Genomic DNA, 131,578 nt, shown 5'->3' with positions numbered 1-131,578 from the left:
TCTCTGTCCCTGTCTCTATCTCTGTCTCTGTCCCTGTCCCTGTCTCTGTCTCTCTCTGTCCCTGTCTCTGTCTCCCTCTCTGTCTCTGTCTCTGTCCCTCTCTGACCCTGTCTCTCTCTGTCCCTGTCTCTATCTCTGTCTCTGTCCCTGTCCCTATCTCTCTCTGTCCCTGTCTCTCTCCCTCTCTGTCTCTGCCCCCCCACAAGGGGCCCTGCACCCAACGCGCAGCCCGCACGCCTCCCTCCCTGGCCTGACCACCGTGGGGTGAGCTGCTTCCCACGGGCACAGACCTGAGCTATTCCTGGTGCTGTCGTGTGTCCTGGGGGGACACAGCCCTGGTTGTGGGACCTCCCTGGGGTGAAAGCCAAGCAGGTGAGCGCCCCACATTCTGCGGTCAGTGAGCCGGCCGGGTGCCCTCTACACTTCCCTGCCCCCAAGGGGCTGTGGCTGGGCCGTGGGGTGGCCGGTCTCCCCTCCACTGCCGCTTGGTGTGAGAGGGAAACAGACGCGCTGCGAGCCCCCCAGTAGGGTGTGCGCGGCGAAGCCCGGTCCTCGGAGCTGGGCCCCCGGCGGCGTGTGCGCCTCCAGGGCGCCTCCGTGGCTCGGCGCCGGGGCTGGGAGGGCCGGCCTGGGTGCAGCCCCTCCCGGTCTGGGGCCGACGCGTCTGGCCGGCGGCAGGGCCACGCTGGGCCAGGAAAGTCCTCCCAGAGGTGTGTGTAGCAGCCTGTGGCCCAGAGGGACACGCCTGCCTCTTGGAGCCCCTGACTTTGGGGGGCGGCTATCAGCCTGACGCACGGGCGGAACACAGGACAAGACCCCAGATACCACCCGGAGACCGAGGCCCCGAGCCGCGCCGCCAAGGCCCGCAGTCCTGGTTCGAGCCCCACGTGTGCGTCAGACGGCCGTGGGCTGACACTCTGCACCTGGAGGACAGACGGGAAACGACACTTGGCTCTCATCATGCTCGTGAGGACGAAACAAGAGCAGACAGAACACCTGGAAACTATGAAATGACGCTTTTATCGTCTCCTAACACTCCCTGTGCCCCTCCGGGCGCGGTAGCTGAGGAGGACGAGGCCCGCCGGACCTCCCCAGGGCTGCAGGGGCAGGGCGGCCATGGCCCCGCGCGGTCACCTGCCCCCCGGCCCTCTCGCGGCCCAGGCTCCAATCAGGAGGCAGTGATAAGAGAAAGACGACCAGCCGCCTGGAGCCAGGGTGACTGAACCTTGCCCCAGAGACCTGTCACAGCGGGACGGACGCGCTGTCCTTGGCCACACCATGGCGGGCCCACTGTGCCTCGTCCTGCTCGGCGCCTCCCTGGCCGGACTCCTGCTGCCGGGGGGCAGTGGTAAGTGCCCCCTCGCCCTGCACACTGCAGAGATGGCCCCCGGGGAGGAGGAGGGACGGCGGGAGTCAGGGTGATGCCCCGAATCTCCACAGTGGGGAGAGTGGTGCCCAGCCCGTGCTGTGACATGGCCGGGCCTGGTGGCCTCAGCCAAGGGTAGCCCAGGGCCAGGCGTGCCTCCCTCCTCGTGGGTGGGGAGTCAGACGGCAGACCAGCGGTCGCACACAGAAGCTCGTGGACAGAGAAGGAGGGAGAGACCAAGAGAGACAGAGAGACGTGCCCCCTCCGCGGCCAGAGCGAGCTGGGGCGGGCCCGGGGGGGTCACAGCAGAGAGGAGCTTCCATGGCGGAAAGAGAATGAGACAGAAGCTGGTGCCTCCACCCTCAGGCTGGCTTGGTCAGGAAAAGGGGTGCCCGGTTCAAGGCTGGACAGAGAGGGGTTTCTGCACCTTCCAGGCCCTAGGCTGTCCAGAGAGAAGAGACCCAGAAGGGGGGCAAGCAGAGCAAAGGCAGAGGAGAGGGCAGGGGAGCGGCATCCCGGGGGCTGTTCGTGCCCTGGATGGAGGGGAGGGCCGGAGCCTGAGGGGACCCGGTGTGGAAGGACAAGGAGGCGGTGGGAAGTGAGAAGGGGGGAGAAGATCGGAGCAGGGAGGGACCTGCGTGCTCGGTAGCGCGGCAGACCTTTGGGGTGATGGGGTGTCCACAGACAAGTTTGAGCTCGGTGTCGCCTTGGAAGGGAAAGCGATCTGAGACGGGAGTGAAGCTAAGGTTTAGTGAGTACCTGTGTGTCCCAGCCTCAAACTCACATAACTCTGAGACGCAGGGAGTGACCCCTTGTGTCAGCTTTAAGTAGCAGGTGATGGAGCTGCGTCTGAAGCTCGGCTGCCTGGCTGCCGGGTCCGGTGTCTGGCTCTGCACGTGGGGAGTGGGCGCTCTGAGCAGAGGGCAGGCCGCCGGCCCTGCAGAGAGGGGAGGACGGAGCTCGGGACGCAGGTCCCCACCAGGAAGAGCCTCTGTGAGGGCAGGAAAGAAGGCAGACGGGGTGCAGGGTGAGAAAGGGCCCTGGGGCCTCAGGGCCTCCGTGGAGAGCCAGCAGAGCGTGGGCGACCCAGCCTCAGCGAGGAGGAGCCCCGAGGCTCTTGGATCCAAGATATTTCAGCCGGCAGGTCATGACTCATTTGAGAGTCACAGACCAATTCAGTGGGTTTTTAAGTGAAATGGAACAGAAATCAAGTAGAAATGTTGTAGTAAGTACTATTTCTTGAAAGTGCTGTTTTGTGTGTATGTGTGTCCTAGGACTTGGTAAAAGCTTGCTCACAATGGCACCGCGGCTCCCCCTTAACGGGAGTTGAGCCCTGGAAGGGTGGTGGGCCAGGCGCAGGCGGGGGGACCGGGAGGTGGCAACCCCAGGACCCCAGGGCAGGGAGAGGTGAGGGAGGGCTTGGGTGGCCACGTGAAGCTCTGCGGGCCGTGCAGGGGGGCTGGGGGCACCTGGGGCCTGGTCACTTGTGGGGTCACGAGGGAGGTGGATGCGAGGAAGGGGCCCTCTTGCAGCGCAGGGGTGAGCAGATCCTGCAGGGGGAGAGCAGGCCGCTGCTGAGGCCCTCCGGGCGACAAGTCCCTGCCTGTCGCTAGTGTTCCTCAGCCCGGAGCGCGCCAGCAGCGTCCTGGGGCGGGTCCGCAGGGCGAACTCGTTTTGGGAAGAGATGAAGAAAGGGAACCTGGAAAGAGAGTGTATGGAGGAGACGTGCTCCTTCGAGGAGGCCCGCGAAGTCTTTGAGGACACCGCCAAGACGGTAAGGGCTGGTGCGCAGGCGCCCTGCGGCAGGGGCTCCCCAGGTGGAGGCCGGGACAGAGCAGCCCCGGGCCCCCCGTGTGTGCTGGGTGGGGAGAGGGCAGTCCTCCTCCGCCACCTGTCCCGCGGGGGGCGGTGGGGGCGTCTGAGGGCAGCGTGAGGTCCCATCTGGTAGGAGGGCCGTGAGGCCATCCAGAGGTTTTGTTAAACCAACTCTGAAAGGTAAGGTGTTCGTTTAAAAATGATTCACGGCCTGAGTCACGCCTCCCTGGGCTGGGCCGCACACCAGGACACGGAGCCGGCGGGTTTTGCCCAAATCCACGGCCGCCGCCGTACTTGACGTGGACACCCGAGGAGCTGCGCTTGTAGAGTTAATGCGTTGCCAGTGAACATTCCGTCAGACAGAGACGAACCGATTCTAAATTTGGAAGTATGGAAAAGCAAAGAAATCAGAGTAGCTGAAACAATTCTGAGAAAGGAGAGGAATCACGCTCTGTGACTTGAAGCTACGCTAACCGCAGACGCATTAGTGTGTGTTTCGGGAAAGGGACAGATACAGAAATCAATGGGATAGACTAGAAAGTCCATAAATTGACCCATGAAAATATGGCCAATTGCTATCTGACAAAGGTTCATAAACAACTCAATGAAGGAAGAATTGTCTTTTTCAACTGATGATATTGGGACAACTGCCTATCTCCATACAGAAAAGGTCAACTTTGACCTAAACCTCACAACGGAACAAAAATTAACTCAAAATGATCATAGATCTAAAGGTAAAACATAAAACCTCAGGGCGAAAATTGTCATGACACGGAATTAGGCAAAATTTCTTAGACACAACATCAAAACCATAACCCATCAAAGAGAAAATGGGTAAATGAGACTTTACTCAAGATTTAAGACGTGCTCTGTGAAAAATCTTGAAGAATAAAGATACAAGCTATTAACTAAGAAAACACTTGCCAACCACACACCCAACAAAGGATCTGTATTCAGAATATATGAGGAACTCGCACACTCAGCCGAAGAGCATCAATGACCGACTGACGCCACGGATCGGAAGACGTGAACAGACCCGTCACAAGGGCGGACGCCCCGTTGGCAAGTGTGCGCAGCAGACTCGCGACCTCCTGGGCCCTTACAGGAGCGCGGACGCCCCCCTGCAGGCTGGAAACCACCGACGGGACCCGCGCCGGGCAGGTGCGGGGGCCCGGACGCTGCTGGACCACGTCTCCTAACGCCATTGCCCTCTGACCCCGCAACCCCACTCCTGAGCACGGACCCTGCTCACACGGACACCTGGGTGTGAACGTCTATAACCAGTCACCATCGCCCCAAACTAGCGGTGATGCCGGTGTCCTTGTTTGGGTGGCCCCTGGATCCACGGTGGCGGCATTCCCCTCGGCAATGGGACAAGCCGCTGGTGCGCACGGCGCTGGGGTGAGTTTCGGAGGCGCCGTGCCGAGTGAAGGAGCCGGTCTCCCCAGGTTGTGTGAGGGGCTCAGAAGTCGCGGCCGGGACGAAGAGCAGATTTGTGGCTCTGGGGGTGCGGCTGCCGTGGGCTGTGAGTGTCGGGGGGCTGGAGCTGTTCTGTGTCTTGACTGTGGTCGTGGTGGCACAAATGCGGGCGTGTTGGATTTCACAGAATTGTACACCAAAATAGTCGTTTTTTGCTGTGTGATTCTTTTCTCACTGAAATTTTAAAGAGACAGTGTCTGAGTTTCCTGAGGCTTCTGGAAAGCACCACACACCGGGTGTCTTAGAACTCGCATGGTCCTGGAGGCCGCAAGTCCAAATCAAGGTGTTAGCAGGTGTCAACACGAAATGAACAAACCCTTTAGAACTTCTTTACAAATAAAAAGGAATAGAGTCTTGTTTGCGCCCAGGTGAGGACCGCTGCCCAGGATACACAACCTTCCCAAAGAGGAGAGAGCTCCGGGGAAGGAATGTTTAATACAGGGTTATATATGCTTCTTGTTACTTCAAGAATTACAGGTCATCATGAAGAACATTCCAGAAAATTCCAAACTTTATCTTATGCTTTTAGTATGTGCAAAGTTGTAGGCTTCAGAGGTATGGGAACTTAGGAAGACGTTTACTCTTAATTATATATATATATATATATATATATATATATATATTTTTTTTTTTTTTTTTTTTTTTTTTTAAAGTAGGCTCCAAGCATGGAGCTCAATGCGGGGCTTGAACTCAGGACCCTGAGATCAAGACCTGAGCTGAGATCAAGAGTCTGAGGCTTGACCGACTGAGCCGCCCAGGAGCCCCAGGGAGGCTTTTACTCTTCTCTTTAGTTTGTCTTTAGTTTAGTCTTTTCGGTTATCTGCTAACGAAGTACGATGTGTGCTGGGGGCAGCAACAGAGCCCGTGCCCTGAGGTTCTGCCGAGTCATTCCGACCTTGGTCCCTATGAAAATGTAGCTTCCCTGGGCGCCCAGGATCAGGGCCCACAAACAGTGAAAGTGGAAAGGTTCCTTTTGGAGGTCTGCGGGAGAACGAGCTCCACGCCCCTCCCTCTCCGAGTGTTGGGCGCTGCCAGGGGTCCTGGGCCCTCCTTGCCTCGTGGGCACATCCCTCAGGCTCTGCTCTGTCTCTGCGTGCGGCTCTCGTGCCCTTTCCATCTCTCCTGAGAGCACTCAGTGTCAGCCCTGAGCCCGTGGGGTCTCCTCTCCAACCTTAATCACAACTGCCCACACCCTATTTCCATTAAGACCACATCCTGAGGTTGCACCTGAAGTTGGGGCGGGGGGGGTTGTACACTGTTCAAACTACGGAACACAGCAAAAATGATTTTTAAGACCATGAACATTTTTTTAGTGTAATATAGGCTTTTGGTGCCCTCTTTTAACCTAATCACCAATTACCATTTTTTCAATTTAACATGATTATTCACCAAGCATCTGATCCCTTATTGAATCTTTGACCCAGATATCTTAACTCAAAACCATTCATTGATCCGCTTGGGTATAGCAAACAGAGCAAACCACTTCTGGTATAATCCATTCCTCAGTGATTAACTTAAAAATAGTTTTTCAACATTCAACAGAGCTGGTGCATCTAGGATGACCAAAGTCCCATCTGTGCAGACACAGCAGATCTGAAAACTTCCCTCGTAGGCTGCGGAGCCCCACAGCAAAGACGCCAGGAAAGGCCTCCGTTTGGGAAAGCACCCCACTCAGGCAGAGCGTGGTGGTTGTGTGAAATGTCTCTCTTTTCCCTAATGTATTTTTAAATCTTCTTTCCCCTTTTAGACTGAATTCTGGAATAAATACAGAGGTGAGATGTTTTCTATTTTAATGTTGAGTGGGGTTCATTCAGACATTGAAATAGAGAGAGATTGTATTTGAGTTTTTGAAACTACTTCTTGAATTTCCTGTCCACTCCTGCTTATTTCTTACTCACCTAAGACTTTTCCTCTCTGAGTGTTTTCATAACAGTTATTGTGAAATTATTTTTTGTAACTTTATGCTAATTCTAGTTTTGTTACTTACTTAAATGTAGATTTAATTAGTTCACTCTCACTTGAGGAGTACCAAACTCTATGATAATTTTCTTAATCCAAGGTATTAGGTAGAAACAAAGAATAGAGTCTGAAAGATTAGGTCTTCTAAGAAGATTGAATGTTTGCAGCTTATGAGATGGTATAAATCATGACTCATGTCTCATTCTGGTAACACTTTTCAAATTTCTCAAAATGGCTACTGGACCTGTCTCTAAATTAGATTGTCCAAATGCACCAAGAAATGTGAAGTTCCATGTTAGTGCTGGACAGTAATGTTTGCATTCTGATTTTACCTCCAGACCACCTGGGAAGAGGCCCCCAAACACGGGCCTTGTCAGTGCTGAGCCTAGAAATAAGTGTCAGGGAATCCCCCGCCCTCTGACCTCCCAGCTGGTCCCACACGGTCACCAGCCCAGAGCCCAGAGCTCCTCACTCTGTTGAAAACACACTGCCAAACATCTCCGCAGAAATAGAAAAGCTTATCAATGGCCCAGTTAGATAAGAGCATCACGTACGTAGAGCCGCAGAAGGTGGGGGTAAAATGAGGTCCAGATGGGAGAAATGTTTACAGGGAGACAGGAAGATTTCAGGTTTATTCAAGCTATCTGAACAGCACGTGCCAAGATCAACAGCGCAAAGCCACTTCCACCATCATGGGAGCTGCCTGCAAGCTGGGTTCCCAAACCCTGTCTCCGCAGACGGCGACCAGTGTGAGAGCAGTCCTTGCCAGAACGAGGGCCAGTGCACAGACGGCCTCGGGGAGTACACGTGCACCTGCTCGGAAGGATACGAAGGCAAAAACTGTGAATTGTGTGAGTTCTCTTCCCGGTGTCCCTTCAGCTCGGGCTCACCTGACATCAGGAACCAGGGAAGGAGCCAAACCTCCCAGGGAAACAGTCTCGGGTTCCTCCTGATTTCGAGTCTGCGCTCCCACATGCTGTGCCATGTAGGAACAGCAGATGCAGTAAAGTTAGAGCCCAATGTCTCCTACAATCTGCTCGGTTTTAGGGTACGGTGAGAGACACGCAGCCACGTCCCTTCCTCTCAGGGGCTTGTGGCACATTCGTGGAGCGCTGGGCCCATAACTCAGAGACGAGATGGGGCCGTTTCTCTGCCAGGGTGGCGCTCCCCCTCACCGGCTACGGGATTCCTTGCGGTCCCGGCAGCGGCTCTGAATCACCACCCTCCACTCACGTCTGTTAGTGCGAATGTCAATTCCAAACCGTCCGGGATTGTCCAATTATAAAAATGTGATACATTTAATGAATTCTACATGAAAAAGTCACTGAGAGTTTTCCTGATATGGTGATTAATTTAATAGAAATTAGATTTGTCTTAGGCCAGCTTCCCCCTAATACAGGAAGACCCACACTTCTCCCGGGGAACTTCCTTTGTAATCTGCAGAGTGCGCTCTTGGCTTGCATTTTTTGGGCTGGTTCCCTTGGGGACTGTCAGCTGCGAATCCCGCTGCCCAAAGCCCAGAGCCGCCTCTGCGGCTCCCCGCGTGGCTCAGCCCCGAGCCACCGTGCGTCATTTCTAAAGCTGCGCTAACGTTGATCTTCTCACTGTAATTATTTCATCATCCAAACCCAAATGCGGAATGTAAGGTAAATTGCCGTGGTGGCGTCAGTGACGTGAGTTGGGGGCTGGGTGTGGCGTGCTCGGCCCAGCCTCGAAGCCGCCGGAAGCTCCACGGCCTCTCAGTGTCGAGAGCGTCCCGTGACGTGCCAGGTGGCCTGAGTCCAGCACGCGCCCCCGCCCGTCCCTCCCGCTGCCGCACCGGAGCCGGGACCCCAGTCTCTGAGATGTGTTCCGGCCCCTTTATTCTGGCGGGGGGATCCTCCAGGCTCAGTGGACGGGCCCGTGGCCATGCGGCCCGTCCCTGCCTGAGCACCTAGCCCCAGGGCCCGTCCTCGTGCATGCAGCCTGTGCACACCGGGCCTGCGGCTGTGGGGAGGGGCGCGTGCCCTTCTGAGGGCTGAACTTGTGACCCGCCAGCGTCCAGGGCCCTCCGGGGGCGTGCTGGGCTTTCTGCAGGACCTTCTGGAAGTCTGGCACCCAGGGCGCTGCAGACACCATGCCGTCCCCACGTGGTCTGGGGAGTGGTGGGGCGGGAGCAGCGTGGACACGGAGGAGTGGACCCCAGCCCCTCGCCTGCTCTCGGTGCCTGTCCTGTTTGCTTGGGCCCAGTTCAGAGGCATCGGCCACGTGGTCCTGGCCCTTTGCTGCAGCGGTCGGGTCCCCTGTGGGGTTGGCGGGTGCGTGGATGGGCTCCTGGTGCTGCCGTCCCTCCTCCGGGCTAGGTGTGGCCTCAGGTTCCCCAGGCTGTCGTGTCCTGCAGCCACGCGGAAGCTGTGCAGCGTGGATAACGGGGACTGCGAGCAGTTCTGCAGGGAGGAACGGAGCTCGGTGGTATGCTCCTGCGCCAGCGGGTACGTCCTCGGGGACAACGGCAAGTCCTGCGTCTCCACAGGTAGGAGCCGTGGGCCGGAGGGGTGGGCCCGCCAGCGTCCCGCTGGTTCTGGGAGCTGAGGACTGGGGCCAGCGGGACTGCCAGCTCCCTGGGTGCCGGTGAAGGTGGGGTAGTGCCAGCCCTGAGGAGCCACGACGTGCTTGTGGCCAAGGCACACTCTGTCGCCCTGGACGGCTGGGAGTGAGCAGGTGTAGGGCAGCATGGGCTATAAGGGCCGTGGACTTGGGGGGTGCAGGAGCTGCAAGGGGTACCACGGACCCCCAAGAATGAGCAGGTTGGGCAGGCCCCAAGCGGTGGGCTTTAGTTTCTTTCTCTGTAATGAGAGCCGGGCCGTTGAGTCTGGCCCGGAGGCTCCCAGAGGGCATGGCCTAGTGAGGGGACCTACGCAGGGGGTCCTCACCGCTGCAGGGCCCACCTGGGCCAGAGCTTCTGAGAGGCCACTCCTCTCTCTCTTAGCTCCATCTGCTTCTCACGGTGGCCCCATGTGCTCCTCAAAGCCTGGTCCCCTGCCTGACCCACAGCTCTGGTCGGGGTGCAGAGTCTCGGGTGTTCCAGAAGCTGGACACATTCCCTGCCTGTGACAATGGCCTCCGTCCTGTAACCCGGGCCCTCGGCGGTCCCCGCTGTTCCCCCCACTCTCCTCCCCCAGGTCAGGTCGGGAGGGTTGTGCCTGTGAGTCAGGGAGGTTCTCGCTCTGCTGAAGCTGGCCCGTCCTTTCAGAGCCTTTCCCCTGCGGGAAAACCACGATGGGGCGCCAGAAGAGGTCAGCGGAGACCACTCACAGCAGCGAGGGCCCCTCGGAAGCCGAAGCCAGCATGCAGGAGCAGTCTGGCCCTGGGGATCTGCCTCCCACCCAGAGCACTCTGTTCCTGCTGCCCTTCAACGGGACAGGCCCCAGCAATGAGGAGGATGCGAGAAGCGTGGTCCGGATCGTGGGTGGGCAGGACTGCAAAGACGGCGAATGTCCCTGGCAGGTGACCGAGGAGCGGGCCGGGGTGGCACAGGCGGTGGACACACCCCGCTGCCCCGGGGTGGGCGGTGCGGAGATGACAAGTGGGCCCTGTCCCTCCCCACCCCCCATCCGTCCCCATCTGCATGCCCGTGAAGCACAGACCGAAAGAAGAGGTAGTCCCGCCACGGCTACTGGCTGGGCTGCAGGCTCAGGTCGGCAGGGGAGAGCGCTGCCCGGCGCGGCCATGCCCTGGGCTTGCTCTTCTGACCACCAGCAGAAAGAGTCACTCCCCTTGCCTCCTCTCTAATCTGGTAAAAAGATTTTTTACCAAAATGTAAATCCTGCCAAGGCAGGTAGTAACTCGGAGAAGAGCGCATCCGTGTGTTTGCCAAGGTAAAAAAATCCCTCTTCCCTTGTTGATTTGGACTAAGGTTGCCCGATTTAGCAAAGAACAACACAGGACTTATGCTTTGAGCTTCAGATAAACAATGAACAATTTTTAATGTGAGTATGTCCCAAAGACTACGGGGGACACATTTACACTAAAAACTGTTTGCTATTTATCTGATTCAGGTTGACCTGGGTGTCCTCTATCTTATCTGGCAATCCTAACTTCAAGTTTAGGGTTTAGAAGCCAAAATGGCTTCACCTACAAGCAAAACTCCAACAACCTTTAGAAAGGAGCTCAGCCTGCTCCCACTCCAAGCTCCGCGATGGGCGTGCGTTTGCCTGAATTATCGGGAGGCCCGGGAGGAGCGATTCAGGGTGCGGTCACCTTGCGGGCAGCGTGCATTCACAGAGAACTGTTGTGGCTCCGACGGGGCCCTGGGCGTGGAGTGCAGGACATGAGATCCGCTGTATCCCCTGACGTGTGCACGTCTAGATCCAGGAAGGGCCGCGAGCCCACCCGAGCCACCCCAGCTGGAGTTGGTGTGTGACTCGCACATGCAGCTGCGGGGGGCAGCCGCGTGGGGCAGCCGCGGGGTAGGGGAGGCAGCCAGAGGAGCTGCCCCCACCCCTAACCCGGGTGGCATGTCGGTGGCTTTGGTTGCAGGCAGAGAGGATGGGGGGGATGCGCCCGGCAGCAGGGTCCTGTCCAGGGGACTCCTGACTCCTGGGCTCCCTCCGTGTTGGGAGGAAGAGGTGGGGTGCAGGTACGGGGAGCCTGACTCTCCATCACTGGTCACCAGAGCTGGTTTAGGAGCTGATCAGTCACGCAGGGAAAGGCGGCAGCCGTTTCCCCACTAGTCACGGCGGTCTTCAAGGGCTCTTTCAGAACCTCAGGTTGTTCCCTGTTCCACTGACCGGCATACGCCCCCAGCCAGGAACTCCCGCCCACTCGCTCACAGGGTGTGGAACTCCCCAGGAGAAGCAGAAAGGGCTCCTCTCCAGATTTGCAAGCCCCGCTCTCTGGGGGAAGGGGTGGTGCGAGCCGCGCTGCCGGTGCTCCCTCCCTCCCTCCCTCTCCAGTCCCGGCGGGGAGAAGGTCACCTCCAGGGGGAGCCACATGGATTCCAAGGACACTGCCCTTGAACGGGGGCACACCTGCCCCGACACCAGAAACTGTTGTCCCCAAAGCCTGGCACCTGCCTGGTCTGGGCTCTAATTCAGAGCCACATAGCAAAGGTTTTTCACGTTGAAAACCGTGTTTCTACGGGAGCTCTGGAGGGTGTGCGACTGCTCGTGTCCTGGGAGCCCGCGGCTCAGGCGCAGAAAGCCAGGGGAAGCGCGGCCGAAAGCTCCCCGGGTGCCCTCGCCAGCACTCGGTGGGGCCTCGGCGAACATCCGCTAAGTCCACCAGGGCGCTGCTCCATGCACAGGAGCTGCCCAAACCCGCGCGGGGTCCAGGCACGGGCTGGGGGGCAGCTGGGCAGGGGCCGGGGCCACCGCCCCACCGCGAGCCCCACAGTGAGGGAGGCCCGCAGCTGAACGCCCCTGGGACTCGCAGGAGTCTGCAGGTTCCAGGCTGGACGGCAGCAGGGGGAGGCCCTGACGCAGGCCGGGAGGCCGAGAGGAAAGCTCTCCCACTCCTCTTCTCCAAGTCAGACCCAACCTGGCGGACTCAGTTGTGCTCCTTGCAGGCTCTGCTCATCAACGAGGAAAATGAGGGGTTTTGCGGGGGCACCATCCTGAGCAAGTACTACGTCCTCACAGCGGCTCACTGTCTCCAACAAGCCAAGAAATTCACGGTGAGGGTAGGTAAGTGGCGGCACGAGCCCTCCGCTGCCCTGCAGGGCCCCCTGGCACTTATCTTCAGAGCTGCTAGCTGGAAACATGGGTTGACACAACGGAACCCTGAGGGCGCAGGTGGGGGGTGTCACAGAGCGGGGGGGGGGGGGTTTCCCTCCCTGACGTGCTCCAGTCCAGACCCGGTGCCGTGAGCCCGCCTCAGTGCCCCTTCCTCCAGGAAGGCTTCCAGAGCTCCTCCTCAACAGTCTGAGCCCGGAGTGTGGCCCGTCACATTTTGTAATGTCTGTCCTTCTCTACCAGCCGCAAATGAGCCACCGTGTGATGGCTAGTTCTCTCTGATACGGTGGTAAAGTTCCCAGATGAAATTAATCTTAGCGATATCTCATCATCCAATATATCCAAAATATTATTTCAGTGTGTAATCAATTTTAAAAGTATTAATGAGACATTTTGAATTTGTGTTTTCATTCCCTGAGAATTGACACAGCACTTCCCCGTCCCGACCGGCCGTGCCGCCTCCGACGACCGCGGGATCCGGAGCCGGCACCCCTGCCGCGCGACAGTCTCAGGAAATGCCTGCCTGAGGCGCTGGCCACGGTTATGAAGTGTGACCGGTGGTCGCCCCTGGGGAGCGACACTGGAGGTCGCTTTTATTTGCTTCATGCTTCCCTTCGTCTTTCAGATTTTCTAGTGACCATATTCCACTTTTTCATACAAACACAGTAACAGGTGCTCTGAGCAGCAACGTGCAGGTGAGTGCACGGCCCACCCTGAGCCGAGCCCCCCCATGTCCTTGCCGCTGTGCAGGTGAACGGAACACGGAGGAGGAGGAGGGCGACGAGGTGGCGCACGAGGTGGAGATGATCATCAAGCACAACCGGTTCGTCAGGGAGACCTACGACTTCGACATCGCCGTCATCAAGCTGAAGACGCCCATCACCTTCCGCAGGAACGTGGCCCCCGCCTGCCTGCCCCAGAAGGACTGGGCCGAGGCCACGCTCATGACACAGAAGACGGGCATCGTCAGCGGCTTCGGGAAGACCCATGAGAAGGGCCGCCCGTCCAGGACCCTCAAGATGATGGAGGTACCGTACGTGGACAGGAACACGTGCAAGCTGTCCAGCAGCTTCAGCATCACCCAGAACATGTTCTGCGCCGGCTACGACTCGAAGCCCCAGGACGCCTGCCAGGGGGACAGCGGGGGCCCCCACGTCACCCGGTTCAAGGACACCTACTTCGTCACCGGCATCGTCAGCTGGGGAGAAGGATGTGCACGGAAAGGGAAGTATGGGGTCTACACCAAGGTCACCAACTTCCTCAAGTGGATCGACAGATCCATGAAAGCCAGGGCCACGGCCCCAGTGCCCGCGGGGAACCCTACGCCCCACCCCCATTAAAGTCATTCCCTCAAGACCCGCTGGTGTCTCGTTTGTGCTCACACGGGTGGCGCCTGGAGCAGGTCTCCCGTCTGCGGCGACGAGGTCTGCGTGGATCCCTTGTCCTGGTTTTCTCTGGCTCTGCCCTGGAGAATTTTCCTTTGGAACACTAGAGCCTGCCGTTCCCTCGCCGGGCTGGGGGGCTTCTTCGGGAAACGCTATCCTTTGTAGGATCGGGGTCCCCGGGATGACCAAACCCGCGATGCGCCGTTCCTGTGCGCAGCGGGGGCTTCTGGTTTTGAGTGCCCGAGGCTGCCACGTGGCTCAGGACACTTGGAGTAACTAGGTTCTGGGAGCAGGGATCGGGTGGGGCGGGGGTCCCAGCACTGAGATGGGGCGGGAGCGCGTCCTCGCGGGCAGGCTCTCCGACAGCCTCTCATGGGCAGGGACGCTTTTGCGTGGACTTAGCTGCTTCTCCCTTCTGGCCTCACGCTGGAATCAGCCGGGGCCACCGCCGCCCCCTGAGCAGCTCCTGCGCCCCCAGGGCTGGCTGCCCCAGCCCCCAGCGTTAAATCAGTGTGGACGCGGCCCCTCAGTGACCCCACGAGGGCATGGTGCGCGGGCGGGACTGTGGGAGGGACGCGGCAAGCCCTTCCCGTCACCGTCCGCGGCGCTCCAGGCCCCCAACTAAGTGGCCCTGAGAAGCGAAGTGCTTTAGAAAACACGACGGGTCACCTCAGACCAGACCCGCCCCGGAGCGTTTTCCAAATGGCCCTGCACAGTTTGTGTTTTGCGTAACTTCGCTAAGCAAAGTTTCAAAGTTCCAGTACGAAGACGCCCCCAAATGTCACAAGCTGGGCAGAGTGTTTTGTAAACAGTAGATATTGCAAGGTTAGGAAAATCTTTGTGAACGGCGACGCCGTTTCCCAGAGCCGGTCTGAGGAAAGCAGAGAAAGCCGAGGGCCGCGTGGGTCAGAGGCCTCCGGAGAGGGGCCCCAGCGGCGCAGGCCGGCTCCCCCGCTCTCTGGGCAGCCGCACGCCCTGCGCCGGTCAGCAGCTCAACGGTGGTTTGGGGCCCGGAGAACTGGCGGAAGACCCACCGGCGAGAGCGGCCTTCACTGCCGCGGCTCCCATCTCTGTTGGCCGCCGATCGGCGACCGGGCTGCCGAGTGCGTCGGAGGGGGAGACCGAGGCAGGACAGAGCGAGGGGAGCCCCGTTGCCTCCCCGGGTCGACTCATCCCCTCATCCAGAAGGAGACTCAGTTCGTTTGCGTTCTGGAGGAGGTGGGGGGGCACGATGGGGCTCATCTGCTCGCCCCCATTCCCCGCACCGCTCACCTCCCGCGAGGGGCGCTGTCTGCCTGGGGACGGAGCTGAAGGAGCCGCTCGAGCACACGGCACTGCGCCAGGCTGGTCCCTCGGGGACACAGGCAGCGGCGGCTGGGGTGGGGCCCGGGAGCCACAGGGGGAGAAAGCGGGGCGTGAGCGTTGCTCCTGAGACAGAGGCAGAGGTCGCAGGACGATCCCAATGAGCCCACCCGTTCTGTGAAGGGTCACAGTCACCCCCAAACACAGAGGGGCTTCCACAGGCCGAGCCCGAGTTCGGTGGCGGGATGGAGCCGCCTCATCGGGAGGGCGGTGGGTTTGGGCTCTGTGTAGGGGCAGCCCCACAGCTAGGGCCACCACAGGAATTGCTGGTTGAGGCAGGTCACCGAGGACACCAAACCCCGGTGGGAACATCCTCGAGAAGCACGATATTCAGAGTCTCAGAGCATCGCCGAGGAATGACTTTTTCATCACAGACAGGACAGGTGGTTTCTCTGGAGCAGAGCACCCTGGGAGTCGGTGGGGATTGTGCGGTTGGACCGGAATGGGCTGTGAGTTCCCCCCGTGGTGTTGAGAGCTATTCTCGGGTTGGAGGACACACTTGGTTCTTACAAAACGCCACCTGGGTCCACTGGTCACGTGGCGCGAGGCCCTGGGCTGTGGTCCACTAGGACCCTTTACAGAAACGCTTGCTGAGCTGCCTCGGGGACCCCTCCGGCCACTCTGGCCTCCACGCTGGGCTCCAGACAGTCGCTGCCCGCAGGGTCAGGCCTCTGTGCCCGCGGGGTTGGCCCTCTGCGCCCGCAGGGTGGGCCCAAGCCCCTATAGGCTCTGCTCGATGGGCGCGGGTTTCTCCCCCTGATGGGGCCCCATCACGCTGCCCCTTACCCGCTCTCCTCCCAGCAGTGGGGCTTGTCGGGACCCCCTGCCCTCCTGGCGGGTGAGCTCCGGGTGACTGTCGGGCTCAGCCTGCATCCCCTGCCCAGCGCCGCCGATGTGGCAGCCTAAGCCTTGTCCCGGGGGGCTGCATGCAGGGCACCAGCGGCCCCCGTTTCCTGGGACCTCACTCCGGGGAGGCCCACCGGCTCTGGCACTCTGGCCTCAGCTCTTTGCCTCAGGCAGGAAGACACGGAGGCGAAGAGGTGTGAAGACACTGAATCGATCCAATGAAATCCCCATCTGTGCCGTTGTAGGGCCGGTGGCCGTTCTCAGCAGCCCCACGTCCTCAGGCCCGTGTTTGCAGACGCGTCCTTGGCGGTGGCGGGCCGGCAGCCTGGCGGGCCATGTGGTGCTGCTCCTGGGCCTCCCTGTCCTGACCGTCCGAGCCCTGGGGGAGGCTCTGCTCCGCGGACTCTGCCTTTCCTGTGGCCACGGGGGCAGGCGGGGCTTTCTCCAGCGTGACCCGCGAGATCCGAGCTCGCCCGCAAGGGCCCTCCCGTCTCTCTCATTAGTGACGCATGCGGGTCCTCCTGGAGCGACGCCCAGATGGCCATGGGCGCGCAGGGCCTAGCCAGCGGCGGGCTGACAGCCGGTCGCAACAACTGCCACCACCCAGCTTGCTCCGCACACCTGCCCCTCAGCCCTGCTCTCCCTCAGCGCCCCCACCCTCCTGCACACACAGAAATAAGAACATAAACCCGAATTTATAATCTTCAAACAAATTGCGTGTTGAAATGATACTATTTTGGATCTATTGTGTTAGATGAGTACATTATTAAAATTATTTTAACCTCTCTCTGATGTTTTGTTTTTGTTTTTTAAAGATTTTATTTATTTATTTGAGAGAGAGAGAGAATGAGAGAGAGAGCACATGGGGGGGGAGGGTTAGAGGGAGAAGGAGGCTCCCCGCCCCCAACAGGGAGCCCGATGCGGGACTCGATCCCGGGGACTCCAGGATCAGGACCTGAGCCGAAGGCAGCTGCAGCCGGTTAACCAGCTGAGCCACCCAGGCGCCCCTCTTTCTGTTGATGTTTTAAATGTGGTGCTGGGACGCTCTTCTGACCCCTGGGGCACACGCCTGTCTCTCCCGCACGGCCCCGTCAAGCGCACCCTCCACACAGCAAGTAGCAGGACTGGGGAACACCAAGTGGGTCCTGTCCCTCCAGCGGTCAGAACCTTCACTGTGTCGTGCCGGTGACAGCGTGGTTTGTAAGAGACCCATGCCTGACATCAGACTGTTTGTGGCACGGTACACAATCTTCCGCAACACGGAACAGTCACAGGACCTTCCACCAAAGGGGGTCCGTGGGACTGCAGTTCTGGAAGGGCTGTGGATCAGAGGGGCAGCTAGAAATGCCCTCAGTAAAGTGGAACGTGGACAAACATTGTATATCACTTTTGGTAAATGCGTCACGCGGCTGGCACGATGACAAGAAATCAGGAGGAGCAAAAGAATAAAACGAAAGAAAGGTGAGCATGACTCCAGCCATCACTGCTCAGTCTTCCATCAAGTGGCCCTTATCCTCGTATTCCAGAATGGCACTTAGAGCTCCAGCCATCACACCTGTGTCCGAGGCAGCAGGATGGAGGGAGGGACAAAGAAAGGGCCACACAGTCATCTTTTAAGAAGCTTCCCAGGAGTTGTGGCCTGGCCCTTCTGTCTGCATCCTGGTGCCCAGCTCCTGTCCTGGAGCCCCGCTCCCACCCCTGCGTCCCCCCGGTGCAGGTCCAGGAATGCGAGGCTGCCCCCTGCCACTCTTTACCTCCGTCTGTGATGCTCCCACGTCCCACCCTTCCGGCTCCTGAGCTGACGCAGACCCAGCCTTCACAGCTCAGTGGGAAAGCGGCTTCACGCCCGCGCCGCCCGGCCGCCGTGGCACCTGGGTCTCCTGGTGTCTGACGGATGGCTTCTCCGCGGCTCCCTGACTTGCACTCTGCCTGGAAGGCTGGTTCGTTGTGCGGGATGACTGGTGAGGTCCTGGCCCCACACGGCCGCCGCCCCGGTCCGGCTTCCTGCTCAACCCGCAGCACCCGGCCAGACCCTGGCGCACGGAGGGGGCTCAGCAAGTGCCCGCCAGCCTCTAGCTTCCCGTCCCAGCACGCGTCCCCGCGCACCCAAGCTCTTAGCCAAACGGGCTGCTTCCCCGATAGCTCTGGGTCAGGCGCAAACCGTCCTCCGCCCGCAGAGCCAAGGACAGCGGGGAAGCTCCTGTTCAGCGGGGCTGCTTCTCCGAGCCCCCGTGGCCACGCCACAGCCACCCAGGGCATGGGGGCGGGGGCCCGCAGGCCGCGAGACCGAGGGAAACGCTGGCTGCAGGCGCTGTAGGGGAGGGCTCAGGGGCACGAGGTCGGGACGCGGCGGGCCTCCCACAGGCTGCGCCGCGGGCGACTCCCGCCGGGCCCGGGAGCCCCGGTTCACGGCGGCGGCGGTCCGATCTGCTCCGGAAGCCGCCCGCGGGCCCTCGGCGGGCCGTCAGCGTCGCGGCGCCTCCGTCTCGAATCGGAAGAGCAGCTTCTCCAAGGAGGGCAGAGACCAAGCTGGAGAGCGCAGACCCGGTCACCGTCCACCGCCTTCGTGGGCACGTGGCTCACACGAGCAGACACGGAAGCGCGGTCGGCCCCAGACCGTCCTGCCCTCGGAGCGCACCACACGGACCCCAGCGAGAGCAGGCGGCCGCAAGCGCCGCGTACACCTGAGCGCCCGCTCTCTCTTCCTTACGGAAGCGGCACACCTGTTCCCCGGGAAGCCGGGACCGGCTCTACGCGCAGGCGCACGCTGGGGGGGGGGGGGGGGGCGCCGCCGCGCGGCCGGGGCGCGGGCGGCCGGGGGGGGGGGCCCGGGCCGCGCCGCGCGGGGGCGCGCGGGGGGGGGGGGCCACGGCCGCTCTACGCGCAGGCGCACCACCACGGCCTGCGGGAGGGAGGACTCGTTTAAGGGATTAAGTGTTGACTGAAATATTCTTTTGAGTGAAACACAGAGAGTTTAAACATAGTTCGGATTTTTAAGTGTTACAATTCTTTTTTTTTTTTCTTTAAACTTACTTACTTAAGCAATCTCTGCACTCTGTGGGGCTCGAACTCACAACGCCGAGATCGGGAGTCGCTCGCTCCCCCGACTGAGCCGGCGGGCGCCCTGACTCTTACGGTTCTGACCGCACCACGGACGTCGTCCGTCTGACACCGACGTGCCGGCCCATCCCCGGAAAGCCGCGGCTCATCGCGCGGGCGGCCGGGCAGTGAGCTACGTCGGGCAGCGGGGCCGCACGGCTTCAAGCTGCCGTAGGGCCAGGAGGCTGCCGACAGCTGTGCGGGCGAAGCGGGCGAGCGCGGCGCTGTCCCCCCGCAAGCCTGGCTTTGCCGAGTGGGGGCCTCCGCGGCCCGCAGCTGCGACCGCAGCCCTGCCCCCTGCCGCAGCGCTTACTGCAGGGGCGCCGGGCCGGGCGGGCACAGCTCGGGAAGGGGGCCTCTAAGGGGCCGGCCCGCGTCCCGCCCGGGCCCCACGGGGACCTGACGGCGCCACCGTGCACGCAGGCTGAGGCCACACGGAGGCACGGAACCCGAGGTGTTTCCTCCGCGCCAGTACCAGCCAAGCCCGGACTCTCGGGGTCACTACGCACGGCTCGAAGGGGCACCCGGTCTGCACTAGGCTGCGGGGCGAGCTCGCCTTCCTCACGCCCGTCGTGAGAGAACGGTGCCCCGGAGGAGGGGGCGGCAGGGTCCCAGCCCCCGAGGGAGCCCCGGCGCACGGTGATCCCTGCCCGCGCGGACGCCACAGTCCTGAGGTCAAGAACCTGGCGACCATGAATCCGCGGCACACGCTCCGCACACGCCCTCCAGGGCACGCACGTCCCTCAGCTGGAATCTGGGTGTGCCTCCAGCAGGTGACAGAGTGTGACGCGGAGGCTGGCTGGGCCCTTTGGGACACTGCTCTTGGAACCCGCTCCAGGCCGTGAAGACGCGGGAGCAACCGCTGGCGAGGCCCGCCTGCACTGGGGCTGGGAGCCCGCGGCCAGCGCCAACGCACCTGCAGCGGTCACCCGGCGGGCCAGCCGGCCGCACCTCCCCGAGCCCGGAGCTCGCGGATGCCGGCCTCCTGCCAGCACGCCCGGGGACCCCTCGGGCAGCGGGAGCCGAGCTCCGCCCACGTGGAGCAGGAAGAGGGCAGCTTCTCTGCGCAGCGGGGAAGCAGCGCCCAGCCTTGAGGAGGCTGCAAAGATAAAGCTACAACAGCCCAGGACGCTTTCTTCTTTAGGGAGTGTTGCATAAACAGAGGAAACGTGCAGACTCTGAAAATGGCAGGCTGTAAACTGTGGAAAATTATCAAGGTAAATTCATTTTATAAAAAGAAGCCTTTAGTTAACCAAGCATTTTAATCATGTACAATGTTCTAGTTTAACAAATGAAAATATTAAGAAGATAAAATAAAGAATATGCCATCTGTATAAATTCAGGATGACGTTTTACAGAAAAAGTTACATAAAAATTGAGGAAGACGGTTTTAAGAAGAGTGAGCCGGAGCCCTCCATGGACGCTTCCCCAGCTCCAATGGGAACGGACGTGCCCGTTTTCTCAAGAGGGAGCTCCAGCTGTCCGCACGGCGGACGTTACTTGTGAGTGACCATGGAGGTTTCCAGGAGTCATGTGCGCCAGCAAACGAGCCCCCGAGTCCGGCTGCAGACATATACCGAGTCCATCCACGCAGACAAAAGCTAGAGGAGACACAGCTGTCCTGTCCTCGGAGTGTGTGCACAGTCAACACACTGTTGACAGTGGGGGGAACGGGTTCTGCTTGCTAACAACTAACTTCTGATGCTGATGTGATATGTAGCCTTTGATGTGACCCTGGGGGAAAGAGACGGCCGGGGTCACAACAAGCCTGTCGGCTCACCCCTCCTCAGCCCCAGGTGTCAGCGGTCTGCTCCAAAGACAACGGAGAAATGCAGAGACGCTGCACAACAGGGACGTACAGACAGTGTCCACCCACCTGCGGCCCCTCAAAGCCCGGTCACTTCCCGGGATAACAGGAGTTCTAACAAACACCAATGGCTTTCCAGCCACTACATGAGCGCCTCCGGCTCCAGACCCGGCCGGCTGGGGAGGGCGTCTCACCATGTAGATCAGGTTGGCCAGGATGCACTGGACCTCATCGATGTCCACGTCTTCCACCTGCATGAACTTCAAGGCGACCAGGAAGGCATCTAGAGACAACTGGTGTGTTCTGAGCAGCAGATACCTGGGGGGGCAAGCACAGGGCCACATGGGTTACTGACGGGACTCAAGCACTCCGAAGGCGAGAAGGCATCCCGAGTCAGGAGGGAAAACAGGACCCTGTGTCTCCATCTCCCCATATTCATCTCGGAGTCCAAGAAGCACGTGATCCCACATTCTGACGTCTCTGTGATCAGGACACCCCTTACCACGAACCGCGCCCTATGGATTCGAGGACGCGTGGCCCTCACGATTCTGGACATACTACCCACAGCTGGGGAAAGGGACGGATGCAGAATTCAACTTTCTGACCAACAGGAGTGGCGGGGCTGGCTTAGTTGGTTATGAATGAAGGACACAGCACCCGTCCCACTCGCGGGACAGAACGCGGGACACGTGACGGAGGCGTGCCCACGTGCCCGCGAGGTGCTGGGGTGCGTGGAGCTGGCGGCCGTGGGCGGCCTGGAGGTCTGACTGCATCCGCACAGGCTCAAGGCACGAGGTGCTGGGGCCTCGTCCACACTGGCACACACCCCGTCTCGGGGGGTCATCGCCCTTCACAGTGTGGGGCTGAGTCACACTGAGAACTTAAACTTACTAATAAAGGAAACACTTAGCTCACACTTTCTTGAAAAGATTCCTGTAGGTGATGATCTTCAGCTTTTCAAGGATAAGGAAAATGCCACAGCGAATGAAGAAGGTCTCGTGCCTCGTCAAGGCCTCGTTCAAGAGCAGAAGGTTGCCCTCGCTGGGTGTGGGGAGAAATGTGCACACACAGTCAGGAAAACCAAGGCCCAGGACCAGCCCTTGCACAACACGTGTGAGACTTTGGATGATTAATTCCGCCTCTGAAAGCCCCAAATGGAAAAGGACACGGTACCTGACGGCTTTGGTCACTTCGGCAAACTGCATGAGATGATACTTCCTCAACAGCTCGATGGTCGGCATGTGACCCTGAGACAGATTGCCCATTTCCCAGAGTAAGAGCCTTTCATTTTTAACAGAATTATAAAATCCCTATCAAGAAGTCACATCTTAAAAACCTGCAACCTGTTTCTTCAGAAGCAGCTGACAAACCAATGTGGGTCTGGCAGCCAGAGCCCCAGGGGCACCCGGCCCAGCCCCTCACGCCCTCGCAGCTCATATCCAAGGGGGAAGACATGGCAGAAGACAGGCCGGTGTAAGGGCTGGGAACTCGGAAATGCCTTCCAGAAGAATCGGCTGAGCCATTTACAACTGGTTGTTTCTGGGAAGCAGGCTCAGACGTGGGGAGAAAGGTACAACTTGTTGCTTTTCCCTTACAAGCTACCCTGAGCTATTCAAGTTTGAGCCATGTGTACTGCTCGGATAATTTTTTAAAAATTTTAAGTGGGAGGAAAGGAAGCTCTATCACTTTGAGTAAGTTTTAGTCAATTAACTTGCTAGTTACTTGTCATTTCTTTTCAAGTATCAAATTAACTTTGGGTGACTAAGATACCTAAAGAGAGGCTGGCACGTTTCTCTTCCTTGCTTAATCCATCTCTATGAATTTACGTTTTTAGGAGCAATAAAAATAACATACATTTATTTTCTTACATATGTTGCACTTCTGAGGCAGATACTTTTAAGAGAAATGGTTCCGGCCACACACCAAGCAGCTTACCCTCCACTCTCCATTTCTGGGGTGTGTTCACACGCGGCTCAGACTATGTAGCTACGCGACATCTGCTACATTTTTAAAACTCTATCAACCTCTTCACTGAGCACCGAGACCTCGAAGAGCGGAGTAGAATCACTTACCAGCAGCATTTTTACTGGCAGCAAATATATCAGAATCATCCTCTTGTTCTTCTGACTCGAGCGGTGGCAGTGCTCGAAGGCAAAGGACAGGTACTCCTCCGCTGTAGACACAAGTCACACCGCCCGCGCTCACCGCGGCCCCCGCCCGCACCGCGTCCCACCCCTGCACCCCCTGAAACGCTGCTGTCTTGGGAACCATCAATTCCTACCGCTAACAGTGATCAATCATTTCTCGCTGTATTGCTGTATTGGGTATTCAAATGAGTCTGGAGGAAAAACATCAACACCAAACTTGAGAAACTTCAAAAGAATATAACTTAAAAGTTTCTATTCTTGGGCCTTCTATTCTAAGGAAAAAAAAAAAGACGGGAGAACCACGGAGGACAGCCCTTGTTCAAAAGCCGTGGGTCTATTAAAACTTCTGTGAAAGAGAACGAGGTTGGTAGGCACAAGCCCGCCGGAGAGAAACCAGGGCACACCCCCTGCAGCGCGGTCACTTCCGCCGTCCGAGAATCCCCGGCCCAAACACATGGAAAGCAAAGCCGTTCCAGGCCCGGTCCTCACGTGCACACACCTGCTGAGGATGCGCGTTTACAAAGTCTGGTCCGAGTACGGCCGAGGAGACCATAAAGAACAACCGCTGTCAGCTAATCACAAAGTTGAAAAGAAAAAACCTGGCTTCGTGTTCTTGAGAAGCCCGCACAGACACTCCCTGCGCTGAGGTTTCCGAGAGCACTGCCCGCACGAGCAGGGCCCGAGCACCACGCCGCACAGCAACCCTCCGTGCTGGCGGCCCCTGGGTGTCCAACACAGACGCCGGCGGCTGAGCCGTGGGCTGCCTGGGCTCCCTGTCCCGGATCCTGGGCCGCCACGAAGGCACATGCCAGAGAAGAACGGTGGTGCCGAATCGCTCCCACGAGAAAGTCGCCCGTGCTAACTGCGACTCCGGCAGGGGTTCGAGAGACACAGCACGGGCCTTCCCGCACTCAACCGACTTCAGCATCGACAAACACGCGCACACACAGGACAGGGGTCCCACCCGCTTGCCACCTTACATGCTGCTAAGAGGCAGTGAGCCTTCTTGGACGTTGCTCAGGATCCAGTGTCTTTAAAACACGGGAAACAAAGATTCACGACCAACCTTGCTTGAAGTCGCTGTCGAACATGGCCTTGCGCCCGACGTAATACCTGAACGTCACCCTCTGGGCAGTGCTGTAGTCGTCTTTCAGGTTCGAGCTGTCGATGGCTCTGATGAGGGGCTTGCACAGGTGCAGCTTGTTGATCTGGAACAACCCGTTCCAAGTATTATTCAACAAAACAAGCAGGACAAGCAAAAGCTTCCACTTTACTAAGTATTTGCCTCCTTAAAGTGGGAATTACAAAGCCAATTACATCATCAAAATTGATTAATACGTGTTCGTAAGAAACACTAAAACACACGCTGTGTGGTGCAGATGACACACAGAGGGGCCAGGCACCAGCTGCTGGAGCCCCACGGGGCCGCCCCTCGCTGGACCACTTCGTGCGGCAGGAAGGACCTCCTGACCCACCCACCTACCACCTACTCCGTAGCTAATTGTTAACAGTGGCGGGTGGAAGGCCTGGGGTCATACCCCTCACGTGAAAGCCCACCCGCTCAGGGCACTGGCGCCTTGCTTTCCCCAGGAGATGCAGGACTCCCCTCGTCGGGTGGAGGCTGAAACAGGACAGTCCCTGCACCTAGCAGGAGCTCCACAGACTCGACTGGATACGGCCAGGTGAGGATCACCTCCCGGCGATGGCAGGGAGGCTGGCACAGAGATGGCATCCAGGGAGACAGGGAGAAGGAAAAGGCCCACAGAGTATTTAAGGCGCCCACGTGGAATCACACCTTAAAGTAGATCTTGAATAGCTGGTTCACCAGGAACAGCATCCCCCACTTCTTAGAGTCCTCGATGCCGGCCCGGCTACGGGAAAACAGTTCTTTTTAAGTTACCCAGGAAATCAGTGTTTATAAATCACACACACACACAAATCTGCCTAAACAAAATTAATACCTTGAGATAAAACCCCACAGCTCCAGCCGTGCCCGTGAAATAAGCAGCCCGAGCAGAGGTCGAACCCCCGGCTACAACAGACGACCACTACGCGTGTGGGCCGCCGCCGACTGCCTCGTCGGCAGCACGTCTGTTATTTTCAATGGACGTGTGCTCGCTCATCCGGAGGACAAGACGGACTCGGAAACACACGACAACATGGAACAAGACGCAGTGCACGCGGTCACCAACGGGAGACTGGAACCGTGGTGTGGGTCCGCCTGGGAAGGGGACGGCGTGATGACAATGTCCTCAGCCTCGGGAGGGGTTGGGTCACACACGCACACACACTTGTCAAAATACAGTCAAGATCCGTGTGAATCACTGCCAGTAAGTTTTACCTCAAACTATAAAGGAGAGTGTGGCACTTAGGGAAGTCTCTGACGGACGCATAACCTTTAGAAGAAAGAAAACTGCTAGACGCACAGAAGGAAAGACGCGTGACCGGACAGCATACGGCATGTACAGTAAACGCCAATGGGGCACGTGGTGAGTCTACAGTGTCCCCTGTGCAATTCTGTCCACGCGGTCAGACGCTCGAGGATCTTCACGACACAGTGCTGAAACACCACGCACAGTGGAGCCTGCCGCATATCTGCGCCCTGCAGTGGTTCTTCTCCGGTGCAGCTTGCAGGCCCACCGACGGGGCACCGGAGAGGGGGCCAGCAGCAGGCCGCCTGCACACTCGAAATCCCAGGGCATGGGGTCAAAGCATATGAAATAAACACACCGGTATGGAACACAGGCTGTTCACAAGCCGGGGACAAAGAAACCCTCCCCAAGAGCATCCCTAAGATCCCTCCCATATAGGAATATTCAGTGTAGAACCGCGGTCAGCGTTTAAAAACAAAGTCTGTTCCGTGATAGCGGCCAGCCCCTCTAGGACTCTTGTCGCTCACTGGCGCCGTGACCTCAAATCAACACGGGGATGATGAACACTGCCTGCCTCGGAGGGTAGAAAACAAACCAAACACTCTAATACTGGTGACTGGTCTCTTCTGGAGACACTCAGGAAGCAACCCCCGAGGGGTCTCTCTGAGGCCCAGCCCGCTGCAGCCCCCCCGCACGCTCAGCACGCTGCTGGGCGTGAAGTGCGGCCCGCAGTGGTTTTCATTTGCGCTTCCTTTCTGACTAAGGATGTTGAGCACCTGTTTGTGGGTTTACTGGCCATTTGTCCATCTTCTTTGCAGAAATGTCTATCCAGGGGCTTTGCCCACATAAATCGGATTACTTATCTTCACACATTCTGGATACAGGTTACTGTCAACTACATTATTTGCGAATATTTTCCCCATTCTATGGTTGTTTTTCACTTGTTGGATGGCATCCTTTGAAACACAAAGTTTTTAATTTTGATGAAGTCTGCTTTATCTATTTTTTCTTAGGTTATCGTGTTTGGGTGTCACATCAAGAAAGCCAGTTATCCCACGATAAACACGTACAGCTCAAGAGGGGAACACAGGGCACCCGTGTCCGTGGCAGGACACGCACCTAACATACGTGAGCCTGGCATCTCAAAGGAGACAGAATGCGGACAAAAGGGAGTGGGAGGAAGGATGTAGCAATCACCCTTGGAAGGCGCTAACAAAACACATCGGCGCAGAGATCCGAGACGCTGGACGAACCCTAACAAAGGGGAGTACGGAGTCACACGGCGGGAGACACAGTGAGGAGGCGGCGCGGCCAGAGCGCCAGCAGAAAAAGCGGTCTATCTAGAATTCTCCACGTAGCACACAGAAAGGAAGACAAAGTAAACACGGTTGGAGAATTGAGCGTCCGCAGACCTGCACTCAGCACAAGCCGCTGGGCGCGTTCCCAGCAGACGGGGCTTGGACCAGGTGCAGAAGGGACGCAGGGGCAGGAGGAAAGCGCTCGAGAGACACCGTGCCAGGCAAACCTCACACACCACCTTCTCTCTCTCTCACGTCCTGGACACAGCAGCGGACTAGCTAAGCAAATCGGAACGACGACCATGGGGTCCACACACACGTGGGAGGAACACAAGCGTCACCCGCCGGCGCGGCCACCTCCACGCCGTACTCACGTGTCACTGGCGCAGACGCGGAAGCAGCTCATCAGCAGCTCGGCTGCCTTTTCCAGCATGTCCCCGACTTTGCTCTTCCCTTTCTTTACCAACTGCTGGTCTGCCTGATAGAACACAAACAGTCACGTTTAATTTCCTCTCAATTCCTGAGTGGAAAAGAAACCTCCGCTGCTGCTAGAAGCAAAAATGGCTACAACCGAGGGTCAGAGTCCTGAGCGGCTCTGGTGAAATCTTCTAGTTGATGTTAGCATTGTTAAAAATTGAGAAATCGGTAGCGTATCCTCTTACACAAATCAACTCTTCAACCAATTCCAGCTAGTAAGTTGGCCTGTTCTCTAGGTCTGGGGCACAGGAGCCTTTCCTTACGGGCTCACGCTCTGCCCCCGCCTACAGCCAGTCAAAACCCCAAAACACACACTTCCGACAGACACCGAAGTCATCACCAGGTTTGACTCTCCCCTTGTTCCTGGGACCCGCTGGCTCCCGCTCACACCCCCTAACACAGGTGCCCAAAGTACGGTCTACGAAACCCTGGGAGCCTTCAAAACACTTGCACATGATCCATGCGGTCAGAACTGTTTTCATGACAACACCAACAGCCAGTATTTGTCCCCTTATTGTACCGTCATTTGCACTGACGATGCAAGCACTGCGGCAGGTGAAAACGTGGGGGCCTCTCCAGCGACACCAAACTGCAGCGGCAACACGATGTCCCTAACATCACCCCGCACAGTCCCGCAGTCAAACACTAACACCAAGGTCACTTCAAACTGTCCCTGACAACACAGGAAACCCTGAGTCTTGGCTCTTGAGTATACAGATATTTAACATCCTCTGTGATGAAGTGACAGTACGGTCTTCTCCAGGAACAGCACCTGGGAAGCTGCTGGAGCTGCCGGCTAGCGTGCGGAGCCAGCGAGTGACAGACGAGCAAGGCGGTCCAGCGAGGGTAGCTGAAGGACCGTGCTCTAAAGTGAAACACAACCAGTCAATGCCAAGCAAACACCTGACAGTATTTGTGGCCAATGACATCTGTGCTTTCAAAAAAAAAAAAAAAAATCAGAATTTTGGGTAACTTGTCATCAACCACCATGAACGTGGCAGCATTTCATTACTCCAAAACTTTACAGATAAGGTCACTGAGACATTAACAAATGGGAGTTTTTTTGGTTTGGGGTTTTATTTTACACAATGAAACACATCCACATTTGGAACATCTCTGTGACTCGGTGAACCAGAACTTTCCAAATGATCAACGTCTGATGCTACAAGATCACACGAGAGCACACAGTCCACCCAGAGACCAGGACACACCAGCGGATTCCAATACAACAGCAAAAAAAGCTCAACGCTAAGCTTTGGAGGACACACCATAACTAACCCTTAACAGCTACCCCCTGGAGCTTTGGTAATAGAGGAAAAGAGTATCCACAATCATCTGAAAGGCTATTAAAATACTCCTCTCCTTTCCATCTACACCTGGGTGAGGCCAGACCGTCTTCATATATTCAAGCCGCAACACCGTGCCTGCAGAAGGACACGGGGTCAGGCGGCTTCCGTAAGATTAAAATAAAAATCCAGCACTCTTCTCAGCACATTTTGTTCATTTGGAAAATATATTTTTCACTTAAAACGTCACTTATGTTACCACATAAAAGGCTTGTTATTTTAGAGGAATATTTTTTTTTAAATCCCAGTTAAAAATTTTTAATACGGTAAATACAAATAGATACATAAACAAAGCTCTTTAGAGCCTAATTTGCGTTTAAGTTATATTTTTTGGTTCTAGAAGTTTCTATCACAGTTCTTCTTTACATCTTCTATTTCTTTGCTGAGACCGTCTATGTTTTCATTTGTTTCAAGCGTGTTCGTGACTTTTCCTGAGACTTATTTAGGATGGCCAGGGTGCGAGCAAGTCAAGGAATTCCAACATCCGGTGTTTGTGGATCGTCTCTCTTCACAGGCTGAGATTCTCCGTAAGTGATATTTGGGGTATGAGGTCACGTGGACCCTGTTTATCTCGCATCAGCAGCGGACGCCATGCTGGTGGGGAGCTGCCGCTGGCTTGGCTGGGTCCGGCTCCTCGAGGGCTTTGCTGAAGCGCTGGGGACTGGCACAGTTTGGGGGGCTGCGGCAGGGACTGCTGAAGAAGTCTGTCCAGAACCCCCCCTCCTGCTTTCCTTGGGGCCTCTTCATCTCTGCCTGTCGGTCTTCCTGGATCTGAGGCTCCTCTGGGACCCAGTCCAGGATAGGAAGCAAGAAGCAAATGCAGGAGACCCACCACTTGCTGGTCTGCAAGTCGTGCTGGCTTCCGAATTCTCAGCAGGATGGAAAGGAAAACTGTACCTACCCCATCTTGTTCAGAATGGGAAGTTATAGTTTTTAGAGCCATAAAAGTGTGTTAGTTCAGAACTGCCGCTCCAGAACTGCCTTACGCTGACACCCAAGGGCAAACCGACCCCCCACACAGAGAGACCCCTAGCTGCTGCCCCCATCTACATCAGGGTGGGATTCCTCAAGACAGGGGACAGCCACATCTTCACAGCAGAGGAGAACGCAGACCTGCTCGTGTTACTGCCTCGCCCCTTTAAAAAAATCTGCCATCTGCCATAACGGGTTAACACGCACAGAGAACCTCCGTCTACACCCACGGCAAGAAAACCCACCAACCCACACAGTCCAGCTACCTCCCGCCCTTCCGCTCTCTACACCAGGTACGTGCTAACCCACATCCTAATCCTCAAAACTTCTGGAAGAATGACATGAAATTAAGCAAAAGATAGAAACTGAAATTGAGTTTTAAAAGAACAGTGACGAGAACTAAACTTACGTTATTGGCGAAGACTCGAAGGTCGAGTGCTACGGCATACATGACGGGCAGAGCCCTGCGGGGCAGGAAAGCAAGCACATTGGAAGAGGCCACGAGGTCCGAGATTCCGTTCCCAACACCCAGGGCTACCTCCATCCACGGGGGCCACCACCCCTCCAGGAACCCGAGGCTCCTGCCGCCTTCCTCATCCCCCGTCAGGGCAGGCTGCGGCGCCGGGGCTTCCTGACAGCACAGGCACTGGAGTGCCCCTCACCCACTGCCCCGGACCCCCCAGAAGCCTAGATCCCGCTGCGTCCAGGGTCCTCAGCCCCAGACACCGCCTCCTCACGCTATTCAGGACCTTCTCCTTCCCTTCAACCACTCTCCAAGCAGCTCCGTTAAAGCAAGATGTGGTTTAGTAAGACCTTCTAACAGGACCCAGAAAACGTAATAGACAAAATGTCGTAAAAGGATTTTTTTTTTTAATTTAGCTGGTGGAAATACTTTTATGTGTAAGACAGGTCTTCACTTAAAGAGGGTATTTGATTTTGTTTTTTCAGTAAAAGGTATTTGCAAGCCTTCAGTTATTTTAGTAACACAAAATTTCAGTATTTACCTACAGTTAATAAATCATAAAATTAAGAATCAGTTTGTCAAGGAACTTAAAATAACCCAATTACCACGTATTCACTCTAGTCACTCCATGTGAACTGCAGCTGACCTGCCCTTTTATCCAAGTTAAAATCAAAAGTCAGTTCAGAATTGACAAATGACAAACATTTTGGGGTATGGAAGGTCTGAAATAAAAACAAGGCTTTATGTTTATGTGAACACACTGCAAACAATCTGGCTGGTCCGCCACTTAAAGTGTACACTGACCATTAAAACCCCACTATCCGTGTTGATATTATCCTATGTCAACATGTAACATTAAATATCCATATAGAAAACACAACACATATTTACTTAAAGTTTTAAAAAGCTTCTGCTAAAAAAAACCCCAAAAACTAAACCCTGCCATTTGCCAGTTTCCAGTTATTTCTGTTCATACTTACCAGTTTTCTTCTTTGTGGGCTTGAAATGCACGCAGGAATGATGTACTACATTAAGGAACAACATACAAAATCTAAGGCAAGGCTATAAGTGATAAGAATAAGAAATATGAAGGATTCTAAATTTTAGGTTTAGAAGATTATATATCATAGGGGCAAGTTCTAGAAGGAAAAATGTACAAGTTACAAATATCTGAATATCATCAGGTATTAGTACAGTGAATATGTTTGCTTTACACATACATTCTCCAAAAAGACTATTTTAAGATTTTCTTAATTGGGAACCTCAAACATTTTATTTGGTTTTTCTGAACCCAGATAATCACATATATAATAATAGGCTTTAGAATCTGTAGTATAAAGTTTATTTCCTTGATTACCGAATTCTTAAATTCAAAGGAGACTAAGCTAGTTAGTAGCCAACTTTCTCTTTTGTATACTTAAACAAGAAAGTTAAAAAATAAGCAAACTAAAAATCCAGAGTTACACATAAATACTAGAACACTCACTGAAAGAGGCCTTAGCTAGGAGATAGCACTTAAATGACTTAAATCTGACACTGGCTGGCTGAAGGTCTCAGTGACCACACTTCAGTGATGACATGTGGAGTCCACTCTTGTCCATCTATGCCTGGAATCTGGCGTTCTCATATTTTGCCAAAGGGACTAACTAGACCCTGTAGCTATACTTAATGCTTTAAAGGAAATACCACTGTTCACAACAGAATTAAGTAAAACCCTTAACCGTCACCCGTGTTCTCCCTCATTGTACAGGTAACTGGATGACAGTCTTAAGGCCCAGAATACATTGAGGCACCTGAATGAAATAGCTAAACGAGTTTCTCTTCCCAGTTAGTTTCAATTCCTTTCTAGTTAAAGGTATGAATGAAAGTGGCCTGATGTCTCCAGATCTTAAACCATAACGCAAACGACAAAGATATTGGACGATAACAGTCTGGCATTTGTACGCCTCGATGAAGTCGTGGTTCCCCACCGCGTAAGTGCATCTGTGAAGGAAACATCACAGGCTGAGGACACAGGCAGCAGGACCTGCAATCGAGCCCCACGTGCCCCACCCCTCCCTCACTTCCATCCAGAACGCTTGAGCGCGCCACTTATCCTGCTAGAGGCTACAGGAACTAGAAGGAGGACAAGAAACACACCGGTGACTTTGAACTGAAACAGGCTGGGGGGAGAGGAAACCCACATGCCGTTCTGGGACACTGCTCTCTGGCCCCGGGAGGAGACCCTACTTGCAGCAGGTTCTCAGTGCCAGGCCCTGGTCACGGCCGAGCACGGCCCTCCCGCTGCACCTACGGACAGGAGATGGCAGGGAGCCTCACACTACCAGGAGCCCAGTGGCGCCCCGACTTCTCCAGAGAAGGAAGCCCTGGAGGGGCACAGGCAGGAGGGTGAGCCAATGCCTTGTGCTGCAGGACATCGGCTTTGCCCGGCCCCACCCTCCAAAGGGAAAACAGCAGACGTGAGATGTCCCCGAAGAGCAAGTCTTTCGTGCGCTCTCTGCAGCTCTAGCCCCGTTGCCGGCAAGGCGAAGACGTGAAGCACAGGCCTGTTTCCACGGAAACAGACGGCAGTGGTGAGCCGTGCGCCCCTCAACACACAACTGCCACGCAGCCGACGGGAGCGGCGCCTGTACCACAGTTTACCGTAACTTTTAAGAGCATACGTGATCTTTCAAATGAAAAAACGTTTATTAAAAATTTAAAGTATTTCGGGGCGCCTGGGTGGCTCAGTCGTTAAGCGTCTGCCTTCGGCTCAGGTCATGGTCCCAGGGTCCTGGGATCGAGCCCCGCATCGGGCTCCCTGCTCCGCGGGAAGCCTGCTGTTCCCTCTGCCCCTGCCCCCTGCTTGTGTGCTCTCTCTCTTTCTCTATCAAATAAATAAATAAGATCTTTAAAAAAAATTTAAAGGATTTTAAGCTTCAGAAAATTTTCATAGGCTTTAACAAAGTGAAATTACAAATGCACGTTTCTTAAAACAAGATGAAATCAGAGAGGGAGGTAAACCATAAGAGACTCTTAATCACAGGAAACAGACTGAGGGTTGCTGGAGGGGAGGTGGGGGGTTGGGGTAACTGGGGGATGGGCATGAAGGAGGGCACGTTGATATAACGAGCACTGGGTGTGATACGCAACTGATGAATCACTGAGCTCTACCTCTGAAGACTAATAATACAGTATATGTTAATTAAATTGAACTTAAATTTAAAAAGTACCAAAAAACCCTCCAAAAAACAAATACACTTTCTTTTCAAAGCAAATTATCCATCGTTTCAAGTCTAAGATGATGTGTTTTTTAAGATTTTATTAATTTATTTATTTATTTTAGAGAAAGAAAGAGTGTATGCGTGTGAGTGGGGGGAGGGAGCAGACTCCCCACTGAGGGCAGAGCCTGCCTGGGGGCTCGATCTCATGATCCGAGCCAAAACCAAGAGTCAGAGGCTCAACCGACTGCACCACCCGGGTGCCTCTCAAGCCTAAGATGATGTTAAATAAAATCCCTAGTCGATTCAGCAATTTCCAGATTTGCTTTATTTTTCTTCCTCCTCAGGGGTTACCTTAAATGAGCAGCAAACATTTCGTCATAAGGGGGTTCCAAAACCTGCTGACACTTCTCTTCTGGGGAGGCCATCTAAATGATAAGAGGAAAAATGACAAAAATAAAATTAAAAGGCAGCAAAAGAACGCAATGTGCAGAAAGCCTGAGACGAACCTGTTTCAAAAGAATGCACACTTTACAGTTAGGGGTAAGGGCGGGCACCTGGCACTTGTGATCTCACACATACGTGTCGTGGCCGGTGACGGGGTGACGGGGCACCAAACACACCTGCTGTGCCTACCACAGTCCAAGGAATACTCCGGGCACTTTCGTGTGGACCTTAGTATTCAGCAGCCAGTCAACGAAGAAGCGTTTATGAAGCAGCTACTGTGTGCTCCATAAGGAAGGCGGCGTGAGTGAGAGGTGATGCCACGTTAGGAATCCCCCCTCCTCACCTCCTGGTGACAGAGCCACCTGCTCTATGTCCTGGGCTAGGCTAGCTGACATTTACTTCCAACGCCCTCCTCCCTCTCCATGGCCAGATTTTAGACCATACGAGAGCCATGGGGTCACACAGAACAGAGAATTAAAGGAGTCTGTGAGTCCCTGATGTACTAATACGTATGCATATCCATGTGCGTAAGCGTGAGAAGGAAAAGGACAGCAGCAGGAAAATCCCCATCCTCCGTCCCTGGTGAAATAACTAAGGCAGACAATGGCCACCAGCGAATGGAATGCTACCTCAGGAGGTCAACGGGGATTGGCCTTGGATCACAGAGGGATGGCAGACCCACCCACGGTGGTACAAGGCAGGCACACGCCACCAGCTGAGGAGTGTCTGGCCAGCGAGCCCCTTAGAGCAATGGTTTTCAACACTGTCACACAGGACAGCCACCCAGGGAACCCTACATTTTAAAAAGAGCCTGCTTCTACTCCACAAACTGGTTTATTTGGTCTAAGGTGCAGCCTATACTCTGCCCAATATGATCTCCGATATACAGAGCTCCTATTTCTTTCAAAAGAAAAACTGCCCCAACAGGACCACATTCCAGTATCACAAAGGGAACCAATGAGCAAATGGGACTTCCCCAAATGCCAAGAATACTTCCTACAGAAGACAGGGCTTGCATATCATTTATCTGCTAAATCAAGGACACTTATGGTTTAGAGCAGGGTTTGGCAAATGCTCTCCATAAAAGGCCAGATGGTAAACACCCCCGCCTTTGCAGGCTATAGATCTTTGTTGACCCAGCCAGCCACGCGTCCGTGGCACGGACAGCACAGGAATGAGGAGACATGGCTCAGCCCCACTAAGCCTTACTTACAACAGGACACGTTTGTGGGCTTTGGGGACAGACCGGCCTGGGCACAGCCTAGCCCACTGCCTGTCTGCTGGATGACCTTGGATGACCTTGCTCCACACTGCATGTCTCTGGGGCTCAGAGGGTCACTTGGGAGTTATTACGGAGCATAAGACGCACACCTCAGCCTGGTATCAAACACACAGTGCTCAATAAATGAACTGCAATTACAGACATACAGTAAATGAACGTTAAACTTTTCAAAATTTTTCAGAAGAGCGGCAATGTTAGTTTCCATCTGCCTCAAACTCTCAGCGTCTCTCAGGGAGCACCTGCGGGTGCAGCTCCTTCGCCCACCTGGAGCCGTGGGTTGGCGACATGAGGATGCTTGAAAGACACCAGCTCCGCACAGGATGCCCCGTCTCTGCTGTCGATGGCTTCATAGACCTGAAACATGTGAAAAGAGGTAAGCGGAGTAGAAAACAAACCGTTTCGTCCTCACAGAACCTAAACAACGTGTTGTACGCCTCGAAAATCCATCCTCCTGATTCTGGAGGAGCCACGGCAACGACAGAACACGCCAGGCTCTTGGCAGCAGCAAACGAGAGCAACGTCTCAAAATGAGATCTTTCGGCGACAAAGAAACACGTGATTTACTGTCAGAAACAGCAAACAAGCAGGGTAAACCAGGGGTGATTAAGGAAGGCACGTTATTTTAGTTTTATTCGGTCGTTCAGACACTTGAGAATTCACTTATAAAGCTTATGGGAAAAAAAAGAGCTTAAAAGCCACATTCCACTCGACCTACACATCAACTGAACAGGGAACGGCAAAGCTAAACAGATGGTGACACGGGGTAGAGGGATCCAGCGGCGATGATGTGCCAGTGTCCACAATGTACTTACTGTTAAGCAAAAACAAACCAACCAACCAAAAACAAACACACACACACAAAACCCAAAACAAAACAAAAAGACAAACCCAAAGTCACAGGAAAGTGCCTAACTCAATCTGGAAGGAAAAGAAAAACTGCGTATGACATGGGAGCACAGGAAGAAGTGCCTGCCCCTGGGCCCTTGGGGTGCAGGCTGGGCCTTCAGGAGGCCTTTACAGATTTCCGTCCTGGGGGCCTGTGCTGCGGCAGACCTCTGTAACCAGAAAACCAAATGAGGTCTGAAGATTTTATTTACCCAACAAGCACTTAGAAATCCGAACGGGCAGAGGAAGACAAGCATAGAGAAAGCTGCACACACAGCATGGTTCATCTACGGTGGGGTTAGCTCTGTCCATTCGACGCCCACACGAGACTCGGTCAGGGACGACATGCAGTTGGACTGCACACCCGCACCAGGCGCTCACATCACTTCCCGTCGCGAGACGCACCACCAGAAGTGGTAAGCGTGGCAGGGGAGGCTGGACTAGCCACGACCAACCACAGAAAGCGACTGGAGCTCCCCCACGTTGCAGGCGAGAAGTGGCTGGATCGGCCTGCAAGGGAGGGCACGCACCTGCTCTCCCCCCAACGCAGCAACCCTACACCCAGGCAAAATGGATCCAGCTCCTGGACTCTTACACCACTTAGGGCATCAGCTGGGAAAGTTTACACCATCTCACCTAAGACAACTAATGTGATCAAGAATCTGGCACTCAACTGCCCAGCAAAACCAGAGAAGGCAGCAATCCCACGTCTACGGTCTACCTTACAACAGGAATTTGTGTAGGGTTGTGTGAGGTTTTATGAATAATCACGAAGTACTGGTCCCATCGCTGCCCTTACCTCAAGGAAGCTGATGAAGGCGGCCAAAACTGTCACAGCAGGTGCCGAGGAGAAGAGACGACAACAGACTGCGGACAAATCTCAAAGAACTGATACACAGCTCAGGGGACACTAGGGCCACAGCCACCCAGTCACCTGTTTTAGTGGCTGTTAGTACGCCATGGCCTTGCCACGTAAGCAGCCCCCAGTGGACCGTGCCGGGGGACTCCAGGGGAGCCCAGTGGCAACATTCCTGTGGTGTCCCTGGGGCCTGGTCCACAGACTGCAGACCTCATCAGGTGCAGCTGGCTCTCAGCACACCCAGGAAAAAGTTCTTTCCTGGCTACTGCCGGTCACCTCGTGACCTCCTGGCTCTAAGGCGGTAGATGGAGGTTGCAGGGAGGGGGGAACTCATCTACTCTTAGAACTTGTAATTTTTTTTTTTTTAAGTCATCTCTACACCCAACATGGGGCTTGAACTCACAACCTCGAGATCAAGAGTTGCACACTCCACCAACTGAGCCAGCCAGGTGCCCCCAGAACACGTAATTTCTTAAATTTACAGGGGCACCTGGGTGGCTCAGTCGGTGGAGCGTCTGCCTTCAGCTCAGGTCATGGTCTCAGGGTCCTGGGATCGAGCCCCGCATCGGGCTCCCTGCTCAGCGGGGGAGTCTGCTTCTCCCTCTGCCCCTCTCCCCCAGCTTGTGCTCCCGCTCTGTCAAATAAATAAAATCTTTTTTAAAAATGTTTAAAAAAATACATTTACTAGCTCCACCTGCTAACAAGGCCTTGAAGTACTGACCCCCCCCTACGCCCTGCAGTGGCAATGAACACACCAGCACTCAGATTCATTTCCCAAACTCCACGACCACTAAGAGGAACCAGAGCTCCCTGGAGAAAGGACTGGTCCAGTGCTGGGACAGGGGAAGAGATCCATGAGCTTGGCATGGACGTTACTGTGCCAGGGGGCAAAGCAGGGCTCAAGGAAGACCTGTCAGAAAGCCCCAGAAACCAGTCTGAAGGAGTTCTTAGTGGCCAAATTTGGGACAAGTTGAGCTTCAGAAAGAATAAGAATAATCTTATTATTGGTTTTGGATTATAACTTGGCATTAACAACAATCTATGATACTTTTTAAAAAGGAGCACAGGGAAAAGCATTTGTAACAGATGAAGTAGCAGCTAACAAACAGAGTGAGAGAATCACCACTTGGCAAACACTCATGCAATAACCCACTTGGGAAAAGACCACGAATAAAAGCTGAAAGCACTTTGGAAAGGGTGTGGGGCGGAATGTTCACAGGCTCTCACAGTCCGTCCAACAGATTATGAATCAATACGATGGGAAAAGGTCTCTGGACGCCGGAGTGGGCAGTTGGGAGCACGAACGCAAGCCTCCAGAGGCTACAGGACGTCTACACTAGCCAGGTTCGCCCAAACCTATTCACTAGAGTCAAGTAAAGGCAGATGGTGACACAGCCATGAGTCCACTGCCCTGGACATTTTTAAAAAGTTAATTGTCATAAAACAAATCCACTCCTGGAAACTGGCAAGAGGACTCTTCTAGATGAAAGACTAAAGAGCAAGACCACCATGTTTGGAGTGTGACCTGACTGGACCCTGCAGGTAATAAGGAGGCTCTGAACAGCACCGTGGGTGGATGTGGAGTCTGAATGCGCTAGCAGAAAACACTGACGCTCCATTTCTCGGCTGGGCTAAAGGCCCTGCAGCCGGATGGCAGCACAGCCTCAGGCCCATGGGAAGAGCCTCGGGGGCAGCGACCTCCTTTCAGATGGTTCAGGGAAGAGAAGCACGCGTGCCCGGAGGGAAGGACACAGAAACGTGGTGCACCAGGTGAGGGTGTCCACATCTTCAATGTTCTCCTTTCAACTTTTCTGTAGGTTTGAAAATTTTCTTAATAGAAATTTGGAGGAAAATTACAATTTTAAATGTAAATAGTTTTTAAAAAGTAACTTGCCATTTGAAATAAGAATTTGTAGAATGGACAGAAGAATGAAGTAAAGGACACCAAACAAAGAATACCAGCCCTCAAAGAAACTCCAGGAATACGGAGCAGCTCCAGCTGTGGGGAGAAGCACAGCTGCCCCGACTAGCAGGTCTGACCTAGACTTTTTACAACAGAGTGCTACAAATGCATTTTCTCCTCCTTACAATTTTCTTAATAACGTTTCCTTTTCTCTAGCTAACTCAGTAGCGAGAACATATTATAGAACACAACGCAAAAAACAAGTTGATTCACTGTTTATGTTATTGGTCAACAGCACGCTATCGGTTGTTTTTGGTGAGCCGAAAGTTATATATGTATTTTCAACTGCATGGGGGGGTCAGCACCCCTAACCCCCACATTGTTCAAGGGTCAACTGTACATGCAAACTGATCTTGTTCTAAATACAATTTTTAAAAGTAGAATACTTGGGAAACTTTAACTCAACCTGTCCTCTCCAAACAGAAACGAAACTGGAAGCGTGTTGAGGTGCCGAACACTGACATCCCAGCTACCGCCAACCATTAGGAAGGACAGCCCTCCTTGGGCCTCTCAAACTGATGTGCTGGCCCCACAAGGCCCGACCGCTAGCTCCTTCACTCGGGCCACTGTTCAGGGCTGTTTATTACTTTGAGAAACGAAGCAATGTCTTCCCCCCTTCCCTAACCCCAAGCAAAAAGCAGGCTTGCTCACCGCCTGCTACAAAATGGATGGATGCCCCAAATTCCAGCTTTCTCTCTTGGATACAGGTACAGGCACCCCTCTGGGCCCACTGGTCCAAGGGAACCGGCAGGCTGACCCCACATTGCCAGCTGCGCTGAGCTGAGCTACGAGACCCTTGGTCTCTGACCCACGAATGCATGTGTTCTGCCTGCATCCAAGAAACCAACAAGAGAACTCAGAAACTTATGAGCAGAATAAAACCAAACTGCCAACCTGATAGCTACTAGGAAGCGATCACAAAGAAGGGAAACGAAAGACCTATGACTTGTCCACAGATAGCTGCTGGCTGAGGATGCTGTGGAGTATGAAATACGGAATGTGTCCTAACTGAGAGGATCACTGAGATTCAAAAAACAGTACACTTTGGAACCTGAGAAATAGGTAGGTTCTGACTAGGACAGGAAATGGTGGCTGAAACCTAGGCTAACAGAGGCAGTGAGCTTCATGTTAAGGGCACGGACTCTAAGGCCAGAACTCCTGGTCCGAATGTGCTACTAACTAACCCAGGGGCCTTGGAAAACCACTGAACCTTCTCTGTAAAATGGGGCTTGCAACGGACCCGCCTTCCAGGACAAGTGGTAAGAACGAGCCACTGTACATGACAGTCGTTGGTTCTTAGTAAGAGTTCAACAAGCACTAGTGGTTATTCCTCCCATCACCCCAACTACTTCAACAAATAAGACTCCTCTGAGAACGTAGGTGATGAGGGAGAAGGCAAACTGAGGACAGGCAGAAGCTGACACCCCACAACCCCCCCCCCATGGGATATACCTGACATTCCTCAGGCACTCCTGGCTGCCCTAAAGGAAAAACAAATAGTTAACTTATAGAGATTACAATCCTGTTTCCTGCAGAAGAGATCTAACTGACAGATCTCCTGAGGCCATGCAGTGTTACAGATCAGTCCTTTCCTAAATTTTGCAATCCAAATTGTTTCCAATGGGTTAAAAAGGCATCCTAAGGGAGAGTCCTTGGGAAGGGAAGAAGCCTACTGAGGCCATGTTCCCAGAAAAGTAAAGAAGGTCCATTACCAAATCCCCCCGACTCCCAGGAGGCATCCCACGCAAGACAGGTCAGAGGTTCCAGGTGTCAAAAGCGACCAGAGAAGTCCCTCAAATGAGAAACCGCTATTGATCACCATTCTGCCTTCCCCTGAAGGCATTCCTGCCATAAAAGGCCCCGTAGGGTGGATGCCGGCGGGATGCCGATATCCCCTTCCCCATCACATCCTAGGCTACAGATGGGTGCTATCGAATGGACTAAAATACCCATGCCATGCAGTCCTAAGCCCTGAAAGCTGTGTTATCACCCTGCCACTTTTAACCCATGAAAAATACTAGAAAAGTTTTACAAGGGGAAATTACCCGATTTTATAATTTAAGTGGTTAGCAGAGGACATTGATTAAAAACTGTAAAGACTGAAATCCATCATGGTCTAAGTGACATTCCAACACATGTGGTCTTTACAGCCAACTTCCCTAGGAAGTTAGGTTTTAATTCCATTGGGTACTGGTTTCGGCCGGCTCTGAGTGGAGGTCCCGCGGCCAGAAGCAGCTAGACCAGGGATGTGGAAGGGATCACCTTAGATCAATGAGGAGGAAATCTGAGGCGCCTGGGTGGCTCAGTTTTAAGCGTCTGCCTTCGGCTCAGGTCATGATCTCAGGGTCCTGGGATCGAGTCCCGCATCGGGCTTCCTGTTCATCGGGGAGCCTGCTTCTCCCTCTCACACTCCCCCTGCTTGTGTTCCCTCTCTCGCTGTCTCTCTCTCCGTCAAGTAAATAAATAAAATCTTTAAAAAAAAAAAAGTAGGGGGAGGAAACCTCACACAGGAGTCTTAAGATTGGCAGCCGTCCTGGTGACTTAGGTGGCTGTCCCATGCCCAAGACAGACAACTTCGTATAAGGACGGAAGTAAAGAGAAGGCATCAAGTTTCTGGGTCTTATTACCATCCCAGCCAGGGTACTAACTTCCAGCCAAAAAGCAGACTTTCTCCTCCCCGTAGAGTAGCCACAGGCTGAAAAATTGCAGCTTGAGCAATCAACGTGAAAGTGTTCCAATAACACCACACTCCTTGAAGCCCCTGGAATGAGAGTAAAGGAAGAGAAGAGAAAGTACTCACCAAGTTTGCACCGTGGCTCAGAGTCCAGATGAAAACACTCGGAAGCCCCACGTTTGGGCACCAAACGATGGGGTTTTGGAGTATAGGTGAGGTTTGGTGGGGTAAGGTCCGGAGCCGACGACCAAGAAAGAATTCTTGAGACGTCTCTGGTGCAAAATGGTGGTTTTAATAAAACACGGGTACAGGACCCATGGGCAGAAAAAGATGCTGCCCAGCGTTGTGAAGGGTGGCTGATTATACACCTGGGAGTTGGGGGAGGTAAGGAAAAGGGAGGTTTCAAAAGGATTTTCATATGTTAAAGAAGACTCACAGGATACGGAGGCCTTGCCATTGCCAAGTTAAGGTTGTTTTTCCCCCTAGCAAGGCATTACCATGAAGATAGTTGGGAGCTTCCTGGAGGAACATTACACTCCCCGCTTCAAGGATCTGTCAATGGGCTGCAGGTTTTAAGGGCATTTAATTGTATCTACATTCCCTTCTGGAAGCTAGGTTATTGATGATAGGAAACCTTTGTTCTTATAAATTGCTAAGACATTTGTAAACTGAGGGAGACTCATGTCTTGCAGGATTATAATCTCTATAAATTAACTATTTGTTTTTCCTTTAGGGCAGCCGGGAGTGCCTGAGGAATGTCAGGTATATCCCATGGGGGGGGTTGTGGGGTGTCAGCTTCCGCCTGTCCTCAGCTTGCCTTCTGTTCCCTCATCACCAATCATGCCAGACTATCTCCAAACTGCCTCCTAAAGATCTTTACCTGGTTGTCAACAGACACCCCCAACTCAACATGTCCAAAACGGAGTTCGTAAACTTTCCCTCCAAATTTGCTCTGCTCATCTGTTGCCCTGGCTAGAAACCTGGGGCTCATTCTCCTCCCAGACCCTCAACCATACATTCTAAATCACCAATGGAATGCTTCCTTCAGACATTTTAAAAATCCACTTCCTCTTTTCCCGATCAGCACGGTTCTAGTTCTGGGAATTAGCATAGTTTAGTGGAAAGAATGCCAGTTTTGAGTCCATAAACACCCACGTTTTAAGTATGGCTCTGGCGTTTATAGGCTGTCCGGGCGGAATTCCCGTGGAGACGCATTTCCCGGAGGCTATTAACTGCCAGAAGGGAACCCGAGGCGTGTCCCAAGTGATGGCTGCACTAGCGCTCGCAGCCGCACCGCCTGCCGCCTCCACCTCCTCCCAGCGTCTGTCCCGAGTCAGCGGCTGAGCCCCCGCCACGAAGCGCGGCTGACAGGCCTCCCGGGTCCGCTCGGACCCCTCCGCACGTCCCTCTCTTGAGGCCAACGCCCATCGGCGCACTCCCAGGTCCCTGGGCAACACTGTCGGGGCGCCTGCTCAACCGTCCTCGCTTTCCCTCTGGCGGCCAAGGACTCGGGCACAGTGGGCGAACCGATTCGCCCCGGCCCACACGTTCTCGCCAGCGCCGCCGGGCTCCCGCTCCAGACCCTACTGACTGCGCGCGTTACCTGCTGCAGGTACTGGTTGATGGTGATGTGCGCCATGGCCGTTCCCTCCGACGGAAGTGGGCGGGGCCTGCGCGCCCGGCCGCGGCGGCTTCACTTCCGGCCCACAGTCCGTCCCGGCCCGCGCGCCCCCCCGCCCCGCCTTCCCCGCACACTGGTTCCGGAGGGAAAGAGTCCGCCGGAGCGTGCGCCCCGGGCCGGCACGCCGGCGCGCCCAGGCTGAGAAAGGCTGGTGTCTGCGCTACGATTCGCCGCCGTCCCTCGGCGAGGACGCCTCGTTCGCGCCACTTGGGTGCTCGGGCTCGCCCGGGGCACGCTGGGCCCCCGGGGCTGACCGGGCTTGCGCCCCGCCGCCCCCCCTCGACCGTTGCAAGTTCCACACGGAGCGCGGCGGCCGCCCGGCGGCCCGGGGCGGGGTCGGGGTCAGGCCGGGGTCGGGGTCGCGCCGGGCCGGCGGGGCGGCGGTTGGGCGGCCGGGGCGGCGCTGACGCGAGGCCCGCCCGCCCGCGCGGCCGGGGAGGCGGGACGGGGCGGGGCGCCCGCTGCTTCCCGGCCGCAGCCATGGCCGACGAGACCCCCAGGAAAGGCGCCCTGTCGGCGCTCGTCGGGCACACCAACGGCCTCACCAAACCCGCGTCCCTCGCCGCGGCCGCCGTCTCCTCCAAGCCCGGCGGCGGCAGCGGCGGCGGCGGCTCCAAGAAACTAGTGATCAAGAATTTCCGAGGTGGGTGCGGGGCGGGCGGCCGGGGCGGGGTCCGCGCCCCCAGCCGCCGGAAGTGCGCGTCCTGGGGGCGGCGGGGAGCCAGGGTCCCTGGGAGCGGTGGGGAGCGGGGGTCTCGGGGAGGGGGGGTCCCCGGCCGCCGGAAGTGCCCGTCCGGGGCAGCTGGGGTCCCGGTAGCGGGGATCCTGGGCCGCCGGAAGTGCCCGTCCCGGGGAGCGGCGGGGAGCAGGGGTCCCGGGAGCGGGGATCCCCGGCCGCCGGAAGTGCCGGTCTTGGGGTGCCGGGGGTCCGGGGAGCGGGGATCCTCGGCCGCCGGAAGTGCCGGTCCCGGGGAGCGGGGGTCCCCGGCCGCCGGAAGTGCCGGTCCCGGGGAGCGGGGGGTCCCCGGCCGCCGGAAGTGCCGGTCCCGGGGGGAGCAGTGGGGGTCCTCGGGCCCGCGCGGGGGCTCCCCTGCCTCCGGAGTCGGTGGGCGGCGGGCAGCGCGGCCGCGTCCTTGAGCCGGGACCGGAGCCGCTCCCGAGCTCGTCGTGTGTAACGGGCCTTCCTGCACTTTCCACCCGCTGTCCCGGCCCCGCGGTGACTGGTGCCACCCAGACGTTCACGAGGTCGACTTGCGGAGTGAGACGCAGATCTGTGCACCTGTGTTTCCCTCCTCTCGGTACTAAGCGCCTTCAGCGAAACAGATGGTTCGGCTGCGGAGTCTGTAACCCAAGACGGCGATAAATACGATGCTGGGAAAAGCTCGTTTCTGTGTTCCTTCCCTGTGTGCCTTTTAAGTGCTTTCTGTGGAGTGTTTCTTAAAGTCGGTCTGATTTCGTGTGGGTGCTCTTCCTCACTGGTGCTATCTGGATTCACAGACAGACCTAAATTGCCCGACAACTACACTCAGGACACCTGGCAGAAGCTTCACGAGGCGGTGAAAGCCATACAAAGTAGCACCTCCATCAGATACAACCTGGAGGAGCTGTACCAGGTGAGGCTCCGCCCGTGGCGGAAGGTAGACGTCGTTGGGGTTCGCACTGGGACCCGAATGCGGAATGCTCGTAGAACTGCAGGACTTGAGGGCTGGTGTCGTGTCCACTCCCTTACTCGGGTGCCTGGATGTAACGTGTGAGTAAGTTACCCGACTCCAGTGGAGGCTGACACAGACGTGGCTGGTGTGGTCCTCGGTATTGTTTCAGAGCCGGTAGTGAAGGATGTCCTAGAAATGCGAGACTCGCTCCTACAAGAGGAGTGGGAGTCCTATGACACCTGTCCCCCAAGTCATTGAGTGTGTTTGTTTTCTGGTGGTTGTGGGATTTTTATTTTTCGGGCTCATGCTACCGGGAAAGATATTTAAAGTTATCTCATTACAGGAGAAAGATACATTTTTGGTAGCCACATGACTCTCATCATTTTCCAAATAATGCAACAAATTACCATTATAATTACGTTGTGTTATGTACGACACTTATTACGGTTTTACTTGTTAACATAGGTTTTTTCTCTTCATTTTGTTTTGTGATTATTGCAATTAAGATATGCAAACAGATTTTGTTACGTTTAATTTAAAGATGTTCCATTTCTAACATAAATGGTCATAAGTAAATATTACTTTGCATATTCTGTTTATCAGCAGACTGGCTTTTCCTGATCTTATTTTTCAAGAATAGCATTCATTAACTAGTCTATCACCTATGTTTTAGGTAACAATATGATACCACAATTTCTATGAAGAGACTTGAAGTAAAAATTTTTTGTTTGCCTAAAAGTGTTTATGTTATAAAAATTGTGGAGATTACAAAAAAGTACAAAGGGGAAAATTAAAACCACCTATACTCCCACCACCCAAGGAAGACCACTATTGACAGTTTGATGGACATACATGCCCTCTTTGTATTAAGTTTGTGTGAGTTTATTATGTTTTTTGATCAACTTTTTAAGGTATAACATATATATAACATGTACTTCAATAAGTTTTATATTGAGGTATAAATAACCATCACCACAATAAAATACAGAAGATTTACATCACTTCAAGGAGTCTGTTCCTCTCCCCTGACCCCATCCTTGCAGATCACTGATGTCCTTTCTGTTGGTACATTCTGCCGGTTCTAGAGTCTCATCAGAGGAACCCATATCCTGCAGTTGTTTGTACCTGGCGTCTTTCGCTCAGGCCTACTGCGTGACAGTAATTTGTTTGTTTGTTGCTGGGGAGAATGGGTGCCACCTTTCACCAGGGTAAGGGACATTTGGGTTTCCAGTTAGGGGTTATTATGAATCAAGCTGTTATGAATGTTAACGCCTAAATCTCGTGTGGAAACGTGTTCCATCCCTCTTAGGTAAATATCTAGAAGTAGAGTCTCAGAGTCATAAGGGAAGTGTGTATTTAACTTTTTAGGACATTTTCTGTTTTCAAAATGGCTATACCATTTTCTATCCGTACCAGCAGTGTGTGAGAGCTCCAGTTTTTCTATGTTCTTGCTAACGCTTGGTATTATCAGATTTTTTTTTTTAGTTTTAGCCACTTGAGTGCATGTGTAGTGGTCCTCTGTATTTCCATATGAATTTTAGACTGCCAATTTCCACAAAAATGTCTACTAGGATTTTGATTAGGGTTGTGTCAAATTCTCAATCAGTGTGAGGAACGTTGATGTCTTGATGGTTCCACGCCTACCAGCTGATTACAAGGCACAGCTCTGTTTAGTCTTCCTTGATTTTTACTTATTTCTAGTTCCAGTATATAAGTCTTGTACATCTTCTGTGAAATGTACCCATAAGCGTTTGATATTTTTGGTGGTGTTATAAGTAGTAGTATAACTTAGTTTCTGGTTTATGCTAGTATTTAGAAGTAGGATTATTTATGTATCGCTCTAGTATGCTCTCTTGCTAACTTCACTTCTAGTAGCTTTTTGTAGATTCCATCAGATTTTCTACATAGACAGTCATGTTGCCTATGAACAGAGATGGTTTCGTTTCTTCCTTTCTAATCGGCATGCCTTTTATTTCTTTCTCTTACCTCCGTGCCCCGTTCAGAACCTTCAGAATGATGGTGAGTAGAAGTGGTAAAAGCAGACGCCCTTGTTTGGCGGCTGTTCCTTGTGGGAAGAGTCTTTTGTCATTGAGTATGGTGTTAGGTGTGGTTTTCTCAAAAATACCCATTGTCAGGTTGAGGGAGCTCCTTTCTTTCCTAGTTTGCTGAGAAATTACCAGAAGTACCTGTTGGATTTTGATGAATTCTTCTATGACTGTTGAGATGATCATACGACTCTTGTTTTTTCAGTTTATTGCATTGATTGACTTTTCAGATGGTAAGACCATCCTGCAGACATCGGATAAATCTGACTTGGTAGTGGTGTATTATTTTTTATATATATTGTTGGATTTGTTTTGCTAATATTTCATTAGTTTTTACATCTCTGATCACAGAAGATAGTGCTGTGTTGTTTTTTTGTACTATATTTGTCTGCATTTGGTTTCAGAGTTGCAAATATTCCCTCCATTTCGTTTTCTATAAGACTTTGTATAGAATTGGTATTTTTTCGGGGCGCCTGGGTGGCTCAGTCGTTAAGCGTCGGCCTTCAGCTCAGGTCATGATCCCAGGGTTCTGGGATCGAGTCCCACATCGGGCTCCCTCCTCGGCGGGAGGCCTGCTTCTCCCTCTCCCACTCCCCCTGCTTGTGTTCCTGCTCTCGCTGTCTCTCTCTCTGTCAAATAAATAAATAAAATCTTAAAAAAAAAAAAAGAATTGGTATTTTTTCCTTAAGTGTTTGAGAGAATTCCTAGTGAATCGTTAATGTCGGCTGTCTTAGTGGGGAGCTCGTAAACTACACATTTCTTTAGTGGCTATAGAACTATTCAGGTCACTCATGTCTTCAGGGTCACTAATCTTCTGCAACGTCTAATCTGCCAGGACTGCCATCTGGTGAAATTTTTGTCTCGTGCATTGGTTTTTCTCTCCAGGTGCTCACTCTGAATGTTTCCTGTACCTTCCCTGTCGCTAGGTAACTTCTGAACATGGAGAATAGACTTAGAAAAGCTGTTTTAGTGTCAGTTCCAGGCCGCTTTTGACTGCTTTTCCTCCCCACTAAGGGTTGTGTTTTTCTTCTTTTTTGCATGTCAGATAATCTTTGATTGTCAGACATTGTGAATTTTCATTAGTGTGATATTTTTGTATCTCTGTAAATATTCTGAGCTTCACTGCAGACCTATTAAATTATTTGGAAGCAGTTTGATCTTTTAGAGTCTTACTATTAAGATTTGCTAGGCAGGACTAGAGCAGTATTTTGTCCAAGGCTAATTGCCCCACGGCTGGGCAAAACCTTCCTGGATGAGTACTCAGTGCCTAGTATCTTGTGATTTTCCACTCTGGCATGTGGGGGGAGGTGTTATTCCAGGTCCCCTCTGGGTACCAGACACTGTTGTCTCTAAACTTGAGTTTCTTCACACAGAGGTCCTGGTCAGTGCTCTGCTGAATCCTCAGGGAGACACTTGAGGTCTCTGCTCATCTCCAGGCTCCTCTCTGGCCGGATCTCTTCCCTCTGGGCCTTCGTCTTGGAGACTGAAGCCTCAGCTCACGGCACCTGCTCCGCAGCCTGGAAACAGGGATGTAGGAAGTCAGAGTGTTGGGGCTTGTTTTCCACCTCCCAGAGATCACTGTCTGTCATAGGCCAATGTGCAGTGCTTTGAAAACTGGTGTTTCAGTTTTGTTTTGTTTTGTTTTGTTTTTTGAGAGAGAGGGCAGGGCGGTGGCAGAATGGGGCAAAAAGAGAGGGAGGGAGAGAATCTTTTTTTTTTTTTTTTTTTTAAAGATTTTATTTATTTATTTGAGAGAGAGAGAATGAGAGACAGAGAGCAGGAGAGGGAGGAGGGTCAGAGGGAGAAGCAGACTCCCCGCTGAGCGGGGAGCCTGATGCGGGACTCGATCCCAGGACTCCAGGATCATGACCTGAGCCAAAGGCAGTCGCTTAACCAACTGAGCCACCCAGGCGCCCAGGGAGGGAGAGAATCTTAAGCAAAGCAGACTCCACGCCCAGCACAGAGCCCAACACTGGGCTCAATCTCACAACCCTGAGGTCATGACCTGAGCTGAAATCAAGAGTTGAACCCTTAACTGACTGAGCCACACAGGTGCCCCTCATATATTTTGTGTGGTTTTTGGTAAATTCAGGCAGAAGGGCTAGCCTAGTCTCTTTATTTCATCTTGACCAGAAGTAGGAGTCCTGTCAAATGTCTAAATTCATAGGTTTTTAGTTTAATAAAATATTATACCTTGCAGGTAGGGCTTCTTAGTCCTCTTTTCCTGGAGATTTGACTATCTGGTATCGATGACCCGTTATTTTTCTTGGTAGAATGACCTTGCCGTACCTTTTACCCAGCAGGATGTGTTGTGATGGTCGCCATAGATATTATTGTAAACGCCCTGGGTGTCCGTGTGCATGTCTTGAGACCCTGAGGGCCAGAGGTGCTTACCCTCAAAATGGGATTACACATTCTAGGAGGCACCGCAAGAGAGCCCACTGGGGATCAGTTGATTGACTTACAAAGGGACATGGGCACAGGCAGGCTCCTGGCCACTCACAGAGATGTTCCCCGGGGAGTTCAAGTACAGGGCTATGGAATGAGCTGCTCAGATCTTTTGGAAGCAAATGGGACAGAAATAGTAAGTGACGTCATTGTGTAGTCATTGACCGCTTGTATTATCCTGATCTGTGATGAAGTAGGCAGTGCATTTGACCTGTTGTTTCAAAATAAAGTCTGTTTTTGCTGAGGTGGTGTGGTATATACTTGGCCGAAGAATCTCACGTGAAAGTAACCATTCTTACCAAAGTATGAAAGTTATTTTGGGTTTTTTTTTTTTTTTTTGGGAGGAAATTTTCAGGATGTTTTGATGTTTATTAGTTTTCCCAAAGTGGAGTTCTCTCCCCATCAGGGCATCCCTTACCCAGATAGACCCTGTAGGAGGCCTACCTAGCACCCCGTGTGTATGCTATATAGTCTGCCTGTGTTTGCCTGTCCCTCTGTTCAGTGAAGAGGGAGGTTCAAAGTGTGGTGATGGGAAAGTCTTCACAAACACACACATGCACCGTCCGCAGTCACTTCCCTCCTACAGCGCTGGGAGGAGAATATTTTGAATGCATAGATCTTTTCAGTCTGTTTTTTTTTTTTTTTTTTTTTAAAGATTTTATTTATTTATTTGAGAGAGAGAGAATGAGAGAGACAGCACATGAGAGGGGGGAGGGTCAGAGGGAGAAGCAGACTCCCTGCCGAGCAGGGAGCCCGATGCGGGACTCGATCCCGGGACTCCAGGATCATGACCTGAGCCGAAGGCAGTCGCTTAACCAACTGAGCCACCCAGGCGCCCTTTTTCAGTCTGTTTTTAAAGACCTGAGTTTAGACCTGTAATCACTACCTGCAGAAGAAAGTTTATCTTGTGTGTCTCCAGTCTATACGTTTTAGTCCTGTTTGTCAGCCTGATGAAACAACAGAAAACTAAAGACTGCATTTTCGAGAAGGGTTTCAGAGAAGGGCTAATGTTGATTTCAGGCAGTTTTGATGCCCATAAACAGAGCTGTCATGGGGGACTTGCTGTTCTGAGGGAGGCTGTGCTGTCTCGAGTCGGACTAATGTCTCTGAAATCCTCCTGCCTGGTGATAATTTACTGAAGGAAAATGTGGACTTAGGTATTGAATGCATTAATAGAATGGCTCAAATGGATGAGACAGAGTGAAAAGGACTGGATAGTAGACACATATAAACACATTATTTGATGGACCAATTTGAGAAAGTAACAAATTAACAGTGAACTCAATACATAAGTTCTTCAAAAAACAGGAGAATCTGCAAACTCAAATCTCTTTGGCTTAATAAAAAGGATTTCATAGGGGCGCCTGGGTGGCTCAGTCGTTAAGCGTCTGCCTTCAGCTCAGGTCATGATCCCAGGGTCCTGGGATGGAGCCCCGCATCGGGCTCCCTGCTCAGTGGGGAGCCTGCTTCTCCCTCTCCCTCTGCTGCTTCCCCTGCTTGTGCCCATGCTCTCTCTGTATCAAATAAATTTTAAAAAGAAAGGATTTCATAAGTCAGTGGTGTCCGCACTCACCAGGGTCAGTCGTTTCTGGAGGTGGCTTACGTCTGACACCTGGGACGGGGAGTTTGCAGTGCAGTCAGAGCTGGTAGATACGGCCACACTGGTACTGGTTTTCCTGGAAGCCCTTGTTCTATGGGACTTCCCTCTCTTAATTTATCCACTCAGATCTGAGTTCTGATTGAATTTTTACGATCTTTACTCATTTCTTATAGGTAGGAACCTGGTGGCATAGAGCCCCATCGTTGCCTTCTTCCCAAGTGGTGAGCTCATCACCTTTCAGTGGGCCTGCCATTGAGTAGGGTCCATCTTCAGGACTGGTGATTGCTTAACGGGGGGTAACGCTGCCGCCTTCCACCCTGAGCCGCGCCCGTGTGCGCGAGTGTGTGTGTGTCAGAGGGCGATGTGCCGGTCTCGCTGTGAAGTGGGCTCTGCGGTGGGCCCGGCCAGTGCGCCTTTCTTTATAGGGCTTGGCCCGGCGTGTGATTTTCCCCAGAGCTGGGGGTTAGTTCTCATTTTCCCTTCATCTACATAAATAGTTGTTAGTGCCAGCCTGCTTTTCTCCTTTATGATTTCTCACGCTATGGCTCCTTTTACTCTTTTGTCTCTCTAATCTTAGCTTTGGCCCTCAAGGCCTTTATGTGAAACATCATCTTCCAGAACCACGTACCCTCATTTCATCGATGCTGTGCTTTCTCCCCACCCCACAGCTCACTTTAACACCCTGTTGGGTGTTCCGCCCCCAGGGGACAAGTGCGCTCAGGGCTGAGGGCTTGGCCCTGCAAATAAACAGGCATTTGATGGCTGCCACGCTGGGCTGTGCTAACACAGACAACAGCCTGGAGGGCTTGGGTGTGGAGGCCTGGCCGACTCGGATTAGAGAGCCGAGCTGTGGGCGGTTCAGACAAGCAGTTTCCACCACGGCTAAGTGGGAGCAAGGAAGACGCCTTTATCCTGACACAGGTGCTGCTGGCCCGCCTCTAATCATTGGATTAGTTACATTCCTCTTCTCTGTTAGGACTCTTGAAAATAGGAGTGGTGCGTGGCGAATGTGAAAGGCATCCTCCCCGTACAGGTCAGATTCAGTACTTTATAGTCCAGAGAAGGCATTTCTAAATCCCAAAGTACTAGTTAAATCTCGCAAACTTCCTCTGGGGCGGGGGGCTTCTGTGTGGTGGAGCTCCTGTAACAGAGAAGCTGGCGGGGCCCTGAGAGCGGGGCGGCCCCTCTGTGGTGCCTGTAATATGAAGACGCCAGCAGTGACTCAGCAAAGACTCGGAGAAGGGACAGCGCCCACGGCAAACCTGGCTCCTCTGGGTTTGCCTGGTGGTGGTAAGAGGCCCCCAAATTCTCAGTCTTAAATACAAAATAAATCTGTGTGCTTCGGGTAAACAGTATGTCCAAGTAGGATGAGAAACAGGGTTCTAAAATCAACAGTGACAGCATGTCACAACTGGGGAAAGACTGTTTTGAGGACATTGACTCCCGCTTCAGGAATTAGAGCAAAGTGGTTCCTTCAGTGAGATGTTGTTCTATGAAGGACATACTAAGCTTATCTTGATTTTTACCAAAGAAGATAGTTTTCTTTGTGTATTACATTAAAAACATTTCATGATAATTATGTTTTTGGGATCCCCTAATGACTAACTTACTGGAGCAAAAGCATTTGTCATCAGGTTATCTTGGGTTTCTTAAGAAGGAAAAGGATAGATCTCTGAATTACAAAGACAGGACTACAAAGTGAAGGAATTGCAAAGTTTGAGAAAGAAATCAGGGATTTCAGCACAATGTAGACGAGCTTTTATTTCTAGAGCAAGACAAAATAGGGCCTTTCCTATGGTGGTGGTGGTACACTGATAATAAACCTGCTAAAAAACAAGTTGTCCTTTTTAATGTCATCCTTGCCGGTTCTCCTTTAGCCTTTGTAAACATGGGTGCATTTCACAGCAGCGATTACTGTATTTATTTAACTCAGGTTAATATGTAGCAATTCTTGTAACATTAAGTATGGGGACTATTAATGTTTTAAGTATTACTACAATGAACAGCTTTATAAAAACTTGAGTTATCTTTATTTCCTCAGGAATATAGTATTTGAGTTAGATTTAGATTCACACTGTTTCTATGCAGTGTGTCCCCAATGTTTTTTTTTAAATGGTTCAAAACTAGTCAGTAGAAAAAACGACATTGTTTTTAGTATCTCATTTGGATTGAATGAGATGCTGGTATTGTACATGAAATTTGAAAAATTTTATTAGAATTGGTGAGAATCTACAAATATTTTTTTTGATGTGGGTAAAAATATTTTAAGAAAATGTTTCTGCCCAAAAAACTTGTTTCTTCGTTAACATAAGACAAACTGAAGTAAATTATACATGTACCCTGAGAAAGGTAAATAGGAAACAACACAACATAGCCTGTGTCTCCTGGGCAATCACGATTTTTCCTTGGCTCCTCATGGGCAGAAACTGCCCTGCTGCTCCCCCACCTGTTTGGAGGTGGTCACCGAGGGTCGGGGGGAGTGATTTCATGCCCTGCTTGCACATTAGAATCACACACCTTTCCTGCGTCCTCCACCTCAGAGGAAAGAGTGGGAGCGTCCAGCTTTGTTTTGAAGTCCCCAGGTGATGGTGGTATGTGGCCAGGTTGAGAGGTTGCTGCATTGTGGATGCTCAGACGTGCAGCCACGCCATGTGGCTGTTGTGGGCATGCTGTGAAATCCGTGTTCCACATCCACTGTTGTTACCATTCCTACCAAGCCCTGACTGGACCCCGGGGTTCAGACAGTAATCACCTTACACTGGACCCTGACTGTGTTTTTGTAGGTTATGTAGGTATGAAGCGGGGGTGGGGGTGCCTTTCTGTGATGGTGGTGATTTTAGCTGTGTCTACACACAGGGCTTTTTAAAGACCTAATTTGTTGTTCATGGTGAATAATTCACTTGTTCCTTTTGTTTTTAGGCTGTTGAAAATCTCTGTTCTCACAGAGTTTCCCCAACACTCTACAAACAGCTACGCCAGGTCTGTGAAGATCATGTCCAAGCACAGATCCTTCAGTTTAGAGAATATCCTTTTTTTTGGCTCATGAGTTTCTGTTCATTACCTAAATCCTTTGAGACTGAACATTAATAGGATAAAGAACTAATGAGTATCCTTAATATTAAAACAACAGCTTTCAAAATTCGCATTTATTTATACAAAACCTAACTTTTGTTTCATGTGATCTAATATAACATTTTTTTTTTCAGTGGAATTTTTACATTTAAATTACTCATCTTATTAAAGCAATAGAGTGTCCACTTACTGGGTCTGGTTAAAGTATTTAGGAAAAGTTCTGGAAAATGTCTTAATTTTATGCTGCCATCCTTTTATCTTGTTAAAAAATACCCTCTCTGTTTTCTCTGATGTGTCGAATACCCACTGACTTGGTGATATAAGCCAGCACCCATTTGTAGGCTCAGCCGCGTGTGTAGGGAGCCACGGCTGGGCTCAGTGGGTTCTCTGCTCAGCGTCTGGTTGGCTGAAAGCATGGGGCCAGCCAGTTGGGGTCTCGCCTGAAGCCGCCTTCCAGGCTCACCACAGTGGTGCAGAGGTCTCCCTCCGTTGCAGGATGGTGCTCTCGGCCCCTGAGGCCGCCCCTGGCTTCTCGCCGCAAGGCCTCTTCTTAGGCAGCATGGTTATTTGCTTCATCCGAACCAGAAGGAAAATGCCCCTCTCTGGTCTGCTGAGACAAAACTGTATGGTGTGACCCTCGTGTTCCCAGCCCTCCCAAGGCCGAGAGAGGGAGTTACAGGCTAGGACGTGGGGGCGGTTTAGCCAGCACCCCCTCAAGGGCCGGCGTCTGTCAGGGAAACGGAGCTCCTTGGATCCTGTCGACAGTCCTTTACAGTCTGGCCTCCGCCCACGTCTGCAGCCTTCCCATGATCACAGCCTTCCACGCGTCTCCTGCGTGGGCTTCCTGTTGCAGGGACCTGCTGTGACTGCTCTTCCCTGGTGGGTTTAGGTAGTTGCAGCCTGTTCACTTCTGACTTCCTTTCTAGCTGAAGGAGCCTTTCCGTCCCATGGCCTCGCCTTGAGAAACGGAAGCATTCAGAGCTTGTCGAAGCCTTCAAGGCAGCCACCACGGCTCTGCCGCCCACTGTCGCAGCTCTGGATTCGCCGGGGCCGTGAAGCCCCTGTGGCTTAGGGCAGGGGGTCCCCGCAGAAGTGGGTGAGCAGGGTCCCCTCTGGTTGTCTCGTCTCGGCGTCTGTAAGCACAGCTCTGCCCCTCGGGACACCGGTGACCACACTGCCGGGCCTTTGGAAGACAGCCAGTGTGCCACGTCCCAGACGTGCCCTCCCGCCTCAGTGCCGCCGCTCGGCAGTCCGGGGGGCTGGGCGACAGGCCCGGGAAGCCACGGTCAGGGTGCTGGCGTCTGAAGAGTACCAGAGCCCAGGCTTCCTGCAGGCCACCAGCCGATCCCCAAGTTCCCGTTCCCAGACGGGCACGCGTGAGGGAGAGCCGCTGCAGTTAATTACTCATCTAGCCCTAATCTAACCAAGACCACGTCCTGATTCCTTGATAAACTCACCCTCCTGCCGGCTAACCCTACCTTGTGGCTACACAGATGTGTCCATGAAGTCACTCATTCAGCAAGTCCTCACTCCCTGTCCAGACCACCACCAAACGGTACAAGACGGTGGCCGTGTGTCCTCGGTACTGTGACAGACCACGGCCATAAAAATTACTGTGTATTTCAATGAAGACAAAAGACAAAAAGACATTTGGCCACGTTATACGTCTTTATGAGCGGGAGGCACCTGGAATTCTAAGATGCTCAAATGTTAGAATCAGGAGCAGAGCTTCCCAGAGGGGGTGATGCCAGAGTCCCATCAGACAGGATGGGTAGGGTGTAGCCGGCCACAGAGGGAGGGAGCCATCAGAAGGGGGTGCTCGTGAAGACCCGGAGCAGTTTGGCATGACTGGAACCCGGGAGAACTGCTGGAGTTTGAGGCTCTAATTCTGGGTTGCAGCTTGGATTTGAATCTGTGTATGTACTCCGCAGGCCTTGGACTTCAGTCTGTGCGCGTCTCTGAGCCCTCGCGGTGGGGGGGGGGGGGGGGGGCAAGAGTCCAGCGGGATGAGACCGGTGGCAAGGGAGGCCAGTGTCCACTGCATTCCAGGCCCTGGCAACAAACAGGAGGACAGAGCTTCAACCCCGAGGTGGGGGGGCTGGCAGGAGATAGAGTCTGCGTTTCTGAGACTGCGTGGTGAGGACAGGGCAGCCAGTCCGTGCAGAGGAGATGTTGTGCTTGCAGGAGGGGGTTGATGAGGGGCAGCATCAGAGCTGCCGCAGGCGCCTGGACACTCGGGGCAGGAATAGTCCAGGGTAAGCGTACTCGGACTTCTCTCGTGGCTGGGGTGTTCCTGTCTTCCGTGTGGGGCTGCTTTCCAAGCTTGAAGGACTGCCCCCCTCCTCATGCTCTGTTGAGGCCAGCAGGAGGAGTGCTCGGGGAGACCAGGAGGTTCACGTGTGTGATGAGTTATGCACTCACCTGCTCCTTTCAAAATAGGTTACCCGCGGTCGGTGATAGGCCTTTTCCCCAAGCCAGGGCCGTCCCCGCGCACCTCACCACTGCTGCGTGCCCTGAACCAGGCGTCAGACGATGCAGCAGGAGGGACGTGCCGTGCGCCCGGGCTCAGTTCACGAGCGCCTCTGGGGAGCCACGGCCAACATCCTGCTCTGTGTGCTGCCACGGGACCAGCTCAGCTGCCCCGCGCTCTGTGCATTCAGAGCAGGACAGCCTGCTTTAGGAAACGTGGCACAGATAGAACCTATCACTTTTCTCCTCCGGCGTAAGCACTCTCTTTCTGGTTTCTTTCTTCTCTTTGTTTAATCTTTGCAGTCACAGGTAGATGTAGTTTTTTCCACGGTGTATTAGCATGTTGCCACTGGGTATTTGTTTGCTATCTGAAGACTTGTCTGACTCCTCTCAGTAGGCTGCTTAAACCTTCTCCAGACAGGAGCAGACAGTGTGGGGAACCTGTGACGTGCAAGCCCTTGGACCAGCTCGCAGCATGGCTGCATGGCGTGCCCCCCAGCGGTGCTCACGTGAGGCTCTAGGTTTTGATTCATGGAGGGCTGGAGCTCCACGCGTGCCCCCTTGTGTGGCCCAGCTGAGCATTCTGTGCTGTTTTCTGTGGGAGTGGCCAGAAGTTACTTCACCCAGCTGTTTGAGGAGCAGCATCTCTCATCAGTGAGCTCTGCACGTGGGGCCCGCCCCTCCCAAGGAGACCCTGCACGAGGCAGGGTGCCGCTTGCTCAGTTACAGCGCCTGGCCTGTCCGCGGCGGTCGGATCGGCTGCTGTGCGTCTCACCCTGGGCGCCCTCAGCGACACCTGGCCCCCAGCTGGTGCAGACGGCCCGTGGAGGCTGGCCGGGGTATCGGCCACACTGAGTGGCTTGTGCCCAGCACCAGGTGCCAGGGCTGCTGGGTCCCCACTGCAGTGGCACCTGTCTAGATGTGATTGTGACTCAGTCCTTGTTTTTTCAGACTATTTGTATAAGGTTCTAATACCATAGGCCACTATAAATTTGAGCAATTGTAAAATACTTCTTGGAGAATAATGTGTTAACCATTGAACTAGTAGGTCTTTGTTGGGATTTACTATTTTTAATTTATTAGCAAAGCCTCAAGAGAAAAGAAGATGTTTGGCCAGGACCACTGTGGTTGTGGTCAGCTCGCCTCACTGGTGTGATAGGGTGCAGATGTGCCCGTCGGTCCCCCGTGGCCCTCGACCTTCTGTAGGTGCTGGCTACGTCCCTCCCTCCGCACACCTCCCCGCCAGCAGAAGACTCCGATGCCTGTCTGCTTTGACACGTCACACGCTGGCCGTGGGCTTTTTCTCCTCTGTGCTGTGGATTTTACATCTAACCTCACACCCGTTCTGGGGAAGCGGCCAAGGGAAGCTTGTCGCTGGCCCAGCGTCCTAGAGCTAGGACCAAAGGGACGGAAGCCTAGGAGACGCAGGGCCTTCCACCTGAGCAGCTGCTTTGTTGATCTGCCCAGATGGAGCGCCGTCTGCACGCAGCTGGGGAGACTGACTGAGCACACGTGTGAAAGGTGCTTCGTAAGCCACGAGGCAGCAGGCAGACATTTAGGACCATGACTTTGCACAAACCTGTGACGGCCATGCTCCAGGCATTTGGTCGTGGTTTGCTCTGAGAGCCCATAATGGGGTTTCTTTTTCCTATAAGCAATATTTTGAGCCTTTCTTAAAAAACATATTCTAATTATCAAGCTGAGAGCGTTCCTAATTTGGTGCATGAATGGGATTTCCCGTCCGTTCTTGCTGAGGCTGTAAGTTAAAGTTAGACTTCAGCCACCTCCCTGCAGCTGCCCGTCCCCTGGTGCTATGAACGGTCGGCCTGCTTCCCCACCACTGGCACCGCCTGGCTCACGATCGGCCCCTCTGTCCTCTGGGAGAGGACCCTAGGTCCAACCGCCCGGAAGCCTGTGACCTGGGCCTTAGTTCAGCCAGCAGGCTCCTCAAGGGACTTGGGAAGGGCAGGGGCGTGCAGCTGCGTTTATCATGAATGCAGGGTGAGATGCAGGGATGGAGAAAACCCGCGTCTCTGGTCTTGTGACAACCGAGTGGTGGGCAGTGTTGTGTGTCAAGGGTGGCAGTGAAGAAGTTAGAACTGCAGTGACTAAACTGGCCGGCATTTGTCATGTTTTCCTTAGCAGATCTGCACAGACTCACTAGATAGTGTTTTATTTTTAAAGAAGATTAACACATGCTGGCAAGATCATTGCAGACAAATGGTAAGCGTACTGACTTTCTGTTAACCCTGGTTTTTAGGTACGTGTGCTGTCCCGGCACCTTCATCACCACTGCTCTGCTGTCTGGTCTCCCCTGCACACTCCCTCTTGGTCCTGTTCACCTCTGGTGGAGCCAGACAGACGGGAGATGGCATAGCGGGGAGGATGTGCCCCTTTTAATACAGCTGTCTTTTTTTCTTTTTAATCAGAGCATGGCCTCATCCACCTTCCCTTACCCACCTAAAGATGGTGTGGGCCAGACCGTGGGCTGAGATAGGGAAGTTCTGTTTAGGGTCAAATGCTTCCATCCAGCTCAATGTAGTTGAACAGCAGAGCAGAGCAAAGCAGGGTGTGCATGCTGCTGTTCTGGACTGGAGTGGCTGCTGACTTGATCTTCACACCAACCCGACATCTCGTGATCCCTGAAAGGGTCTCTCAAGTTTTCCTTGATCCCAGTTTGTGCCTCACAATCGAGCCTGACTTCTAGGTTTTTACTGTAACTGGACAGAGTCTTAGACTTTGTACGTGTGTTGATTCTAATTTGATTTTATGTATGTGAGTTTTTCATGTGGCCTGGTTGTAAGTGAAATCATGGTATCAGTAGCTTTGCTAAGTGGGTTGAATTCTTTTGTTTCCTAAATGAGGTAAACAGGGGACAATGAATGAGCCTCTTTTCCGGCCCAGGCACCTGGTAGATGGTCAGAATAGATGAACGTCTGCTAGGAAGGCTTTGCTCACAAGTCCGGTAGCTTCCATGATAAGAGGATCACAGGGTGGCTGATGATTCTGTGCCCCCCACGCTCTGCTTGCAAAGGAGAGTCAACCACGTGGCCAACAGCCTTGTGCCAACATAATAAGGACTAACTATTTAAAAAGCTTAAAGTGTCTCTTTAGGCCCGTGAGATTTACCACATTAGTCAAGAGATGACCAGATTTCAAAGGTATCTTTTAGGGTAAATGCTTTAAAATCCTTATAGTCAGATTTTCTGGATAAAAGAGGTGAAAATCATGAGGGTCTTGGGGAACATCAAGAAACAATTATTGTTAGATTTGAGACAGTTACCATAGTTGTGGTTCAGAAGGCCTAATCTTGGATATTTAGTTAGCAAGTTATGTAAATAAATGCTTTTCTAATTGCCAGATCATGATCAGAAGTATTTTCCTGTTTTTGGATCGCACTTACGTCCTTCAGAATTCCATGCTTCCTTCTATCTGGTGAGTGAGTCAGTGAGCTATGTCTGCTGCTGCCGTTTGGTCCTTTGTGTCAGCCGGGATCTCGAGTGCACACGTCCAGACCCAGCTGGACCTTAGTCCTGGGGTCAGAGCCGGGGCGGGCCGCACCCGGGGGAGCCCCTTCTGGCACACTGCCCAGCTTGAGTGTCACCATGGGGGTGGCAGGCCAGCGAGGCAGCTCTGTGGGGAGGCCCGTTTCTGTCACTGGGCTCTGTGCGTCAGGACCGTCTGGAGCCAATCGGAGGGAGGGAGAGGCTGAGGCCCTCCAGGACCGTCCAGCAGCTGGTCCAGCCAGTGGTCTGGTGAAGGTCTGAGGAAGACTGGGCTGGTGAGGTCATGACCCGGGGTCCTGAAGCCCCCCAGCGCCTCCCCATCCCGCCGACCAACCACGTGCACAGAGACCTCCTTTCAATCTGCCCGTCTGCCATGTGGCATCTTTCGGGGACGGGGTGAATCAGGAGCTCCCCCCTCTGTCACCCACTTCCACACCCTGTAGAACGCCCTTCACCACGCTGTCCGTCCCCTAGGCGCCCACTGCTGCCTCCACAAAGCCCTGCCTGACCTGATCGGACTTGTCCCTTGTGTCGTCCGCAGGCTCTTCCTGGGCTCTTCTCCCATTCCCTTTAAACCCAGGTTCTTTAAAAAGCGGCTTGCTTTTGCAGTTTCCTTAGCATCGGTTCCCTCTGACCTGAGGCTAGAACTGCTCTTCCTGAGGTGTTGGTGACCCCTGGTTCCCAGATCCTATGGATACTTTTTATTTTCTATTACCTGACATCTGTGCAGCTCTGGACACTCCTTGAAAGTCTCCTCTTCCTCAGTCCCCCTTGCTCCTCTTCCCTCTCCAGCCGCTGCTCCCGTTCCCGTTGTGCTAGACGCTCACACGCGTCTGCAGTCTGCTGGCCCCGCACGGAGAGGGTGGCCTTTGTCCAGAGAAACGATAAGGACTGTACTGAGGACGACGTGAACGGCATGGCTGTGAGTCTGTGCCAGGCTCTCTTCTAAGAGGTCCGGCACCTGCCAGCCTGCCGAGTCTGCAGTACAGCTCTAGAGGGGTTACCGTTTTCTCCGTTTTATAGACGGAGAAACTGAGGCAGAGAGTTCCCATAATTTGCTGTTCCCAGGTTGTTGGGCTGCCTAGTCTGAACTGTTAGTTCATAAACATGGTTCATAATGTAACCATGTCATAGAACCTATAAACATCACAGCATCGACGAGACTGGCCTCCGGCCACGGCAGCAGGTGGGAAAGCTACGTCTGGTAGAGCCAGACTCACTGCAGGTGCACGAGAAATGCCCCAGGCAGGACACGGCGGGAGGGCGAGCCTCATCCTAGGCCTGAGCTTCGCAGAATGAGCAGGAGTGCTGAGGTAGGTGAGGCAGAAAGAGGTGGTAATAGAGAAAAGGAAGCCTATGTGGAGACGGGAGCTGCCCAGGGTGAGCTGTTTGTTGGGGAGGCAGGGACATGCGGCCCACAGGCCATCCTGATCGCTGATGCTGGGGAGCGATGGGATTGAGATTTTAGAAAGCAGCAGCTCGCGGCAGAAGAGCAGGTGGGTGAGAGCAGACAGTGAGCACTTCATAAGCACCACACGGGCCGCCTGCCCAGCCCAGTGTGGAAGGGCTTTACAGGCGGAAGAGACCGAATGTGTGATCCCATTTACAGTTAAGGAAGGACAGGCAGGGCCCCAGAGGCACTGCGAGCCAGGGCTGGGGCCAGGACTCCGACCCAGGTGGCCGGCTCGAGCTGCGCGGCTGACCCCTGCGCCCACTGCTGCGTCTGGGACGAGCGCAGAGCACCCAGGCCTGCAGCTCCTTCAGGGAGCAGGAAAGGCCTCCTGTGGTGTGTGCCGTAGGAGAGGGTTCACCACAGAGGGGGCGCTCCAGAACCCGCGCCCCTGCGCACTGTTGGCCACCACAGGCGTGGCTCACCACCACCGCCTCAGCCGCCCGTTGAGGAGACCTGGCCGGGTCCGGGAGCTCAGTTTTGTCTGGCTACTCAGTACTTGGCACGTAAGGGACCCGTGGAGGTGTTTGCACAGAGCCTGGTACCCCAGGGTTTCTGTGCACAGTGACCGAGCTGGAGTTCCCCAGGCGACACGCCGAGGGAGGATGATAGACTCATAGAGTCACATTGTATGCTCCATTCACCAATGGAGAGGACCGGATAGAGGAGAGGCCCCAGTGCCAGGGGAGGAAGAGTTGGATGACATGCTCTGGAGAGGGACCAGAGCTGGAAAAGGGAGGGACAGAGGGGCTGGGTGGGTGGAGAGTCCTAAATCCCGCCCCAGGAAGAAGGATGTGAGCCACAGTGTTGGCAAGATCCATGTACTTTTCAGTGACAAGCCCAACCCACCCCAGGAAACAGCCTTGAGGAAGCAAGTACAAAGCACACTAGACTGGCCAAAACCAGAAAACACACAAAGGCATACTTGACACGTGGATTTAGAGTTAGCAGACGAACAGTTTTGGGATGAGAGTCGCTGTCACTTGTAGCTTTACCTAGAACTTCTAAAAAGGGAAACTGAAATATAGTTTTGTTTTTACTGTTTGTACAGGGATATGGGATTGGAACTTTTTAGAAACCATATCATCAGCGATAAAATGGTTCAGAGTAAAAGTATTGATGGAATTCTGCTGTTAATTGAACGAGAGCGAAATGGCGAAGCAGTGGATCGCAGTTTATTGAGAAGCCTGCTGAGCATGCTGTCTGACCTCCAGGTGAGGCCTCCCTGCCCAGCTGCTTACGCTGAACAAGGGGATGTAAGCAGGGTTTCAGTGCAAAATACGAAATCATAAACGTGCTGTGGAATATGTGCGAGGGGAGTGACTCTCAGGCTAGCCGTACGGCACAGGCCACAAAGGAGAGAGCCCTTAAGACACGGGCTCGGCCCTCCCGGGAAAGGACGGGGACCTGCGGCACTCAGAGCAGAGCGCATCGGGCAGCCTGGGCTGCCAGGGTCCCTGAGCCCCGGGGCCGCTCACTGCAGCCGGGCTCCCTGGAAGTCTTGGGTATATCAGCACTTGCTAAGGTAGGTTTCTTTACTGTAAGTGGTCGGTAACTTTCTTCATTTCTTAGGTGTATAAAGATTCATTTGAACTGAAATTTTTGGAAGAAACTAATTGTTTATATGCTGCAGAAGGCCAGAGATTAATGCAAGAAAGAGAGGTAAGACAGAGAGTTAACTTTTTTCTTTCTGTAGATGTGCATCTTAAGTGTAATTTCTAGAAAGTTGTCTTTCCACTTAAACGTTTTATTAGAAGTCTTCTGAAAGACACAGTCTAGCTGAAATTCTCAGTAACGAGCTTCATTCTTATTACAGTAAAGATTTAATTTCTTTTAACTTAGAAACTTTTTTATTTCTGTCTCCCTGCCCCCACCCTAAGTAAAAAAGCCAGTAAGGTAGCTTCTGAAATGTGTAATAAAGTAACTCAAGTTGAAGCAAGAGGATAAAAGGTAAATCTGAAAGAAGAAAGATAAGTCAAACACACCCCAAATCTTCCCTTTGTGTGAGACATTGAAAAAAGTTATTCCAGAAAACCACAGGAAAAAACATGAAATAGTGATATGAACCCAAAATCTTGGTAACCAGTTTCAAAAGTATGAGAGCAGGGAAAGGAAGCTCCCCTGGACCCTCCCCCAAATGTCACTCATCATTGCACAGGACGGACCGACTGTTGGTTCTTCATCCTGGTTTTGGAGAGGGAGTTTTAGGCCCCATACCCAGCCCTGCCCCACCACGAGGTCAGAACGCCAAAGACCCGTGTCATGGGGCCTTTCCTGTGCCATCAGGTGACAGCAGGAATGCCCTTTACCCCTGGAAACATGAAGTGCATTTTGAGATCTTCTGCAACCGGGCTGTTTGGCGTCCTCGAATGAACACGCAGTCTTCTGATTAGCTTTTGCTGACCCTGCTGTCTGTGGGCCAGGGGGTGCGTTAGGCCTGCACCCTCTGACCCAGCTGCTGCTCACCTGCCCACAGGGCCTCAGTGATACGAGGGACCCGTGGTGTTGTCCCTGAGCTTCACGATGAGCAGGGCACAGCAGTGACGTGCTGTCCCGTCCCTCCTTCTAGACTTCCAGTTTACCCTCCAGAATCGAGTTTAAGGGAAGTTTCTTCTACATATCCCGCCTATCCCCCATTACGCTTCCCACTTGGCCACTTTCACTCCCCCCACTCATCTGTGTTAATATTTGGCTTGAATATATATTCTGCTTTCCTTTTTTTAATTTTTGTAAGGACAACAGTGTTTCAGTTTCTTGCGTAACACCAAGAATCTTTGTTACCTAAGAAAAAAGAAAAAAGAATCTTTGTTACTGACATGTTTAAATGTTGTGTTTGGAAGGTTCCAGAATATCTTAACCATGTAAGTAAGCGTTTAGAGGAAGAAGGAGACCGAGTAATCACGTATTTAGACCACAGCACACAGTAAGTACTGTTCATTTACTTGGTTCTTGCAGTTTGAGCACAGTGAACCCTTTTCCTGGCTGGCATTCAGTACTACCTGAGAGTATTTGTGTTGCTTATATTATTTGTGATCATTTAGTACTTGCGAGTGACAAGGGCTGTGTCATGAGATAGTGCCCAAACAGAGCACCTCAGGCCGAGGGGCTTGGCATCTTTGAGTTTAGAGACAGGGATTCTATTAAATCCATGGGGTGTCATTGAATATTGGAAAATTTGGATTATAAACTTTTTGTTAGACATGTAAGATAGCTGTAATTCTTATGGTACTAAGTCATATTATTTTCTCTTTTCATCCAATTTTTTTTTTCTCTACCTGAGGTTGAAAAGTAGCTAGGGAATAAAAAGGGGAAAAGTTGTGTGAATGTCTGCTTCTCGCTGTGCACATAACCTTTATTCAAGTGAGGAGAGGTAAGAACAGAAAGGGGATAGAAAAGAGACTGAAGGATAAAATGTGCAAAGCTTGTGACTCACCGGGAGCCGGCGGGATGAAAGAAAGGGGCAGAGTTACGGCACTTTGAGAATAGAGGGTCAGGAGAGGAAAGATGCCTTTAGATATTTGAGGGGCCCGTGGGGAGCCCAGGATCTGCGGAGAGTGACAGTCATGCCGAAGCCAGGATGGCCTTGTTCGGGGTGCTGTGGGGACGCAGAGCTCCAGCTGGGGAGTGAGAGGGGCCACAGGGGCTGGAGGCCGGCAGCAGGGAGGTACAAGGAGTAGGAGAGGAAATGACAAATGGTATCAGATCACGCCAGTGGGTCAAGTCAAGGATGGATAAAAGCATTGGTTGAGTATCTGCTACATTTTTTTTTTTTTTTTTTTTTGGTGATATTTTCCGTGTAGCACGAAGTTCAAGAACAGGCCGAGCTAGCCGGTGTACTGATTAGGGAGCTCTGTATATGGTAGATCCCGTAGCAGAGCAAGGGAGCTGCCCGCACGGGCTCAGGTCAGAGGAAGGGCGGGGTCCCGGCGCTGCTGGACCTTCTCCTTTATGACCCAGAGGCACTGGGCGCGGTGCTCCCGTTCGCTTTTGTATATGCTAATGCACTCTTGTATGTAGGCTCTACTTTAAACCCCTCTCCCCCAGTTTTAAAAAATGCATCGCTTAGAAGAGTATTTGTAAATGATTTAAGTACAGGAGTACTAGGTGGTTCACCCCCAGGCTCAGGCACAGGTGGGTCGAAGGAGCACCGACTGAGGTGGCTTCTGCCCCCACAAAATAAAAAGTCGTCGTCAGGAAGAGGGAGACTGAGGACAAATAAGCAGCCACAACAGCCTTAGGGCTGGGCTCGGGGTGCCCCTTCCAGCCCCACCTGCCCTCAGTCCGAGCACCAAGGACGGAGCCCATGCAGATGAAGAGCATGCTTGAGAGCCCCAGGGCGTTGTCTCCGGCTGCAGTGTGTGGCCCACCTCACTCTGGACAGCGCGGCTAGGTCGCTTGGCAGGCCTCGCCCCAGGGACGGCTTCTGTGTGCCCCTCAGTGCGGGAAGGACCCGCTCTCCTGTTGGTTGGCAGGAATTCTCATACTGCAGAATCAGTGAGTTGTCACCGTGGACTAGGAGGTCAGTCTTTGGGCACCTGGGTGCTCAGGCGGTGAGTTCCGCAGGACTGTCCCTCTGGTCACAAGGGGTCTCTGGTGTCTGCCCTTAGCCCGGGGCCTGTCCCGGCACCCGCGCTACGGTAGGCGTCACACGGACCGTTGGGATGAAGACCATGGTCGGGTTTCTAGAACCGCAGTCTAGGCCATAGGCTGCCTAGAAGCAGGGATTCTGTGAATACAGGAAGAGTTGCTCAGCATCGTTAGTCATCAGGGAAGTGCAGATCAGAACCAGACGCCCAGTCCCACTTCACACCCACCAGATGTGGAGAGTGGAACCCTCGTGCCCCGCCGACAGGAACGTAAACCGGGCGGCTGCTGGGGAGACAGCTCGGTAGCTCCTCAGAGTGCTGTCCGGAGTTACAGGGTTTTCCAGTGCACTAGTTCTCCTGCTAAATATGTACATAAAAACGTACGTTCACACTGAACTTGTATGCACATTTTCATAGCAGCTGTATTCGTCGTAGGCTACGGGTAGAGACCACCCGTTGGCCGCTGATGCGCGGGTTTGACGCTGTTCAGGGCAAGAGCAGGTGCACCGCTGGCCCTGCTGTCCACCTCTGACCTTTGACCTCCACCCCAAATCCCATGGCCCTGCTCTCCCTCTTGGAGGCAGACTGGGAAGGTGCTGGCCGGCCCCTCGCCCCTCACCCTGCTCCTCAGTCCGCCCAGTCTCTGACCTCTGCCCTCTTGCGGAGTAGGGGCTGGGGCTTGGAGACGACATCTGCTGCGCCTCTCTCTAGAGTCACCGTGAGGTTTAAGCTGCTCTGTTGAGAAGTTCTTTATGAAGCAAGGGCTCAGGAAGATGCCCAAAATTAATAATCCTGGGACTAAAGCACATGTTGTGACCTTTGAATAACAACTGAAAGTAAAGGAACTGTGGATGGTACACCCGGGAAGAGTAGTTCCGCGTGTCCCTGTGAGTGTGGCAGCCACATTTACGGACGTTCCAGATTCTCAGACGTTCTGTTCTGCGTGACACTCCTGTGGTGTTAGCCTCACATCGGAGCCTTGATAAGTAGGATTTTTGACAAGTGGTCGTGGGAGGGGACAGGCCTGTCCAAGTGGAAGGTGATGGGGCTGGAGCGGAGCAGGCCGAGCAATGGAAGATGGGGAGGCTAGGGTGCCTTGCACTCAAAGGGCAAAGTCTTCTTTCGAAAACCACCAGCCAAGCTGGGAGTGCGGTGTGTGCTGGTGTCCCCCTCTCCCTGGACCCCCGGTCCCTTTATGTTATTCAGTAGATAGTTAAAGACTTTGGCGTCTGCTCGGACGGCAGGGAGATTGTTCGTGGTCGGAGGGAATGGCTGTTGTGGTGTCCGTTGGTCTCTGATTGACTCCACGTGATGTCTGTGACCGTAAACTCCGCTTCTTCACAGCTGACCAGAGTCTCTCCTTTTACTTCATCTCTGACTTTTCATCTTTGTCTCATGTAGGAAACCGCTGATTGCTTGTGTGGAGAAGCAGCTCTTAGGAGAACATTTAACAGCAATTCTGCACAAAGGTAGGTTTTCCTAACTAGTGTCAGTTAGACCGAATGACGGTCCTTAATATATTAAGAAAGCAAGTGAGACATCGCACATGACAACGTAAAGGACATTTTTTATTGTAATACGACAATCACTAAAAATCGTTAGGAATAACAAACATGTTAGCCCTTGGGGAAAATGAGTTCAGAGAAATAGTGAACAGCCTCTGGTAGAAACCCCGTGGAATGCGCTCGTGACCAAAGCTGCCGAGAGACCCTCCCAACCACAGCGTGCGGCTGGGTCCTCCTCCGCTGGAGCGGTGCTCACCGGTGCTAGCCCACGCAGAGCGCCACGGGTGTCGGCTGCTTGGACAGGCCCTTAGATTGTCCGGGGCTTCCTCCCCATGCCCTCCGCTCAGCTGAATGCCAGCTGAACCACCAGGTGGCTGGGGATGTAAGCCAGAGTGCACTTGCCCATCCTGAGTCTCCTGGAAGAGCGAGCACGTGACATTGCTGACTGAGCAGTGTTCTCTTCCGCGCTACATCCCTCGTGTCGCTCTTCAAGCCCTGGGGAGGAGTGACTCCAGCAGCCACCATGCACCTGCTGTTTGATTTGTTCAGTCTGCTCTCCTCGTTAATTCCTGCCCTTCAAGGTGTGCTTCCTTCCCTGGACATTAGAGTGAGCCCAGTCTCACCTCTTATAACACGTTTGTACTTGGTGTTACTTTTTATAGCTCTCAAGTATTTAATGTTACCACTTAGAAGTCGGGTTGGAGCTACAGGATCTATTTCAAGATAGTAGAGACCTTAAAGCTTAATCATGGGAAGACCCAGAATTATAAACATAAATTAGAAATTAAAAGAAAAATAAATAATCAGCTGAAAGATGAGACCTGGTAACTCCCCCTGTGACAGATCTGCTGAGCGACAAACTTGATCAGAGGTAACATGGGGCCGTGAGGCGCCGGGGGCGATCGGGGAGCACTGGCCAGGCCGCTGTTAGTGAGACCAGGGCTTCCATGGCCCGAGGGATTAAGGAACACACCTGCCCGCCTGCTCAGAAAATGACCCTGCCTGACAGGGTCTTCTCAGATTCTGGAGACCAACTTGCCTACATAGAAATAAGCAGCGGTCCCTGCATTTGTGACTTACGTAGTAGCGGTTGCGTGGTGCACACCACGCCGACTCGCTCACATGATGTGCTTCCGTTTGCTGTGCGGTCTCAGGGCTGGACCACCTGCTTGATGAGAACAGAGTGCCCGACCTCACTCAGATGTACCAGCTGTTCAGCCGCGTGAAGGGCGGGCAGCAGATCCTGCTGCAGCACTGGAGTGACTACATCAAGGTGCGTGGGGCCGTCTCGGCGGGCGATGACCGTGCCTTGCGGGGTGTGCGGTGCCTGGCAGAGGAGCTAGGCAGTCTGGAGACACCCTGGTTTTCTTGTGGCAGGTGCTTGGGTGGACAGCTGTCTTGCATTTCCTTCCAGATCGCTGGTGCAAACCTTTTTTTTAAAGATAACACCAACAGTGCGAGCACCGCCTACAACCAGGTGTGATAAAGTCTGCCATTCATCAGCTGCCTGGGCTCCAGTTCCAGTTCCAACCACGATTTTCAAAGAGTTGCCATTTTGTGAATCTGCTTTTTAAATGTCCGTGCCTTTGCTCATGAGAATTATTACACATTTTGGAACATCCATGTACTGTGTATGCTGCTTCATTTTCTAGCCATCCAGGACTATTACTTTCACGATACTTTGATGTTTCTTGGCACGTTGGCCTGTGGTTATGGGAAGGCGGCAGGAGGGCTCTTGGGCTGGAGTGCTCATGCCCGACCACGGTGATGGGTGCACAAGGCTGCCCCCAGCGATAAGTCCAGAGAGCAGTACACACCGGGGGGTGGGGGAGGGGCGGGAGGGAGAAACAGGTGAAACTGGGGCAGTCTGGAGAAGGTGGGTGTAGGGTATCAGTGCCCGTACCCCAACAGTGATGCTGCTCTATCGTTTTGCCAAATGTTAGCATCGGGGGGAGCTAGGCAAAGTGTGTAAGGATCTCTTCACTCTCTACTGCATGTGAATCTGTAATTATCACAAGAAAAAATTCCATTAAATAGAAGGAGTAATGGGAAGCTTGCATGCTGCCTTACGGAACAGTCAGTCCTAAGAGTGCATATCCGTGTACACGTGGAACGCTCATGCACACGTCACCACACCCCCCGAAACGTATACAGCAGCATCAGAGGTGAAAATCATAGCGGGCTCACTCTGGGTCACAGAGCTTCATGTTACGGAAAGTCTGATGGGGGGGGAGTGCGGGTGTTGCTGACGAGTAGCCCTCCAGGGAGCAGGGACGTGCAGCGAACATGGCAGGTTCCCAGGAGTTTCAGTCCGGCTAGTAAGAGTGTAGTAAAAGTGAGTGTCCATCAGGGATACGCAGTCACACCGAGACACAACACAGGTGTATGGCTGTCACAGGGAAGGTGACCCTTGGCGCTGTGTGTGTTACTTGCCATCAGTGCAGAAGTGCAGAGCAGAAAGTCCCAGCCCTGCTGGTCATACGGTGTCCCTCCACTTACGTGCGTGACTCCTGAGTATGCATGTATATGCTACTGAGGTCGGTTTTCCAAAAACATATGTATTATTTCTATCAAAAGACAAAATTCGACTGAGTACATTTTGAAGATCTTACTGGCTGTACTTGGTGATCCATGAACCGGGCAGCGCACCATCCAGCAGATAGAGAGGAGCCCCGGGAGATAAGGGGGACTTTCACAGGCAGGAGCGGGCAGGACAGGAAGTTCTTGTAGTAAAGAGCAGTTGGTGTGGCAAGGTCACCTTCCTCGGGGGACGGCAGGGATCTGTCTGGCAGAGGTCCTCCCTAGTGCTGGCAAGCCTGCTGCTCGCTCCAGGACTCCCTTCCTTGGAGGGGCAGGCCGTAGGTCCCGGTCTGCTGGCGTGGGGCTGGGCACGGGGACTGCGCTCGGGGCCTGCCGTCTCTCTCTGTAAACACGTCAGAGAGGGGCTGTACTCAGCATGGTTACAGCACCCGGGAGCGCATTTCCTCAGGAGCCGCTATGTCACGTACAGACTTCGAGATGTTGAATAGGGCGCGTTTGAACTAAAAGTACAGGCTAAAAACTGAGCTCCTGCTGGTTAGCAGGGGGAGAAAGAACACTGTAGTCAAGAAGCCCAAGTGGGTGTATTGGGTTAATGGGAACTTCTGCTTAGGAATTCATATGTAAAAGGTTTTTTTAAAACCGTGGACGCTAATTTATAAATTCTTCCAGAAGCAGAATTGTAACACTGAAGCATTAATTGTATATTCACTTAATTTTTTGAATGTGGGCCGAATCTGAAACTTGAAATTATTTAGTATTTAACACCAACAGTAATTAATTTATATAAAAGTACTATGATTGTTTGAGAGCAGGAGAAAATGTGTGGTAACATTGCCTGTGGGTGAGTTGGTGTGTGTGTGTGTGTTCTTGTAGACTTTTGGGACAACAATTGTGATCAATCCTGAAAAAGACAAAGATATGGTACAGGATCTGCTGGATTTTAAGGATCGGGTGGACCATGTGATAGAAGTGTGCTTCCAGAGAAATGAGAAGTTCATCAACTTGATGAAGGAGTCCTTTGAAACGTTTATCAACAAGAGGCCAAATAAGCCCGCGGAGCTGATAGGTAGGAAAACAGACTTCCATACAGTTTTTTAATATAGGAAAATGAGGCAGAACTCAAGCAAACGTTTTTTTCCCAGAATGTTTAAGCTCCTCTTGGAGAGGGTGGGGAAGGATTTGTATTACACCTTATTAGGACACACGTTTTTTTCAGAAATGTGTGTATATGTTATGTATATATATAAGCACATGGCATTTCCGCAATGGTGAACGTAGTAGTAATTTTGTAAAGATAAAGCTTGACGTCGCAGAAGGAAGAGACAAAAATTTATTCTCGTGTGCATTTCCTACACTAGCAGCTCCAGAGCTGTATTTGATAAAAATGAGCCCTGGTTCTGTCTTGATTGCAAGTAATTTGTGCTCAGAAACTGGATGAAGAGGATTTGTTCTACACAAATGTCTCTGGGTTATGAGGATGACTTGATTAATTTCTAGAGTACATTTAGCAGGAAGATATTACTCAGTCCCTACCTTTGCATCCTCTCATCAGTACTAAAATAGGATAAAATTGGATCAGGTCTTTTTTTCTTTTTTTTTTTTTTGGATGATTTCTTTTTTTTTTTTTTAAGATAACCATGTTATCTTAAAAGATAACATGGTTAGCGCTGTGAATTGTGTAAGACTGTTGAATCACAGACTTGTACCTCTGAAACAAATAATACATTATATGTTAAAAAAAAAAAAAAGAAGATAGCAGGAGGGGAAGAATGAAGAGGGGGGATTTGGAGGGAGAGATGAACCATGAGAGACTATGGACTCTGAGAAACAAACTGAGGGTTCTAGAGGGGCGGGGGGTGGGGGGATGGTTAGCCTGGTGATGGGTATTAAAGAGGGCACGTTCTGCATGGAGCACTGGGTGTTACACGCAAACAATGAGTCGTGGAACACTACGTCAAAAACTAATGATGTAATGGATGGTGATTAACATAATAAAAACTAACAAAAAAAAGATAACATGGTTTAAGATGAAACCGTTTTTAAATGATCACTTTATCCAGTTATGTTGTAGTAATACCAAAACGTATTTCAGGATTCATAGCCTCTCACTAATCAGTGAAGGTTTTTAGGCAAAGGGCAAAGAAAGAAATAGTAAATACAGTGATTCAACATTGGGCTTATTGATTATTGTTGAGGATATGTGATGGGAATGTGGGGTTCATCATGCAGTTCTCTACTTTTGTGTATGTTCAGAGTATTTTGTAATAAAAAATCGTGAAGGAAGAAACTAATAAAAGCAGCAACAAGAGGGGCCCCTGGCTGGCTCAGGCAAGGGAGCATGCAACTCTGCATCTCAGGGCTGTGGGTTCGAGCCCCACATTGAACGTAGAGTGCTTAAAAAAATAAAATCTTAAAAGGCAGCAACAAAAGAAATTCACAAGGCAGTTTAGTTTGGCCTTTGTACCACTTTATGGACTATGGTTTCTCCAAAGATGGATATTTAACTCTTGGCCAAACCCCACGGTTGATGCGTGTGGTCTCAGCAACAAGAAGGCCGAGTGGCCTGCTCTCCCCTGGGTTCAGGGATGCCCCGTGTCAAAGATGGGCCGTTCCAGTGGAGCAGTAATGCGTTGTGAAACCCAGGCATGTGATTCAAGTATTTATTCTCACATAATTGGAAAATATCTTAGAAAATCAAATTATCTGCCTTTTTTCATATAATGTCATTTTGGAAAGGTTCCAGGGGGTTGCCATCTGCTTTTTGCTTGTAGAAATTAAAGATGTTCTTTTTTCTGTTTAGAAAATTTATCATATAACAAATACTTATTCTTCAAATAATTTAAACTCTTAATCTCACAGCAAAGCACGTTGATTCAAAGTTGAGAGCGGGTAATAAAGAAGCAACAGACGAAGAGCTGGAGAGGATTCTTGACAAGGTCATGATAATATTCAGGTTCATTCACGGTGAGATACCCTCTACGCTGTTCCTATTAACACTGAGCATGGAGAAAAGGTTACCCAGTCCAGACATCTGGATTTGGGCCCTGTCTTTTCTTGAGGAAGCTTGACTGAGACGTTTCCCGTTCGTGCTAGCACAGGAGGTAGAGGGATGGCCGCCGCCTATTGCATTGCAAGTGTTCTTTTGTGGTGGCGTCTCAGGAGGCTTGCGTGCTAGGGCAGCGTGCCGCAGAACGGACACTTAGACTGTCCACAGTCGGAGGGAAGATTTCCATATTAACTGTCTGATGTCTTGTGTCGTTCTCATTTGGTTATAAATAGGGAAAGATGTCTTTGAAGCATTTTATAAAAAAGATTTGGCCAAAAGACTCCTGGTTGGGAAAAGCGCCTCAGTAGATGCTGAGAAATCGATGTTGTCAAAACTAAAGCATGGTAAGCGTGTGGGCCCCGGGGTGTGTCCCTCCTCTGTGCTGGGCGTTGTCCCCAGTGGTGTTCACGCCCTCTGCTTGTGTCCCAGAGTGTGGCGCTGCTTTCACCAGCAAGCTGGAAGGCATGTTCAAGGACATGGAGCTCTCCAAGGACATCATGGTCCAGTTCAAGCAGGCAAGCTGTGTTTTTGTTCAAGTAGAACAGCTGTATGTAAGCGATCCCACTTTACGTTATGTCAAGCCCTCGGCCTTAAAAGTGACAGTCCTCACATATTTGAGTAACTTAAATTCAAAATGAAAAAGAAAAATAATCCCTAAAAATGTATAACAGAAATCTGATTTAATAAGTGTAATAGTATCCTGTGTTGGTAACATAACCAAAGAAGAAGGAGAAATATCCCAAGTGGCTTTGGAACGTGTCATGTGTCTTCAGTGGAATGTGTTCTCGGGACTAAATACAAACACATGTTGAACCGTATTTTGAAAATTAACACCACTTACCTTTTTATGAGCTAGTTATTTTGGATGGTATTCTACAGTACTTATTTTATCTTGTTGTCTTTGTTTTTAGTATATGCAGAATCAGAGCGACCCGGGCTCTATAGATCTAACAGTGAACATACTTACGATGGGTTACTGGCCCACATACACGCCTATGGAAGTGCATCTAACTCCAGAAGTAAGTGTTTGAAAGAGCATTTGTCCTTTGCGTTTCATGTGTCAGCGCTGCCAAAGTGCCGTAGACTTCTTACACACCTTCCGTGCACAGATGTGTTATCTGTCACGAGATATTTAATGAGAGGGTTTTAAATCCCACCATCATGGACCCAGTGTCCTTGTAGTCTCTGGAAAGCAGTGTTGCTCAGTGACTGCCTGTGACCCTGCCCGGCTCCTTCTGACACCCCCGCGCCCCCCACCAGGCCCCTGGCTGACCGTCGAGAAGGCAGCGGCCCAGGTGCTGGGAGGCGCTGCTTGCTGGTTGTCATTCAGTCCCAGTGTGGACACTCCGGGTCTCGCGGGCGCCACTGCTCAGAGCTTCGTAGGTCGGCCACAACTTCGGGCCTGCTGGGGATTTGCAGAGAGGAGGGAGAGTCCTGGGCTCGGGAACTTAAAACCAGCCCCAGCACCGTTAATCATAATACCAGGTGACATGGAAGAGAGCTGCTTCCGGCGTGGCTCGGGGAAGTAGAAGCAGCAGGGACGAGGACCTTCTAGAAAGGGCCCAGGAAGGCATGGAGTTGCAGGAACAGGGAGCCCAGGTTGGAAGCAGTCCCTCTGGAGGCTGCTTGTTCCATTTCCAAGACCAGGTCTTTCAGGATTTTCTTGTTTCTGGCCCCACTGGTTGCCTTTGTGGTTTTATTCTTACTGCTTGTTTGTTTTTAATTTATTGTTGAAGTACAGTTGATGTACCGTTCTACTCACTGTCTTCGTTTTGCCTCTGCCTCTGCTTTGGACACTGACGTTCCCAGAGCCCTTCAGCTCCCTCCTCAGCCCGCACAGGCACTGAGGCTCCAGCCTGTGAGTCCCTGGGCCTGAGTGCACACGGACGTGCCAGGCTCAGCACCCCAGATTGCTCTCGTCCCCCCACCCCCTGCCTGAGTCCCCACCCTGTGGGGAGTGCAGCTGCTCGATGCAGAGACTCCATCCCAAGCTGCCTGTGGGCTCCACGCGCCCCCCACCCCCGTCGCCACGTTCTCCACGGCCGCTGTGTGTCACTGTCCGAGATGGAGTCTCCTGCAGAAACCCTCCCTCCCTCCTCACCGCGCTCAGCTACACCTGTGCCTGTTGGGGTGCTGCCGGTTTGTTCACTTCTTACTCTGAGGTGGTTGAGACTCAGGGGACTTCGTGGGAACCGTTCAGAGTGTCCCCAGAAGCTGTTGCCTGTGTTTCCAGCCCTGCCGCTGGTGGTGATCCTTCCCTCTGCATGGATGGGTGGGGTGTCCCTGCCACGTGAGAGAGACCCCCTACCCCTTACTACCTCAGTGGGTGCTTCCCCGAGCACGTCGTTGGGTCAGACCCCTGACACTGCTGCAGTGATTATCCCATGCGGAGCCCTCTCCAGTGTTGTCCAGACCCAGCCCAGGCCCCACACTGCAGTTAGCCGTGGTCTCCTTTCTCCGTCACAGCTACACCACCCTCCTCCTTTCTTGAGTTTTCATGAGTTATCTCCGTTGGGCATGTGTGATTCGATTCAGGCCATGCTTGTCCAGCCAGAATCACACATGGGTTTGCTCAGCGCTGCATCAGGAGGCCCGTGCTGTCCGCTGGCCCCGTCTGTTGGTGGTGGCCCATGTCGTCATTGGGTTAAGGTGTTAGCTGGTTTCTCGACTGTGGTTAGTATTTTTCCTTTTGTGATTTTGAAGTAACCTGTGGGGAGATACTCCTCTTCTTCCCCATCAGACTCTCCTGCGGGGCGACTCCTGAGTCCTGTTGACGACCAGTGGCTTTTTCTGTCTTTATCTGTACGAACTCAGGGACTCTTGGTTACTGGTCTCCATGGTCACGCTGCCCCGCATCCGGCTGCTGGGGCGCCTTACAGGCCCTTTGTCCTTCTACAGGCCCTGGTGGGTTTTTTACTACTTTTTGTTTTCTAGCAAAAGATGTTTGAGGCTTACCATACTGTGCCTTTTAAAAATATACCTACAATATAAATACAAATAATTATAGGTGAAGCGTACCTACAATTTACCACTTTAACCTGTGCAGTTGGGTGGCATCTCCATCTAGTTCATCCCAGACAGAGCCCTGCGCCCGTTGAGCGCGCCCTCCCTCCCATTCCGTTCGCCCAGACCTAGGCACCCGCCAACCTGCTGTCTCTGGATTCTCTGTTCCGGGTATTAACATAGTGGGAACCACACACCGTGTGTGGCCTTTTGTGTCAGACTTCTTCCTCTCGACAACATCCTGTTTGCAAGGCCCATCTGCCGCAGCCCGCGTCGTGCCTCCTTCCTTTTTAGGGCTGAGTGATACTCCAGGGTGCACGCAGACCACATTTTGTCCGACCATCCATCGTCCTTCCATGGACGCTTAAGTTGCTTTCACCTTTTGGCCCATGGGTGTCGCTGCTGTGACAGGAGCCTGTAAATACCGGAGGCCCTGCTTTCAGTTCCTTTGGAGTCCACGCCTGGGAGTAGAAGTACTGGGTCGTGTGATAATCCTGTTCAACTGTTCGAGAAACTACTGGTTTTCCACGGCAGCTGCTCCCTTTCCCACCCCCACTGGGGGCACACAGGCCTTCCCGTTTCTCCACATCCCCATCCACATTTGTGATTTAGCCGTCTTAATGGGTGTGAATCAGTGTCTCATTTTGGTTTGATCTGCTTTTCCGTAATGAATAATGATACCGTTGAGCGTCATTTCGTGAGCTCATTGGCCACTGTCGCTCTTTGAAGAACCGTCTGTGCGAGTCCTGTGCCTATTCTGTAATTGTGTTACCTGTCTTTCTGTTGCTGAGTTGCAAGAGTTCTTTATATATTCTGGGCACTAGATCCTTACCAGGTATGTGATTTGCAGATATCTTCTCCCATTCTATGAGATGTCTTTTCACTATTTTGATGGTGTTCTTTGCACAGAATTTTAGAATTTTGATGAAGTCTGATCTGTTTCTTTCTGTTGTTACTTTTTGGTCTCATGTCTAAGAACTATGGCCAAATCCAAGGTCATGAAAATTTACTCCTGTGTCTTCTGCTGAGAGTTTTATAGTCTTAGCTCTTACATTTAGGTCTCTGATCCATTTTGAGCCTGGGCTTGTAACTGGCACATAGTAATCCCTCAGTGTTAGCTTCTGTCCTCTCACTGTTAGTACCACTCCCAGGAATTAATCTCAGGGAGAAAGTTTCTAAGAAGTGTATCACAGTATTGGCTTTTATTGCTTGGGGGTCATACGGTATTAGGTATGTGTTCTGAAAGAGTCACTGCCTTTCATCATATACTAAAAGACTTAGAAATGACCGTCGTGTCTGGGATTTGATGTTGGCGATGGGTAGTGGGCGTGGGGGATAGTTTTGAAGCACGAGGACAGGTTTGCCGTGCGGATGCGAGGCCGACGGGCATTCTGACTTAGATGGAGCGCGAAGGAAGGGTGCTGCGGGCCGGAAGAGCGGTGTCCCCTCCCTCGGCCCTGCCCCCTGAGCTCTCTGTCCGGAGGGACGTTCACAAGTTGCTGTAAATGCTGTCAGAGCCAAGCAGCTGGAGAAGACCTCTGTGAGGAAGGAGCTCTTAAAGATGAGCGGGCATGGTGGCGGGTTCCCGTGGCAGCCTGAGCGAGGACAGCATGGCGCGCTTGGTCAAGTGGAGGAGGCACGGGACAGGCCAGTGCGGTCAGTGGTTTGGAAGGAAGGGCCCTTGGCAAGCCCCGGGAGAGTTTCCGCCTCTATCCTAAGAACTTGGGAGCAGCCAAGGACACTGACGGGAATGAGCCAAGTGGCCAGCGCGCAGGACTGGGAGCTGAGGGTGCCACGGTGTCCGGGGTGGGTGGGAGAGCAACCAAGGAGGGCTCAGAAGGAATGGACGAGACACGGAGACGTGGAGGGCAGGGGAGGCTGTGCACTTGAAGCTGCCACGCAGGGTCATCTCGCTCGTTGGAGCCTGAAGCAGCCCAGACCGTCAGCTGTCCTGGTGCAGAGTGGTGGCGACATCCAGGGAGCCGAGCGGAGAGGGTGGGGGGCGTGTGGTGCCCCAGAGGGTGCACACGGAAGTGCTGTCCTGCAGATCAGAGAGCCTGTCCGTCAGGGAGAGTGGCATGCCACCGGGGTGCGGAGGGGGTGGGCACCTGGACGAGGATGAGGGAGGAGGGGCTCGGGAACTTAGAAGTGAGATCACAGCAATAGAGAAGTGGGAGAAGGTCTGGAAGGTACGGGAAATCCTCCCAGAAAGGAACGGTGGAAACAGTGGCACGTCACGCCTCCTGTGCAGGCCCGCTTGCGGGCTTTGACAGCACCCACCCGGCGGCTCCGAGACCTGGCGCTCTGACCGGGGCTGGCCTCGGTGCTGCGGACGGTCTGTGCCGCAGGCTGGGGGGGGCCCGTGTGCAGTGTGGACACTGCAGAGCACAGCCTGGGTGAACATCGGGTGCATCAAGTACCCCCTGCAGCGTTGCAGGCGGGAGGAAACCCCGGATGGCGCACATCTTCACAGGCCATAGAATAATCCAGAAAAACAGCAGTCAAAATACAGAACTGATCTTTTATCTTTCCAGATTCAGCTTTGAAGAATTGTAAAAATTCTGTAAATTGAGCAGTATGTGGTTTTTCAACGAATGGTGTTTAGCATCATTACATTTGTTGTTTTCCTGTGCTTGGCAGATGGTTAAACTTCAGGAAGTATTTAAGACATTTTATCTCGGAAAGCACAGTGGTCGAAAACTTCAGTGGCAAACTACATTGGGGCATGCTGTTTTAAAAGCAGAGTTTAAGGAAGTAAGTTCTTTGTCTGTTTCATTTATTTTTTATAAATATGTTACTAACTTTTTTTAAATTGTGGTTGAACTTTGGTAGCAAACAAAAAAAAAAAGATTATTCAGTGTAACTCAGCACTGGCTTTTCTGGGTCAGTAGAATTAAATAGTTGAAGGATTAATATTCTAAAAGTCAATAAGAAATCAATAAAAATAGAAAAGCATTTACCTAACTGAAAAAAGAGCAAAGGAGTGCTGGCTTGGGCAGCACACAGACTAGAATTGGAACGATGGAGAAGATTAGCATGGCCCCTGCAAGAAAATGACGCACAAGTTCGTGAAGCATTCGTACTTTAAAAAGAGCAAAGGATGTGTAGAGGTAGCTCATGAAAGCAAGGCTTAAAAAAATCGAATTCAATGAAAATATGTTCTACCTCTCTGCTAGTCACAGGGTTGCAGATTAAAATGCAGTAAAACACCACATTTTAACTACAGAATTGATCAAGGCTAAAACTTAAAAGAACAGCACCTCTCGCTAGTGGGAGGGGGAGCATGTGAGCTTTAGGGAGGGCGGTTTGGCAGCGCATCTCCAGCCTCTAGTCACAGGCTTTGTCACGGTAATGCCAGTTCTAGAAATTCATCTTAATGAGACGTTTTCACAGAGTAATGAATAAGCCCATTTGTTGCAGTGCTAGGGACATGATACAAGAGGAAAGTGCGTTCTGTGTACTGATAACGGAAAGAAGCAGGTCACAAGAGAGCCTTCATGCTCCTGTTTAATTTCAGTATTGTAAATAAAATTTGGTTGTATACACTAAGCAGAAAATTTACAAAATTTCTACTTTGCTACTGTTACAAGGCACTGATGTATTGTACCCTGTAAACGAGGCAGCCTGTACACAGCGTATGGGAATTACACGCCGCACCTGCCTCTGCACAGGCAGCCCTCCCCCAGCTTCTGCAGCTTTCCTCCGCACGGAGCTCCCCGCGTGCGTGCTCCCCGCGTGCGTGCTCCCCGCGTGCGTGCTCCCCGCGTGCGTGTGCGGGCCTCTGCCGTGGGCACTCGGTGAATAGGAGCGGGAGATGGTGTGAGGTCCAAGGCCCAGTTTCATTTTATTCTTGTATAATCGATTACTTAACTTCTTTTTGTTTGCTGGCTGATTAGTAATTTCCTAGCCCCACGCCCCACACGGTTTGAGAGCAAAAAGAAACCTCTTCAGCTTTTCCGAAGATTGTGCACACCACTCCCCACGTGCTACACCCGTTTTCTTCCAGGGAAAGAAGGAGTTCCAAGTGTCCCTCTTCCAGACGCTGGTGCTCCTCATGTTCAATGAAGGGGACGGGTTCAGCTTTGAAGAAATAAAAATGGCCACGGGAATAGGTAAGAGTCCTCCTGTCGGGATGAATGTGTGGTTTCTGGTGTCGGTGTTGTTTCAACATGTATTTGTTTAAGAGAAGGTGCAGACTCAGCCTCTGCTAGCCACACTGAGCACACAGCTCCTTTGGCTCTTGCTGAGTCTCACTCACTGTGGTGGCGGCCGCTGCCTGGTTTTCTCCCTTGCAGAGGACAGCGAACTGCGAAGGACGCTCCAGTCCCTGGCCTGTGGGAAAGCACGAGTTCTGCTTAAAAGTCCCAAAGGGAAGGAGGTGGAAGACGGGGACACGTTCACGTTCAATGGGGAGTTCAAGCACAAGTTGTTTCGGATAAAGATCAACCAGATCCAGATGAAGGAAACCGTACGTACGGACTTCCTCGTTTCACCCGCAGGGCACTCGCTGAGGGGCCCTTGGTGCTTGGGAGTCCTTTCTGAGCGCCCTAGCGTAGCGTTGGTTAACTTCGTACTCACGGTAGAAGTGAACGTGAGACAGAAATGCGTGTAAGGTACCATCCTCTTCACAAGAGTGCAGTGAGAGCTCTTCCTGTGCCGGATTCTGTTGGCGTCGAGAGCTTGTCCAAAACCCTTTGCACAGCGCATTGCAGCCTTGGCCTCAGCCAGGGTCTGGGGTGACAGTGCTGGGGGTCGTGGGCGTCACAGACCCACTGACATCGTGGCTGTGGTCTGCGCAGGTGGAGCGTCTGGAGCTTTGATGAGGCGCTCGGCTGTGTCGTATCCAGAGCAGTTCTGCACCACTGCCCTCAGGCCCGTCCTAACGCGGAAGCCCTCGCGCCCCGGGGGTGTTGTCGGCATGCAGGCCGGGAGGGCGGTGGCGCCCCTGGTGCCGCGTACAGAGCAGGGCGTCCCGCCGGCCCCGGGCATGTACGGGAGTGGAGAGGCCTTGTGAAGGCTCCAGGTCCCTTCAGAAACACAGGCACAGCTTCGGTTGATCTGCGGTGGGTGTACCGTTTCCCCACCCCCAGCAGTAGACACTGGTCGCCTCACTTACCTACGGGTGTTCGGGTGTAGCCCAGTTGGAAAGAAGTTTAGATTACACAAAAGGAAATGCCGAAGACCAGTAAACTATATAAAAGATGTTCGTTCTCACGCGTAATTTTTTTAATTCGAATTAATATTCCACTTTTCATCTATCAATTTTAGGAAATGTTTAAAAGTTTGATAATATCCAGAGTTGGCAAGTATGTGAGAAAACAGGCATTCTCTTTATGTTTTTATCTTTTAAAAGATGCTTTTAGTGGGCAGTTTGACATACTTGTTAAGGATTTAAATGCATATATCCTTTGATCCATCTTTTTTTAATATTAGGAATTTCTGACAGTGATTAAAAGGTGTACAGTGTTGGAGTTATAATCTCAAAGTGGGACTGTTCTCTCTGTCCCCTACAGATAATCTCTACTGCCACTTTTATTTGCACTCATGCCGCTTTCTCCTAGGATGTAAATATATAATCTTTTTTTTCTTTAATGGGATTACTCTGTATACGCCATTTGTACGTACCATTGTGTAGCCTGTTCTTATTCTTTGTTATGGGCCTCTCTCCACGTCAGGACTTGGGTTTTTCATGGGTGCAGAGTTGCTGGTTGTGTGAATCTGTGGAGCTTGGCAGTGGCCATGCTGAAAGGCATCTAAGTTCTTCCCATCTCTACTGGAAATAACGTTACATTAAACATCCTGGCACAGAGATTCCTGTGTGCCTGTTAGAATGTTTCTTTAGTATAAAATCGTTGCCCTGGGGCGCCTGAGTGGCTCAGTGGGTTAAGTGTCTGCCTTCAGCTCAGGTCCCGGAGTCCTGGGATCGAGCCCCGCATCGGGCTCCCTGCTCAGCGGGAGGCCTGCTTCTCCCTCTCCCTCTGCCTGCCGCTCCCCCTGCTTGTACGCTCTCTTGCTCTCCCTGCTCTCTCTCTCTCAAATAAGTGAATTTTTTAAAAACCTAAAAAAATAAATAAAATTGTTGCCCTGGAGATATAAGGTCAAAGAATGTGTACTTTTGTTAGTTTGACCACCCTTTGCCAAATGGAAGTCTGACAGATTTTTACCAGATTTCAGTGTCCAGTTTCACAAGAGGGCCCTTTGCCCACCCTGTTCTTACGGGCACAGAAGTAGTTCATTGCCATTTTAGCTTGAATTTCTTTGAGCATCTTTATGCCAGTTAGTAGCTTACGCAAATCATGTAGTCTTTCTGATCCTCAAGTCTTCGGCTTTTGAAGTAGACATAATACCACCCCAGGTTGTGTGAATTACATGAACAGTGTTTACGAAACCTCTTGGCCGAGTACCTGTCAGCACCTTAGAAATGTTGGTGTGGCTCATGTTTATAGATTTTTCTAATTAATTGCTTGTTCAGGTCACTGGCACATTTGTTGGCATATTCTTTCTCTCATTAGTAAACGTCCTTTATATATTAAATAGATTGACCTTTCATCATTTCTGACAGATAATTTTGTGTTTGAAATTTTTTTTTTTTCCCCACATGGAAGTTTTTAAATTCTTAAGTATAGTCTTTTCCTTTATGGTTTCTGACTGGGGGTCACGCCTAGGAAAAACCTTCCTTTACCCCAACATTTAAAAAATAATTACTTGTGGATGCCTGGGTGGCTCAGTTGGTTGGGCGACTGCCTTTGGCTCAGGTCCTGATCCTGGAGTCCCGGGATCAAGTCCCGCATCAGGCTCCCTGCTCAGCAGGGAGTCTGCTTCTCCCTTTGACCCTCCCCCCTCTCATGCTGTCTCTCTGTCTCATTCTCTCTCTCAAATAAATAAATAAATAAAATCTTTAAAAAAAAAAAATAATTACTTGTATTTTTCTAGTATTTATATTTTTTTCTTTGAGCAACATAGAAATTATTTTAACATCAAGAAGCAATCTAATTCCCCTTCCTGTTCTAAAACTGAACTGAAAATAGCACTGTCTGACAACTTATTTTAATTGTCACCCTTATTTATTAAATTCACATATTATGGGTCAGTTTCTCAATTTTGTTCTGCAAATTCTACTGCTGTTTCATAGCCAGCACCCAGATTCTTTTAATTAATGTACCTGTTCCTGTAAACTTCCTCTCCCAGTGAGCTTGGGAATAATTTTATCTTGTCTTTGCCCTCCAAATAAGAACACGGACACTTTTTATTCAGAGTGCATTACATTAATTTCCAGTTTTCATTTTTACCATACTAAATCTGATTCATATCTGTGTTTGTATATATATGAATACAAATCTCTTCATGGGAGTTTTCTACTAAAAGCCTTGCCCATTTAGTAGATAGTTTAGCAAATACTTATTAAGCACCTTCTCTGGGCCAGGTCCTCTCTGAAGCGCTGAGAATTCATCCATTAACAGTAGCATACTCTTACAAGTCTCTGTTTGAGGGAACTTTGAGCAGACAGGTACCAGATGATTACACACTGATGCGCTCGTTAGACTTGAGGTCACACAGTTACAATGGAGAAGTACGGGAAAGCCGGTCTAATACCATGGGTAAGGGAAGGCTTTCCCACCAAAGGCACAGCTGAGCTAGGTGAGGCCTGAAGAGGCAGGTCACACCTGTGAGGGATTTGGGCAAGGCACTGAAGACTTTAGGCAAGAAGGCCAATAACGTGCTGGCACCCGATAGAGGGGATCTTCCCGGTTGGCATGTTTAATTATTACCAGTATGTATATATTAACACCGTTTATCTTTGTGTATTTATCTTGTATCCAGCCACTTTATAAAATTCTCATGGTCTTTGATGGTTTCTCAGTTGATTTTCTTGGATTTTTGGATTTGTAGCTCATCTACAAAGAATTATCATGTGTCTGCTCCTTTTCAGCATACCTCTTTAGTTCTCTTAGTGCATAGCTAGAATCTCTGAAATAACTTTTTTTTTTTTTAAGTAGGTTTCACACCCAGTGTGGATCAAGATCAAGAGTCAGACACTTAACCCACTGAGCCACTCAGGCACCCCGCCCCCACCCCCAAAACAACATTTTTAGGAAATAATAGTGCTACCAGGTTTTTTCTTCACTTCCTCATTTTTTCTTAAGTACAGGGAACATTAACCTTTCTAGGGTCATGGATCCCTTTGGAAAGCATGGCTTCTGTCTTTCTGAAACATATGCACGTCACGTACATGCACAGCCCTGCCTCTCCCCTGCCCACCCCTGATCTGCGGACCTGCATTAGGTTGCTGTGTAACTAACATGACATTGTTACCAGTATTTGCTGTTTGCTTCTGATAACAGCTTTTTATCCTGAATGTTCAGGTTTTGTTTTTTTTTTTAATTTCTCCTTATATGTTAAAGTTTGTTTTAGATCAAGAACAGATTTTCAGTTTTATTATGCCTTTGCAGCATCTGTCAGGATGATCATATAATCTAACCTTGAAACTGCTGTGGTCATATTAGTTACATTAGTAGGTTTCCTGATGTTGAGCAAAGCTTACATTTCCAGAGTAATCTCTGATAGCTGTTGTGCTTTGTTTTGTTTTTACTGTGCTACTGGATCTAATCCAGGATTATATAGAGTTTATGTAGTATTTTGTAGCTTTTTTATAAGGGAAATACAACTTTATTTTTCAAGGTCTGGTACTGAAGTCGTGTTGTCCTTGGGAAGCTAGGTTTTGCTCGAACAAATAAAAATGCCTAACAGAACAGGATTTACCCAAAGTTTGGCCTTTCTTTGCATCAGAAGTTTCTCATCAAACTCAACAATATGAAATAACGCCAAAATATATCTTTAAACTTCACTCTTTTGTGTGCAAATGCAGGTGGAAGAACAAGTCAGCACCACCGAGCGCGTGTTTCAGGACAGACAGTATCAGATTGATGCTGCTATTGTCAGAATAATGAAGATGAGAAAGACTCTGGGTCATAATCTTCTCGTTTCTGAATTGTATAATCAGCTGAAATTTCCAGTAAAGGTAAATGTATATTAGCTTAATTAAACTTGTAGTATCGTGCTGAACATTGAAAAAGCGTGTTCAGTTCTTAACACCGTAGACTCATTTGTCCTGCGTCACAGGTGATCGTTTCTTGCACGAGTCTGCCTTTGTGTGCCCACCAACTGTCGAACAGCCAGCAAGTGATGACAGCAGAGTCTCTGTCCCAAATGCTGTTTGTCACCATCTGGGAACGAGAGGTCCCTAAAACTCCCCCTTGCAGGGATGTCGTACTTGATACCTTTTTAGGAGGGGCAGGCGCGTGGCAGAGCTTCAGACCGTGTTTCTCAGTAGTGTAGCTGTTCAGGTTATGCCCTAGGATTCTGAGGAAATCCCACTAACAGCTCATTTACTCAGCATTGACAAGCTCCAGACCATTTTCTGTTTTGATAATCTCTCCTTGTTTCTGTGCATGAGAAAGTCGACCCTGAACAGACTGAGAGCTACTGCCCTGGACGTATGGACATATGTGGAGTGCGGACCGGTTAGGGAAGCATTAGGAAAAGCTCTTTGAAACATGAGCCTCCACCTGGAAAGTATGGGGCTCTCATGAGACCTGGCTTTTCAGTGCCTGAGCCTGGCCCCGTGTTCCTTTGGGGTGGAAGTTCCCTGATTCTGTGTTGTCCAGTTTGTAGAAGAGCAGCTCACCCTCCGTCCTCACTGAGGGAGTCAAGTTGAGGTGGGTCAGTGAGCAGACGCCGACGCAGCCGGAGCTGTCTTACCCTCCAGAGACGGCGCATTCTCCACAATGCCCGGGCGGTCACGGAACCCTGCTGTGGGCACCATTCTTTCCTCCCTCTAGCAGGGCGAGTGTTCGCTTTCCCTTCGCAGATGAGAAACCCAGCAGTTAAAGGACTGAAGGGCGGGGGAGGTGTGCAGCGGCCGCAGCGGCGATTCAGCCCTGATCCCGTATCTTGTGAACGTATGAACTGAACAGAAGGCTAGGCCTTTTGATAGAGAGCGTGTGCCCTTGGACAGGGAGAAGCTTGTTCATAAGCGACATGAGTGTGCTTCCTCCCGCAGCAGAGCGGGGGCGCCCTTCCTGGGCAGCCTCGTCACGTGGGAGCGCTTGCAGCCTGGGCTCCCACCCCCTCCCCGGAGCACGGTCAGGACGCAGTAACACAACACAGTATGGGAGACACGCCCTGACGCAACATCAGATTCCCCTCAGACAGATGGGATGTCCTACCCTGGGGTAGGGTCGGCCGTGCTCGTGGGAGTGAGTGCGTGAGTGCGTGCTGGTAAAGAACGCGTTCACCCTTGAGCACGCGCGGCCTGCTCTGCCCGTCCGTTCACGTGCGAGCACTGCCATCAACAGGTAAGGTTAGCACTGTCTTCGAAGTGTAGGGACTTCCATCGGGTTCATTTTGTAATTAGCTAATAATTGTAAATAGCTTACATATAGATACATACGTTTTCTATAATCATGTATGTAATATATGTACATAATTATAATCACATACTTCTTGCATACGTTCTGCTCCCCTATGTTTGTAAATTTAATGCTGCTATAATGGAGGGGTTTTGTTTTTCTTTTTCAGCCTGGAGATTTGAAAAAGAGAATTGAATCTCTTATAGACAGAGACTATATGGAGAGAGACAAGGACAATCCGAATCAGTACCACTACGTGGCCTGATGTGTCGGCCGCCCTTTTCTCTCAGCGAGACACTAGAATGTATCTTCAGAGCAGTGAAGCACTTCCGTGCTGTTTCCAGGACTTCTGACATTGAGCCAGCACGGAGACTTTGGGATTCGAAGGAAAAGAGATGATTCTTGGATCACCCTTCACAAAGTTTAAGGGTTTGCGAATGGCACATGTGTCTTTCCCTCCAGTTCTTCCTCTTAACTCTCTTTGGTGTTTAAATCGTTTCTGTTGCTCTGTTGTAGAATGACTTTGAGATTGGACAAGAAGCTATTGGTTAAAAGAGTGTCCTTTGTAAGATGGTGCTCTTGTGGCAGAAAGCTGAAGGTTTGGTTTGGTGCGTGTGTGTGATCATGAATGCACAGCTGAAAAGACCCTCCGTGCTGCATTCGCGGGCGGCAGAGGTCCTGAAGGCAGGCTCTCTTAGTTGACGGGACGCTTATTAGAAACGAGAGCCCTCTGTGGGCAAGCATTAGGAAGAGGCCGTCGGTGTCAGACGCTGGCTAATCGATTATGCAACCTAATACTGGCATCTGTTTGTTTCCTTTATTCTCCATACGTTTTACGCTCTGATGGCTGACGTTTTAGAGCGAGGTTTCTCGGCGAGACCACTCCCGTGTGCCGGGACAACACCGGGTCGGGCGTACCTGCTACGGGAACCCATGCGCATCTTTGTTCTACTTCCACTGAGTTGTTTGTGAATTTTCTGTTTAGGGGTTTGGGGGACGGTGTGTTTGTGTTTACTCTTCCAGGATTGCGTCTGGCAGCCCCTGTTTTTGCATCGGGGTAACTGCTGTTTGATTTGTTTAATTGCTCGAATAAAGTTTGGTTTGTTTTTACAGTCCTGCGCAGGGACGGCCGTTGCTCCCTGTGCTGTGACCCCTGTAAAAAGTTCTCTAGGAGACTCCAAGTCTTGATATTGTGAAGCAGAGGTTATTTTGTCAAAAGATTAAAAGGACTTTGTTGGCACCTGGTTTCGTGTGTGTGTAGGTGAGGTTGAGCAGGGGGACGATGCTGTTAGTACGTAACTGTAACAAAGATACTTTTCTGGTAACATTTAAAAGTACTTTATATTTTACATGATAGCATGTTTCATTTTGATTAAAAGCTACCAAAGGAATTTTGATCATGGTATGAGTGTTTAAAGCAATATTTTCTGGGATATACCAAGTTTATATAATTTAATTTTGTGCTAAATTATTAAAAATTTCTCCCTTTTTGAAACATGCGTGTTTAAAATATGACATCTTATGGGTTTCCATGTGAAAATCCTCACCCTTGAAGTATCATTATTTCTATATTTGTAAATTTTCATTTGTCAGTTCTATAATATGTGGTCTATAAAAGACCAAATAGATTTCTACTTCTTAAATTTTACGTTTATTGTCTCTAGAGATTGTTAATCTTGTAATTTAATGTAGACTTAACTCTGAATAAAATTAGTTTAATTGGCCTTAAAATTACATTAATAAAACTTGTGGTATGCAAACTACATTCCTCATAACTCTTCAGCGACTTAAAATCCACGTCCAGGACAGCGGGGCAGACGGGGCCACCCTCTCAGGAGTCGAGCTGTCCCGTCCTCTCACAAATCAGGGGTCGGGGAGGGTGTTGTTGCAGTGGAAGGCCGACACGGCCAAACAGATGGTGTAGGGGAAGTGAGGGGCGGGCAGGGGCTGCGAAACTGGAGAGGCGGTGAGCGCAGAAAATCTAAGAGAAGCAGAGAAGCTGTGACCAAAAAAAGAACTAAGTTTTTAACAGAACACAAAATGAGCAGAAAAGCCAAAACATAATGGAAAGTCGTGTTTTCAATAGCCACAAAACAATGACAAAATTCCTAGTAGCAAACAAGGAAATATCCACATGAAAGGTGTGTTTGAATGACATGGGATCAGAGAGAAAGCCTGAGGAAGGAGCGGAGTGGCTGATCTTAATTTATCTGCAGCATCTGAGGACGCCACACGGCCCTTAACCTTAGAACACAGGCCAGGTGATCCCGAAGTCGCAGGAGAAAAGCAGATGGGCAAAAATAGCCACAAGTGGCTTTAAAACCTATCCTAGCGTGGTATCAGTGAAACGACATGCTCCTGGCACGCAGCGGCCTCCCGGAACCAAATAGTCCACAAATAACCCACACACAGGGGAGCGTGGTGCACAGGTTTTTTTTTAATTTTTTTAAATTCTCATTGGAAAAAAGTCTAACCGTGAATAGGATACATGTATTTCTCAAGTGCCAAGTGGCCTTCTGAAAGTTTACGTGGGGAACAGTGTCCCTGTATCTCATGTTTTCTTCTTATATTTATGGCTTCACTTAACACTTAAATCTTTGACCACTGGAACTTATTTTGGTGTCGAGGAGGATAATCCACCTGTGGTTTTCTCGGGGTGGTAATTCAGATCCTGCCCGACGACGCACCCCTCATGTTGCACCACGCTCCCCTGTGTGCGGGTTATTTGTGGACTATTTGGTTCCGGGAGGCCGCTGCGTGCCAGGAGCATGTCGTTTCACTGATACCACGCTAGGACAGGTTTTAAAGCCACTTGTGGCTATTTTTGCCCATCTGCTTTTCTCCTGCCAGCGCACGAACCTCCGTTTCCTTGGTCCCCGAGTTCGCTGTTTCTCAAGAGACTCTGCTGTGGACGAGAGGACCTTAGGCCCGTATCTGCCCCGTGCTTCTCCCCCACGTCCTCCTCCCGATTTCTGCCCACTCCGGTCGGTCACTTTGATGTTTACGTACTTGCATTAACGCTCAGACTTTGCCCGATTCGTCTAGAGCCGAATGCTCGTCTCCGGCCGTGGTGTCACGCTCACCCTGGCCCCGAGTCCCCCGGGGGTGGCCCCGCACCGGCCCCCGGCGCACGCACTCAGCACCCCGGACAGACCGGCTCCTTCCCCCGCGTCCCGGGGCGCCGCGCCGAGCGGGCCGTGGCTTCGTGTTCTCCTGCCGTCTCTACTCGCTCTGCGGACGGAGAAGCGCCGGCCTCGTCCTGTCCCCAGGGCCGGCCGTGTCCCGAGCGCCTGCCCCTTTCCCCTGCGGGTCCCCTCCCGCCGTGCCTGCCCCTCGGCGACTGCGGGAGGACGCTCGGGCACTGCTCGTCTGGGTCCTGCCCGTCTTCTGCTCGCCTGGCTGCACGGAAAACCCGAGGGCCCAGGTCATCCTCCTCAGAACCGGGAGGGCTTTGCTCCGAGCTGCCGGCTCTGCAGTCTACTGCCAGGTCGTAAGTCACCTGTTTTCTGGAGTTTTCTCCACAGCATCCAAGTCTTCTCTCCCTGAGTTGTGTGCTGCTGCCCTGCCAGGCCCGCGGCTCAGTTCCGGGAGGTGCCCGCCTGCCCCGCGTCCGCCCGGGCCACCTCCTTCCGGAGGAGCTCGCGGAGCAGACAGGCCAGCGGACGTCACGAGAGGCGGCGGCCCCCGGCCCGCCCACGGCGCCCCTCTCCACGCGTGCCCCTGCCGTGGGCCGTCCCTGCTGTTTCCTGAGGGCTCGGTCGTACAGCAGCCCCTGCCGTGGCCGCGGCGTCTTGTTGCGCGGCAGAGGCCCGGTGCCGAAGCTGTCGGGTTCTCAGGGCTGCCGCAGGGCCGGGCGCGGTCACTGCCGTGTCCCCCCCATCTGACCGCAGTGTGTGTCGGGCGCGGGGCCGGCCTCGGGAGCCCCTCTCAGCCGCTCCCCTCGGGCCCCAGCCCCGGCACTACCGTGTGTCGCCGGGGGCGCCCTGGTCTCCCCGAGGAGACTTTCTCGGGCACACTTGAGGCCTGCGTGCGCGGCGTCCGGGGCACGGTACACGTTCGCTGAACGCTGCTGTGCACGCCGGGCGCCGCTCCGAGACGCGAGTGACGAGCAGAGCCGAAGAAGGGACGCAAGTGCGGGTGCTGGAACTGAGGAGGGGGTGTGAGGGGAGAAATGGTCACTGCGCCGGGGGCTGGGAAGCGTCCAGTTTCTGTGGTAACCCGGGGCCACTGCTCGTGGCAGGGGCAAGGCAGCGCTGCTTCTGGGTGAGGACACGAGCAGGTGTGCAGACTGGGAGGAAGGGGCTCCAGAGTGTGTGTGTGAGCGTGTCTGCATATGTGTATTTGTGTGGTGTGCAAGTGTGTGTGCAGACACGTGTTTGTGTGCATGTATATTTGGGTACGTCTGTACGTGTGTGTGTACACGTGTGTGTACGTGTGTGCACGTTCTTGCTGAGACAGGTCATTACGTAAACATAGGCACAGATATGGAGGAATGCAGAGCAACAGGCTGAAGACCTGAGCAGATTTGCAAGGATTCCTGTTACCAGTGATGTACAAATCAAGGTCCACTGCTTTATAGGCTGAGACCTTGCGTTTTACCGTGGACGCGGTGTTCTGGGTCAGCTTCTCGTGATGGAACATTCTGGAGGCGCCAGAGTCAGTGGAGAGACAGATGGTTTCAGGCTGCAGCTTTCAAGTCAGATGGCCCAGGGGTCTGAGCCTGGCTCTGTCACCGTCAGGGTGCCCCTACAAAAACTACTTAAATTCTCTAAACCTGGTTTTCTTGTCTTCTTGAAGGGGATAATGCTAGTCGTCTCGTGGAGTTGTTCTGAGTTACCGTGTACAAAGGTACTCCTACTCCGTGCCGCCCGCCACAAAAGGGTGAGTGGGGTCAGTGCGCATCACAGATGAGATCTGCCCACAGGAGGGCAAGGAAGTGCGGGAAGGGAATAAAGAGCAGAAATAAAGTGACCCAAACACCCTAAGAGACAAAGATTCCCAGACCAAGAATTAAGACCAGCGTCTCCATCATCCACGAGACAGGCAATGATCAATAGAAAAACACACATGGGGTACAATAAACAATGAGAAATGATGTACCACGAAAACTGATCAGGAAAGCTGGAGTGGCCTCATTCATACCGAGCAGCCCTGAGGACAAGGAGTACTCCCAGGGACGAAGAGCCCACTTCAGGAAGAGAAAGGACACATTTGTCACCTTGAACCCTGACTGTGCGGGCCTCTAGTAACAGAGCTTCAGAACGCACGGAGCAAAACCTGACAGCGGAGAAGATCAACGGGAGACAGACAAATCCATGCTTGTGGTCAGGGGCATCAGCCCTCTTCTTTCAGTACTCGATAAACAAAATCAGGAAAAACCCGAAACGTGACCGGCCAATTACGGAGTACTGCACCAACGGCAGAACATTCTTTTCCAGCGCCCAGGGGACGTGCATCAAGGGAGGCCTACGGTGAGACATCAAACTAGTCTCATGTTTAAAAGGATGAAATTATACAGAATATGTTTTCTGACCACAAATTAAATTAGAAATCTAACAATGATAACTGTAAATTACTAAATGTTTGGAAATTAAGCAATACACTTCTTTTTTTTAAGATTTTATTTTTAATGAATCTGTACCCCCAGCGTGGGGCTCAAACTCATACACCTGGGATCAAGAGTCTCACACTCCACTGAGCCAGCCAGGCATCCCCAGCAATACACCTCTAAATAAATAATGCAATAATTCTAACATAAATAGATAATGTAATTAAAGGACACACTTTTAAGTAACCCATGAGTCAAATAAAACAAGGAAAATTAGAAAATATTTTGAGTGAATAGGAAAACACAACATGTAAAAGTTTATTTAAAAAAACAGCTAAAGAAATGCTTGCAGGGAAATTTATAGCTTCAAATGTTTATATTAAAAAAGATGAAAGGTTTAGGGGCACCTGGGTGGCTAAGTCATTAAGCGTCTGCCTTCAGCTCGGGTCATGATCCCAGGGTTCTGGGATCAAGCCCCCCATCGGGCTGGGCTCCCTGCTCAGCGGGAGGCCTGTTTCTCCCTCTCCCACTCCCCGGCTTGTGTTCCCTCTCTTGCTGTGTCTCTGTCAAGTAAGTAAATAAAATCTTAAAAAAAAAAAAAAAAAGATGAAAGGTTTACAGTGATGTAAGCCTCCACCTTCAAAAACTAGAAACAGAAGAGCAACTTAAACCAAAGTAAATGGAAGGAAATAATAAAAGTAGAAATTAAAGATCTAGAAAATGAGCAGATAGAGAAGACCCACAAAACTGATAAGCCTCTAGCCAGACTAGTTGAAGGAGAGGAAACAAAAATTATCGATACCAGGACTGAAAGGACACGGTTACAGGTCCTACAAAGAAGGCTGTGAGTCGGTTTATGCCAGTAAATTCTACCGCTTAGCTGGCACGGCCAAATTCCGTGAGATTCACAAGCTGTCCAGATGGACACAAGAAGAAACAGAAAATAGTTTAATTTGTCATTTTAAATCTTTCCACAAACAAAACAAAACAAAAAAAAACCCTCCAGAACTGGAGGGTGTACTGGTGAATTCTATTAAACTTTTAGGGAAGAAGCAACACCAATCTTACAGTCTTTCAGAAACACAGGAGGGAATGAGTCCAGCATTACCCTGACACAGAAACCAGACAAAAATATTACAAGAAAAGAAAACAACAGACCAGCCCTTCACCAAATATTAGCAGTTTGAATCCAGCAATATATAAAATCAGTAATACACCAAAACCAAATGAAATTTGGTGCAGAAGTGCAAGGTTAACATTTGAAAATCTAAAAAAGAAATAAAAACATATAATCATCTGAATAGAAGCAGCATTTGATGAAATTCAACACTGTTGATTTAAAGAACTCCCAGCAAAGTAGGAATAGAAAAGAACTTCCCTAAGCTGAGAAAGGACATTCACAAAAGATTTAAGTTGACATTATGCTTAATGTAACAGATGGAAAGCTTTCCCCTGCAGCTGGGACGGGGCACGGAAGGAGCTGGTAGCCACTGCGCTAAGACAAGAAAAAGAAAACGCATACAGGTGGGAGGGAGTTTGTAAAATAGTCTTTCACACATGACATGAGCATGTGGGTAGAACAGATGAAGAAATAAATCTACAGAACTGCTACTAGAGCTGATACGCCAACTTAGCAAAGTCACGAGAGGTCGCTAAACAAAGGTCAACTGTATTTCCACATTCTAGCAACAACTGGAGAATGACATTTAAAGGTGCAGCCCCATTCACAACAGTACCCAGAAATGTGTAGAATACTTAAGTTACAAACTGCACAAAAACATGCACACTAGAAACTACAAAGTATTGATGAAAATTATTTAAAGAATAAAGCAAACGAAGAGCTGCATCATGTCAAGGTGTCTGTTTTCTCCAAGTTGGTATGTGCGTTCAATCCAGTACCCACCAAAATTCCAGCAGGGTTTTCCTTTATAGAACAATGATAAGCTCATCTTAGAATGTATATGGAAATTGAAGGAGTTAAAGCACCTTGTAGAAGAACAGCTGGAGAGCTAACTCTCCCTAATTTAGAGACCTGCTCTGAAGCCAGAGACAGAGACACAGATGTGCCCACGGAGCGGGCAGCGTCACAGCATGCCCACCCGTGCACCCGGGTGCAGCTGTGTCAGTTTCAATAAAGGTGCCAAGGGGACTTACCCTAAGTCTCTGTATCAAAGAGCTATCTATCTATGGGGGGGTGAACAAATGAAGAAATGTACAGAACTGCTACTGACTTTTATCTCACACCATCCACAAAATTTGATTTGATCATAGGCCCAACTGTAGAAGCTAAACCATAAAACTTCCAGAAGAAAACAGGAGAAAACTGTTATAATGTTGGGAAATGCAGAGATTTCTCAGGACATAAAAAGCGTGAGTCATGAAACAAACATTTGATAAACTGGACTTTAATTAAATTTAAATTTTACGTTTTGAAAGATACTATTAAATAAAATAGCAAGCCACGTCATGGGAGATAATACAGTACTGGGAAGTAGCACATTCAGAATATATTTTTAAAAAACACTTAGAATTCAAAAAAAGCAATAAACCATTTTTAAAAACTAGGACAAAGTTTGAACAGACACTTAACCAAGGAAGATACGTGAATGGTGATGCGCATGAAAGATCTTTTCATCTCGCTAGTCCTCAGGAAAACACAAACGAGTCACGAGAGTATTAACGGCTGTCGGAAAGACCGTTGATACCAGGTGTTGACAAGGACGTTGGTATGGATGGAGAAGCGTCCGACAGTTTCTTCTTGAACACGCACTCCCTGATGACCCAGCTTTTCCACTCCGACACATTTACCCAAGAGAAATGAAAGCCTGGTCCACCCAATGATGTGGTTTGGTTGTTCACCGCAGCTTAACTGGTAACAACCCAGATGTCCTCCTGCAGGTGCCCAGGTGAACTCCTGGTCTAGCAGTGGGATCCACCCCATCCCCTCTGAGCACCAGCGTGGGTTACAGATGTTGAAGTATCTCTGTGTTGATTTCAATTCCCAGTGTCTCCCACTATTAGGAAAGGGCTCTGGTTAACCACATCTCATTTCTCAAACAAGCATAGGCCCTAGGTACCACCACCCCCGACCCCAGGGCCCACAGACCGCGACCGGGTGAGCGTGTCACTGGGAACAGGAGCTCAATTGAAGTTACGCGGTCACTCCTGCTGCAAATGACTTGGGACTGGGTGAGTTACTCTGCTTTCCAAGAAAGTAAGTGTTTTGGTTCTTTTTTTATGAGAGAGTTCCTTTTTCATAACCATCTCAAAGAAGACTACCGTGGTTGGAGTATTTCAAGGAATCTATGGAAAGGAAGTTGTCAGAGATGTGCACGAGGCAGACGCGTAACCGTCAGTGGACTTGAAACAGCAAGAGTACCGGCAGTCTGGGTGTCCTGAAGGAGAGGGCTGGTCTTCACAAGGGCTGCGGGCAGGACTCGCGCTTCCCTCCCCACTCGAGAGCACACGTTTCACTTGAAAGTTGACAGTTTCCTACTTCTCTGACATGTTCCTCACTAACTTACCCTATGACTTATACTTCTGCACTTTTCCAGCCACGATTTACTTGCCTTTTGTACCATTAATAAACCAAAATAAATATTCTTGAGGTAAATGGGCAAGAGAACTGGGAAAGAGAAGTGAAAAATCTTGTCTCCTGGTAGTGAATGAGCGGCGCGGGGCACAGGCCCAGCTGTGACCGTGAGCGGCACCGCGGAGCGCCCCGCCTCCTCACAGGCCGGGTGCTGGCAGACCTCACCTTTCCGCGGCTGTCTGCCAGCTGGTTCTGGGGCAAAGGAAAAATGACGGATACCTTGCGCCAAACAAAAATATGAACAAATGATCCAGCCTGTGTGATGAACGACCAGGCAAAAGAAAATGTCATGCCCTTTAACGGTCACTGGTGGGGGTATAAACTGCCAAAATGTACTAAACGTTATGCTTTTCACCTAGTACATTTATTGTTTACTTCCATGACTGTCCATCTTCTGAGTCTTTAAATACATGGCAGTTCCAGCATCACAGGGTCCATTCTCACCCACCCACCCTTCTCCTTATTGGAACTTCTTTCTTCACAGGGAGAAACCTGCAAATTACGATTATCTGCAAAATATCTACCTATTTGTTCAACACCAGTAAACATACAAAGTAGCTTAAGAACTGCTAACTCCCGCCCCAGGGAAACCTGGTTTAGAATGGAGCCCGGGGCTGGCAAGGGGACGTGCATGCCCTGCCACTGTCCTCAGATGCAGACCCAACAGGAAGTCTGGTTATACGTTAGAAGCTGGAGGGGAGGGAAGGGAAGCTGGACAACAACAACAAGGAAGAAGACAAAATTTAGTAAAAGCCAGCAAATGTAAAACGAAGGGGGAAAAGCCCCAAGAATCAAGGCCTGTTCGGTAGAGTGACAGCGATCCACAAGCCTGCGCTGAAGAGCACCAGGGAACGCTTCCAGAGCAGGGGAGAGGCGAAGGCCTCAGCGCGGCGGCCCGCCACAACGACAAGGGAGGAGGAGCCGGGAGACTGCAGAACTGTACGAGCAAAGGGCGGAGACGCTGAGGGAAGGGCAGTGTGGCCAGAGCTCCAGACCGCAGTCAGAGACCAGGGAAGGCCCAGGGAGCCTCCGGGCAGACCAAGGGCTCGGGTAGGGGGCGGTGAGCAGGAGAGGTATTTCGGGAAGGCTCTAGAGCAGGGAGACCATTTCCTTTCCTGGGGCGTGTAGGGATATACGCGCTGTACCCGTGTTCCCGAACTTTCTCCATAACTGATGCCCCTCGCCCCGTCCCCATACGTCCTTTAGGAGGGTGTCACCGCCGCAATTCCTGTAACCTCTGAACCCCCTTCAACCAGGATTTTGTCTCGCCTTGAGTTCCGTCCTTTGAGGGGTCGATGTTTTGTCTCAAACATTCAATACGCGTGTCCAAGTCGTCCCCTCCTTCCTCACCCCCACGTCCAGCCCCCTCGCGAAGCAGCGGCCCAGAGGAGCCCCCGTTAGAGTGCCCCGGCCCACAAGAGAGGGCAGGGTCAGCGCTGAGGCCCTCGAGGAAACCCTCGCTGCTCTGGGGCGCGACCGGGGAGCGCGGGCCTCACTGCGTCCCTGGGGGCAGCGTGTCGGGCCGCGGGCCTCGGCAGACAGCCGCCCTGCTCCGGGGCACAGCCGTCTCCGACTTAGGCTGACGCGGGGAGGGCCGCTGAGGAACCCCCCCTCCCCACGCGCCGGCTGCGCCCACTTTCCGCTTCACGCCGCCAGACCCCTTCCCGGCTCCGGCGCCGGGCCATGGGTCACGTGGAGCCCCGGTCACGTGCCTGCGGGTCACGTGCGAGGCGGGCACTGGCTGGGGCGTCGTCGTCTTGTTCTCGTGATCTCGCGAGGTCCTCGGGGTCACGTGACGGCGCGGGCGCGGCGCGGGCTCACGTGACGGGCGCCGCCGGCCGAAGGGTCTCTTGCCTCCCGCGGGCGCCGCAGCGGCCGGGCCTCTGGACCGCGGGACCCTCGCCTTCACGCCGCCCCCCGGCCCGCCCGCCCGCCCGCCTGTGGGGCCAGCCCGCGGCCCAACCGCCCCTGACCCGCTCGGCTCCCGCTCCGGCCTCGGCAGCCCTCGCGCCCATGGCGGCCCTCGGCGGCGCTCGGCGGCGGCCTCTGCTCCTGCTGCTGCTCGGTGAGGGGCCGGGGACGGCGGGGCAGGGGGCTGCGGGGAGGGAGTCCCCGGGTGTGCTGGGCTGGGCCGGCGGTGGCCGACGACATGAGGGGCCCGGGGAGGGGGGCGGCGGGCCGGCGAGTCGTCTTCGCCCCGGCGGAGGTCGGCGCCTGGGGTCTGGCGCGGAGCCTTCTGGCCGCTGCTTGAGGAGCTGGGGCGAGAGGTCAGCTAAGGGCCGGCTCCGCTGTGGGGTCACTAAACTCGTTCTCTGGGTGTTAAGTTGGAAAATAAGTGGCGTGTTGGTTTCGGGACAGCTGTGGTTTATCCACGGGGGGCTACGTGAAGCTGTGCGGCCGAGGCGGCAGGACCTGCGTGGTGCTCTGTCCTCCCGGGGGACACGGCTCTCGCCGAGGACAGAGTAGGACGGCGCGGTGATCCCGGCCTTTCAGAATTCGTGTTCTGTGCTTTACGCTTCTTCCCCCTCCTGGTCGGGCTCGGAGCGCTTCCCCAACGTGTGTTCGTGTGCCTGAACTTAGAGTTACCCTTACTGCTTGGGGGAGGTGACGGGACGGGGCCTCGGCCTCACAGTGCCGGTGTCCGTTCCTAGTGGGGGGTCGCAGAGAGCGCTGCCCCTGTTCGGGGCGCTGGTTCCCGAGTCGAAACGTGGGACTCCGTCAGCACAGCCCTCAGACGCAGCCGGGGGTGCTCGGTGTGTTACTGAGGGAGCGATTTTGTTCTTTCTCGTATCAGTGAGAGGAGTGTGTGCTGTCTCCTAAAGGGGAATCAGCGCGTGGTTTGATGTTAGGTCTGTTTAGGTGTCCTTGATGAACTTCTCTGTGGCACGCTTTGTGAGCCCCTCCCAGATGACGTGGGGACATCGTCTAAAAGGCAGAGTCTGAAATAGGACACAGAGGACTCCTCGTGGGGGCTCCCACGAGTGAGGTGGATGCGGACGCGCGTTACGGTACCTGCCTGCCCACGAAGTCGCTGTCTAAACTCTAAAATCCTGTTACTGTGACTGGATGGGCTTCAGTTTCCCGTTTCTGTTCTGCCTGTTGTGTAAGACGAGTTCTCTGAGCTGCATGAATAGCCGCAAGGGATGGCCTTATTCCGGAGGACACCCGGAGCTCCGCCCTCCCCTGGCAGGTGTAATTACCACGGGAGGAGTTGCTGGAGCAAGTTCTGTCAGGTCAGAACGGCCGCACGGGTCCTTAGTAGAAGAGCTCACAAGCATTAGAATTGTCGTATTTTGTATTTTAAAAGTCACCTTGAAAATGAAGAGAAACAGCCTTAATTCCCTGCATTGTGATAGCTGGGAGAACTGTACGTGTCATAAGCTTTCTAATGCTTATTCCATTGTGTCTTTTTAGGTTTTATATTCAGTTGAAATCCAACTTTTAGAAAAGGTATATTCATTTGGATTTAGGTCTTTTTAAAATGTTTATTTTGATGCATAATTTTACCAAAAAGCATCTTTTCTGAAAAATAATTCGAACTTCAAAACTACGAATTCTTCCTGCATTCATTTGTGTTTGAATACTTGGTAGAAAGCAAAGGTGGGGGTGAACTGAAAGTGTCCAACACTTGGGATTAGGTGACATTTCGTAATGTGACTCTTTAAACCACTGGTGTCAACTAGATGACTTCCTTCCCCTTTCCAAATGAAGAACTGTCACTTGGGAAGTTTGAAAAGTTTTATTCTAATTAACATTATTCTTGATTGTGGGACTTTTGTCAGTTACTTGGGTTGGTGACCAAATTCTTAACTATTTTTGAAGTCAAAGTGTTCGGGGTCCATGGTTTCAAATTTCTATTGTTAGACACTTCCTTCTCTCTGCATCCACGGATCTTGGCTACATGCATGTGTAGCATGAGTTTTTCCTAGAACATCATTTTAGTTGTGCTGTGATTACTTACACACAGGTCTCCCTTCCTCATCTTACAGCCCATCTTGTGCCTCACACATAGTAAGTGCTTCGTGTGTACACATAGCACCCGGTTTTACAGCAGCAGCCCCTAATCAGATGTGCATAAGTCAGCTCTTCAGAAGTGTCCACTCGGGCTCTGCCTCCGTGGGTTGTGATTCCCTGTGAGGGATGGAACCTTGGTCTTTTTTTCCTTCTTCTTTTAAATCTTCGTAGATGATTATGTATTACTGATTAAGAAGAAAAATACTGGATTTAAAAGCATCAAGTCAAGACAAACTAGGAAGTATTTCTTAAAAAGAAAATTAAGAGGGCGCCTGGGTGGCTCAGTCGGTTAAGCATCTGCCTTCAGCTCAGGTCATGATCCCAGGGTCCTGGGATCGAGTCCCGCATCAGGCTCCCTGCTCTGTGGGGAGCCTGCTTCTCCCTCTCCTCCCCCCTTGTGCTCTCTGTCTCACTGTCTCTGTCTCTCTCAAATAAATAAAAATCTAAAAAAAAAAAATTTTTTTTTAAATTAAGATTTTAATTATTTGAGAGTGTGCATGAGCAGGGGGGAGGGGCGGAGGGAGAGGGAGAAGCAGACTCCCTGCCCAGCAGGGAGCCCGATCCAGAACCCCAGAATCATGACCTGAGCCAGAGTCAGATGCTTAACCCCTCTTACAAAAATTCGAATGTAGAAATTTATTGACTTGTTCCTTCGGATGGCAGTGTCTTCATTTCAGAAATGAGTGTTTCATAATTTGAAACCTATTTGCTCACTTGGCTAGTGTTGGAGAGGAAGCACGGTGCAGATGTGGCATCCAGTTGCAGATTGCTCAGCACCACTCACTAGCTGTGTGACCTTGAGCAAGTTACTGTCTTTGTCTCAGTCTCCTCAGCTGTACAAGCTGTATTATGATTCCATGACAGCATTTACCTGTTAAGTTGTCGTGATCATTAACTGCAGGGCCTGGCACATGGCAAGTGCTTGTTTAATAAAATTTACTTATTTGACGTTTTGTGTCAGGTACTGAGGATTCAGTGATGAACGTGGTAGATGAGGTCTGAATAGCTTTATTTAAATAACGTCAGTGAGCATTAAAGCCAGCGCTAATGCCCTGAACTGAGTGCTCTGTGTGCACTAGCTCATTTGATACTCTGATAACCCCGAGGGGTCGGCGCACTTGTTCCAGTTCATAGGCGCATAAACGGAAGGCAGCGATTGCTGCTGGCCCAAGGTCACACAACTAGTAAGTGATGGAGGAGTCTGTCATAGTCATGCTTCTCACAGCTGTACTTGTTTTAGAGAATGGAATTTCTACCAGTGGGAGTACTTTGAAGCCAGAGTTACTCCTTTGTATGATCCCTGGAGAAAGGATTAAGCTCACACCTGTGGGAAGGACTGCTCGAGGTTAGCCCTTGCCAGCGGGCCGGGGAGCTAGCTTTGAAGAGGGACGCCCACTCCTCCAGTCACTGTGGCGTTTTAATTAATTTAAGGAGAGGTTTTTTCTTCTTAACCAGCTATCACTGTTACAGAATTTTTAAAAAAAAAAAAACTTTGGACCATTAGGGGCGCCTGGGTGGCTCAGTTGGTTGGGCGTCTGCCTTCAGCTCAGGTTGTGATCCCAGGACCCTGAGATTGAGCCCTGTGTCGGGCTCCCTGCTCAGCGGGGAGCTGCTTCTCCCTCTCCCTCTGCCCCTCCCCCTGCTCATGCTTGTGCTCGCTCTCGCTCTCTCTTTCAAATGAATAAATTTAAAAAAAAATCTCTAAAAAAAACTTCTGACCATTAGCATAAACACGTTTCTCTTATAATTTTATGTTCTAATGCTCTTGTAGAGCTCTTTTTCTTGACCAAAATTTGGCTTCTAGGGCTAAGTTTCTTGTTTGAACAATTGAAAATTTCTGGATCTCTCCAGAATAATTGTGGGTATCTAGTACTGGTAAAACTTACTTTAACTTTGTTTTTGTAATACATCTTTGTTTTACTTTGAAGGCTCATACCCTCAGCATATTTACTAAGTGAAAAAATTCTGTGTTTGAAGTTATTTAATGTGAAATATTTCCTAATCAAGTGCTTTGAGTCTGTAGAAAGTGTTTTAATGATTTAGGGAACTCGTTTATGGAAGTGCAGCTTGGTAAAAAGTGATACGTGCATGATCCCATGCGAGGCAGCGCCCTGCTGTGTCCATGGCATGTGCAATCACGTATGACTGCAGCAGCCGGGCCAGGGCCACAGCCGTGTGAGGGCGCCTCAGGCCCGAGAGAGCCTTTGACTGGAGCAGACAGTGGCCCATGTACACATGATCTGACTCAGTGTCCATGCTTTAACACGCTTGCTTCTGCCCTGCTAGCGTCTCTCTGGGCCACTGGTATACTAAACCTGCCCCTCTCTGAAGGCGTGAGGGTGATTTGTCTTTTTTTAAAGCCTTCACTGAGTCAGAAACGAGCTGTGGAATGTTCTTTAGGTTTTACAATGGAAATTCATTTATCAGAGTTGCCTTTAGTGTAGTCTTGCCTGAATATTGTAGGATGTAGGTTACAGTTTTGCACAGCAAACCAGACAGAAACTGCGCAGGTCTCTTCTTTGCCCTAGTTAGCTGCATTCTCATGTGGCAGCTTCTTGTGAGCGTAGGTGTTGGTATTTCTCGTACCAGAAGCTTATGGGAAGGGATGTGGGGTTTCTGGCTACTTTTTGCTTTGTGCTTGAATAGCAGTTGGGTTTAAAGATTTTATCTTGTGAAAGCTCCAAGGGTGAAATGAATTGTGTTTGTTGGAGACATTTACTTTGCTAGGGACAGGGATTTGAGAATGAAAAGCTAATTGAGTGTCTACTGAGCGTATGCCTTCAAAATGTGCCTGTGTCACGTTGACGCTCGGAGTGGCCGGAGGATGGCTAGAGGGCGTGCAGGGACTGGCTGCAGCCAGGAGGGAGGGCACATCACTTCTGAATCATGGTACACGATGCTGGTTGACAGTGTTTGGCTTTAGAACTAGTGGAAACACCTATTTTTGCCCATCTGTAGAAGAAGAGTGTACTAACACATGTGGCTTGGAGGAATTACCTACTGCTCTACCACATCATGAAGCCAGACAGGGCACTGACCCTGAGAATTTAAGGAGGAAATAGCCACCATCGCTGCCAAGCTGGAGGGACCTGTGAGAGTTTCATTCTTTCCGGGATATGGCAGCCCTACCTAGACATGTTGACTGATGTCCTAACATCACATAGCCAAGTCCAGGTTCAATCGAATCGTTATTTTTTGAGACATTTTCTGAAATTGGGCAAAGAGCTCAGATCTGTGAGTCCATGGCTTTTCCGGCCATGCCAGCAGCCCATGAGAGGTAACAAGAGGTCCAACTTTAAATAGTAGTTTAGGACCATGCCGAAAGATAGCCCCAGTTCTCCCATGGGCTTCTGCAGAAGGTCAGTATTTAGGTTGAATTGTGCCTCCAGGACCCTACCACATCTTCCAGAGGCCCTCTGAGGACTGAGCGTGGAGCAACGTGTGCCCAGGGGTGACCCGGAAATTGGCAGGTGACCTCCCCTCAGTGTCCTGACATCAAGCATTAAAGAGCTGTCGAACAGGTTGGCAAACTGATCGATAGGTTTAGAGTTAACGTTTCCAGACTTGTATCTAGGAGGGACAGGACAGAGACCCAGCTGAACCCAGCCTGGGTGATCCACGTATCTCATTTTTTTTTTTTTTTAAGATTTTATTTATTTATTCATGAGAGACAGAGAGAGAGAGAGACAGAGGCAGAGGGAGAAGCAGGCTCCCCGCTGAGCAGGGAGCCCGATGCGGGACTCAATCCCAGGACCCTGGGATCATGACCTGAGCCGAAGGCAGACGCTTAACCGACTGAGCCACCCAGGCGCCCCACGTATCTCATTTTTTAAGAAGCACAGTGGTGTTTCCTAATAAAGCCCATTGTTGCCATGGCTAGAGGCAACAGAAGCATCCAGTTGTATTTTCAAAACTGTGTTTGGATATTTCTGTCTTTCCTGGAGTTAGCAGGTCTCGTACACGGCGCAGCAGCGGTGTTTGTGGTAAAGGACGCCAATGGGACAGCTTGCATCATGGCCAACTTCTCCGCTGCCTTCATGGCCAGCTATGACACCAGGAGCGGGCCTAAGGTAGGAAACACCAGGTCTTCCATGCCGTGTGTGGGGTGTGTGTGAAGGTTTTTTAAATTATTGTTTTAAGTAAGTGTTTGGAGGAGGACATCACTGTAACACAGTAGCATGTGCATGTGCCCCGCTGGGCCGTGGCCTGTGCTCCGTGTACCCTGAAGCCACAGTTGTGACTCATAAACCATCCTGCTGTCTGCTCTCACTGCCCGGTGCGAGCGTTGTCCCAGACTTGTGCGCGACTCCCCTCTGTGGTCACAGTGCTGACCAGCCTGATGGGTCAGAGCCTCTCCTGGGACCCCGGTCGTCTCATATTCTTTCAGGCTCGGCACTGCTGTGTCTGCCGTTTGCCAAGCCGTCTACAAGCACCATCCTACTCTAAGATGCCCCTCAGTTGTCCTCTTAAAACAACTTGTACTTCTGCAGGATAAAAAAGGCTTTTTGCATTTGTAGATTTCTAACAAATAAGGTGCATTTGTATTTCTTTGTTAATTACCTGTTGGCGGACATTTCTTTCTTTCTTTTTTTTTTTTTTTTTTTTTTTTCACTTCTTCTATTTAACATTGACTCTTAAATGTATCTCTAAACCAAATGTTTTCAGTTCTTTGTTCATTTTTCCTGCCCGGCCCCCATGTTTACAGCATCGGATCATCTTACCACCACTCAGGGGTAGTAGTGGGGCCCGGTGTTGGTGGGAAGGACAGAGCTCCTTTGGAGCACTCGGGACTTTGTGCCAGGTGCTCAGGCCTCATCAGCTCGTGTGTGCGGGTGTCCACGTAAACGTGCTTGCACCCAAGACAGAAGAGGCCTGGGCAGGTTCTGTCCCGCAGAAGCGTTTCAAGTTACAGAGACCAGTCCAAACGCCTTTTGTGGTCGTTGCTACTTTACTTTTTTTGTGTTTGGATTTTTTTAATGTCATTTTGAAAAGTATTATGTTCCACAAATGGGATCACCCGCATGCTGCTTTGTGCCTTACTCTTGATCACCGTATCTCTGTCACCTCATGGAGTTCTGTCATTTTTTGGGAGCAGCATTAGTGGACAGCATCACCACAGTTGGGTTAGCTGGTCCAGTTCCTTTTGGGGCTCTCTAGGTGGTTTTGTAGCGGTTTGTTTTGTCTGTAGTGGTCAATTCAAATAGTTCTGCAGCCAACACCCTCTTCTCTTTGTTTAAAGAGACTTTTTTAAGTACAGTTGACACACGATGTTGCATCAGTTTCAGGTTGCAACTTAGTGATTTGACAGGTTTATCCATTATGCCGTGCTCACTACACAGGTAGCTATCATCTGTCCCATAAAGAGACAGTTCCTTAAACATTTTTATAGCAAACAAGTAGTAGTGGCTTTTTCAAATATAAATACACAGCTCACTTGAAGCCTGGTAAGAATTATTTCAGTTTACCAAGATAATTTTAGTTTTAATTCTGCTATAAATTAAAATTATGTTAACAAAGAACATTCAATTAAATAATTGTCAGCTTTATCTTACACTTTGTTTTTCAGTCTGTACCGACACGTAATACTGATTTTCCTCGTGTTTTTATTTATGTTAAAAATGAATATGCTAACGGTGGCATCTGAGAGGGAGCTGAGGTCCGACTTCCTGAAGGTCTTCCTTTGGCGCGTCTGAATCCCTTTCGTGACCTGCATTCTGACTGGGTCTGTCGTCCTTTGTTCTAGAATGTAACCTTCGACCTGCCATCTGATGCAGCAGTATTAAATAGCAGCTCTTGTGGTAAAGAGAACGCTTCTGACCCCAGTCTCATGATTGCTTTTGGAAGAGGACATGGACTGACCCTCAGTTTCACAAGAAATGCAACACGTTACAGTGTTCAGCTGATGAGTTTTATTTATAACTTGTCTGACACACAGATTTTCCCCAATGCAAGCTCCAAGGGTAAGAACCAAAACTGACCAGTTATAAAGTTAAGGAAATTGGGTTGGAGAGTGTCTAAAATTTTAACCAAGTAGTTCAAGTAGTTAAAAATTGATTTTTTTTTTCTTTACAGCTACCAAGACTGTGGAATCTGCAACTGACATCAGGGCTGACATAAATAAAAAATACAGATGTGTGAGCAACAACCAGATTCACATGCACAATGTCACTGTCACACTCCATGATGCCACCATCCAGGCATACCTTGCCAACAATAGCTTCAGCAAGGAAGGTAGGACACTGTCTTTGACCCGGATGCCCAGGCCCAACTCCAGTGCATGCAGACATGGCTTTGAGCCCATGCCTGAGGACGATGTGTATGTGAAGATTCGTGCAGCCAGGGACTGAGCTGGCAGCTCGCACTTAGAATTGCGCAGCGAACATTTTTTTCTCTAAAGAAGGTGATCTCTTTAGGTGAGGTTGGACTAATACTGATTTAAAAGGGCAAAGTAGTTACATGCCTTGTTGGGGAGCTGATGAGGTCAGGGTGCAGGATCTCTTCCAGTTTAAGCCAAGTGTCCTTTCATCAAGACCTAGGCTTAAGCTCTGTCCAGCTTGGGGGGCCAAGGGGCAGATGGTGAAGGACCTTGAGTGCCTTTTGGGCCAGGTGTTGGGCGGATAATGCACCAGGGAGGCACCTGCCAGCCCAGCTCCACTGGTGGGCTCTGGGTTCCAACAAGACAAGGCTCCAGGCCCCTCCTAGCTCTGTGGTCTTGGGTAAGGTGGTCAGCCTCTTGTTTCCTTCCCTTGTGAAGTAAGAATAATAGCCTGTGTTAGCAGGTCCTTAAGGTTAAAAAGGAAATTTATGCAAAGTGCATATTTCAGGGCCTGGCTCAGTTAGTAGTAAAGCATGTTGTCATTCAACTATGACTGAAGAAAGCTCTCTTCCTCAGTCCTACCAGTCAGCTCCCAGATCACTGTCCTCTTCCTGAAGGGTGAGGAAGGGTGACCGCCTCGAGGAAGTCGTCCTTCCTTCTCGGTGGTTAGCCATGCTCTTGTGAGCCTTCGGTTTGCAGTGTCCCCAGTGGTGTGGCTGGATCCATAGAGGTGCGTGCTGGCGTGTGACTGATTTGCACCAAGTCACTGGTGCTGAAGGGCATGATGGACCGGTTAGCGCTTTGTGCAGTTGGGTGCAGCCCTCCTGAGAGGCATGCATGCTCTTAGCAGGGCCAGAACCTGGCCTGCAGGTGCCATCCAGCCCATCTCCGGTTTCTGTACGGCCGGTAAGCTAAAAATGGATGTTGTGCTTATCGATCTGAAGGTTAAGAAAAATCAAAAGAACATTTCACAGCACATGAGAATGACACGGAAGTCAAGTTTCAGTGCCTGTAATTAGAGTTTCCTTGGCGCACAGCCGTGTTCGTTCACACACCTGTTCTCTATGGCAGCTTTCACACTCTCATGGCAGAGTTGGGACGGGCACAGAGTCTAAAATGTTTGCTGTCTGTGACTGGGAAAAACACGTCCAGCAGCAAGCGTACAGGGTGGAAAGGGAGGTCTGTGTGAGCTGGAGCAGCTCTTGAGGAGACTGGCTGGACGGGCCCTCTCTACACCCCCCTTGTCTGGGGAGCTGCGTGTGTGTATGTCCGGCAGCAGGCCCAAGTGTGCACACTGACACCCACCTGCTCAAGCAGAGGAGTCACTACACAGGGGTTAGAGTCACACGAAATGCCTCAGGAGCTGATGCTCACGGTTTCAGGTCTCGGGTGGCTGGGTTTCGTCCCCAGCGGTCTTCTCCCTCCAGTCTTGAGCAGAAGGGAAAAGTAAAAACTGCCAGAGGCCTTGGGAAATGAGAGCATCCTGGTTTGCTGGCTCGTGCAGTGACTTCACTACCACCTGGGCCTCAGGCAGTCGTGGAGTAGAGCTTCTCACCTACACAACTTGTTTTCTTCTGCGTGGAAAGCTGCTGATCACAGACAGCAATGACCTGGCCTCCCCTGTCTGGGGTGCCCAGCTGCTGGGGTTCCTGAGGGCACTAGAGCCCAGGACAGGGCTCCAGCTTCTGGTCTAAAATCACATGACAGTGTGGAGAGGCTAATTTCTTATAAGGTTAATTATTTTGTTGTTTAAATAGATTTTATCTTTCAGAGCAGTTTTAGGTTCACAGTTAAACAGAATGCAGGGTTCCCACATAGCCCTGTCCCCCCATGCACACAATCCCTCACTGTCAGCATCCTGCACGTTACTCCCAGTGGAGGATGTATGCATGTGATTCCAAGTGGAAAAGCTGCTTCAGGGAGGCCGTCCCTCCCTACACTTGTGTCCCAGCCGCTGGCCCCCTGTTCTTAGGTCTGCTCCCATCCTACAGAGGCTTCTGTGAGTTGTTGATCAGAAACTTGGTCACTAAGCTCGGCCTCACTCCCCACCTCCCTTTGTGCCCCATGGTTCATCAAAGCTTTCATTTTATGTTAAGTCTGCCTTCGCTGATGTGTCTCTGTTTTGGAAAGGAAACTTGCTGCCTTTTAAAGACTCTAGAGCGCTCTCTTAGTGAATCTGTTGGGAAGAGGAGTGTAAGAGGCATCCCAGAGATGCACAGAATGTCCTGTACAAGTTGGCATGCCCCTGTGACAGGCCGGAGGGCTTGGTGAGATCATGGCATGCCTGCATACTCTTCACTGGACAGGAAGGAGTCCCCATAGGGCTTTTGGGCTCCTGTCACCATCAGGTCACATCCTCTACAGTCACCCCTGATCAGTCTTTACCTGGAGTGCTAAGAAATGAAATGAGCAAACAAGCTTCAGGCCCCCCCCCTCCCCCCACCACACCCCTCCCCACTCCCACCCCGTGATGTCTTCCTTGTTTTCTGGGATGTGGTCCTCTGGTGGCCTGGGTCCAGGCCTAGTGACTAGGGGAGTTCTTGGAGCAGCCGTGTAGGCAGGGAAGAGCTCCAGAGTGGGTGTCTGCTCTATGGGCGGGGGCTGCACTGTTCCCAGAAATCACTGCAGCAGACCTTGAACAGCACAGGTGTGAGCTGTGTGGGTCCACTTACACGTGGTTGTGTTTTAATAAATGCAGTATGGTACCGTAAATATATTCTTACAATTTTTTTCCCTCTACCATCGTTGGAAGAATACAGTATGCAATGTTTATAACATACAAAACGTGTGTTAATTGACTGTGTTATTGATAAGGCTTCTGGTCAACAGTAGGCTTTTATGATTAAGTTTTTGGGGGAGTCAGAGGTTAACGTGGATTTTCGACTTTTCGGGCGTTAGAGCCCCTCACCCCGTTGTCATTCGGGGGTCAGCTGTATTTGATGACACGACCTGAGCCGTGTTGAAGCTCAGCTGGTAGCGTATTCCACTGTTCCTCAGCTCCCTGTGAGCCTGGGGTCTGATCTTTGGAGAGCCCCCTGGCTGGCCAGCACCTGCCGCACCACTTTCTGTCTGTGTTGCTGTTTCTGACCGTGGTTTACAATCAGAGGGACCTGTGTATTTTCCCTACAAGCAGGAGATTTGATGTAACTGACCACGTATAGCAAGACAGCGTAAATCGCTTTTAGAAATACTTGGTTTCTGTTAAAATTGAGCCATTTGCTTATCTCCTCTTGTGCCAGTTTCATTTCTTTGGTTCTTAGGCACAGTCCTTTTTGGTTTGGTTTCGTTTGGTTTTTTGTCACCAAATTGTAAGCTTCTTCAGGGAAGAGAGTCCATCTCAAATATGTTAAGTATATTTTATATTCTCCTAGTGTGCTGTACTTATGGATTCTTAATGAAGAATTGTTACATGAAGATATATCCAAGAATTAGTAAATTTTTGGTCATAAAAACCCATGTAAAGTTTTTATTTGATGGACTGCAAGTGTTGGGGCAGGTTCTGTGGCCTCACTCGTCTGTAGTGTTGTGGGGGCCTGGACCAGAGAGCCTTAGTTCACTCTGCCTCTCCACGTGCACTGTCCTATCAGAGAAGCCTCTGGTACTTACAGATTTCAGTTTAAAAGGAATCGAGCACAGGCCAAGGCTGCCGAATTGTCCTGTCAGTTCTGTTGATGAAGGTGAGTGCTGAGGAAAGCAGCAGGTATTGTCTTTCCCAGAGGTCTGTAAAGGAAGGCAGGTGGTTCTCATTCTGGAGTAGTCTGATCAGGGGAGTGTGTCCCACTCTGTGTTTGTGGGAATGGCATTTCCTGCCCCAGGCCCAGCAGAGGGTTCCTATTATTCATCTTTGCATCTTTAAGATTTGACGTGTGGCACTTGTGGATGCTTCTGTGACCGTTAGTTCAAAATAGGAATTCTTCACTATGGTTCACCCCAAGTTCACGTCCCACCGAATCCCACACAGTTTGGCATCATTTCTCCCTTAGGAGTGACTCCCAGGGTGGCTCAAAGTGAAGGAACTGATGCTAAAATACCTCTCTCCGTGTGAGACTCTTTCTGATTTTAGCACGCAAGCTTCCCTGAAAGTCGGCTGCTGCCAGATCATTTGGGGCCTCCAGGGCACAGAAGCTTTTGAAAATCATGCGAAGAGGAATCGTGGAAGGATGTGCAGCCTGCATTTACTGGGGCCCCTGGTCTTCCCTGGGGCCCCTGGTCTTCCCAGAGGCCTCCTCATGCGTGGGTAGCACTTAGCACACTCCATGCATTTTACTTGTGATTTCCTCATTTGGACTGAGCATTCTGCAAGTAGGACTGTCGTTTCTGCTTCAGGACAGGCTGCTCAGAGCGCGGACTCTGCATTTGCAGTTAGGAGGAGGGCGCTTTGTCCGTGCAGATTTCCGCAGTCTTGACGGTACATTGTGCGTGTTCCCAGGCTGATGTTTTGCAGCCTGCTTTATGAAAACAGTGGATCGTGTGTAAAAATGCTGGTCAAATCCGTGTAGGTTAGTCTCCCCTGTGTGTGCTGTGTGCCCATCTAGGCCAGGATTTGGAGGCCACCTGTTGTTGTTGTTTTTCACATTTAATTATGTCACGTTATGTGACAGTTTGTAAAGTACTGATGAGGCTGTTCCTAACAGTGCAGCTATGACCTCAGCCTGCAGCTTAGCTCCAGGGGAGACGCGGGCGGTGTGGCCAGTACACCCTGAGGGGTACGTCTCTGGCAGCATCTGTCCTGCCGCCACGAGCCCAGGTTACACGCACTCCATCATGCTCTTTCCACCTTTGTTTTCTGTCTAGAAAGGCACTGGACCATACAAGATTGTATTGTGTGAAGGCACGCTGCATGCGTGAGCTTTCCAGAGAGTGCGTGGAATCCCTTCTTCGTCGGTCCTGCAGGGTGAACTTTCCCGTCTCTCCCCATCTCAACCCCCCACCCAGGTAGATGGGATGTGGAGGAGGAAGGGCAAAGCTTCCTTTGAGCTTGGAGCAAGAAGTGGTCAGGTGTTCAGAAGTTTCAGCGTCTTCCCAGTGGGTGCTACAGCCCTGGATGTGGTGGGCCTGCTCCAGCGGCTCAGCGGAGCAGAAATGGGGACGGCGTGGGCGTGGGACTTGGATGGAAATCATAGAAATCAAATCCTTGATTACCCACAGAAACAGGGTGGTAAAACAGAGAGCTTAGTTTGGGGCTGACAGTCTCCTGAAGTGCTGAGGGATGCCGGGTCATCTCCACAGGAGGCAGCTGTCTGTCCTGGAGGCACCTACAGAGAACGTTCGTTTATCTTTGCTTTTGGTTCAGTCGGCCTTGATTTTGAATATAAATTTTTGTTGTAAATCATAGTGGATCAAATTCTGAGAGCCTGAATCACATTTAAACTCCTGAGATCTCTGGGGGCACCATATGCCCTCTGCCAAGGCCTGTCCTGCTCCAGCTTCCCTCACTGCTGGATTGTGGTCTCCTTCCTGGGAGTCTTCACTCGCACTTACTGGACCTTCTCCCTGCATGAGGGTGCCTGCCTGTGGGTGCCTTCACCCCATCTTGCTCCGAATCACCCACAGCAGCTGGCTGACTCATGTACCTGGTCTCAGCTCTGGTCTTGTCCCGCAGGGACCCACCTGACCCGGTGGCAGGTGACAACGAAGGTTTTCTTTATTTCACAGTACGAAGGAAGGTTTGTCGTGCAGAGGGGTAGGTCTGTGAGGGCAGGGTTGCCCAGAGGCTGAGCTGGAAGAGCATCCAGTCAGAACCGTGGTGCGGTGGCAGGAGTGGGGACGGCCCTGTGGGACAGCGGTGCCCGCCAGTCCTGTACTTCCAGAGTGGGCTTGGCACGTGCCATCCTGGAGCAGACTTGAGAAATCACATTCTGCGGGTGGGGCCAGCTGAGAGTCTGAGGGCGTGCCGTAGCTCCCACTGGCTCTGAGGAACTAGGACTTTGTCTCTCTTCCCACTTGTCGGTCCAGAGACGCGCTGTGAGCAAGACGGGCCTTTCCCGACAACGGCGCCGCCGCCGCCTCCCCACCCTTCGCCATCCCCAACGCCCGAGAACCCCCCCGTGTACAAGTACAATGTGAGCGGCACCAACGGGACCTGCCTGCTGGCCAGCATGGGGCTGCAGCTGAACGTCACCTACAAGAAGAAGGACAACACGGTAGGCTGAGCCCCCAGAGCCCTTCTTTCTGTGGTGGGAGTGTTGGTGCGTGAGCAGCAGGACTCTGCGTGTGAGTCTGAGAACGGTGGTTGTGCGTGTGCTGCGGTCAGCCTCTCGGCACTCGGCCGCACCATACCCGTCTGTCCACATGCCAGACGTGTGGTGTTCGGCACCCTACAGGACAAGTTTATCGACCCCAAAGAGAACGTTAAATTTTGCTTTAAAACTCTACCGTAACTCCAACGTTTTTTTACGCTTTTCCTTTGAAATATTTCTCCTTACTGGTGACCAAGTCTTTGGGGCTATGCAGGGAACGTGCTCGTGATGGGTGTGAAGTGTGTGGCTGTCGGGAGATGGGGTGGAGGGGCAAGTGTGTGTCCTTGTGAAAATAGCAACCAGGAGGAGCAGGAAAAATGGTTTTGGAACCCAGAAATCTGCGCTAGAGTAAACTTGGGATATTTTCTTTCTGGTTTTGGTTAAAATGGTGGCCTTGAAGTTCTTATTTTAAGATTACTTTTGTTTTTCCCAGAGTATGGAGGACCCAGGGCATGAAATAGAATGGTAACTTGTTTGCTTTTTTCACTTAGACCGTGACGGGAGTGTTCAGCATCAACCCGAATAAGACCACTGCCGGAGGGAGCTGCAGCCCCCAGCTGGTGACCCTGGAGCTCCGCAGCGAGAGCATCCCGCTCCTGGCCTTCCAGTTTGGAATGGTGAGGCTCCACGTTCCTGTGTACTCTGGGGGCTTTGATGCCAGAACCGCTGCATGGCGGCCGCTGGGCTGAGTGCTCTGTGCGCTGGCCAGAGTGAAGATCGGATTAAGGTGCCAAAACCCACAGCTCTGCCTTAGTGAAGAAGGGGAGTCTGCTTTCTCTGCCTTCTTTTTTTGCTGGTGTTTTGGATCCTCGCCCCCCCCCATCCTGTTTTTATTAAGGAATGCCTCGGTTGGTTCTCTATGCAGCAGATGTGAGGGAGCGCCTGCGGCCTGCCCACAGCCACCTTCCGCGCCCAGCTGCGCTCAGCTCAGCCTCCCACCTCACACACTGTCATCACCCCTTCCTTGAGGGGCAGCGTCTCTGGGTCTTGGCTCTTCTCTTCCTTATACCCGTCAGGGATGAATCCTCTGTGAAGTTAGCAAAATCATATGGGAAGAATAGAAATACCGTCTGCGAGCGTTTATAGTACATACCGCAGATGAGCTGATTAACAGTTTGGTTTCTCCTAATAAAGTTTACGTTCCTAAAGTCCAGCAAACTTTGAGAAAAGCTTGCTTTTTTAGAATGTGGCTTCTTCAATGCCTATTTTAGCAGAGTTGGATTCTGTAAAAAGGTCTAGAAGGAACTAATCATAGCACTTGTGTTCTCGAGATTTATGCGATGCCTTACACAGACCACATACCCCACAGCTTCGTGCTGAAGGTAGAAATACAGGAGTCAAATTTATTACCAGATGACCCTTCAGGTTTGACAGTAAACATGTGTCTGGCAAGTGGTTAAGGATTATTTTCTTCTCTTTAAGAACACAAGTACTAGCCGATATTTCCTGCAAGGAATCCAGTTGAATATGACTCTTCCTGACGCCAGAGGTAAGACCCCCATAACTCCCCTGCCTGACCAGGTGCCCCGGAGCACTCACTCTCACCTGCCTTTGCAGACCCCACCTTCAAGGCCGCCAACAGCTCTCTGAGGGCCCTTCAGGCCACCATCGGGAATTCGTACAAGTGTAACGCTGAGGAGCGCGTGCAGGTCACAGAGGCCTTCTCCATCAATATCTTCAAAGTGTGGGTCCAGGCTTTCCAGGTGCAAGGAGACAAGTTTGGGTCTGGTGAGTAGCACCGACGGCAGCATTTCAGACCCTGCACGGGGTCTGCAGGCTGTGGTTCTGTTTGGAAATTTAATCATTTAGAGCAAATTCCCCTTCCTGAGTCCCCCTGCCTTTGAAAGGCCCAGCATCTACAGATGTGAACAAGCGGCACCGTTGTGCAAAGGTCCTTTTCAGAGCTGGCGTGTGTCTTCCCTGTGAGAGCAGGATATAGGGATGCGGCCGTATGGTGTGCTGTGTCCCCGCGGTAGTCGACGAGAACTCAAGCCTCCCGGCCAGGCTGTGGGAACAGGTGGGGAGGAGGGGGAGGCCCGTGAGGTCGCCCGGTGACAGCCGGTGTGAGCACGGTGCACTCCCTGTCTCCGCAGTGGAGGAATGCCAGCTGGATGAGAACAGCATGCTGATCCCCATCGCCGTGGGGGGTGCCCTGGCAGGGCTGGTCCTCATCGTCCTCATCGCCTACCTCATCGGCAGGAAGAGGAGCCATGCCGGCTACCAGACGATTTAGCACGGCCTCGAGAGGCACAGACTAGCAGCCGCTGCGGGGTCTGCTCCTTTCCCTGAGCTTAGATTGGTGTTGAGGGAGGCACACTTTCTTGCAAACTGATTTCAAATCTGCTTTATCCAATGTGAAGTTCATCTTGCAACATTTACTATGCACAAGAGTAACTTTGAAATGACGGTGTTAATTTTGCTAACTGGGTTAAATATTTTGCTAATGGTTCGACATTAATATTTACCAAAGTAGAACTTTAAGGTGGGAGGGTAAGAGTGCTTTTCTAAGAGGGGCACTGGCTCCACTATCATTTGGCTTTTTAAGATTCTGGTGTTTGGCCCCTTCATTCTTGACTGAGATTTCAGCCTTGCCAAGGGAGGTTCCCTGGTCTTGACCTTAGGACCTCTGAGGAGGGCTGGCTAGGTGTTAGGCTGGTATGCTTAAGAAATTAGTAGAGAAAGAAGATCTTAAAACAGAAGTACTCCAAAAGATGAAAATCTGGAACGCTTAAATTAAGCTTTAGAAGCCAGGACAGGCCCGGCCACCCCGCCCCCCCAGGCGGCACAGCTCAGCACTCGGGCACGGTCGCTCCTATGCGTCAGGGCCTTTGGTCTTTCCATGCTCTGCCACTCAAGAGCTGGCACTTTTTTTAAAATAGATAAATGGGTGTTATTTTTATTTACCTTTTTGTAAAGTGATTTTCAGTCTTCTGTTTGAGGTTCAGGGTGATCCTGTTCTGCACTTGTGTAAATACTGGGTATCACACTCTGATCTACCCGCTTGCCGCTCGGGTGGCTGTGCACTGAGGACCCTTCATGTCTCGCATTGCTGTAACAATGCTAATAAAACATCTCTTTCTTTCTCTGTCTGGACCTCGTCCTTCTGCCTGCTCTCATGTGAGGTCTCGTCGAAGGTGCACGGGTGGAGGGCAGGTGTCTGCCGGTGCCCCGAGCTTTTGGGAGAGCTTGTGTTGTTGCTGGTCTTACTGGGTAACTTGAAGGAGAAACAGGAGTTGTGAGTGAGCGGCGACGGCACTGTGTCCCACCCACAAGGTGAGGATGAGGATGGGTGCGAGGAGGGTGGTGCAGGCTCCTGCGGGCCGCTCCTGTTTGGAGCCCTGTGGCCGCACCCCTCTGAAGATGGGCCGCCTTCTCCTCCTCCAGGATGGCGGCAGCAGGAGGCCCCACTGGCTGTGCTCAAGAGCTTTCAGAGCAGGAGCTGAAGCCTAAGATTTATTTTAATCTTTCCTTTTTAAGCAAAGACCTGTGCCTTCCGAGGATTTACGGACCTTGCTGGCTGAGGCTGAAGCCAGCCTGCCTGCCAGGCAGCCCTGGGCCTGGAGTGTCCCCAAGCGGCGCCTGCGTACCTGCAGCCAGGGCCTGCCCCAGAGCTGCTTCCGGGAAGGGGGGGGCTCGGGGCCCCACGGCTGGTGTGTGTCAGGCCTCACCCGGCAACTGTGCCGGCCCCACACTGGTGAGCCCACGTTGCACTGCCCTGTGAGGGGTGGCCGGCCTCTGGGACTCCCCAGGCTTTGGCGGCCTGCCCGGGCCACCACTCCCTCCCCACGAGAGCGTCTGCGCATGCAGTGTGGTCCCAGGGCAGCGTCCTCTGTGACGCAGGGGGAAGGGCAGTGCCTCTGCTGTGGCTGGGCTGGGAGTGAGGACAGCCGGGCCCCTGCCGCCGGCACGGCTGCCATCACCCAGTGCCTTGGAATGCGCCTCCATCTAGGGGTGAAACCGCAGCCACGGGGGTGCTGACGGGTAGCACCTCCCCCATGCATAACTCCCTCCCCTTTGTCTGCAGCCCGCGCCGCAGCGCCACCGTCGGCCCGGGAGACCGGTGTCTTGCTGGGTCTTCCTCCAGGGATCCGGGGTGACCGCGGCTGCACTCGCAGACCCCAGGCAGATGCTTGCCATTCCCCAAGGTTCACCCACTTCCCTCTGCTTTACTCACGAGATACGGTGACTTCAAAAGTCATTTTTAAAAAATCACGTGTCTAAAGAGCAGTCACGTGCTGTGTGCACAAACCTCACGTAAGGTAATGCTGTGCCCCGGAAAGGAGCGGAAGAAGATTTGGCATTAATAACGCTAATGATAGTTTATTGTTTTGGTTTTCATTTTCAGTCGGCAGACAAGCTGATAGATAATCACAAACTCATAGTGTTGACATACTTTATTATAAATACGTACATCTCACATTTTATGGGTGAATATCTCAAGTAAAGACACATTTTTAGAAATTTATGACTTCATAACCCATACTGAGTTACAGAATGACAGAATTCTAAATCGTTCTTTTAAAAAAATTCACAAGCGTAGAGACATCGAGTATTCACAGCACTAAGAAGGGAAAGCAGTAAAAACTGGTCAGCCCTGGAAATGAAGCCTTGCGGCCCCGGCGGGCAGCGGCCCCAGTCAGCCCTGCGCCTGCAGCCTGGCCCTGCAGCTCTCGCGCAGCCTGATGATGGTGGCCATGGACAAGCTCCCGGGCTCGGTGAATATTTTCTGGAAGAGAAACAATCCACGTGAGAATCCAGCTCAGCGGCACCCCCACCCGCACCAGGTAAGGGCTTGCCAGCGGCGGGGGAGGGGCGCTTGTGCCGACCCTTGAACCCCAGGGCCTGCGGTGGCTCTGAAACCAGCCTGACTGAGCCCTTGGGGAGCGGAGGGCCATGCCGTCACATCATCTATGCCTAACGATTTGATAATTTCGGCAGTTAGGGCTGAGAAATTCATGGTTACAAACTAGGCCAAACGTAAGGCTAGCATTAGAAGGGTTTTTTGAAATTCCTCCCCAGGTGCGTGCGTGTTCAGCCGGCGCTGAGGTCAGGGTGGAGTTTACATTCTAACGGGCCACGTTCCTGAAAAGGGGAGCAGGCGCGTCCTCTGCTGGGTGCCGGGACGTGGGCGTGGAGGTGCGTTCTTCCCGCGATGGTTGCACTGAGCTCGTGCGAGGTCACTGCTTTTATTCTCCAGAACGTTCTGGATGTTCTTGCGCGGGACCGCGGAGAGCCCTGACGCATGAGCTGCGGTTACTGTGCTGGCGTGCTTTAATGCAGAAACACTGTCCCAGGGCCACTTCCCCAACAACTTCCCTCCAAGGGGTGCGTCCGTGCTGCGGGACCACGCACAGCGGTGTCGTGTCCCCGTGGGCAGACTGGCGGAGCCGGCCTGGCAGCCTCGTGCTCGTCCGCGCTTCCCTCCGGCGCTCTCTACACGCTAGCGCTTCCGGAGCACTTGCCGTGTGTGCGCGCGCAGGTCCTCGGCTAGCGTCACACATGGAGGCGAACCCACAGACTGGGGACTGCTGGGTGGGGTCGGGGCGTGGGTGACGGCCCCACAACCTGGGAACGTACCAGAGACCCCCGAGCTGTCGTATGTGTTAAAGGGCGACCCTAGCTCATTCAATGGAAAACCCTGAGCCACCTCCAGTGCAGCCCTCTGACGCACGAGGGGCTTGCTGTGGGGGTAGAGAGAGGGTGGGCTAGGGTCCTGTCCACTCCTGGACACACCATCGCAGACTCGTTCCCAGACTCACGCCCCTGCCCTCTGCTGTTTGACTCTGCCCCTAACATTGGCACCAAAGGGCTCGGGGGACAGAGAAGCCCTTCTGGACGAGGCAGTCAGTCCCACGTGACGGGCTCCTCCCGATGAGTCGGCCACAGGCTTCAGTCCCGTGTTCCCCATCCGGGCCCTACCATTCAGAAGATGCTTGTAGCCCCTGGCGACTGGGGTCCCCAGCACTGCAGCCAGAGAGCAGGCCACCCTCCCCTGAGCCCTGGGGCACAGGCCCCAGCTTCTCTCTGGCTCTGTCCAGGCTGCTCCCTAGGGCTGCCTCACTCCACGCGACCAGAGGACACCAGTCGCGCACCTGCAACATCCTTGATTCTAGGGCAGTCCCGCCTGCAGAAGGCCGCCCGTCCGTCGTCGCCTGACAGCTGCCCGTGCCCCAAGCAGAGCTGGGGGCTTGCTACCTCCTGGGAGACAGGCAGAACTCCCTGGCCACTGGCCTTCCTGGCGCCCTCCGCCACCTCCCCCACACTTCCTCCTTCCCCACTTTCAGGTGGAAAGGGGGAAACCTAAGATTTGCCTCTCCCAGTCTCCGCGGCCTCCTCAGAAGGCCTGTCAGGCCTTTCAGCTCCTGCTTCATTCACTCAGCAGATCTGAGTGGTCTACACGCCGGTACCGGGTCCAGGATCCGGTTGAGGGAGTTGCCCTTCAGGGTAGGACAGACAACAGACCCGTGCGACCCTACTGGGGCCAAGGAGAGCCATCCGGAACCAGAGATGCCAGCAGCAGGGGAAGGGCTCCAACAGGATGGCGGATCGACGGGTTTGTGCTCCGACCCAGTGAACCTGGACTGGTCCCATGGGGGTCCCGGCCGCCCTGAAGCCCATCATGGGGCTTGCGGCCCAGCAGGAGGGGCAGCTATTGTGGAGCTCCGGGAGGAGGTGGGTCTGGGAGGGCTGAGGGGGCCACCGAGGTGGAGGCCCAGAGGGGACAGGGACATGCAGACTGGTTCTCCCCCGGGCTAATGGGGCCGCGGAGCAGAGCCTGCCCCAGACACTCACCTGCATGAAGGTGTGGCACTCAGTCACAAAGCTCCCCCTGGTGATCTCCTTGAACCTCTCACAGATGTCCGCCACACTGGTCGCTTCCAAAATAAAGGCCTGGTGCTGCTTAATTAGGGTCAGGGCCACCCGGAAGATAATCTTGGAACCTTCGTTGAACAAACAGTCCCAGATTCGGAGCACTGTCTGCAGAGAAACAAACGGTGCATCATGGGGGGGCGGCCCACGCGGCCCTGGTCCCAGCAAGGCTCACGCCGCGCTCACCTCCACGGGCAGGATGTCCACAAACAGGCAGATGAACCAGCGTGACACAACCAGGGTCCACAGGACGCCGTGCCCATCCATCAGGGCCGCCACCGCCGGCAGCTTGGTCCTCACCAGCTCCCCCAGGACCTCCTGGTCTGTCTTCAGGCCCAGCATGGCGGGACTGTAGTAATCTGCCACACGGACGAGAGCAGAAACCCAGGCACTGCGTCCCTGGCCCCCTCTCTGCTGGGGGGGAAAGCAGAAGGTTCCAGGGAGCCTCCGCAGCAAGACGCCAGGAGCCCTGGGAGCGGCTCCCCCAGCGAGGCCCCAGCGTGCAGCAGTGAGAGTCTGCTGGTGGAAAGCAGGAGCCTGCACGCCGTGTCCATAGCAGCAGTACTCACACCCGCCAAAATGCGGATGCAAGCCCATGTCTGCCTTCGGGGGAATGGACACCACTCAGCCTCAGGAAGGAGATCCTGACACCTGCTACATGGGCGAACCTCGAGGACGTTGTGCTCAGTGAACAAAATAAGCTGGACACAGAAGGACAGGTCACACGCAGTTCCTGGAGCCGACACATGCAGCCGGGGCCCGCCCCCCGCCCACCCAACTAAGGGAGGCTGTGGGGTAGAGGGGCAGGCCCGGGGCCACCTGAGCCTTGGGGACAGTGCAACAGTGAGCCCCTTCCCGGGAGCCAGAGAAGCTGTGGGTCCAGGCAGCCTCACAGAGGACGGGGGCTCTGGGCACAAATGTCTACACGTGGAGCCCTAAGGGCTTGTCGGCTCACAGAGTCAGTCCTACATGCTGTCTGCACACTTGAGGGTCCAGGACATTACATTTCCCAGAATTCTAGAAGGAGCCAAACGTCCCCACCCCTCTAACTACAGAAGGACAGCTAGTGTGAGGTCTACAGTCTGTCCTATTCATTCCCAAGGAGAACCGACGGCTTAATTTGGAGAAATTCCTTAGTGGAGTTAGTGGCTTGGGGGCCCCAGGCCATAGGAGCACAGAAAGCACAACCCACTAAGGTGACTTCTGCCGTCCAAGGGCCTGGGCGGCTCAGAAAGAACCACACCTCCCACAGCGAGTCTTCTCGGAAGGCACGTTTGTCTTGCCAAAGAACTTTTTAGCTCATTAACGCAACACGTTATAATAAATTTTAATGCTTAGTTTTTGCTATTAAAATTCAGAAAGTGGTCTATATAAGAGGAATAAATAGGACAGTTTCTGGTCCTGCTGCCCCTCCGCACTCTGGCCATTCACCATGGCGAAGGGACGAGATGTTAATTAACCAGCCCAGTGGAAACAGGATCCCCACAAACACTGACATGATACCGTGGTCACGTTGCTGATTTTCAAAGAGTCAGCATGCAGTAGGCCACATTTAATACTAAAGGACCCTGGAAATGATTTAATAGAAGCCAATTCGGTTATAAAATCCAGGAATTCTCAGTTTTTCCTGCTCATATCCTCATTTTGCATCTGTCTCCTCCTCTTAAGCTGAGCAACATCCTGGCCCACCCGGGCAGATGAGGGCAGAGAGTCTCTGTTGTCCCTTCAGAGTGTCCTGCACTCGACCCAGTTCTCTGAGTGACGTTGCCAAGGGAGCCGGGGTTAAGCCCTGGACGGGTAAGAGGGTTTGCTGAGCTCCGAGCACAGTGGCCTCATTCCCGGCCCCAGAGAGGCTTACAGCGACTTCCGAAAATAGACCCGTTGAACTCGTACCCAGACTGCCACGGGCCCAGGCCAGTCACCAGGGCAGGAGGGCCAAGACCCACCCTCCTCCCCGCATCCTGCCCTGACGTGAAGGCAGACGGACCCCGTGCCTCTGGCCCATCTGAGCTCAGCTGAGCGCAGAACGGAGGAACCTCCTACGTAGCTCTGAACGGGGCCCCGCGTCAGGCTCTCCTGGGGACGGCATGCTTTTGCAAACAGCCTCATGGCCATGTCAGCACATCGGAGGGCTGAGCCGGGCTGGGGGGCAGGGTGGGGGCGGGGCGCACAGATGGAGGAAGGGCCGTGTGACTACTGCTGAGTAGTAAGCGGCCAAGCTGGGATTGAGGCCTACGTAATCGAATTCCGAAACTGATGCTCTTCGGCCCCCCTGCAGGCAGGGGTACGGGCCATGAGGTGCAGCCCACAGGCGGGATGACCCTCCAGGGCACGTTCAGCCACAGGACTCAGGACTCAGGCCGGCCCCTCTGCTCCCCAGGACCCGAGCCTCCCCGAAGCGCTGCCTGGGTCCCTCACCTGGACCACCTGGCTTGAGCTGGGCTACGAACAACCTGTTTCCCTGTGTTTGGAGGGGAACTGGTCACACCAGCTTCTCAGGACGCCAGCATATGCATTCACTGGCGCTGGCTCGTGACTCGGTGCGCTATCCCACGACGGTGCTCCCCGTGTTCCCGAGGTCGGACGGCGCCGTCAGCACCAGGGAGGCCTCCTCCTGTCCCTTCCTCCTCCTGCCGAATGCTGGGTTTGAGTGGGGACGACCCGGAAGAGGCCACCTGGCGCCCCCATGGCTGGTGTGAGCTGCCAGGTCTGCGCGTGCAGGGCCAAGCTGAGTGCGTACGGGCATTGCATGCTGATGTTCCAGAACACGGCTCTGAACCTGGGGTGTCACCGGCCCAGGGCGGTGGCCAGTGCTGGCCGTGCTGAGGCTCCGCCGTCTGCTTCATAGGCCTCAGCCCGCTCCTTGCTCGCCGGAGACCCTGGCCAGCCACGCAGGCCGCCTCCACTGCAAACGGAAGGATTTTCTATGGAGCTGCTTCTGCTGAGTTTTAGGAATCCTTGACGTGTTAGTTACATGATCACAGACACCTTCCCCAAAACTGCAGCTTCTCTTTTTACTTTGCTTACGATCTCGTGTCAGAATCAGTTTTTCATTTTAACGTAATTAAAATTATCAATCACATCTTTCATAGAATTTTGTTCAAGAACTTCCTCCATACTCAGCAATCGTGAAACCACTGTACATCTTATTTTCTCGGGTCCAAGTTTTGCTTTCTTTTTTTTTTTAAGATTTTACTTATTTGACAGAGAGACAGCGAGAGCAGGAACACAAGCAGGGGGAGTGGGAGAGGGAGAAGCAGGCTTCCCGCTGAGCAGGGAGCCCGATGCGGGGCTCGATCCCAGGACCCTGGGATCATGACCTGAGCCGAAGGCAGACGCTTAACGACTGAGCCACCCAGGCGCCCCAAGTTTTGCTTTTTCACCTACGTCTTGAATTCATCTGGAATAGAACTAAGGGTCTAACTTTGTTTCCTTCCACGCAGAGCTGTCCCAGAATGAGGCTGTAGACGGCCTGTCTCTTCCCCATTAACTGACCTATCTCCCGTACCAGTTCCCACAGACTTGCGGAGGAGCAGACTGATTTCTGGGCTCCACGCTGTGCTGTCCATCCCTGACCGACACCACACTGTTCCCACAATCACAGCGTCAGGACGCATCCCCAGGATTCTTTCCAGCCTGCGTGGCTTCACTCTGCCCTCGAGTATCTCACAGTGAGGCCCTCCCCTGCATCCGGGAGAACCCCAGCTCGTCACGATCCAGCTGCTGCTGGCTGGGCGAGCGTGGCTGTGTGTGCACGCACGGCCGCGCGGAGGTGCCGGCCCGTATCGGACTGAGGGGTGTTTCTTCCTCTGTTTTCTCCAGCACTGACAAAGAAATGACCCGTTCCTCTGAGGTCTGATTCGACCCTGCGTGTCTGCCCACGGGTCATCTCAGACATTCTGGGTTCCCTCCGATCCGCTTTGTTAGGCGGTATTTTCCTCAGTTTTCCATCTGGCCACTTCATTTTATTCATATTCTCTTGAAGTTCTTAAAAGTCTACAGATTTCCAAATTACAGCACCCTTTCCATTTCTAAATACCCACTTTTTCTGTCAGTCCTGCCTGTTCTGTCAGTTTTTCCAAAGAACCTGCTTTCGTCTCTGCTCATCTTTCCGACTGCTTATGCTCCGCGTTGCTGGTCCGCACCGTGTCGTCTGTGTGTCTCTGCATGTGTGAGCACGAACCCCGCGAACCCGCGCAGCCGCCTCCGGGGAGAAGGGGACCGGGCGGCACTGGCTGAGGTTCTAGTCTACGCTCCGCGCCACCTCAGCTTCTCGCGGGAGGACCTGGCAGCGCATCTCTGTGTGTAACACAGAAAGAAAGAAGTCAAAGCAGGACACTGGCGCTGGGACCACCCGGCTTGTGGGCCGACGAGCAGCGCCTCCCATCCCCTTCCGTCCTGGCGATTTTGTTTACTGGTTTTGAATTGAGGCCTGTTTGTACTGCAGTTGGGTTCAACAGCACCTCGTGATGGTAGGAAATGACATTTTATGGGCTAAGAAGGGTCAGTCTGGAGCCCCTCTGGTTCTCTAAGTCGCGCTTACTGCCCCGACACCTGTCCTACCCGTCGGTGACGCGCTGTGCGTGGCGCCAGGGCCTCTCACGCTCCCCTCACGGATGTTCCCAAGCCCCCAGAGCAACACTGGGAGCCGGCAGGTTCACGACAGGCCTTTGCAGACAAGAACTGAATTGATCCGGGATAGAAACACTCCTCGTAATTCAGTCTCTGGACGCGGCTCCGTCCCCACTTCGTCCTGCCCCTGCTTCCTCGCCATTCCCGCGCCCACCGCTCAGGCCCCCGCAGCGGAGCTGAGACGCCGAGTGCTCACGCCTTCCTCGGAGGCGGCCCATGCAGGCGGGCCACCGGTGTGGGTGCCTGTGCCCTCACGGATGGCGGCCCGGAGCCTGAGGCGGCCCCGTCTAGATGCTTCCCTTCTGTCGCGGTGCCACTCTGGTTCACGCTTCCGTGAGACACGTGCCAAGGTCTGACAGCCGGGGGGTCGAGGCCTCAGGTGTCCTCATCTGTAAGATGGGTTCAGCAGTTGGGCCGTGCGGCACAGCTGTTCTGGTGCCGACCCGTGCTGTGTGCCGCGGGGCAGAAACCACGGCGCACACCCCCACGGAGCCGGCACGGGGCTGCCGGGGCCACAGCCAGCTCTCCTGGGTGACGCGGGGCGGCCCCAGCCCGACTCCAGAGGCATGCCCATCCGCGCCCCAGGCCGGGCATGAGGCTGTGAGTGGTCGCCACACCGTCCCCGCTGTGGAGGGCACAGGTCTTCCCCAAGCGATCTCCATCTACGCTGCGCGTCACCAAAACCAGTGGTTATTAGCCAATAAACTGACGACTAACTTGTAATTAATTTTAAAACAGTTAATATTTGTTAATAAAAAGAAAAGTAAAAACATGTGAAAAGAATAATTTTACCTCAGTAACAGTACCAGTGGACGATTACTCTTGGGACGATTCCCAAACTCGAGAGCAAGTGTGTGCCCGGAGCCAAGTGGCCCTCCCTCAGATTCTGGGACCAGCGGGCCCCGCACTGAGGTCCCATGAGTCTCCCCACGACGGTTCAGGCTGGGGACTGGGGCCGAGCCCCCAACACAGAAAGTCCAAGCTCTAAGACACAGCACGAAGAAAATGCCACCAGGGCCAGAACTGCCAGGCTGCTCAGCTGGAGCCCATCACCCTAAATCCTTCTCTTCCCTTTAACTCCCATTCCGTCCTGATGAAATCCCTCCTCCTCAGCTGAGCCGCCGTGAGGGCGGCAGAGACGGGACGGGGAAGGCCCGCGGCAGGAACAGTCCACATACCCGGCAGTATTCTTCCCACGAGAGCATCTAACAGCCAGAAGGACTCTTCCTCACTCTTCGTTATGAGGATCAGATATCCCGCTATGAAGTTCATTCCCTGAAGTGAGAAAATGAGTTTTAACCCAGCTCGAGATTCTGCAGACCTCGGGCTGCTCCCCACGAACTGCATTTCCCTCGCTCTCCCCCAAAATCCGCCCCATCCAGGGGTGGCCTTTCAGTGACGCACTCGGCACGAGGAGGGGGAAACACAACAGGGTGTGAGCAAGCTCTCGGGGCTCAGCCTGGAAACCTACAGACTCTCCTCCCGCCTTCAGCCTCGCGATGAGACACAACACACAACCCGTTCCTACAACGGTCTGACGGCACAACTACATCAGGAAACCAGACCCGGGGCCGAACTTCACCAAGACCACGAGGAACGTGGCCTGACACGGGGGGTGTGGACGGATTCTGGATGGAGACGGAGGGGGAAATTCGCGGTGCACGCGAGCTACAGGCGCGGGGCTCACCCACCGCGGGGGAGCGTCTGCACGACTGCGCCTTCTACGTCCTCCCTGGCCTTCTCTAGTGCGTCTCTGTTTCCTAAGCTGCGTGTGTCCTCCTCTGGGAACGGGGGCACAGCCAGCAAGATGAATCTGGACACGCAGACACCACGCAGGGAGAGGCCACGTGACGAGGGAGGCACACGCCAGGGACCGCCAGAGGCCACCGGAGGCCAGGGGCCTGGAGCAGACCCTCCCGCAGGCCGCAAAGGGCCCCCGCCTGCGACCGAGACCGAACAGACTCCTGGTGTCACCCTCGTGGCCGTGCACCTCGTCCTGCGGCCCGCGTGCAGTCTCACAAATACGCACCCGAGCTTTGGCATCGTGCCAAGCTTAAAGCTGTATGGGCTGTTTTTTTAATGCTGTTTTTAAAAGCTGCAAGAGGGGCGCCTGAGTGGCTCAGTCATTAAGCGTCTGCCTTCGGCTCAGGTCATGATCCCGGGGTCCTGGGATCGAGCCCCGCATCGGGCTCCCTGCTCGGCTGGGAGTCTGCTTCTCCCTCTGCTCCTCCCCCCTGCTTGTGCTCTCTCTCTCAAATAAATAAAATCTTTAAAAAAAAAAAAAAAGCTGCAAGAACAGTAACCGGAATATGTAAAGGCGGTTTCTGGACCACGCGGCCTCCTCAGCGCCTCCAGGCCAGTCCTCGCCCAGGACCCTAAGTTCTGGCGGCACCAGAAGCCCAGCCGCGCCTCCTCTGCTGTGCCATGGCCCGCAGGTACCAGAGCAACCTCGAACAGCCCGGCGCGGTGGTCAGCGAACAGCGCTCTCTGGTATGCACCGCTGCCGCCGGTCTCTGCAGAAGGACCTGCCCCCTCCCACCTCTGCAGCCGCTGCCCTCACCCCCACCCCCACCCCCACCCGCACCGAGTTCCTGGAGCCTCGCCCACGACGGTCAGATGCAAACTTCCCATCCGTGAATCCCGGCATCCCCAGGAAACTGTAGAAGCCGGAGCTCGGGAAGCGGGAAGCCGCTGCCACTGTGGGTCACAGGCAGAAGGTGCGGTGCCGACACACGACACACGAGGGAGTGCGTGCACGGGCCGCTCACACGCCCCAACAGCACAGGCCCACACGGGAAGGCCCACGTGTCCCACGCAGGCACGCAGAGAGCACTTGGGCCCTTGTCACTTTCCCTCCCCCACGCCCCAGGCAGAGTGACGTCTGGGAGGAACGAGGAATGATTCGTCCACACGTGACGTGCTGCTTCCTGCAGCAAACCCACACAAGGTGACACAAATCGACAGGTAATGAGGCTTGCTGTTATCTGCAATTGCAGGAAGATCTGACTTCCAGAAATGATGTGGAAGGAACTCCCCGCCACATCGCGTGTGCACGCACACACACATGCACAGACATGCACACACACAAGCAGGCATGCACACGCACGCAGACATGCGTGCACACATACATGCACACGCACAAGCAGCCATGCACATGCACGCACACAGACATGCATATACGCACGCACATGCACACACTATACACACGTACGTGCAGACATGCACACACAGACACGCACACACGCATAGACATGCGTGCACACAGACATGCACAAGCAGACATGCACACGCATGCACACAGACATGCATATACGCACGCACATGCACACACTATACACACGTATGTGCAGACATGCACACGCACAAGCAGACATGCACATGCACACACAGACATGCGTGCACACATACATGCACACGCGCGCACTCTGCATTGAGGCCAGGAGGTGCCGGTCACTCATTCCAGTAATTACAGCCCTGCTCACACAAGTGAGTCCTGCCTGCTTCCCAGCCTCACCCCTCCCTATGGTCTGGCACCAAAAGAAATCATAAGTAGACATTGTACTGCTTCTCTACCTGGGAAACATTTCAACGTCACAGCCCTGCGTCTGGGGCTCATGAACAGGACTGAACACTTAGCCTTCACCAGGAGAACGTCCCTGCTATAAACTGCGGGCGCATCACACTCACCTTCCCCACTGGCGTGTGCTGACTTCCTGGAACTTACCTGGCAATAGCCCACACCTTGGTTGTGGCGCCCATAGGCCAGCAGCACGTTGTACAGTGTCTTTTGTAAGCAGGGATCTGCACTCTTCCGGAATTTAATGTTGTCCGGGAAGGTCCTGTTCATATCTGCAGGGAAATTCACGACACGGAATTATCCAGACGGTGGAGACGGAAGACTGGCCTATGATGTACAAAGTAGTCCTTGTGTCTACCCCCGACGAGGCCTAAAACCCCGCCTGGCGACCCTGGCCGCCCTCCACGGGCAACAGGGCCACGGTAACAGGAGTCAGGATGGAAGACAAAGGTGTTGGCGGGGTGTCCCGCCCAGTCCAGCTACGGCCCCGGTGCCCCAGCGGCCCCAACAGCACATTCTCTCCAAGGTCGCTGCCCCCGCCTCTCCTCAAGGTCCTCGGCCCTGCACCCCATCTGCACCACCACCCCCAATGTCCCCCCTTGGCCAGGGAGGGCGCTCAACTCTAGGACCCCAGGCCACAGGTGAACTCTTGTTCCCAACACTGGAAAATCTTCCCAATTCTGAAGATCGAAAACACACGGAGAACCCCCTTCAGACGCCCTGTCGGCCTTCGGCACCGGCGCCTACAGGCCAGGCCCCACGCGGGCCCGACAGCTGGCTCACACGTGCTAGCCCGCAGACGGAGGAAGGAAGGAGGGTTGTGTCTGTCTTCCGAACCCACTGACCTCACTTAGATGGGATTTGTGGTGTGTGTGCTGCCGCGCTAGGTGTGATCACCAGAACGGACCGGGGCACGCGGGACCCTCAGCTCCCCGCCCGCCATCGGGCGAGGCGCCTGTGGGCCGGCCTCTGCTCGCACCTGCGTCCCCACCATGGGACAGTGCTTCTGTTCCTACCCACGGCGCCCGCGCTGAACCTCTGCTCCCCGGAGAACAGACCTGAGCTGAACAGTAAGCTTTACTGCCTCAAAGCACGTTATTTTTCATTGTATGTTTGTTTATAAGAAAGTTTTTTTCCTGGAATTCTAAACATTCCAGAGGAGAAAATTAGTGTTTTCTACTAATTCAGACTCTGGAGTGACCAGCTGTGCTCATTCTTATACACTACTCTTTATGAGGAGTTTTCCACATGTTTTGAAACTTGTCTCTGGGAACGGCCCCTCTCCCCATTGTGGAAGGAGGTGTGGACAGGGACGTTCAGGCTGTGCTCACATGCAGCATGAATGCTCCACCCTCTGTCCCGGTAAAGTGATTTCTCCAGGTCCCTCAAAAAGCCAGACTTCGAACGACCACGTGACCCAGCAGTCCCACTGCGGGCACGTCCCCAGAAGAACCGAAAGCAGGGTCTCTAAGAAATCTCTGGACCCCGGTTCCTGACAGCAGACTCTCACAGGCAGGAGTCAACCGGGGTGCCCATCACCGGCAGAAGAGAGACCTTGGACGGAGTCTGTCCTGACAGCCAAACCATGCTCAGCCCTAAAAAGCAAGGAGACCCTGAGACACGCAACAATGTCGACCACGCTGAGCCAAGTGAGCCAGACACAAAAGCACAAATTCTGCATGATGTCCCTTACCTGAGACAGGAGGAGGCCGCCTCGGGGGTGGGGAAGTTGTTGGTGTTTAAGGGGGACAGAGTTTCAGTTTGGAAAGATGGAACAATAAATTCTGTTACGTATATTTTACCACAATAAAAAATTGTTATCCAAAAATGCCGGGACTAAACAGAACCTCTAAATTCACTTTTCAAACGAATAGCAACATTCTGTTTTATCTGATATGCGTGGCCTCCCTTGGACCCCAGGCCTCCCCCAACCTGAGGCAGCCCGGCAGCCCCTCCTCCCCCCGGTCCCGGTGCTGGGGCTGCCTCGAGGGCTGAGGGACCCCCTTCCTTAGGCTGGGGACACACCTCAATCTCACGCCACCATGGAGCCCCACCTCTCAGCACATTCAAGTAATTGGGTTTTTAAAGAATTATTTTGTGGGGCACCTGGGTGGCTCAGTTGGTTAAGCCTCTGCCTTCAGCTCAGGTCATGATCCCAGGGTCCTGGGATCGAACCCCAAGTTGGGCTCTCTGCTCTGCAGGGATCCTGCTTCTCCCTCTGCCCCTGAGGCTCCCCCCACTCATGTGTGCATGCTCTCTCTCTCAAATAAAATCTTTTTAAATTTTTAAAAAATAAAAATAGGGGCGCCTGGGTGGCCCAGATGGTTAAGCGTCTGCCTTCGGCTCAGGTCATAATCCCAGGGTCCTGGGATCGAGCCCCGCATCGGGCTCCTGGCTCAGCAGGGAGCCTGCTTCTCCCTCTCCTTCTGCCTCTCCCCCTCCTCATGCTCTCTCTCTATATATACATATATATCTCTCTGTGTCTCAGATGAATAAATAAAATCTTTAAAAAAAATAAAGTATTTTGTGTTTAAGTTTGTATTTCTCAAAAACAAAATCATAAAGGCAGATACTTCCTCAAAATCTAATTTTTCAGTTTAGGTTAAATATTTGTTTGGGCACTTTGGACATTTAAGAGCTGGTGAGCCTATGTGGCCACTGAGAAAATCTGGGGATCCGTCAGCACCCCAAATGACAACGGGAGTTTGACGCCGAGGCGGGCAGCCGTGGTGTGCAGCGTCAGGACACGCGGGTCACCGTGTCTGTAAGCCCAAGGGCGCTGTCGTCAGCACAAATCCCTCACGGGGATTACCCTCCGCGCCCTGACGGCTGGCTCAGCAGCCTGCTCACCCGCCTCGGGTTCTCCACGGAAGAAACCTGGTCCTTCCCTCACCCACGTCCGTCCTGGCCGGCTGAAGCAATTAAAAGCACTGTTCTCCCCTCATGAATGCTTAAGCTTTGGTTTTCCTTTAAGAAAAATAAAATTTCAACTTAAAAACAGCAGGTGCCTCTTGAACAACGTGCATTTCCTCTTCAGCATTATAATTCTGGGGAGCTGCCCGGGCGGCTCACCTGTCCTGATGGCCTCCTCCAGCCTGTCGTTCCGCTCTCCCTGGAGGAGTCGGTGGTAATAGCCGGGGTTCCGGTCCATCTGGGCCTGGGCTCCGCTCACCCCCATCCAGACGCGGGCCCGGTGCTCGAGGGGAACGCCCTTCCGGATATAGCGCTTCACTGAAACGGACAGAAGGGGCTGCTTCAGAGGGACAGACACGCGCTGCCTGGGCTCAGAGGCCTTTGGGCCGAGGACACTGACTTCCAGGCTTGCAGCTCACTCCTCCCCACGTCCGACAGGAGAAGACCGGTACACACACACACGCCGGACACCGCGGGCTGGGCCCCAAGCTCCGGGTCAGGGCCCCGCAGGCCAGGATCCACACACAGGAGGAGACACCAGGAAAGCTGGAGGGAGAGAGGCCACACTGAGTGAAGGGACAGAGGCAGGAAGAGGCCCTTGCTGGTCGGGGAGCAGCGAGGGTCTGAGGGACAGCTGTGGGCAGGGACAGCAGCTCAGGTGCGTGGTCCAGCCCTGGGGTGACCGGGAAACAGGGGACCGAGGTCAGATGGGGTTCGGGAAAGCTCTCTGCGGTCGCACAGAGGACAAGCGTGAGCCAGAGACCGGGAGGAGGCCCAGCAGGTTTCGGGGCTGGGGCTTGGGTGGCCCCTCTGGCTGGGGGCTTCAGCGGCAGGTCACTGTCCTATTCTACACCTGATCTGTGTAAGTGGAGAACTACTTTGGGAGAGATATTTTTATTGATAATAAATACGTGAAAAAGTAATCATTAATTTTCTAATGACCATAGAAACATATAGGGAAAGAAGCCAAAAACCACGAACTACTTCAATGAATCACTAATTTCCCAGGCAGCTGGGAAAGATTTGTGAGACTAACAGTCAAATGAATTACAGTAAGCCTGGGGCGCCACATTATGCTTTTAATGACCTTAATTTAACCCTCAAAACAGCTCATTTTCAAAGGAAATATTCAAAGCATTGTTGTTTTCCTTTCACATTATATTTAAGTACCACTCTTAAAAAAGAAATGCACTTTAAAAATATATAAAATAAAAAGAAGTTACTTTAAGAAAAAATAAAAGGTCATACAATGAAAGAAGAGTCACAATCTGCTATAAGAAGAAAAACATCTGAGGCACCAGCGGCATTTAACAGAAAAACGTTACAGGGATGACGCGGGTAGCAGTCAAAAGCACCCGGGCTACAGCACTACGCTCAAACCGCAGGCGAACCCACGACCGGGAGCGCCCTGCGCGGAGCTCCGGGGGGGGCACGCGGGGCCCCGGAGCCGAGCGCCGCGCGGGCGGACGGACACCTGACGCTGCTCGGTGCAAGCCAGAGGAAACCAGAAGCCCTCTCGGCCGGCGTGGCGGCCCCCGTGCCGGGTACTGTCGCCGCGCGGCGTGGGGAAGAGCAGAGGCTCGTGTGGTTCTCCCGCGCGCCGAGCGCCGAGCACCGAGCGCCGAGCACCGAGCACCGAGCGCCGAGCAC

General features: G+C 52.3%; 5 protein-coding genes and 1 non-coding gene across 10 annotated transcripts in view; 4 read left to right on the top strand and 2 right to left on the bottom strand.

Moving 5' to 3' along the window:
- The first annotated feature begins 897 nt into the window (after nucleotides 1–897).
- F10 (coagulation factor X) lies at nucleotides 898–13,688 on the top strand. Of its 2 annotated transcripts, none has more exons than XM_032402576.1 (8): nucleotides 898–1,348; nucleotides 2,980–3,140; nucleotides 6,408–6,432; nucleotides 7,357–7,470; nucleotides 9,000–9,131; nucleotides 9,852–10,105; nucleotides 12,165–12,282; nucleotides 13,081–13,688. In XM_032402576.1, exons 1-8 carry the CDS (start codon nucleotides 1,279–1,281, stop codon nucleotides 13,668–13,670), a joined length of 1,464 nt encoding a protein of 487 aa, XP_032258467.1. In that variant the 5' UTR covers nucleotides 898–1,278; the 3' UTR covers nucleotides 13,671–13,688. The 2 variants fall into 2 exon arrangements, with proteins under 2 accessions (XP_032258467.1, XP_032258468.1); XM_032402577.1 differs by having other exon boundaries at nucleotides 1,279–1,348; nucleotides 12,165–12,272.
- A 6,513-nt stretch (nucleotides 13,689–20,201) lies between these two features.
- On the bottom strand, nucleotides 20,202–42,970 carry PCID2 (PCI domain containing 2). Of its 3 annotated transcripts, none has more exons than XM_032402574.1 (15): nucleotides 42,818–42,970; nucleotides 41,189–41,301; nucleotides 35,098–35,187; nucleotides 33,459–33,532; nucleotides 31,822–31,887; nucleotides 30,885–30,926; nucleotides 29,851–29,905; nucleotides 27,021–27,124; nucleotides 24,772–24,847; nucleotides 24,043–24,184; nucleotides 22,902–23,002; nucleotides 22,003–22,076; nucleotides 21,745–21,870; nucleotides 21,024–21,147; nucleotides 20,202–20,756 (listed from the first exon to the last, which is right to left on the bottom strand). In XM_032402574.1, the coding sequence occupies exons 4-15, from the start codon at nucleotides 33,530–33,532 to the stop codon at nucleotides 20,667–20,669; spliced, it is 1,074 nt and encodes a 357-aa protein (XP_032258465.1). In that variant the 5' UTR covers nucleotides 35,098–35,187; nucleotides 41,189–41,301; nucleotides 42,818–42,970; the 3' UTR covers nucleotides 20,202–20,666. The 3 variants fall into 3 exon arrangements, with proteins under 3 accessions (XP_032258465.1, XP_032258466.1, XP_032258464.1); XM_032402575.1 differs by lacking the exon at nucleotides 42,818–42,970 and adding an exon at nucleotides 39,993–40,021 and having other exon boundaries at nucleotides 41,189–41,222; XM_032402573.1 differs by lacking the exon at nucleotides 41,189–41,301 and having other exon boundaries at nucleotides 20,205–20,756; nucleotides 42,818–42,961.
- A 367-nt stretch (nucleotides 42,971–43,337) lies between these two features.
- On the top strand, nucleotides 43,338–87,988 carry CUL4A (cullin 4A). Its single transcript, XM_032402572.1, has 20 exons — nucleotides 43,338–43,538; nucleotides 44,393–44,508; nucleotides 53,560–53,663; nucleotides 58,335–58,404; nucleotides 59,543–59,616; nucleotides 62,189–62,351; nucleotides 62,710–62,799; nucleotides 63,978–64,060; nucleotides 67,125–67,192; nucleotides 68,383–68,501; nucleotides 70,643–70,835; nucleotides 72,629–72,733; nucleotides 73,049–73,159; nucleotides 73,245–73,330; nucleotides 73,727–73,834; nucleotides 78,459–78,572; nucleotides 79,825–79,930; nucleotides 80,114–80,286; nucleotides 84,685–84,837; nucleotides 86,397–87,988. The coding sequence occupies exons 1-20, from the start codon at nucleotides 43,376–43,378 to the stop codon at nucleotides 86,490–86,492; spliced, it is 2,295 nt and encodes a 764-aa protein (XP_032258463.1). The 5' UTR covers nucleotides 43,338–43,375; the 3' UTR covers nucleotides 86,493–87,988.
- On the top strand, nucleotides 78,802–78,906 carry LOC116631815. Its single transcript, XR_004299267.1, has one exon. It is a non-coding gene; the product is annotated as a U6 spliceosomal RNA (small nuclear RNA).
- A 9,203-nt stretch (nucleotides 87,989–97,191) lies between the features above and the next one.
- Nucleotides 97,192–115,029, top strand: LAMP1 (lysosomal associated membrane protein 1). 2 transcript variants are annotated; one of them, XM_032402569.1, is made up of 9 exons: nucleotides 97,192–97,432; nucleotides 103,330–103,451; nucleotides 105,125–105,341; nucleotides 105,454–105,612; nucleotides 111,653–111,840; nucleotides 112,428–112,553; nucleotides 113,359–113,425; nucleotides 113,494–113,664; nucleotides 114,030–115,029. In XM_032402569.1, the coding sequence occupies exons 1-9, from the start codon at nucleotides 97,381–97,383 to the stop codon at nucleotides 114,167–114,169; spliced, it is 1,242 nt and encodes a 413-aa protein (XP_032258460.1). In that variant the 5' UTR covers nucleotides 97,192–97,380; the 3' UTR covers nucleotides 114,170–115,029. The 2 variants fall into 2 exon arrangements, with proteins under 2 accessions (XP_032258460.1, XP_032258461.1); XM_032402570.1 differs by having other exon boundaries at nucleotides 97,303–97,432; nucleotides 103,333–103,451.
- Nucleotides 115,030–115,966: 937 nt separating this feature from the next.
- Nucleotides 115,967–131,578, bottom strand: part of GRTP1 (growth hormone regulated TBC protein 1) — a 20,251-nt gene continuing 4,639 nt past the window's right edge. Inside the window, exons 3-8 of the mRNA XM_032402568.1 lie at nucleotides 130,088–130,246; nucleotides 127,163–127,287; nucleotides 124,617–124,713; nucleotides 118,993–119,165; nucleotides 118,729–118,914; nucleotides 115,967–116,662 (exon numbers count right to left, since the gene is read on the bottom strand). Of these exons, the coding sequence (XP_032258459.1) occupies nucleotides 116,573–116,662; nucleotides 118,729–118,914; nucleotides 118,993–119,165; nucleotides 124,617–124,713; nucleotides 127,163–127,287; nucleotides 130,088–130,246 (830 nt within the window). The 3' untranslated portion in view covers nucleotides 115,967–116,572. The remainder of the gene's footprint in view (nucleotides 116,663–118,728; nucleotides 118,915–118,992; nucleotides 119,166–124,616; nucleotides 124,714–127,162; nucleotides 127,288–130,087; nucleotides 130,247–131,578) is intronic.

The sequence above is a fragment of the Phoca vitulina genome, unplaced genomic scaffold (assembly GCF_004348235.1).
Source record: "Phoca vitulina isolate PV1807 unplaced genomic scaffold, GSC_HSeal_1.0 scaffold5, whole genome shotgun sequence".
Taxonomy (NCBI): domain Eukaryota; kingdom Metazoa; phylum Chordata; class Mammalia; order Carnivora; family Phocidae; genus Phoca; species Phoca vitulina.
This window is presented reverse-complemented; position numbering and strand designations above follow the sequence as displayed.

Bases quoted from the DNA above. Each gene is read 5' to 3' on its own strand.
- F10 (XM_032402576.1), top strand. From the start codon at position 1,279: ATGGCGGGCCCACTGTGCCTCGTCCTGCTCGGCGCCTCCCTGGCCGGA. The intron at 6,433-7,356 runs GTGAGATGTTTT...CTGTCTCCGCAG, and splicing joins ATTCTGGAATAAATACAGAG to ACGGCGACCAGTGTGAGAGC. The intron at 9,132-9,851 runs GTAGGAGCCGTG...CCGTCCTTTCAG, and splicing joins CAAGTCCTGCGTCTCCACAG to AGCCTTTCCCCTGCGGGAAA.
- PCID2 (XM_032402573.1), bottom strand. From the start codon at position 42,853: ATGGCGCACATCACCATCAACCAGTACCTGCAGCAG. The intron at 23,003-24,042 runs GTTGGTCGTGAA...TTGTGTCTACAG, and splicing joins CGACAGCGACTTCAAGCAAG to CGGAGGAGTACCTGTCCTTT. The intron at 21,148-21,744 runs GTGAGCTAAGTG...TTGCCCCCCCAG, and splicing joins AGGAATCTTTTCAAGAAAGT to GTATCTGCTGCTCAGAACAC.
- LAMP1 (XM_032402569.1), top strand. From the start codon at position 97,381: ATGGCGGCCCTCGGCGGCGCTCGGCGGCGGCCTCTGCTCCTGCTGCTG. The intron at 105,342-105,453 runs GTAAGAACCAAA...TTTTCTTTACAG, and splicing joins CCCCAATGCAAGCTCCAAGG to CTACCAAGACTGTGGAATCT. The intron at 112,554-113,358 runs GTGAGGCTCCAC...CTTCTCTTTAAG, and splicing joins TGGCCTTCCAGTTTGGAATG to AACACAAGTACTAGCCGATA.
- CUL4A (XM_032402572.1), top strand. From the start codon at position 43,376: ATGGCCGACGAGACCCCCAGGAAAGGCGCCCTGTCGGCGCTCGTCGGG. The intron at 62,352-62,709 runs GTGAGGCCTCCC...TTCATTTCTTAG, and splicing joins GCATGCTGTCTGACCTCCAG to GTGTATAAAGATTCATTTGA. The intron at 80,287-84,684 runs GTACGTACGGAC...GTGCAAATGCAG, and splicing joins AGATCCAGATGAAGGAAACC to GTGGAAGAACAAGTCAGCAC.